The sequence below is a fragment of the Salvelinus namaycush genome, chromosome 18 (assembly GCF_016432855.1).
Source record: "Salvelinus namaycush isolate Seneca chromosome 18, SaNama_1.0, whole genome shotgun sequence".
NCBI classification, from domain to species: domain Eukaryota; kingdom Metazoa; phylum Chordata; class Actinopteri; order Salmoniformes; family Salmonidae; genus Salvelinus; species Salvelinus namaycush.
The window spans coordinates 27,832,901-27,940,213 of NC_052324.1; the positions used below are offsets into that span (position 1 = coordinate 27,832,901).

The following is a 107,313-nucleotide window of genomic DNA, read 5'->3' on the forward strand; positions in this document are numbered from 1 at the left end:
TGTCCTCTCTCTCTCCCCACCCTGTCCTCTCTCTCTCCCCACCCTGTCCTCTCTCCACCCTTTCCTCCTCTCTCTCCCCCCTTTCCTCCTCTCTCTCCCCACCCTATCCTCCTCTCTCTCCCCACCCTATCCTCCTCTCTCTCCCCACCCTATCCTCTCTCTCTCCCCACCCTATCCTCTCTCTCTCCCCACCCTATCCTCTCTCTCTCCCCACCCTATCCTCCTCTCTCTCCCTACCCTGTCCTCCTCTCTCTCCCTACCCTGTCCTCCTCTCTCTCCCTACCCTGTCCTCCTCTCTCTCCCTACCCTGTCCTCCTCTCTCTCCCTACCCTGTCCTCCTCTCTCTCCCTACCCTGTCCTCCTCTCTCTCCCCACCCTGTCCTCCTCTCTCTCCCCCCCCTCTCCTCCTCTCTCTCCCCACCCTGTCCTCCTCTCTCTCCCCACCCTGTCCTCCTCTCTCTCCCCACCCTGTCCTCCTCTCTCTCCCCACCCTCTCCTCCTCTCTCTCTCCCCACCCTGTCCTCCTCTCTCTCTCCCCACCCTATCCTATTCTGACAGTGTAGTCGTCAGATTTACCAGCCAGCCTATTGAGAGTGTTTGGTTCTCCCAACGCCCTCAAGACTGAAGTACTTACTGGGTTTTATCAGTACGACTATCTATAACGTTTCCTCAGTACAACCGTATTATGTCCCAATTGTTTCCTCTTGCCATTGTGACCCGACGGTTCACTGTTTTCATTTAGTTCTCAAAGTTATTATCTCGATTCTGAGTTTATAGTTCTTTGTTCATATTATTCAGTGGTCATGTTTCTTCTAATAAGTATTTTTAACATGTCAAGGAAACATTTTATTAAAAGGTGAACGTTATTTTGTCTGGTGTGTCGTCGTTGGGGGGAAAAATGCAGTATTTGTTACCTCTATATGGAGAAATAGTCAATTTGGTTCCCAAACAACTACACAAAGGCATATTTAGAAATAATTATGTACCACACATGCATGGTTAGTTGGTAAATCTACTACAAATATCACACAGAATTCAACATAATGTACCACACATGCATAGTATGTGTGGTAAGCTATTTCACCCAATAGATATGGGAGTTTATTAACTTGCAGACTTGTTTACGTGTTGCTGTGCGTTTTGTTGCCAACCTTACTTTACTACCTGACAACTTTACGGTTTTTACTTTTTAATTACCGTTTATATTTTTAGTTTTTCCCTCACTCAACGTTCTTTCATTCAACGTTTTCACTCCGGACGCTTTATCTGGACATGGTTCGTCAGGACTTCCAACAGCCGAAGCTAAGTAGTAACATTAACATGATGCCTTCTAATTGCAGTCGCTGTACTCATAATATACAGGAGAACAATCGCCTCACGGCGAGGATAGCTGTGCTGCAAGCCCAGCTTCAGACGCAATCGTTAGGCAAGGGTAATTTCAGTGTAGGGAAGGATGAAACAGTGCCACCAGTAAGTACAGATAGTAACGTTAGTATAAATCCCCTCGCACGGTCCCCGCAGCCGGACAACTTTCTCATGGTTTCTGGAGGGAAATGCTGAAGGAATGCTCAACCGGTGTCGCTCATTCAACCGACAAACTTTCAACCGGTTTTCCCCATTAAGCAGTGAGTCGGAGTCTGAGCCTTCTCTGGTCTCTACTCCTCCCGTTACGGGGTCTGAGACGCCGAAGCTTCCCACCATTAGCTCTGACAAATTGAAAACCCTAGTCATTGGCGACTCCATTACCCGCAGTATTAGACTTAAAACGAATCATCCAGCGATCATACATTGTTTACCAGGGGGCAGGGCTACCGACGTTAAGGCTAATCTGAAGATGGTGCTGGCTAAAGCTAAAACTGGCGAGTGTAGAGAGTATAGAGATATTGTTATCCACGTCGGCACCAACGATGTTAGGATGAAACAGTCAGAGGTCACCAAGCGCAACATAGCTTCAGCCTGTAAATCAGCTAGAAAGATGTGTCGACATCTTTGTCTCTGGCCCCCTCCCAGTTAGGGGGAGTGATGAGCTCTACAGCAGAGTCTCACAACTCAATCGCTAGTTGAAAACTGTTTTCTGCCCCTCCCAAAAGATAGAATTTGTAGATAATTGGCCCTCTTTCTGGGACTCACCCACAAACAGGACCAAGCCTGGCTTGTTGAGGAGTGACGGACTCCATCCTAGCTGGAGGGGTGCTCTCATCTTATCTACGAACATAGACAGGGCTCTAACTCCACAATGAAATAGGGTGCAGGCCAGGCAGCAGGCTGTTAGCCAGTCTGCCAGTTTAGTGGAGTCTGCCACTAGCACAGTCAGTGTAGTCAGCTCAGCTATCCCCATTGAGACCGTGTCTGTGCCTCGACCTAGGTTGGGCAAAACTAAACATGGCGGTGTTCGCCTTAGCAATCTCACTAGAATAAAGACCTCCTCCATTCCTGCCATTATTGAAAGAGATCGTGATACCTCACATCTCAAAATAGGGCTACTTAATGTTAGATCCCTCACTTCAAAGGCAGTTATAGTCAATGAACTAATCACTGATCATAATCTTGATGTGATTGGCCTGACTGAAACATGGCTTAAGCCTGATGAATTTACTGTGTTAAATGAGGCCTCACCTCCTGGTTACATTAGTGACCATATCCCCCGTGCATCCCGCAAAGGCGGAGGTGTTGCTAACATTTACGACAGCAAATTTCAATTTATTTGAAATTTGTCTTTTGAGCTTCTAGTCATGAAATCTATGCAGCCTACTCAATCACTTTTTATAGCTACTGTTTACATGCCTCCTGGGCCATATACAGCGTTCCTCACTGAGTTCCCTGAATTCCTATCGGACCTTGTAGTCATAGCAGATAATATTCAAATTTTTGGTGACTTTAATATTCACATGGAAAAGTCCACAGGCCCACTCCAAAAGGCTTTCGGAGCCATCATCGACTCAGTGGGTTTTGTTCAACATGTCTCTGGACCTACTCACTGCCACAGTAATACTCTGGACCTAGTTTTGTCCCATGGAATAAATGTTGTGGATCTTAATGTTTTTCCTCATAATCCTGGACTATCGGACCACCATTTTATTACGTTTGCAATCGCAACAAATAATCTGCTCAGACCCCAACCAAGGAGCATCAAAAGTTGTGCTATAAATTCTCAGACAACCCAAAGATTATTTGATGCCCTTCCAGACTCCCTCTGCCTACCCAAGGACGTCAGAGGACAAAAATCAGGTAACCACCTAACTGAGGAACTCAATTTAACCTTGCGCAATACCCTAGATGCAGTTGCACCCTTAAAAACTAAAAACATTTGTCATAAGGAACTACCTCCCTGGTATACAGAAAATACCCGAGCTCTGAAGCAAGCTTCCAGAAAATTGGAACGGAAATGGCGCCACACTAAACTGAAGTCTTCCGACTAGCTTGGAAAGACAGTACCGTGCAGGATCGAAGAGCCCTCACTGCTGCTCGATCATCCTATTTTTCCAACTTAATTGAGGAAAATAAGAACAATCCGAAATTTATTTTTGATACTGTCGCAAAGCTAACTAAAAAGCAGCATTCCCCAAGAGAAGATGGCTTTCACTTCAGCAGTAATAAATTCATGAACTTCTTTGAGGAAAAGATCATGATCATTAGAAAGCAAATTACGGACTCCTCTTTAAATCTGCATATTCCTCCAAAGCTCAGTTGTCCTGAGTCTGCACAACTCTGCCAGGACCTAGGATCAAGAGAGACACTCAAGTGTTTTAGTACTATATCTCTTGACAGAATGATGGAAATAATCATGGCCTCTAAACCTTCAAGCTGCATACTGGACCCTATTCCAACTAAACTACTGAAAGAGCTGCTTCCTGTTCTTGGCCCCCCTATGTTGAACATAATAAATGGCTCTCTATCCACCGGATGTGTACCAAACTCACTAAAAGTGGCAGTAATAAAGCCTCTCTTGAAAAAGCCAAACCTTGACCCAGAAAATATAAAAAACTATCGGCCTATATCGAATCTTCCATTCCTCTCAATTTTTTTTGAAAAAGCTGTTGCGCAGCAACTCACTGCCTTCCTGAAGACAAACAATGTATATGAAATGCTTCAGTCTGATTTTAGACCCCATCATAGCACTGAGACTGCACTTGTGAAGGTGGTAAATTACCTTTTAATGGTGTCAGACCAAGGCTCTGCATCTGTCCTCGTGCTCCTAGACCTTAGTGCTGCTTTTGATACCATCGATCACCACATTCTTTTGGAGAGATTGGAAACCCAAATTGGTCCGCACGGACAAGTTCTGGCCTGGTTTAGATCTTATCTGTCGGAAAGATATCAGTTTGTCTCTGTGAATGGTTTGTCCTCTGACAAATCAACTGTAAATTTCGGTGTTCCTCAAGGTTCCGTTTTAGGACCACTATTGTTTTCACTATATATTTTACCTCTTGGGGATGTCATTCGAAAACATAATGTGAACTTTCACTGCTATGCGGATGACACACAGCTGTACATTTCAATGAAACATGGTGAAGCCCCAAAATTGCCCTCGCTAGAAGCCTGTGTTTCAGACATAAGGAAGTGGATGGCTGCAAACTTTCTACTTTTAAACTCGGACAAAACAGAGATGCTTGTTCTAGGTCCCAAGAAACAAAGAGATCTTCTGTTGAATCTGACAATTAATCTTGATGGTTGTACAGTCGTCTCAAATAAAACTGTGAAGGACCTCGGCGTTATTCTGGACCTTGATCTCTCTTTTGACGAACATATCAAGACTGTTTCAAGGACAGCTTTTTTCCATCTACGTAACATTGCAAAAATCTGAAACTTTCTGTGCAAAAATAATGCAGAAAAATTAATCCATGCTTTTGTTACTTCTAGGTTAGATAACTGCAATGCTCTACTTTCCGGCTACCTGGATAAAGCACTAAATAAACTTCAGTTAGTGCTAAATACGGCTGCTAGAATCCTGACTAGAACCAAAACATTTGATCATATTACTCCAGTGCTAGCCTCCCTACACTGGCTTCCTGTTAAGGCAAGCGCTGATTTCAAGGTTTTACTGCTAACCTACAAAGCATTACATGGGCTTGCTCCTACCTATCTTTACGATTTGGTCCTGCCGTACATACCTACATGTACGCTACGGTCACAAGACGCAGGCCTCCTAATTGTCCCAAGAATTTCTAAGCAAACAGCTGGAGGCAGGGCTTTCTCCTAAAGAGCTCCATTTATATGGAATGGTCTGCCTACCCATGTGAGAGACGCAGACTCGGTCTCAACCTTTAAGTCTTTACTGAAGACTCATCTCTTCAGTAGGTCATATGATTGAGTGTAGTCTGGCCCAGGAGTGTGAAGGTGAACGGAAAGGCTCTGGAGCAACGAACCGCCCTTGCTGTCTCTGCCTGGCCGGTTCCCCTCTCTCCACTGGGATTCTCTACCTCTAACCCTATTACAGGGGCTGAGTCACTGGCTTACTGGTGCTCTTCCATGCCGTCCCTAAGAGGGGTGTGTCACTTGAGTGGGTCGAGTCACTGACGTGATCTTCCTGTCTGGGTTGGCGCCCCCCCCTTGGGTTGTACCGTGGCGGAGATCTTTGTGGGCTATACTCGGCCTTGTCTCAGGATGGTAAGTTGGTGGTTGAAGATATCCCTCTAGTGGTGTGGGGGCTGTGATTTGGCAAAGTGGGTGGGGTTATATCCTGCCTGTTTGGCCCTGTCCGGGGGTATCATCGGATGGGGCCACAGTGTCTCCTGACCCCTCCTGTCTCAGCCTCCAGTATTTATGCTGCAGTAGTTTATGTGTCGGGGGGCTAGGGTCAGTCTGTTATATCTGGAGTACTTCTCCTGTCTTATCTGGTGTCCTATGTGAATTTAAGTATGCTCTCTCTAATTCTCTCTTTCTTTCTTTCTCTCTCTCGGAGGACCTGAGCTCTAGAACCATGCCTCAGGACTACCTGGCATGATGACTCCTTGCTGTCCCCAGTCCACCTGGCCGTGCTGCTGCTCCAGTTTCAACTGTTCTGCCTGCGGCTATGGAACCCTGACCTGTTCACCGGACGTGCTACCTGTCCCAGACCTGCTGTTTTCAACTCTCTAGAGACAGCAGGAGCGGTAGAGATACTCTTAATGATCGGCTATGAAAGGTCAACTGACATTTACTCCTGAGGTGCTGACTTGTTGCACCCTCGACAACTACTGTGATTATTATTATTTGACCATGCTGGTCATTTTTGAACATTTGAACATCTTGGCCATGTTCTGTTAATAATCTTCACCCGGCACAGCCAGAAGAGGACTGGCCACCCCTCATAGCCTGATTCCTCTCTAGGTTTCTTCCTAGGTTTTGGCCTTTCTATGGAGTTTTTCCTAGCCACCGTGCTTCTACACCTGCATTGATTGCTGTTTGGGGTTTTAGGCTGGGTTTCTGTACAGCACTTTGAGATATCAGCTGATGTAAGAAGGGCTATATAAATACATTTGATTTGATTTGATAGGGCAGGAGCCTATCTCCTGTTCCTATAGCGTAAGGCAGCTTGATGTACAAGTACACTCCCAGGGCACTGGTCTATCACAGGGCCTTACCCCCGAATTTATTTTTAAAAATGTATCTCTTTATCTCTCTTATTTTTCTCATTTTAACAGTCTTTGGTATGACTCTGCCAGGGATTAAGCACACAACTTTCCAATCTCAGGGTGTACACTAACCACAAGGCCACTGAGTTGGTCACACATAGTTATTGGTTTTTGGTTATTCTTTGTATTGCACTGAATATGATGTTTTTCAACTGAGAGTTCTAGATCTTTACTATAGGGTTGTCATTTATTTCATTGTAGAAGCTATGTATATCTTCTGAAAAGCAGCTGTCTAGTCTGATGTTCCAGACTTTTATTTTGAAGGTTGATAGACTTATAACGAGACCAGAGGTTGCTCCTTCATTTTGAAGAAAAGTAGGAGGGGGTTCGTTGAAGTCTGAACGGTGTGTAAAAACAAAATTGCAGAAGGGATTGTTTAGTAAGGCATATTTATTCGTTTTCCTTCAAGCTTTTCTAACCACATATTTTGTAAACGTTTGACAGCCATTGGTAGACTACCGTGCAGCATAGATTGCTCCGTTGCTACAGTGCCTGAACTTTGACACACTTTTGAGTCACAAGCTTTTCACACGTTGGCATTGCATAATGTATTTTTTAGCGTTTTTTTATTCGAATTACTAAACTAAAAGTTGAAATAATTTTTGACCACACATGACATGAGAGGTGTTGACTGTTAATTTCATTCATTCGTTTTTGTAGACTATTATTAAAGCTGCAGTCCATAATATTTCCTTTCGCAAATACGTGTGGTTTCTTATTAAAGGCCCACTGATATTTACAGGTATTTATGATCATTTAAATGAATTATTTATATATATATATATTAATCAATTGATTCTTGTTAAATATCACTTATAATGTCTAGCTAGCTTTATAGAAGTGACGGCTGGTGTTTGTTATTTTTCAAATCAAGGAGTAGGCCTTTAAATGTAACTAAAGAAATGCAGCTGCTGTTTTGAAGAAATCAGTTTACTTTGTATCATATTCAGGCCAGTGGCTTGACATCTGAGCTCCTGGATGATGGCTGTGAACCGACAGGTCACTAGACACAGTTACCGGGTGTGTACCGGATTGTATCGGCCGCTGTCACGCAGCACTTCTGTGAGCATGGTTCAGAATGTCCTGGTTCGGCCTCCCCAAGATGTCCCCGGAGCAGAGGGGCAGGCAGAGTTCTCCCGGGCCATGATTGGAGGGTTCTTCCAGGAGAGGCCAATGCTGAAGAACCCCTTCCTGGAGGACGCTCTGCTACAGGGATACCTGAGGAGACACCTGCCCAGTGAGGTGTGTGTGCACTGTGTATGCCATAATGTTTCAGAATGGATTGAAACTATGACGATGATGCTTTATCTGTTAGTCACTGACGATGGTGATGATGGTGTGTGTGTTCCCAGGCAGTGTATTCCGACCTGCGTGTGTTTGGGGACCGATTGGTGCGTGAGGTGGATGGGTGGGGTCGGGAGTGTGAGATCACACCCCCTCGGTTGGTGACCTATGACCCCTGGGGTTGCCGTGTTGACCGCATTGTCACTTCCCCTGCCTGGCAACGCATGAAGGACCTATCAGCACAGGAGGGGCTGGTTGCCATCGGATACGAGAGGAGCTACGGGGAGTGGAGGTGGTAGACACACACATACCTGAACCATACACACTGAATCCTTACCTAAACCCTAATACATATACACTCACCTGACAAACACACACTGAATCCTTACCTAAACCCTAATACATATACACTCACCTGACAAACACACACTGAATCCTTACCTAAACCCTAATACATATACACTCACCTGACAAACACACAGCGAACATAAAAACATCACAAGTGACAGTAATTTTAGAAAAAACTCATTGGCATTTTGTGACTTGACATTATTAGAATTTCATACACCAATAGTATGTGTCAGCTAAGGTTAAATATAAACTCAGCAAAAAAAGAAACTGTCAACTGCGTTTATTTTCAGCAAACTTAACATGTGTAAATATTTGTATGAACATAACAAGATTCAACAACTGAGACATAAACTGAACAAGTTCCACAGACATGTGACTAACAGAAATGGAATAATATGTTCCTGAACAAAGGGGGGGGGGGTGAAAATCCAAAGTAACAGTCAGTATCTGGTGTGGCCACCAGCTGCATTAAGTACTGCAGTGCATCTCCTCCTCATGGACTGCACCAGATTTGCCAGTTCTTGCTGTGAGATGTTACCCCACTCTTCCACCAAGGCACCTGCAAGTTCCCGGACATTTCTGGGGGGAATGGCCCTAGCCCTCACCTTTCGATCCAACAGGTCCCAGACGTGCTCAATGGGATTGAGATCCGGGCTCTTCACTGACCATGGCAGAACACTGACATTCCTGTCTTGCAGGAAATCACACACAGAACGAGCAGTATGGCTGGTGGCATTGTCATGCTGGAAGGTCATGTCTGGATGAGCCTGCAGGAAGGCTACCACATGAGAGATGAGGATGTCTTCCCTGTAACGCACAGTGTTGAGATTGCCTGCAATGACAACAAGCTCAGTCCGATGATGCTGTGACACACCGCCCCAGACCATGACGGACCCTCCACCTCCAAATCGATCCTGCTCCAGAGTACAGGACTCGGTGTAACGTTCATTCCTTCGATGATAAACGCAAATCCGACCATCACCCCTGGTGAGACAAAACCGTGACTCGTCAGTGAAGAGCACTTTTTGCCAGTCCTGTCTGGTCCAGCAACGGTGGGCGATGTTGTTGCCGGTGATGTCTGGAGAGGACCTGCCTTACAACACGCCTACAAGCCCTCAGTCCAGCCTCTCTCAGCCTATTGCGGACAGTCTGAGCACTGATGGAGGGATTATGCGTTCCTGGTGTAACTCGGGCAGCTGTTGTCGTCCTGTACCTGTCCCGCAGGTGTGACGTTCGGATGTACTGATCCTGTACAGGTGTTGTTACACGTGGTCTGCCACTGCGAGGACGGTCAGCTGTCCGTCCTGTCTCCCTGTAGCGCTGTGTTAGGCATCTCACAGTATGGACATTGCAATTTATTGCCCTGGCCACATCTGCAGTCCTCATGCCTCCTTGCAGCATGCCTAAGGCATGTTCACACAGATGAGCAGAGACACTGGGCATCTTTCTTTTGGTGTTTTTCAGAGTCAGTAGAAAGGCCTCTTTAGTGTCCTAAGTTTTCATAACTGTGACCTTAATTGCCTACCGTCTGTAATCTGTTAGTGTCTTAAATACCATTCCCCAGGTGCATGTTCGTTAATTGTTTATGGTTCATTGAACAAGCATGGGAAAAAGTGTTTAAACCCTTTACAATGAAGATCTGTGAAGTTATTTGGATTTTTACGAATTATCTCTGAAAGACAGGGTCCTGAAAAAGGGACGTTTCTTTTTTTGCTGAGTTTAGTACTAATATAAAGTGTGTGTGTGTGTGTGTTCCAGTCGTGTGTACCAGATGTGTAAGCTGTATCTGTACTCTCCCTCCTCTGGTCTCTACACCTGTCCTCTGGCTATGACTGATGGAGCTGCCAAGGTTATACAGGTGTGTGTATGTTTGTTTGTGTGTGTCTGTCTGTCTGAATTAACTTTACTGGTTATCACTGCTCATGTTGGAATTGATGATTTGTTGATTTGTGTTACACACACAAACACAAAGCCACTACAACTTGTGATATTCTGATTCATAAACTTGTCTGTGTGTGCATGCCTAGTCTCTGGGTGTGTCTTGGCCAGTAGCGGACGCCTTCAGCCGCCTGACCTCTCGTGACCCTGAGCACTTCTGGACGTCTGGACAGTGGATGACTGAACGCAGGGGCGGATCTGACGTAGGTCAGTGTGTCTGTATTCTCTCTGGTTGGTTACATACAATGTATTAGATGATGATGGGTTCCATGCCTACTGATGATAATGGTATTTGTGTGTGTGTGTGAACGTGTGTGTGTCTAGGCAATGGTACAGAGACCGTAGCGTTGCCTCAGAGTGATGGTACATACAGACTGTCAGGTTTCAAGTGGTTCACCTCGGCTACAGATGCAGACATGACTCTCACACTGGCCAGAGTCACAGACGTAGACGGACAGACCACATCGGTACCACTCAATGTTCATCAGCCCTAATTTTTTCAGTTCTTTACTCCTTACTCTTCCGTTCATACTAACACCAGATCCCTGACCCCTCACCTCTTACTTGACCTCCTCACTCCTGATTCTCTGACCCATCAAACCCCCCCCCCCCCACACACGTCTCTCTTCCTCCTCCTAACTGGTGTGTGTGTGTATGTCTGTCTCAGGGCAGTAGGGGTCTGTCTATGTTCTATGCTGCAGTGCGTGATGAGCAGGGGATGGTTCAGGGCATCGAGGTCCAAAGACTGAAGGACAAACTGGGAACCAGACAGATGCCCACTGCCGAGCTGCTGCTGGACGGCCTGCCTGCTCACAGGGTCAGATTCTCTCTCTCACTCTCACTCTCACTCTCACTCTCACAGACACTAACATTCCTCCCTTCTTTCTCAGCTGTCAGAAGAGGGGAGAGGTGTGGCGTGTATAGCCAACATGCTGACTGTGACTCGTATCCATAACAGCGTGTCTGCTGTGGCTGGTATGAGGAGGTAGGACATCTATTCACTACTACCCACTGCCGTACTAACGGTCAAGAGTGTGTATTGATGGTGTGTGTGTGTGTGTGTGTGTGTGTGTGTGTGTGTGCAGGGTACTCCAGCTTGCTCGTGACTACGCCACACGTCGCTCTACCTTTGGGAAGCTCTTAAGAGACCATCCCCTTCACATGCAGACCCTCGCTAGGATGGAGGTCAGCTGAATATAAAGTTGTAAAATAGAATACCCTACTATAACCCCTAAACCTACCACTTGTCTCCACCTTGTCTTCACACACTTCAGCTCTCTTTTTCTCTTCTTCCTCCCCTCAATACCTTCCTCCTATAGGTGGAGACTCGAGGAGCGTTCCTGCTGGTGATGGACGTCTGTCGTCTGATTGGCCGAGAGGAGACAGGCCACGCCTCCCAGCTGGAGACTCACCTCCTTCGCCTGCTCACACCTGTGGCTAAACTCTACACTGGCAAACAGGTACACACACGCACACAAACACTCTGTTTTTGTCAACAAACAGGTAGCCAATTACATTACATCAGAAATCAGTACATAGACATTGGTTAATACTGGCAGATGGCAGTGGAAAACTGGTGTGTGTATTTAATCATTTTTGTTGTTGTATAAAGGCATTAGAGATGTGTGTGAGGTGATGCAGGGTGTGTGTGTGTACCATCCCTGTGTGTCTCAGGCGGTTGCCGTGATTTCCGAGGGGCTGGAGAGTTTTGGGGGGCAGGGCTACATCGAGGACACGGGACTACCTGCAATGCTCAGAGATGCTCAGGTAGGTAGTCACATGATGTACACAGACTTACTTTGTGTTATGTAATGGAGTAAAGTTATGTTGCTGTTAATGGATGAAGTAGTTTGTTACTTTCAGTCTGTTACTCAACAACAACAATTGAGTGGCAATAGTTGTAGTGCAACAGTACCCAGGGCCAGACTACTGCATTTGGGGCCCCGACCTCCAGGGTGCAAATTTTCTGCAATTCGACACTTTTTGCCATGGGTCAGATAGAAAAACGATACTGTTTTATAGCTCATCTCATGCCATTGTTCACCTTGTGCCATGAGGCTGAGAGAAAATTGTGAGGTTTGAAAGTGAATTTCCTGCAATTTTATCATACAAAAAAACATATTTTTGGTTGGGGGCACCAAGGAAGTCGGGGGCCCCGGGGCCAGGGCTCTAAATTAAAATATTTCATTGGTAGCACTGGTGCTCCCAATTGGTGCTCACCACATAAAATGTAGGAGCCCCAGAAAATACGATTTCAAAAAATTGATTGAGATATAGCCTATATTGGGATTATATGAATTCAATCTACTTTTGAAGCACATGTGCCCGATAAACTAATATTTAACACTATAATGGCATTAGTTAAGCTAAGATGTTGATACGAATACCTGTCATTGAAATTACAAAGTCATTTGTGGAATATTAGGTGTCTACATTGTGTAAAAGCACTGTTTTCCAATTGATATGGAGTACATAGAAAATTGTACACTGTCTCTTTAAAAAAGTCAGGTTTGTGATGATGACATACAAGAGACCTGTCATTCATTCATTGCTATGAGCATTGATCCCCTAAAGAAGCTATCCCTTTACCTTTCTTTCTGTGACCCAAAATGTTTGGATATACTGGTAAAGTTACCACGTTGTTAGCTAGCTAACCCTTTGAGATAACCTGACTCAACAAAGTGTAATAAAATGGTTAACCACGCGCAAGTAGTTTTTGAACTGCCCACAACATGGTTTATGAATGTAAAATGCGGTCCTGGCAATTCAGGTACTATGGGTCAGATCTTTTGACCTGGTTGGGCTACAAGCAAACCGTTTTCACTGTAGTAATGGTGCAACCATGACGCTATCAAATCTGCACACTTTTTTCTCTAGGGCACTCGTTAACAACGGTACAGCGTATCCTTGTAATTTAAATATTTTTCCTAGTCGCACAGTGCTCATTTTAGAGCCCTGCCCAGGTCACATGCCCCTCGCTCCTATTCGGTAATCCAGCCCTGACAGTACCTCTTCTCTCTCTCACTCTATTTCTAGGTGTTGAGTATCTGGGAGGGGACCACTAATGTTCTGTCTCTTGATGTTCTGCGCTGCGTCTCTCGGAGCTCGGGCCTCGTACTGCAGGCCTACTTCACACACACTCAGGTCAGGGTCCCTTAACCCTCTACGGACTAAGCCTTGTCTAAGCCGGGGGTTGGGGGGGGTTCTACTAAGCTATATGGAATTGTTTTAAGAAGGTCATACCAAGGATCATTTAGCTATTTGATTTTTAATTTTAAGACCTATTGAAGTATAAAAAAATTATAATTATTATATGATGAACATTTTTATTTGGCCTAACTGCTGTTAGCCCATACAAAAGCATTGAATAACAGATTCACTACATGGAACAACAGATATCAAAAGGAAGTTTGTTCTGAAGTGTCTGTCCTATATCTGAGAGATATAAGAAAGATCTGGAAACATGTATTTAACCCCTTATTTTTGGCACTAAACGGTCTCCATATATACTTCCATTCATTTTTCCAACTGGTACCGGGGACCTTCAGGCCTGTAGGCATCCTAGAGCAGAACCACCAACATGTTAGTGTGTAGTCCAAACTGTTGGGACGTAACAGAGCATTTTGTGAGATTTTTGGGATGTCTCATGGTCTGACAAACACCGCTCTAGCTCTGTCACCTTTCACCGCACATTCGGAAGTACGACATCGGTGGAAGCGGTGGATTGAGACGCATCGAATGCAACAAAAATATATTTCTAGCTTAAACTGAGTTTTTTTTTAATGGGGATTGTTTTATTATTCTAATTACACTGAACAGAAATATAAACACAGCATGTGAAGTGTTGGTCCCATGTTTCATGATCTGAAATAAAATATCTGAGAAATGTTCCATAGTCACACAAAGCTTATTTCTCGAAAATGTTGTTTACATCCCTGTTAGTGAGCATTTCTCCTTTGCCAAGACAATCCATCCACCTGACAGGTGTGGCATATCAATAAGCTGGTTAAACAGCATTATCATTACACAGGTGCACTTTGTGCTGGGGACAATAAAAGGCCACTCTAAAATGTACAGTTTTGTCACACAACACAATGCCACAGATGTCTCAAGTTTTGAGGTAGCGTGCAATTGGCATGCTGACTGCAGGAATGTCCACCAGAGCTGTTGCCAGAGAATTTAATGTTCATAAGAATTCTCTACCATAAGCTGCCTCCAACGTTGTTTCCAAGAATTTGGCGTCCAATTGGCCTCACAACCGCAGACCACGTGTAACCACGCCAGCCCAGGACCTCCACATCCGGCTTCTTCACCTGCGGGATCGTCTGAGACCAGCCACCCGGAGAGCTGATGAAACTGAGTTTGCACAACTAAAGAATTTCTGCACAAACTGTCAGAAACCGTCTGAGGGAAGCTCATCTGCGTGTACGTCGTCCTCAACAGGGTCTTGACCTGACTGCAGTTCGGCGTCATAATCGACTTCAGTGGGCAAATGCTCACCTTCAATGGCCACTGGCACGCTGGAGAAGTGTGCTCTTCGCGGATTAATCGTGGTTTCAACTGTAACGGGCAGACGGCGTGTATGGCGTTGTGTTGGCAAGCGGTTTGATGATGTCAACATTGTGAACAGAGTGCCCCATGGTGGGATTATGGTATGGGCAGGCATAAACTACGGACAACGATCACAATTGCATTTTATTGATGGTCATTTGAATGCACAGAGATACCGTGACGAGATCCTGTTGTGCCATTTATCCACTACCATCACCTCATGTTTCAGCATGATAATGCACAGCCCCATGTCACAATTCCTGGAAGCTGTAAATGTCCCAGTTATTCCATGGCCTGCATAATCACCAGACATGTCACCCATTGAGCATGTTTGGGATGCTCTGGATCGACGTGTACGACAGCATTTTCCAGCATTTTCTTCCTATTTTCTACATTGTAGAGTAATAGTGAAGACATCAAACTATGAAATAACACATATTGAATCATGTAGTAACCAAAAAAGTGTTAAACAAATCAAAATATATTTTATTTTTGAGATTCTTCAAATAGCCACCCTTTGCCTTTGACAGCTTTGCACACTCTTGGCATTCTCTCAACCAGCTTCTCCTGGAATGCTTTTCTCTTGAAGGATTTCCCACATATGCTGAGCACTTGTTGGCTGCTTTTCCTTCACTCTGCGGTCCAACTCATCCCAAACCATCTCAATTGGGTTGAGGACGGGTGATTGTGGAGGCCAGGTCATCTGATCAAATAGCCCTTACACAGCTTGGAGGTTTGTTGGGTCATTGTCCAGTTGAAAAACAAATGATAGTCCCACTAAGCACAAACCAGATGGGATGGCGTATCGCTGCAGAATGCTGTGGTAGACATGCTGGTTAATTGTGCATTGAATTTTAAATAAATCACAGACAGTGTAACCATCAAAGCACCCCCACACCACCACCTCCTGCTCCATGCTTCATGGTGGGAACCACACATGCGGAGATCATCCGTTCATCCTCTGCGTCTCACAAAGACACGGCGGTTGGAACCAAAAATCTCAAATTTGGACTCATCAGACCAAAGGACAGATTTCCACTGCTCTAATGTCCATTGCTCGTGTTTCTTGACCCAATAAAGTATCTTCTTCGTATTGGTGTCCTTTAGAAGTGTTTTATTTGCAGCAATTGACCATGAAGGCCTGATTCACGCAGTCTCCTCTGAACAGTTGATGTTGAGATGTCTGTTACTTGAACTCTGAAGCATTTATTTGGGCTGCAATTTCTGAGGCTGGTAACTCTAATGAACTTATCCTCTGCAGCAGAGGTAACTTCCTCTCCTGTGGCGGTCCTCATGAGAGCCAGTTTCATCATAGCGCTTGATGGTTTTTGCGACTGCACTTGAAGAAACTTTCAAAGTTCTTGACATTTTCCCTATTGACTGACCTTCATGTCTTAAAGTAATGATGGACTGTCGTTTCTCTTTGCTTATTTGAGCTGTTCTTGCCATAATATGGACTTGGTATTTTACCAAATAGGGCTATCTTCTGTATACCACCCCTACCTTGTCACAACACAACTGATTGGCTCAAACGCATTAAGAAGGAAAGAAATTCCACAAATTAACTTAACAAGGCACTCCTGTTAATTGAAATGCATTGCAGGTGACTGCCTCATGAAGCTGGTTGAAAAAATGCCAAGAGCTGCCAAAGCTGTCATCAAGGCAAAGGGTGGCTACTTTGAATAATCACAAATATAAGATATATTTTGATTTGTTTAACACTTTTTTGGTTACTACATGATTCCATATGTGTTATTTCATAGTTTTGATGTCTTCACTATTATTCTATGTAGGAAATAGTAAAAACAAAGAAAAACTCTTGAATGAGTAGGTGTATCCAAACTTTTGACTGGTACTGTATATATTTTTCCTGAGCTTAGTTTTTGTTGATAGACTTCGACAGTTAAGATCCCATTTGGGATATTTAGTTAGTTTCCGCAGCGTTTATCTAGCATCATCCTCCTTGCACCAACATTGAATGGCAGGCATGAAATACTGTTACTATTAAAAAATGAAAAAGACCCTACAACCTCTGTTGATTGCTATACAAATTCTGACTTTCTCCCTCTATCTGCGTCTCTCCCTCTTACTCATCCCCCAGTCCCTGCTGGCAGCAGCCTCCCTCCCCTCCCTGTCTGTGGCTGTGAGATCAGTAGACAGCGCTCTCTCTGGTCTGAGAGAGTTCCTGCAGGCCGCTGCTCTCAAACCACCTGGCTTTATGGAGCTGGCAGCACGAGACCTGGCATACAGTTTGGCACGCATTTATATGGGTACTACACACTTTCTATTTGATATTTTTTAAGTAAGCAAGCATTTCACGGTAAAGTTTACACCTGTTGTTTTCGGTACATGTGACAAATACAATTTGATTTTTAACTGAGCATTGGCATAACAGGTAGCACTTACTGTATAGCCCGTCACCTTTCTCAGTTAACCATTGCCAGAGTTGGCTTGCCCTGAGGATGTATTGTGACCCCATCTGTGTGTGTGTTTCAGGGGCTCTGCTCATTGACCACGCCTCATGGGAGGGAGCCTCTCACTCTGATGCCTATGCTGCTCTGCGGTAAACACACATCCGTCCCCACCACTAGTCCATAGTCCAGGGCTCTCCAACCCTGTTCCAGTAAAGCTACCCTCTAGGTTTTCACTCCAGCTAATTATTAGAAGCGGGTGTGCTAGATTAGGGTTGGAGCGAAAACCTACAGGACGGTAGTTCTCCAGGAACAGGGTTGGAGAGCCCTGCCCTAGTCCTTACTACTTGTAGGATAATAGTTCTAGCATTAAATGTGTGTATCTGTGTGTGTTACAGGTGGTGTGAGCAGGACTTGTGTCCAGTGGTAAGTAAGGCGGCCATGGGATGCTACAACATGAAGACTCTGCCCCTGGATGCTGCGCTGGTCTATGAAGAGTCAACCAGTGACTGAGGGGGTGTGGGGTTGGCTGGGGGCAGGCAATATTCGTGTTCTCAAGGCGATGTAGTCTATGTAAGAAGGGGTACTTCGTGATTAGCCTATTATGTATGACTGCATGCTATTTCCTGACCTGTGTTAAAATAAAGACTTTCTGATGGAGAGCACTCACTCACATTTCTGTTTGATCTGAGACTGCAGCTGTCAGTGGGTCGCACACACACGAAGGCGTCTGCCTGGTCCTCACTACAATTGTCGGATGGGTTTAAGTGTGGACGTCACGTATTTTAAGGAAGTAACACTGATGACGCAGGCTTGGGGAGTCCGCGATGTTGTACATAATGTTCACGGACTTTACGAACACTCAAACAGAAATGGTGTCAACAACTACAAGAAGAAGAGCTTTGCGCGTATATTTGTAACGACTACATAACAAAGAGGTGGCTGTAACAAAGGGTTGGTCAAGCTGTTAATTCTTGCTGATCAGGCAGCCTTCAACTTTTCATTGCAACATTTAGTTTACAGCAATTAGTGACACTTTCATTTCTTCCCCAGTATTCTATTCTTAGGTTTGATCTGAACCGAACCCACCCAGTCTCGGAATGGACGCAATCCTTGAACGGAATAAATTATGAAATCTCTGGTTGTTTTTATCTCCATGTTGCTGCTGTTGTGTTTTCAATGTATTTATGGCTTGGGCTCCGGAGAGTCTGGTACCGGGGTAGTTCCGTCTCCAGACCGATCCCCTGACGGTGCTGACCTGCGCTCCTCCGTGGGTACTATGGTGGGCACACACTTCGCGATGTTCCATCAGGGAAACACAGACAAGGTTAGTGAGATACATTTGGTCATGTAGTGTATGTGGACACCTGCTCGTCGAAAATATCATTCCAAAATCAGCAGCATTAATATGGAGTTTCTCCCTCCTTTACTGCTATAACAGCCTCCACTTTTCTGGGAGGGCTTTCCACTAGATGTTGGAACATTGCTGCAGGGACTTGCTTCCATTCAACCACAAGAGCATGCTGACACAGGAAATGGCCACAAAGTTGGAAGCACAATTGTCTGGAATGTCATTGCATGCTGTAGCATTAAGATTTCCCTTCACTGGAACTACGGGTCTAGCCTGAACCATGAAAAACAGCCCCAGATCATTCTTCCTCCACCAAACTTTACAGTTGGCACTATGCATTGGGGCAGGTAGCGTTCTCCCGGCATCTGCCAAACCCAGATTTGTCTGTTGGACTGCCAGATGGTGGAGAGCGTTTCATCACTCCAGAGAACGCGCTTCCACTGCTGCAGAGTCCAATGGCGGCGAGCTTTACACCACTCCAGCTTACGTTTGACATTGCGCATGGTGATCTTAGGCTTGTGTGGGCTGCTTGGCCATGGAAACCCATTTCACGAAGCTCCCGACAAATAGTTATTGTGCTGACGTTGCTTCCAGAGGCAGTTTGGAACTTGGTACTGAGTGTTGCAACCAAGGACTGACGATTTTTACGGACTATGCACTTCAGCGGTCCCGTTCTGTGAGCTTGTGTGTCCTACCACTTCACAGCTGAGTCGTTGTTTCTCCTAGACGTTTCCACTTCATAATAACAGCACTTACAGTTGACCAGTGCAGCTCTAGCAGGGCAGAAATTTGATTTACTGGCTTGTTGGAAAGGTGTCATCTTATGACGGTAACACGTTGAAAGTTACTGAGCTCTTCGGTAAGGCCATTCTACAGCCAATATTTGTCTATGGAGATTGCATGGACGTGTGCTCAATTTTATACACCTGTCAGCAACGGGTATGGCTGAAATAGCCACATCTACACATTTTATGGGTGTCCACATATTTTTGTATATATAGTTTATCTAATTAGATTTCAACCATAAGTCTGACTTTAACTCAATTTTCCCCGACAAGTGCCCCTTGAAATGTGTCTATACTTCTGACAAAATCATGTTGATTTGATTATATTTGGTGATGTGCGGCTAACTGGGAAACTCTTCAAGTAGCGCGGAACGCTCTACTCCATTATCTTATATACAGGCAGAGTATCGATAACTGGTCGAACGATTAACAACAATGAATCACCAGCAATCGATACTTGTAAAAAGGTCAATTCTGAAAACGCTTACCTGTACCTATGTTTGTCCTGTACAACTGCGGTCCTTCCGAGGGGTGCTGAAATTCATACTTTTAATAAAAACGTATCGAATACAACCACCGACTTTGTCCTTGTTTGTGTTGCTCAACTTGAGACATAGCGGCCTTGATACACAACGTAAACGGAGAATAAATTGGCACAAACTAATTTGGGTTGAGCAACGAAAGAAGAACATTTGTGGTTGTAGTCGATACAAGTTTTTTTTTTAAGTATGCATTTCCGCAGTTCTACTGGACAAACGTTGGTACAGGTAAGCGTTTTCAGAATTATTGACTGATGGTGATTCAATGTTGTTGCTAGCAAATCTCGCAACCAGTTATCAATACTAAATTCTGCCTTGATATAAGAGAAACTGAGTTCAGCTTTACTCAGCTACTCTTCCAATTTACATAAGGCATGTACATGCGCTTTTTTTATTTGATCTCACTTGACCGTGATTGGTGTATATGAGCAAAAAAACCTTCCTTTTTTAAAATGGAAATTTTGGGTGCATCTCAATAATCTAGAATAGCTCTCTTTCCTTTATCTGCACAAAGTAAATCCACCTATATTGTTTTCACCAGCCCAATAGAGTACCACAGTATGACTCATACCCATAAAACTTAGCTGTCAAATAAGGAAATGGATCTGACATCCCAAGGGGTTCGTGCTGATTGTACTGAGATTGTGACAGCGGTTAAATGGCGTCCCTTGAGAAAGCAAGAACAAGATGTATGTCAGGAGAAGTGCAGTATTATCATAAGGAGATGTATATTTGGAATATGGAGGGAAAAAGAGAGGCAGAGGAGGTCTAAGAGAGAGGGAGGAAGACGGTGAGCTTGTCGGTTAAAAATGGCAGAAAAAAGGGAGTTAAAGAAGAGTGGCAGAAAGTGTAAGCAGAGTGAGCTGAAGACAGGAGGAGAAATGGAAGTGAATGAGGGCGAAGTATTGGAGGTGTTAGGTGTGGTGAAGTTCTCGGAGCCCGAGGCTTGCACCGAGGGTCAGGATAAAGATGAGTCTGTGACAGTAGGATTGAAGTTTTGGGGTTTTGAGTTGCGTACTGTGGAATTGGTGAGGGTAACCAGAAGTGGTCTTGTGATAATTGTTTGTGTTTCTGCTGGTCAGAGGGAGAAGGCGCTCCGCGTTAAACGAATGGGGGCAAGAAATGTGAATTGTTTCGCTCTCAAGAAAAGGGCGCCATTGAAAGGATGATTTCTAAGGTAGCAGTAAATGTAAAAGTTGACCAACTGAAGGGGAAGATTCCCGGTGTTTGTGATGCTCGTCGTTTGGTGCGACACAGACAGAGTTGCGAGTGGTGAAACAGAAGAGTCGTTGTCTGTTCTTTTGAGTTCTGATGTTGAGCCTTTGCCCGACAAAGTGATGTTAGGATATATAAGTTGTTCTGTACGAGCTTTTGTGCCGAATACATTACGTTGTTACAGGTGTCAAGCTTATGGGCATGTGGCAGCAGTGTGTAGGAGGGAGGTTCCTAGGTGTGAGAAGTATGCAGAAGGGCATGAGACAAAGGAATGTGTAGCATTGGGGAAAGTAGTGGTATGCGTTAATTGTAGGGGTGCCCATGTGGCTGGGGATCAGAAATGTCTGGTGCGAGAGAGGCAGGTTGAGGTTTCCAGGGTTAGAGTAATGCAGAAGTTGTCAACTGCTGAGGCAGTGAAGAAATTAGAGGAAGATGGGTCAAGGGGGAGGGATCCTGAGAGGAGTGGTGTGAGTAGTAGATCTGTACCAGTACAGAGGGATAGGTCAACAAGTGATATATGTTTCAGTAAGATTGGATTTTTAGCATTTATAGCAATGGTTATCAACTGTACTGCAGGGATGGAACGTAAGTCTCAGAAAATTGTGGTTGTGGTGGCAGCTGCAGAGAGGTATTTGGGTGTGCAAGACCCTGGAACTCTTCTGATGTCAAGTCTCGCACACCCAAATACCTCTCTGCAGCTGCCACCACAACCACAATTTTCTGAGACTTACGTTCCATCCCTGCAGTACAGTTGATAACCATTGCTATAAATGTGTTAAGTGGTGATGTCCCACCCTTTCAGGTTGTTGGCCTGAGGTAGGACTTATATATTTAAATAGGGGAGTAGGGTGGTGTTATTTTTATATATTTGTTTTATGAGTATAGTGTTAGATTGTAGGCTATTTGTTTGTTTATTTATTTATTTTGTTCAAGCAAAGTATAAAAATAACACCACCCTACTCCACTATTTAAATATATTAAGTCCTTCTCACACCTAAAGTCTAGTAGGTGGCGGTAATGCAACATATTGGATGCCAACCGCCGTTAAACCTCATCGAAGAAGAATTAAATGGTTCTAATCGTTATTTCCACCATAAATTTTTCCTATAGGGGATTTTAGAAACACTTAAAATTAGGGAAGTGTTTCTAAAATTCCCTATAGGAAAATGGTTTTATGGGTATTATGACACCTTCACTGTCAGGCTGTATAGAGGGGTTGGTTGTTTAGCAACAAAACAACATGTGCGCAACTAGGGGCAAAACAGACAGGGTTGGCTTAGATTGTTGACAACATGTAAACATCTCCAATGTTTATTGAAAACATAAATAAAGTTGCACAATGAGCACTTGTTGTCTCTCAAATACATCATTACAGTTGTTGGTTAGCTAGCTAGTGATTTTTTGTCATTATTGCAAGCTACTGTATCTGGCCATCCAGAATCACAACAACACTAGGCCTTCTGTCCCCTTAAAGTGCTGCTTTGTTTTCATTAGGTTCTCAGCTAACCCGTCTGTGTTGAGCTCAGTGTGAGAGATGATGGTCGCCAGTATCCAGATTTAACCATTATTTCTTTGTAAGCTTATCCCCCCTCCAGTGTGATGAAGGGTGTGTGTGTGGGCATGCATTTGTCTTTCAGTGTGCCATAGTGATGAACCTGAGTGCTGTTGATCGCTGTGCGTTTGTGAAGACCACCCAAGACTGCAGTATGGAAGACAGCTTCATCAACTACCTCAAGATGACCTTCTGTCTACTACCACCCGACCTCACACCCCTCACCATCACACTCTGTGTAAGTGTGTGTGTGTGTGTCTTGTCATTAGCAGGTGCTCTTACTACCCAGAATGACTTACATTGAAATAAGGAAGCTGAAGCAACCTCTATAGAAGCTAGTAACGGATACTTCCCTCTGTTCTGAGTAGAACTTCCTCTAATAAAGCTGGATTTACATCAGCTTTAACTGAGCCATGCAGTAAAACACAGAGTCATGAAATCAGGCTGTGAGGGAAAAATGACATATTTACCTGCTTTGTTGATTATATCTGTATGAATATTGATAGTTAACAACTATGTACTTGGCAATAGTAAGAGATCTCATTGGTAAGAGATTTTCATAACTACCAATGCTGTGCTTCTGCAAGAGGATGGTTCCCCTCTAGCTCCCCGAAGACCCTCTGAGTGTATAGTCAAGGACATGGGGCAACTCAAGATAGAGAGCCTGAGGAACAGAACAAACTTGCTATTGTTTCTAATCAACTTTGCTTCTGACAAACTAAGCCAAATGGAGGGGGGGTGAACATCACCTGGTACACATATAACCACAAGATGAACACAAGGTAGCTTGTGATGCCCCGATCTGCCAGGCAGGGGTGGAACCAGCCATGACTAAGTATTTTTAGGTCTGCTATATTAGGTCTGCTATAAGACCTCTGTATTTTTTGTATGGTTGAGCTCTCAGCCTTCCACTTCAGAGTGTATGGTTGACCAGCTTCATTATTGCAATTCTTATTAAATAAAGATGATTGTTTGAAGAAATGACAAAGTCTCTCTCACTTGGTTAAACATTTTCACGACAAGTGTTTAACTGAGGATTTCTCCTCAGGGTGTCCACCCAGTCTGGGTTATCCCAGAGGCCCAGGCTGTAGGCCTAGTAGTAGAGGCTACACTAGTTATTTGTGGGGAAGAAGAGATGCGACACCTGCCCATTTGATATAAAAGTTTTTTAATATTTTGAACATTGACGTTTTGGCCATGTCAGAACTAATCTTTCATCTCTATCCCTCTTCTGTCTCTACAGATTATTTGGTTGTTGTTCTTGTTCATAGTTCTGGGACTGACTGCATCGAAGTTGTAAGTTTCACTTACATGTTCTGTTTATAATGTCTTTACTGCCTGTAAGTTAAGTTTACAGACTCTGTATAAGACTGAGAAACATGAGTTTCCTAACAGTCTCTGTCTCTCGCTGTACACTGGCTGTAAAGAGAGAGGTGTTTGTGTTCCGTTGACTGCAGAGTTACAACAGCGTTATCTTCAGCAGGTCAAGTTGACATGGTCACGTCCCACTGGGCCCACACTGTTGAATCAATGTTGTTTCCATGTCATTTCAATGAAATTACGTTGAATTGACGTCTGTGCCCAGTGGGATGGGCCTAGTCACTTGACCACCTGAGATGAGTGTGTCATGGTTAAGGTTTCCTCTCAGGGAGATGAGACTTACTTTAATGTTTGTGATTTGGTCATGTGACTGATCACATGTATCACAGACACAGCAAATGTCCTCCAGACTGTGGTTACATACTGTGTGTGTTTGAGGCTGGGGGGTTCTAGGTTACCTATTGATTGACCTAAGGCGCATCTATGTTTTTTCTATCTTCAGCTTCTGTCCCAACCTCTCAGCCATCTCTTCCACCCTTCGACTCACACACAACGTGGCTGTATCCCTCTACAGCACACACACACACACACACACACACACACTGTATCGCATTCAACATATTTTCATGAATTTTTCTTTAAATCTGCTTAAATTATCATCTCGTCAGATACACACACACACACACACACACACACACACACACACACACACACAAATACACTCACAAACAAACTCTACTCTAGCATCAGAAGTGTTTTCCCTAACAGTGTGTGTCAGGGTGTTACGTTCCTGGCACTAGGTAACGGAGCCCCAGATGTCTTCAGTGCCACAGTGGCCTTCTCCCGTCCACACACTGCTGGCCTGGCTATAGGAGCACTGTTTGGTACGTACACATACAACGCCTTGCTATAGAAGCACTGTTCAGTCAGAGTAGACCTGCTCCGTTAATCCCTCTTTCCCTCCGTCCATAGGAGCGGGTATCTTCGTAACCACTGTGGTTGCCGGGGCTGTGTCATTGGTCAAACCCTTCACTGTGGCGTCCCGCCCCTTCCTGCGTGATGTCATCTTCTACATGGCTGCTGTCTTCTGGACCGTCGTCATCCTCTACAGAGGAACTATATCACTGGGAGAGACACTGGGTAAACACACACACACACACACACACACACACACACACACACACACACACACACACACACACACACACACACAGTTGGGTTAGACTTCTTGCGTTAGAGTTGAATAAGAGTTGTGTCATGGTTGTAGTAGTCAACATTACCCTGGGAGCTACACAACACCAAACCTCTCTCTATTTCAGGTTCATCTATCAGTCATGCCTCTGTGTCCCTCAAGCTTGAACCCAGTCAAAATATTACAGACCTAGACACAGTATTCAGTGTACTTCAGAAGTTAGGGCTGTTTACACCGGGGTGAATGGGGTGAAATAAGAATAAGGTGTGTGTTTCTCTCTGTAGGGTACCTGGGGCTGTATGTGGTGTATGTGATAACAGTCATCACGAGTGCCTACATCTACAGTCATCAGAAACACTCAGCGACCAGAAGTTCCATCCAGAGCTCAACACATGTACCAGGTAACACACCCACACACACAACAAACTCTGCATTGTTGGGAACGGCCCGTAAGTAAGCATTTCACAGTTAGTCTACACCTGTAGTCTACGAAAAATGTGACAAATAAAATTTTATTTAATTTGACACACACACACACACACAGTGAGTGTCACCTGGTGGACATGTTTAACTATTCTGGTCCCCACAAGAATAGTAAACAAACAAATATTTGACCAATTGGGGACATTTTGTTAGTCCCCACGAGGTCAAATGCTATTTCTAGGGGGTTTAGGGTTAAGGTTAGAATTAGTGTTAGGGTTGGAATTACATTAAGGGTTAGGAGCTAGAGTTAGGGTAAGAGTACAGGTTAGGGAAAAACAGGCTTTTGAATGGGACTGAATTGTGTGTCCCCACAAGGTTAGCTGTACAAGACTGTGTGTGTGTGTCTGACAGTCATATCTGCCTGCAGAGTTCCAGTCGTCTGAGTCCGATGATGAGGCAATTCTTATATCTAATAGCAGCATCCAGGAGGACTACGGTAACAACCACAATCACTGTGTACATTCTACCCCGCTGGGGTGTGCTACGAGAATCAATCCAGTCAAGTGTTTGTGTTTGTGCATGTATAGACAGTGAGTACTGTCCCCTGCTGCCCTACTGTGAATCAACCAGTTCGATCCTGTTGAGTTCTCTCAACCCGGTGGACAGCAGGATCTGGAGGAGGAAGTCCTGGCGCTGGAGGGCCATCAAAATACTAAAGGTGTGCATGCATGACGTGTGTTTTTCTATTTGCAGATCTGAATTTTTGTCTTTGCACTTTTCTATTTGCAGAACTGTAATAATTAGGGGTAAGTGTTATGACAGGGGTTGTAAACAGAGCCAGACCTTGTGTTTTTGTTTGGACAGGAGGAGCATCATTGTGTGCTTGAATGTGTGGTTACTGAGCTGCAGTTTCTCCCCTGTCCACCAGATGCCACTGGAGGTGCTGCTGCTGCTGACTGTTCCAGTGGTGGATCCTGATAAAGAAGACAGGAACTGGAGAAGACCATTAAACTGCCTCCACCTCATCACCGCACCACTGGTGTGTGTGCTCACCTTCCGTTCTGGAGAGTGTAAGTCTACATGCATGTGTATTAGTGAAGCGCAGGTTGACTCATTATCTGCTGCCCGCCTGGGTTTAATTCCTTAAAAAATCCACAAATGTATAATTCTTGTGCTATTTATATCTATAGGTCACATTTAGCCTAAAATAGTGAAAGAAAAACCAATCTGGTATTAGTGCATAAGTGTACACCTCGATCACACCGACAGCATCATTGCATTTTGGTACAACAGAAGTACATTCATTTCCAATAGAACACTGCATTTGCCTTGCAGCATTGCGTTGCAGAGGCAGTTGCAGTGCGTTGTGTGGTGCACACGTTGGATTTATCGAACGTATGCATCAAACTGTATGTGAAGACGGCTTGACAGAAATGGTAGCAGAAGGTGAATGTTGAAACTTTGTTGCACACATAGCCAGATGATGATGTTTAACATTTTGCTCAATGACGCTGTCGGTGTGATCAAGGCGTTAGGGCCTAACTGTACGCATGCCAAATAGCCTACATACCAATCAGCTTTTGCGAACAGGCAGAGAAAGTTCATGTCAATCCACTGAGGCAGAGTTTAATCAAGAGAAAAGCTGTGAAATGGAGAGTTGAAAATAAAGAGAAAGGAGGGCCAGAAAAGTCATGTTTGGGAAAGATTTGGTGAAGTGTTAAAAGAGGTTGACAGCATTGCCAGCTGTGTTATGTGTGATGATTGTGAGGCCCTATACAAATTCGACAGTCACAAGACGGGGACTTCAAATAGGCCTATGGCACGCCAAGAAAACTGTACTGCCTACTGTTCAGATGGGTTAAATGGAAACTGAAATCTGGACACTGACTGTAGGTCTATAACCTCTCACATAGCCTTAATATTAAAATAGTTAAGCATTTCTTGCAGTAAAATTATACACCAAATGTAGGAAAAATGTGGATATGGGAACAGGAGTGGAGAAATATGATTTCTTTCTTTCAGCATCTTGAGAGAATGTGAATGTGCAGTTAGACACAGTCTGTAGAGCACAGGAGGTTGGTGGCACCTTAATTGGGGAGGATGGGCTCGTGGTATAGGCTGCAGTGAAATTAGTGGAATGGTATAAAATACATCAAACACATGGTTTCCAGTTGTTTGATGCCATTCCATTTGCTCTGTTCCAGCCATTATGAGCCGCCCTCCCCTCAGCAGCCTCCACTGCTGTAGAGGTGATATCAGTATCATAAAAGCTAGTATTTAAACCACATAAAATGTGCATCCAAGCCGAACTGAAATCTTATCAGAAACATGTTGGGTCGTTTACACAGCTTTCTATTTCCTTACAACTGGTCAAACTGATTTCATTTGGAAATTTTGCAGAGAAAATGTTTATTTATTTTCTCCCAGGTCCCTATACTTCTTTGCTCCACGAAAGAATCAGAGATGACCGAGAACGTTACCAATGTCAACTAGATTGAAACATTCATTCTATTGATTTCTGACATTTCTGCCTGTAGCCTACAGCGCATTTTCTATATTAGAGGGTTGGTTGTGGGCTTCAGATTTTCACTTTATCACATACAGTCTGGCGGTTGCGGATGCGTTGTTAGCAATTGCAGGCGGGTGCAGGTGAACAAACAGCTGACCTGCGCGCCACTACTGTGTATGGGTGTGTGGTCAAAGATCCTCAATCTCTATTCTGTAAAATGTGACATCCTCTCCAGAAGTGTGCTAACCCACTGGACTGGTGTCACTTTCTCTCTCTAGACGGGATGTATCGGATCGAGGATCAGTTTCCTGTCTGGGCGTTGACGTTGCTCTTTGGCCTCTTCCTCTCCGCCATAGTCTTCCTCACCACCACCAACAACCACCCCCCGCCATACCACTCAGTAAGAACACATACACAGACACATTCCTTCTTTCCATAACTGTTGTTGTCTCTGTTAGGTGTTGTGGTGAGTGTGTATGATGTGTGTGGGTTTTCTCCATAGCTGTTCTCTCTGCTGGGCTTTGTGGTGAGTGCGATATGGATCAGTGCTGCGGCCTTGGAGGTGGTCAGTATCCTGCACATGCTCGGTGTGGTCTTTAGTCTGTCCAACAATTTACTGGGTCTCACACTGCTGGCCTGGGGAAACAGCATAGGGGGTGAGACACATACACACAAACTGAGGTTATCTGCACTCCCCTACTAATCATTCAACAGAAGACAGACTGACTGCTTGCTTGCTGTAGTGTTCAATCTGTTTATTTCCAGATAGTTTTTCTGACGTCACCATCGCTCGCCAGGGCTACCCTCAGATGGCAATATCAGCCTGCTTTGGGGGAATCATCTTTAGTATCCTTTTGTGTGTCTTCTGGACATGTTTGTGCAGGCATAATGCGAGTGTGTGTGTGTGTTTATGACTGTGAAAAGCATAATGGGAGTGTGTGTGTACCTCTGCTATGTGTATGCATCATGTTTCTGCCTTGACCGTGTTCCTCTCAGACATGCTGATTGGAGTGGGCATTGGCTGTCTGATGCAGATGTTTAACAACGAGCCAGTGGTGACGGTACGTCTGCTCTTAGCTTCAGTACCCTTTCATATACACTGCTCAAAAAAATAAAGGGAATACTAAAATAACACATCCTAGATCTGAATGAATGAAATATTCTTATTAAATACTTTTTTCTTTACATAGTTGAATGTGCTGACAACAAAATCACACAAAACTTATCAATGGAAATCAAATTTATCAACCCATGGAGGTCTGGATTTGGAGTCACACTCAAAATTAAAGTGGAAAACCACACTACAGGCTGATCCAACTTTGATGTAATGTCCTTAAAACAAGTCAAAATGAGGCTCAGTAGTGTGTTGTGGCCTCCACGTGCCTGTATGACCTCCCTACAATGCCTGGGCATGCTCCTGATGAGGTGGCGGATGGTCTCCTGAGGGATCTCCTCCCAGACCTGGACTAAAGCATCCGCCAACTCCTGGACAGTCTGTGGTGCAACGTGGCGTTGGTGGATGGAGCGAGACATGATGTCCCAGATGTGCTCAATTGGATTCAGGTCTGGGGAACGGGCGGGCCAGTCCATAGCATCAATGCCTTCCTCTTGCAGGAACTGCTGACACACTCCAGCCACATGAGGTCTAGCATTGTCTTGCATTAGGAGGAACCCAGGGCCAACCGCACCAGCATATGGTCTCACAAGGGGTCTGAGGATCTCATCTCGGTACCTAATGGCAGTCAGGCTACCTCTGGCGAGCACATGGAGGGCTGTGCGGCCCCCCAAAGAAATGCCACCCCACACCATGACTGACCCACCGCCAAACCGGTCATGCTGGAGGATGTTGCAGGCAGCAGAACGTTCTCCACGGCGTCTCCAGACTCTGTCACGTGCTCAGTGTGAACCTGCTTTCATCTGTGAAGAGCACAGGGCGCCAGTGGCGAATTTGCCAATCTTGGTGTTCTCTGGCAAATGCCAAACGTCCTGCACGGTGTTGGGCTGTAAGCACAACCCCCACCTGTGGACGTCGGGCCCTCATACCACCCTCATGGAGTCTGTTTCTGACCGTTTGAGCAGACACATGCACATTTGTGGCCTGCTGGAGGTCATTTTGCAGGGCTCTGGCAGTGCTCCACCTGCTCCTCCTTGCACAAAGGCGGAGGTAGCGGTCCTGCTGCTGGGTTGTTGCCCTCCTACGGCCTCCTCCACGTCTCCTGATGTACTGGCCTGTCTCCTGGTAGCGCCTCCATGCTCTGGACACTACGCTGACAGACACAGCAAACCTTCTTGCCACAGCTCGCATTGATGTGCCATCCTGGAAGAGCTGCACTACCTGAGCCAATTGTGTGGGTTGTAGACTCCGTCTCATGCTACCACTAGAGTGAAAGCACCGCCAGCATTCAAAAGTGACCAAAACATCAGCCAGGAAGCATAGGAACTGAGAAGTGGTCTGTGGTCACCACCTGCAGAACCACTCCTTTATTGGGGGTGTCTTGCTAATTGCCTATAATTTCCACCTTTTGTCTATTCCATTTGCACAACAGCATGTGAAATTTATTGTCAATCAGTGTTGCTTCCTAAGTGGACAGTTTGATTTCACAGAAGTGTGATTGACTTGGAGTTACATTGTGTTGTTTAAGTGTTCCCTTTATTTTTTTGAGCAGTGTATATATATATACACACACACACAGTTGAAGTCGGAAGTTTACATACACCTTAGCCAAATACATTTAAACTCAGTTTTTCACAATTCCTAACATTTAATTCTAGTAAAAATTCCCTGTCTTAGGTCAGTTAGGATCACCACTTTATTTTAAGAATGTGAAATGTCAGAATAATAGCAGAGAATGATTTATTTCATATTTTATTTCTTTCATCACATTCCCAGTGGGTCAGAAGTTTACATACACTCAATTAGTATTTGATAACATTGTCTTTAAATTGTTTAACTTGGGTCAAACATTTCAGGTAGTCTTTCACAAGCTTCCCACAATAAGTTGGGTGAATTTTGGCCCATTCCTCCTGACAGAGCTGGTGTAACTGAGTCAGGTTTGTAGGCCTCCTTACATGCACACGCTTTTTCAGTTCTGCCCACAAATGTTCTATAGGATTGAGGTCAGGGCTTTGTGATGGCCATTCCAAAACTTGACTTTGTTGTCCTTAAGCCACTTCCTGACTGATGTCTGTTTGGTGAAGTGCACCAGTCCCTCCTGCAGCAAAGCACCCCCACAACATGATGCTGCCACCCCCGTGCTTCACGGTTGGGATGGTGTTCTTCGGCTTGCAAGCTTCCCCCTTTTTCCTCCAAACATAACGATGGTCATTATGGCCAAACAGGTCTATTTTTGTTTCATCAGACCACAGGACATTTCTCCAAAAAGTACAATCTTTGTCCCCATGTGCAGTTGCAAACCGAAGTCTGGCTTTTTTATTGGCGTTTTTGGAGCAGTGGCTTCTTCCTTGCTGAGTGGCCTTTCAGGTTGTCGATATAGGACTCGTTTTACTGTGGATATAGATACTTTTGTACCTGTTTCCTCCAGCATCTTCACAAGGTCCTTTGCTGTTGTTCTGGGATTGATTTGCACTTTTCGCACCAATGTACGTTCATCTCTAGGAGACAGAACGCGTCTCCTTCCTGAGCAGTATGACGGCTGCGTGGTCCCATGGTGTTTATAATTGCGTACTATTGTTTGTACAGATGAACATGGTACCCTCAGGTGTTGGACCAGACTTGTGGAGGTCTACCATTTTTTTTCTGAGGTCTTGGCTGATTTCTTTTGATTTTCCCATGATGTCAAACAAAGAGGCACTGAGTTTGAAGGTCGGCCTTGAAATACATCAACAGGTACACCACCAATTGACTCAAATTATGTCAATTAGACTATCAGAAGCTTCTAAAGCCATGACATAATTTTCTGGAATTTAAACAGCTTGGAAAAGGCCGTCAACTTAGTGTATGTAAACTTCTGACCCACTGGAATTGTGATACAGTGAATTATAAGTGAAATAATCTGTCTGTAAACAATTGTTGATAAAATTACTTGTGTCATGCACAAAGTAGATGTCCTAACCGACTTGCCAAAACTATAGTTTGTTAACAAGAAATTTGGAGTGGTTGAAAAACGAGTTTTAATGACTCCAACCTAAGTGTATGTAAACTTCAGACTTCAACTGTATATATATGAGTTGAGTTTGTAATTAGGTGTCATAAACATTTGTAGAGAGGTAGTGACCAGAGAAATGTCTTTGTCTGAAGTGCATAGGATAGGAGAGTTATCAGGAAATAAATGAAAATGTTTATCAATGAGAATAGCAGCCATCCCGATATTGAACTCTGTGCGACACCTTTTTTCAGTTTCCACATGATTGGACTGGTATTACCCTATTCCCCCCCACCCCCCAGTTTGAACCAGCAGGTTTGTTGACCTGGGTTCTAGCAGGTTCTCTGGGTCTCTCGCTGGTCCTCTCCTTCATCCTAGTTCCTCTGCGCTGTTTCCACATGGGCCGGTCCCATGGAATCTTCCTCCTGCTCTTCTACACGGTCTTCCTCCTGGTTGCGCTGCTCACTGAATTTGGCTTTATCCACACCTGAAGCCAGTAAGGGATGGTTTGGACCAGTCTGGTGGAGCCACCTGCGATTACTGACAAGATGGTCCGAGACCTGAATGACTTAAAGCCAGTAACACAGGGCCTTAATTGAGTTGGAGAAAATCACCCTGTGGCTTTACTTTAGTCTGTTTGCACTGACTGTATTTTTATATTTAGATCACTATTAGCTGTTACTTGAGAACAGCTACTCTTCCTGGGGTCCACACAAAACAATTATACACACATACAGAAATGACTGTAGGGACAATTGTTTTTACAGGCAACATACCGTGAATCTTATGTGAAAGCAGTATAACACTGTTTTAAAAGTTACCCATATACCAACAAGGAGAAGAAATACAAGAAAAAAGCTGCAGTAGCACTAGGGAATTCTCTCATTTAAATCAATGTGAATGCAGTGTCTCCTATCTTAGCGAGACACACTGCTGTATGTAATGGTTGATGTGAGTAAATTGTCAAATGTGCTCTATGCATTTATGGCTTAGAAATACCTATATAGTTCCAACTTCTGAAACATGAAACAGCAGGGCGCAGCTGTTAAAATGATTTGAAGATGGCCCTAAACAAGCTACTTTACATAGTAGCTTCAAACAATGTTTAAGAAATAGTTTTCTTTACTATGACCGATGTATGATAGATATAGAGGTAGTACATTACTGCCCCTGATAGATATTTGCACCTTTGGTAAAGGATACTCTTATGAGAACTTTGTCTGGGCTGTGTGTATATGTGTTAAAGGAACTGAGATCCAGGTATATCACAAATCCCTAATGAACTCAGTAAAAAAAAAAAAAATCTTAATTGAAAAGATCGTATGCAGGGTTCAGTCTGGTTTTAGATCAGAGCACAGCACCACAACTGGCAAAGGACATAAATGCACTTAAACAGAGCAGCACAATGTTGATTTATCAAAGGCATTTGATTCAGTTGACCATGAATTGTTGCGAGCTAGGCTCAGTAACAGGGCAGTAAACAGTTCCTAAACCAATATGTATATGCTGACAATCACAAGTCTAGTGTTCTTAAGATTAATAGAGGTGTGCCCCAGGGTTTCATTTCAGCTCCTGTGTTCTCAATTTTTATTAGTGATCTGGGAAATGGGATGCAACCAGTAAGGTTGCATCTATATATAGATAATACAGTAATATATTCATGTACTCCCTCTGGTTCAGGCTGTTGAAGAGCTCAAGACTGCTTTTCAGTCACTATAGGCCTCCCTTTATGGTTTCAAACTGGTATTGAATGTACAAAAAACTAAATTCATGACCTTTACCAGAGCTAGCACTCAGCCAGAGAAGGTTAGCATTGTCACATCTGGTGGCTTATTGTTATGAATTTTATGATTGACTAAATGATGTATACATTTAGCATAACTATAACTAACAGAATTCTACCCTGTCATTGTATGATTGTATGAAATTTATTAGAATCATACATCTATAAATCTGATGTGTGTAGTTTGTCAGAATTAAAGAGCAGGACTTTTTGTTCCAAGTTAGTATGTAAGCAGGATGCAAGTGTGAGACAATGTATGAGATAAGAGGAGCTATCGACAGACAAGCTCTACTACTGTGTTCCTTTCAGGACATTCTGTCCCCACCCAGGGAGGGGAGAGACCTTGGGCTTGTAGTAGATTGTATAACAGGTGGCAGACAATGTATGAGAAGACTTGTGAACTATATTGTCATTGTTTCTGAAAGGAGGGACATTTATGACAAAATGTGAGGTATATAGACCAATGTACAGGAAATGATAGGCAGAACGTTCCCGTAAATAAACATTTGACTATTGTAGACTGGGCCTCTGTCTGTTTTTATTTCTATCAGTATCCTACAAATTCTGATATAGCAGACCGAGTAATTTAATTGGTTAATGAACATGAACATAATTCTCCTAACACTTATCCATTGAAGTGTCATCCTACAAATACCTAGGTATATGGTTGGATGACAAGTCCTTTAAAGTTCATATGGATAATCTTGTGAGGAAGCCTAAATTGAAATTGTGGTTTTATTTTTGTAATAAGGCTTGCTTCCCGCTTATGGCAAGAAAGAAGATTGTTCAGGCCACTTTTCTCTGTAATTGGTTGTATATGCATGCATCCTTACGCTTTATTACAAATGCCAAGTCACTCACCCACCATTGCACTTTGTACCAAGTGGTGGGTTGGACCTCACTTTATATGCGCAGAAAGCTGTATGTGTTCATCTACAAAGCCTTTTAACTCTGTAGTCTGGTCTCCTTCACCACCAGCAGTTACCATACCGGGTCTGCTAGGTGATTGCTACTTACAGGGGCATGGAATAGTCTACAACCAATGCTTCATCTAGATATGTTAGTGCCACTGACTGAATAAAACAAATAAATAAGGGAGACTGTTACAGAGGAGTGTAGATGCTTTTTTTTCATGTTGAATTGTGTTCAATTGATGTATGTTTAATTCTAATATATTGATTGTTTGTAGCTGCCTTCTTGTCCAGGTCTCCGTTGAAAAAGAGACTCTGGGTCTCAATGGGCTTTTCCTGGTTCAATAAAGGTTAAAGGAAATAAATAAAGGCTCTGAGATGTTGATTATTATGTATGGTCTCTGTTAAAGATATAAATAAAAACATCCTTCATGTAACAACCAGATATTAATAGACCATAGGTGTCTATAGCCATATCTCAGGGCTAGTCTGAGCCCCAAGTCTCCCGAGTGGCGCAGCGGTCTAAGACACTGCATCTAAGTGCTTGAGGCGTCACTACAAACACCTTGGTTCAAATTCAGGCTGTATCGCAACCGGCCGTGATTGGGAGTCCCATAGGACGGCGCACAATTTGCCCAGCATCGTCCGGGTTTGGCCGGTGTAGGCCGTCATTGTAAATAAGAATTTGTTCTTAACTGACTTGCCTAGTTAAATAAAGGTTACATAAAAATAAAAAAATAAGCTAAGGTAACAATAAGCTAACATCCTGTCTTCAGCTAGATCAAATGCACTTGACAAAGTGAAACATTTAAATTATTCCTAATTTAACACACTGACAGAATAACAAGTTATAAAAGTAAAGTACTGTCTTAGGTTTGTTGAAACACTGGTTAGGAGATATAGCTGTAGGTTACTGGACAGGTGCAGGGGTTTGAGGGGTGTGTGTAGTGGCTTTTGAGGGGGCTGAGATTATTACTGGCAGACAGGGCGGGCGTGTCTTGATGCCAGGACAGTCCGATGCCCACTGACCTCAGAATGAACACAGGAGGGGGAGTGGCTACAAAATAGGCTGTAGAGTGTGTATCTACATGCAGCAGTGTCCATCTCATAGAGATGGAGGACGCAACATTGTATCTGTCCCATTACGGCGTCAGAGCATTGGCAGCACCATTGAGGCATTCTCCATTTTGAAGTAGTCAAGTTTCTTATTTTACTACTTCTACAAACTTAAAGGGAGCATAATGCCACCTGGAGTGTTTGAACAGGTATAAAGCCAAGGTTAGCGATTTACTGACACATGCAGTTATGGAATGTCTGGGTACGAGTATAATTAATTGGCTGATCCTTCCTGATGACCTGGATAGAATGATTTGATCCTTCCTTAAGCCATAGAAAGTCCCACCCAGTTGACTACTTCAAAATGGTTAAAGTCCTCAATGGCACTGCCCAGGCTACACCAGGCTTTTGGGCACTAGAGTCCTCTATGTATCTATGGTGCGTGTCCTTTCCCTGTTCAGATGTGTCCTCTCCGTGCAGTAAAAAAAAGAAGAGTACTGTGAAATCCCAAGTCCATCCTAGTGTCTCGTTGTATTCAGGTCCTGAACATCAGCTCTCTGTCTCACAGCTAGAGTGCCTAACCCTTAAAAACCCTGACCTCTAACCCATCCATCGATGCTCTGCTTCTCCTATCCATGCATCAGCAGACGAAGTCCTGTAAGGGTTGGGGTTAGATAAAGCTCTTAAACCTGTTTGAACACTGCGATCCAGTCAGAGAGAAAACATGATTTATATCAACACAAATCACTGCTGGGATCCAGGCTGTAGTCCAATGACATCATCACATCCTGACTGTCCAGTAGGATGCCAGAGTACAATCCCTCAGGATGGGTGGAGGGAGGGAGTGTTGAGTGGGTCTCCGTATTATCATTGTGGAAAACATTTAGTTCAGAGTGCTCTGTGGCATGATGACTGAAGTCAAAGAGGTGTGTTTGAGTGTGTTTGAAAGAGAGAAACAGTGAGTGAATATTAGTTGGTGCTAAGTAGTCCTTGTGAGTTGAGCTGGGGTTAGGATTCATGTTCATGGCAGGGAGGAGGGATGTCCAGCTCTCTCTCCACTAGGCTTCTGTCTGACTGGGGTAAATTCTCTCTGGAGTACTCAGCATACCACTCCTACACACACACACACACACACACACACACACACACACACACACCATCCATTTAAAAAACAAAGTGTCACAGCTGACATGTCAGAAATATAGTCATATGTATAATCCCATTGGTTAGACAGTGAGGGAAGATCAACATCCTGTCTTCAGCTAGATCAAGTCATCTCAAGTCTCATTTAAAGTGACATCTAAGATGGAGCAGTCTGCAGGGTTCTGGTTGTCATGGCAATGTGACTCACCTGAATCTCCTCCTCGTACATCTTCATGCTGAGGTCACTCTTGGTCCGCGACCTCCGACCCAGATACACCAGAGACGAGCTCTACACACACACGTCTATATTTGTAAGAGTGTAGGACGGGGTTTGTGTGCGTGCATTTGTGAGTGTAGGTCTGTGTGTTCTCACCCCACTGCGGTCCATGGCCAGCAGTACTCCCTGTAGAGAGTTAAGTGAGGAGAGCCCAGGACACGTCTTCTTATAAAGCTCCAGAGTAGCCAACGCCTCGTCACGACTCACCTCTGCCTCAAACACTATACCATTCTCATCTACAACACACAAACACACATCTCAAACACTATACCGTTCTCATCTACAACACACAAACACACACCTCAAACACTATACCGTTCTCATCTACAACACACACCTCAAACACTATACCGTTCTAATCTACAACACACACCTCAAACACTATACCGTTCTAATCTACAACACACACCTCAAACACTATACCGTTCTCATCTACAACACACAAACACACATCTCAAACACTATACCGTTCTCATCTACAACACACAAACACACATCTCAAACACTATACCGTTCTCATCTACAACACACACCTCAAACACTATACCGTTCTAATCTACAACACACACCTCAAACACTATACCGTTCTCATCTACAACACACACCTCAAACACTATACCGTTCTCATCTACAACACACACCTCAAACACTATACCGTTCTAATCTACAACACACACCTCAAACACTATACCGTTCTCATCTACAACACACACCTCAAACACTATACCGTTCTCATCTACAACACACACCTCAAACACTATACCGTTCTAATCTACAACACACAAACACACATCTCAAACACTATACCGTTCTAATCTACAACACACAAACACACATCTCAAACACTATACCGTTCTCATCTACAACACACATCTCAAACACTATACCGTTCTCATCTACAACACACATCTCAAACACTATACCGTTCTCATCTACAACACACATCTCAAACACTATACCGTTCTCATCTACAACACACAAACACACATCTCAAACACTATACCGTTCTCATCTACAACACACAAACACACATCTCAAACACTATACCGTTCTCATCTACAACACACAAACACACATCTCAAACACTATACCGTTCTCATCTACAACACACCATCTTTACACACACATTAAAGCACTACACCGTTCTCATCTTACTTTGACCGTTCACTCGCGCACACACAGACTTACCCTCAGGGTCTAACAGTGGTTCTTTGTTCTTCCGGCTGTAGTTCATACGGAACACAAACGCATCCAGGATGAAGGCAACGATGATGGTCATCACCACCTAGAGAGAGGACAGAGGGAAATTAATACATGCATAAACTACCGTTCAAAACTTTGGGGTCACATAGAAATGTCCTTGTTTTTGAAAGAAAAGCACATTTTTTGTCCATTAAAATAACATCAAATTGATCAGAAATACAGTGTAGACATTGTTAATGTTGTAAATGACTATTGTAGCTGGAAACGGCAGATTTTTAATGGAATATCTACATAGGCCCATTATCAGCAACCATCACTCATGTGTTCCAATGACACGTTGTGTTAGCTAATCCAAGTTCATTTTAAAAGGCTAATTGATCATTAGAAAACCCTTTTGCAATTATGTTAGCACAGCTGAAAACTACTGTTCTGATTAAAGAAGCAATAAAACTGGCCTTCTTTAGACTAGTTGAGTATCTGGAGCATCAGCATTTGTGGGTTTGATTACAGGCTCAAAATGGACAGAAACAAAGACCTTTCTTCTCAAACTCGGCAGTCTATTCTTGTTCTGAGAAATGAAGGCTATTCCATGCGAGAAATTGCCAAGAAACTGAACATCTCGTACAACGCTGTGTACTACTCCCTTCACAGAACAGCACAAACTGGCTCTAACCAGAATAGAAAGAGGAGTGGGAGGCCCCGTTGCACAACTGAGCAAGAGGACAAGTACATTTGTGTCTAGTTTGAGAAACAGACGCCTCTCAAGTCCTCAACTGGCAGTTTCATTAAAAAGTACCGACAAAACACCAGCCTCAATGTCAACAGTGAAGTGGCGACTCTGGGATGCTGGCCTTCTAGGCAGAGTTGCAAAGAAAAAGCCATATCTCAGACTGGCCAATAAAAATAAAAGATTAAGATGTGCAAAAGAACACAGACACTGGACAGAGGAATCTCTGTCTGGAAGGCCAGCATCCCGGAGTTGCCTCTTCACTGTTGACGTTGAGACTGGTGTCTTGTGGGTACAATTTAATGAAGCTGCCAGTTGAGGACTTGTGAGGCGTCTGTTTCTCAAACTAGACACAAATGTACTTGTCCTCTTGCTCAGTTGTGCAACGGGGCCTCCCACTCCTCTTTCTATTCTGGTTAGAGCCAGTTTGTGCTGTTCTGTGAAGGGAGTAGTACACAGCGTTGTACGAGATGTTCTGTTTCTTGGCAATTTCTCGCATGGAATAGCCTTCATTTCTCAGAACAAGAATAGACTGACGAGTTTCAGAAGAAACCTCTTTGTTCCTGGCCCTTTTGAGCCTGTAATCGAACCCACAAATGCTGATGCTCCAGATACTCAACTAGTCTAAAGAAGGCCAGTTTTATTGCTTCTTTAATCAGAACAGTAGTTTTCAGCTGTGCTTACATAATTGCAAAAGGGTTTTCTAATGATCAATTAGCCTTTTAAAATGATTAACTTGGATTAGCTAACACAATGTGCCATTGGAACACAGGAGTGATGGTTGCTGATAATGGTCCTCTGTAAGCCTATGTAGATATTCCATTAAAAATCAGCCGTTTCCAGCTACAATAGTCATTTACAACATTAACAATGACTACACTGTATTTCTGATCAATTAGATGTTATTTTAAAAATGGACAATTTTTTGGGCTTATCTTTTACAAACAAGGACATTTCTAAGTGACCCCAAACTCTTGAACGGTAATGTACGTGCACACACAGACAAAACCGGTCTTACCATGGTGACGATGTAGAAGGTCATGAAGTAGAGGCGGCTCCAGTGAGTGGTCATGGATGTCACTCCTTCCTGTGGGGTAGGGGACAGCAGCTGTCAATCAACCTCAGCAACCAATCACAACAATGGACAAGCTTGACAGTCAGGCAGCAGCAGAGGTTTAATCAGATAGGCAGTATTTATTGTGAGGATGAACAGAGTATTACCATGGTGATGTACCAGTTGTTTACCACAGTCAGCTCAAACAGAGTCACTGCAGAGAGGAGAGGGAGAGAGATCCTGAATTCCAAATCAATTCCTAGCACTTTATTACACTGAACAAAAATATAAAACACAATAGGTAAAGTGTTGGTCCCATGTATCATGAACTGAATTTTTTATTTTTTTATTCCAAATGCACAAAAAGCTTCATTAGCTCAGATTTTGTGCACACATTTGTTTACATTCCTGTTAGTGAGCATTTCTCCTTTGCCAATATAATCCATCCACCTGACAGGTGTGGCATATCAAGAAGCTGATTAAACAGCATGATCATTACACAGGTGCACCTTGTGCTGGGGACAATAAAAGGACTCTCTAAAATGTGCAGTTCGTCACACAACGCCACGGATGTCTCAAGTTTTGAGGGAGCATGCAATTGGCATGCTGACTGCAGGAAAGTTCACCAGAGTTGTTGCCAGAGAAATTAGTGTTAATTTCTCTACAAACTTCGTATTAGAGAATTTGGCAGTATGTCCAACCGGCCTCCCATCCGCAGACCACATGTAACCACTCCAGCCCAGGACCTCTACATCCGGCTTCTTCACCTGCGGGATCGTCTTGACAGGAGTGGGGGGATCTGAGGAGTATCTTTGTCTGTAATAAAGCCCCTTTGTGGGGAAAAAAACATTCTGATTGGCTGGGCCTGGCTGCCAAGTGGGTGGGCCTAAGCCCTTCAAGGCCCACCTATGGCTGCACCCCTACCCAGTCATGTGAAATCCATAGATTAGGCCCTAATGAATTTATTTCAATTGGGTTTCCATATATGAACTGTAACGCAGTAAAATCTTTGAAATTGTTGCATGTTGTGTTTATATTTTTGTTCAGTATATATAACAGGGAACTGCCTAGTATCGACTACTGTGTGTGCATGTGTTTACCAAAGCTGCTGAGGATATTGTTGAAGTTGTTGAGATAGTAGTAGCCCTCGTCCAGCACCGTCCGGTTGCCTATGGTTACATTGATCTGCCTGTAGGAATCTGCTACTGTACTGGTACTGATAGGGGGGTATGAGAGAGAGAAATAGAGTAGAGAGACAGAGTAGAGGAATAGAGTAGAGAGAGAGAGAAATAGAGTAGAGAGAAATAGAGTAGAGAGAAATAGAGAAATAGAGTAGAGAGAGAGAGAAATAGAGTAGAGAGAAAAATAGAGAGGAGTAGAGGAGAAATAGAGTAGAGAAAGAGAGAGAGAAGTAGAGTAGAGAAAGAGAGAAAAGTAGAGTAGAGAGAAAAGTAGAGTAGAGAGAAAAGTAGAGTAGAGAGAGAGAAAAGTAGAGTAGAGAGAGAAAAGTAGAGTAGAGAGAGAGAGAGAAAAGTAGAGTAGAGAGAGAGAGAGAAAAGTAGAGGAGAGAGAGAGAGAGAAATAGAGGAGAGAGAGAGAGAGAAATAGAGGAGAGAGAGAGAGAGAAATAGAGGAGAGAGAGAGAGAGAAATAGAGGAGAGAGAGAGAGAGAAATAGAGGAGAGAGAGAGAGAGAAATAGAGGAGAGAGAGAGAGAGAAATAGAGGAGAGAGAGAGAGAGAAATAGAGGAGAGAGAGAGAGAGAAATAGAGGAGAGAGAGAGAGAGAAATAGAGGAGAGAGAGAGAGAGAAATAGAGGAGAGAGAGAGAGAGAAATAGAGGAGAGAGAGAGAGAGAAATAGAGGAGAGAGAGAGAGAGAAATAGAGGAGAGAGAGAGAGAGAAATAGAGGAGAGAGAGAGAGAGAAATAGAGGAGAGAGAGAGAGAAATAGAGGAGAGAGAGAGAGAAATAGAGGAGAGAGAGAGAGAAATAGAGTAGAGAGAGAGAGAAATAGAGTAGAGAGAGAGAGAAATAGAGTAGAGAGAGAGAGAAATAGAGGAGAGAGAGAGAAATAGAGAGAGAGAGAAATAGAGTAGAGAGAGAGAAATAGAGTAGAGAGAGAGAAATAGAGTAGAGAGAGAGAGAAATAGAGGAGAGAGAAGTAGAGTAGAGAGAAAAATAGAGTAGAGAGAAAAATAGAGTAGAGAGAAAAATAGAGTAGAGAGAGAGAAATAGAGTAGAGAGAGAGAAATAGAGTAGAGAGAGAGAGAAGTAGAGTAGAGAGAGAGAGAAGTAGAGTAGAGAGAGAGAGAAGTAGAGTAGAGAGAGAGAGAAGTAGAGTAGAGAGAGAGAGAAGTAGAGTAGAGAGAGAAGTAGAGAAAGAGAGAGAAGTAGAGAAAGAGAGAGAAGTAGAGAAAGAGAGAGAAGTAGAGAAAGAGAGAGAGGTAGAGAAAGAGAGCGAGAGAAATAGAGTAGAGAGAGAGAGCGAGAGAAATAGAGTAGAGAGAGAGCGAGAGAAATAGAGTAGAGAGAGAGAGAGAAGTAGAGAGAGAGAGAGAAGTAGAGAGAGAGAGAGCAATAGATTAGAGTTAGAGAGAAATAGAGTAGAGAAATAGAGTAGAGAGAAATAGAGTAGAGAGAAATAGAGTAGAGAGAAATAGAGTAGAGCGAGAAAGAGAAATAGAGTAGAGAGAAATAGAGTAGAGAGAGAAATAGATGAGTTAGAGAAATAGAGTAGAGAGAAATAGAGTAGAGAGAGAGAGAGAAATAGAGTAGAGAGAGAAATAGAGTAGAGAGAGAGAGAGAAGAGAGAGAAATAGAGTAGAGAGAAATAGAGTAGAGAGAGAGAGAAATAGAGTAGAGAGAAATAGAGTAGAGAGAGAGAGAGAGTAGAGAGAGAAATAGAGTAGAGAGAGTTAGAAAGAGAAATAACATAACTGAAACCCATGTGAACCAAGAGAGCCATCTTGTAGTCATATTACTAGAGCTCCAATATCCTTTGTAGAATTGATAGTTTATGGTAGGCTCTGCTTGGAACAGCGTGTCAGGGTAGACTGACAGGTTGGTGTGTGGAGTGTGTGACTCACTTGCAGCAGTTAGGGTAAACTACATCAGCGAAGAACTCCATCCCCACGATGGCAAAGGAGTAGTAGAAGATGATCAGTGTCAGCCCCAGACTGAGAACACACAAAGGTTCTTATTAAAAGGCTCATACCTGCCTTGTATGTAAATATAGTGGGTTATGGTTCAGAGGTCAGGAAGTAAAGGCGTTACACCTTGCCATCCTTGGGAAGAGTTCAAACATGGTGTCCAACACGTTGCGATACCTCTGCTTTATCTTAAACAACCTGAGAGAGAAAACACACACACTTACACGTGATGATCAATACAATATTTATCAAATCTACATATAACATGTACCTAACAAAATACCCCTGAAAACATATATGTGTGTTGTCATAGTAACCCACCTGAGTAGCTGCAGCGGTCTGAGCACCACAATGAAGTAGAAGGGCTCCATGTCGAAGGCCAGAGCAATCAAGCCCAGAAAGGCAAACACCGTCACAGAGAAGTCAAACCTGGTGAGGCGAACACAGAGACACTGATGGCTACTAGGCTACTAGATAATCACAGTGGACATGCTAATGGTTGAGGGTAAGGTGTTAGGGTTTAATGGTCGGTACTCACAGGTTCCAGCCAGAGCTGAAGTAGGCCAACGGCCCCAAGCCTGTTATCTTCAACAACACCTCAACCCCATAGACTAGAGATTGAGAAAGAGAGGGAGGGGGGAGTACAAATGTGTGTTCTCACTAGTGACAAAGAGGAGGTGGCTCTGTGTCTGTGTGTGTGTGTGTGTGTGTGTGTGTGTGTGTGTGTGAGAGAGAGAGTGTTCTTACTCGTGAGGAAGACGATGTAGCTCCAGGGAACCATTCTGGACCAGGAGAATCCACCTGCAGGGGGAGGGGCCAGGACAGAGATCAGAAACAACTTTACAGATTAAGTCTAGTCCTGAACTAAAAAGCATTCTCAAAAGAGAATCTGCATTAAATGTACTTTATAGTTTGGGAATAGGTTTAGTTACTATTCAACATGTAGGTCTCTACCAAGACTCTTACTATTCAACATGTAGGTCTCTACCAAGACTCTTACTATTCAACATGTAGGTCTCTACCAAGACTCTTACTATTCAACATGTAGGTCTCTACCAAGACTCTTACTATTCAACATGTAGGTCTCTACTAAGACTCGTACTGTTCAACATGTAGGTCTCTACTAAGACTCTTACTATTCAACATGTAGGTCTCTACTAAGATCCACACTCCGTTAACGGCCACCACCACATCTAGAGAGAGAGAGGAGAGTTAGGCTGTCCTAGAGTAAGATTTGTCCAAGGATGACAACACAGATAATAGTACTATAAACTAATAATAATGGATGTCCACTTACACATGGTATACTGGAAGGCTTTAGACTTGACCAGCAGATTGATGCCTGTTAGAAACATAAACAGAAGGAGGTCAGTCAGTCTGAGTCACCCCAGATAAGAGGAACATAGCATTAGATGGATGGATGGAAGATAGAAGGGAAAAAGTAAGAATCACCTTTGAAGATAAGAAAAGTAGTGTGTGGAAGATCATCAAACCAGTGTTCCCCGCTCCGCCGTGCCTACAGAGTACAATCACACACACAGACGCCACAGAGAGGTGTGTATACAGGTACAGGTATCCACACAGAGAAATGGGATAATTGTGTGTGTGTTATGACTCTCTCCTGGGTGAGGATCAAAGGTTCCAGATCAGCTTGGCAAATGGCTGACAGATAGCCAGGGGGGGAGAGGTGCCGGTTTTGAAACCTTAACACCCGGTCATAAATTGTATGCCGCAAAAGGGTCTTTCCTGCCCTGCAGTATTGGGAAAAGAATGTGCTTTGTGTAAAGAGACTTTGGCCGCCAAAACCTTTTTGTCCAGAAAGTGAAAATGGGAAACCCCCTTGGTTAGTGCTGTGGTGGAGATCTTTGTGGGCTATACTCGGCCTTGTCTCAGGATTGTAGGTTGGTGGTTGAAGATATCCCTCTAGTGGTGCGGGGGCTGTGCTTTGGCAAAGTGGGTGGGGTTATATCCTTCCTGTTTGGCCCTGTCCGGGGGTATCATCGGATGGGGCCACAGTGTCCTTGACCGCTGGCTACGTCCCTTCCGTCTTCAAGAGAGCGAGAGTTGCACCCCTTCTGAAAAAACCTACACTCGATCCCTCCGATGTCAACAACTACAGACCAGTATCCCTTCTTTCTTTTCTCTCCAAAACTCTTGAACGTGCCGTCCTAGGCCAACTCTCCTGCTATCTCTCTCAGAATGACCTTCTTGATCCAAATCAGTCAGGTTTCAAGACTAGTCATTCAACTGAGAATGCTCTTCTCTGTGTCACGGAGGCGCTCCGCACTGCTAAAGCTAACTCTCTCTCCTCTGCTCTCATCCTTCTAGACCTATCGGCTGCCTTTGATACTGTGAACCATCAGATCCTCCTCTCCACCCTCTCCGAGTTGGGCATCTCCGGCGCGGCCCACGCTTGGATTGCGTCCTACCTGACAGGTCGCTCCTACCAGGTGGCGTGGCGAGAATCTGTCTCCGCACCACGTGCTCTCACCACTGGTGTCCCCCAGGGCTCTGTTCTAGGCCCTCTCCTATTCTCGCTATACACCAAGTCACTTGGCTCTGTCATAACCTCACATGGTCTCTCCTATCATTGCTATGCAGACGACACACAATTAATCTTCTCCTTTCCCCCTTCTGATAACCAGGTGGCGAATCGCATCTCTGCATGTCTGGCAGATATATCAGTGTGGATGACGGATCACCACCTCAAGCTGAACCTCGGCAAGACGGAGCTGCTCTTCCTCCCGGGGAAGGACTGCCCGTTCCATGATCTCGCCATCACGGTTGACAACTCCATTGTGTCCTCCTCCCAGAGCGCTAAGAACCTTGGCGTGATCCTGGACAACACCCTGTCGTTCTCAACTAACATCAAGGCGGTGGCCCGTTCCTGTAGGTTCATGCTCTACAACATTCGCAGAGTACGACCCTGCCTCACACAGGAAGCGGCGCAGGTCCTAATCCAGGCACTTGTCATCTCCCGTCTGGACTACTGCAACTCGCTGTTGGCTGGGCTCCCTGCCTGTGCCATTAAACCCCTACAACTCATCCAGAACGCCGCAGCCCGTCTGGTGTTCAACCTTCCCAAGTTCTCTCACGTCAACACGCTCCTACGCTCTCTCCACTGGCTTCCAGTTGAAGCTCGCATCCGCTACAAGACCATGGTGCTTGCCTACGGAGCTGTGAGGGGAACGGCACCTCCGTACCTTCAGGCTCTGATCAGGCCCTACACCCAAACAAGGGCACTGCGTTCATCCACCTCTGGCCTGCTCGCCTCCCTACCTCTGAGGAAGTACAGTTCCCGCTCAGCCCAGTCAAAACTGTTCGCTGCTCTGGCACCCCAATGGTGGAACAAACTCCCTCACGACGCCAGGTCAGCGGAGTCAATCACCACCTTCCGGAGACACCTGAAACCCCACCTCTTTAAGGAATACCTAGGATAGGATAAAGTAATCCTTCTAACCCCCCCCCCCCCTTAAAAGATTTAGATGCACTATTGTAAAGTGGCTGTTCCACTGGATATCATAAGGTGAATGCACCAATTTGTAAGTCGCTCTGGATAAGAGCGTCTGCTAAATGACTTAAATGTAAATGTCTCCTGACCCCTCCTGTCTCAGCCTCCAGTATTTATGCTGCAGTAGTTTATGTGTCGGGGGGCTAGGGTCAGTTGGTTATACCTGGAGTACTTCTCCTGTCTTATCCAGTGTCCTGTGTGAATTTAAGTATGCTCTCTCTAATTCTCTCGTTCTCTCTTTCTTTCTCTCTGAGAACCTGAGCCCTAGGACCATACGTCACGGCAAACCGGGCATGATGACTCCTTGCTGTCCCCAGTCCACCTGGCCTTGCTGCTGTTCCAGTTTCAACTGCTCTGCCTGCGGTTATGGAACCCCTACCTGTCCCAGACCTGCTGCTTTCAACTCTTAATGATCGGCTATGAAAAGCCAACTGACTTTTATTCCTGATTATTATTTGACCATGCTTGTCATTTATGAACATTTTGAAAATCTTGGCTCTCTCTAATTCTCTCCTTCTCTCTTTCTTTCTCTCTCTCGGAAGACCTGAGCCCTAGGACCATACGTCAGGACTACCGGGCATGATGACTCCTTGCTGTCCCCAGTCCGCCTGGCCTTGCTGCTATTCCAGTTTCAACTGTTCTGCCTGCGGTTACAGAACCCCTACCTGTCCCAGACCTGCTGTTTTCAACTCTTAATGATCGGCTATGAAAAGCCAACTGAAAATTATTCATGATTATTATTTGACCATGCTTGTCACTTATGAACATTTTGAACATCTTGGCATAGTTCTGTTATAATCTCCACCCGGCACAGCCAGAAGAGGACTGGCCACCCCTCATAGCCTGGTTCCTCTCTAGGTTTCTTCCTAGGTTTTGGCCTTTCTAGGGAGTTTTTCCTAGCCACTGTGCTTCTACACCTGCATTGCTTGCTGTTTGGGGTTTTAGGCTGGGTTTCTGTACAGCACTTCGAGATATTAGCTGATGTACGAAGGGCTATATAAAATAAACTTGATTTGATTTGGGAACAATATTTATAAGATAGGAATGTTAAGAATGGTTAGTGGGGATCTAAAGAATAATCATGTCATAATGTTTATTATTTTGCGATGTCATTAAGGATGGTATAACAAAATAACTGTAACTCGGAAAGGGTACGCATTGTATTTGTGAAGTTTACATCTAAATGTATAAAATATATGATTAAGTATGAGAGTATTTTGGTTAACTTCTTATGGCTGGGGGGCAGTATTGAGTAGCTTGGATGAATAAGGTGCCCAGAGTAAACTGCCTGCTACTCAGGCCCAGAAGCTAAGATATGCATATTATTAGTATATTTGGATAGAAAACACTCTGAAGTTTCTAAAACTGTTTGAATGATGTCTGTGAGTATAACAGAGCTCATACGGCAGGCAAAAACCTGAGAAAAAATCCAACCAGGAAGTGGGAAATCTGAGGTTTGTAGGTTTTAAAGTCTTTGCCTATCCAATGTACAGTGTAATTTGCACTTCCTAAGGCTTCCACTAGATGTCAACAGTCTTTAGAACCTCGTTTCAGGCTTCTACTGTGAAGGGGGAGAGAATAAGAGCTGTTTGAGTCAGGTGTCTGGCAGAATGCCATGAGCTCAGTCAGGCGTGCGCCCGTGAGAGTTAGCTGCGTTCCTTTTCCTTTCTAAAGACAAAGGAATTGTCCGGTTGGAATATTACTGAAGATTTATGATAAAACCTCCTAAAGATTGATTCTATACATCGTTTGACATGTTTCTACGAACTTTAATATAACTTTTTGGACTTTGTCTGGACTAAGTACCTGCGCCTCATGAATTTGGATTTGTGAACTAAACGCGCGAACAAAAAGGAGGTATTTGGACATAAATTATGGACTTTATCGAACAAAACAAACATATTGTGGAACTGGGAGTACATTCCGATGAAGATCATCAAAGGTACAGTGGGGCAGAAAAGTATTTAGTCAGCCACCAATTGTGCAAGTTCTCCCACTTAAAAAGATGAGAGGCCTGTAATTTTCATCATAGGTACACTTCAACTATGACAGACAAAATGAGAAGAAAAAAAATCCAGAAAATCACATTGTAGGATTTGTAATGAGTTTGTGATGTTTTGGGGCTGCTGCTGGGCAACACGGACTTTCAACTCCCTCCAAAGATTTTCTATGGGGTTGAGATCTGGAGACTGGCTAGGCCACTCCAGGACCTTGAAATGCTTCTTACGAAGCCACTCCTTCGTTGCCCGGGCGGTGTGTTTGGGATCATTGTCATGCTGAAAGACCCAGCCATGTTTCATCTTCAATGCCCTTGCTGATGGTAGGCTTTGTTACTTTGGTCCCAGCTCTCTGCAGGTCATTCACTAGGTCCCCCCGTGTGGTTCTGGGATTTTTGCTCACCGTCCTTGTGATCATTTTGACCCCACGGGGTGAGATCTCGCGTGGAGCCCCAGATCGAGGGAGATTATCAGTGGTCTTGTATGTCTTCCATTTCCTAATAATTGCTCCCACAGTTGATTTCTTCAAACCAAGCTGCTTACCTATTGCAGATTCAGTCTTCCCAGCCTGGTGCAGGTCTACAATTTTGTTTCTGGTGTCCGTTGACAGCTCTTTGGTCTTGGCCATAGTGGAGTTTGGAGTGTGACTGTTTGAGGTTGTGGACAGGTGTCTTTTATACTGATAACAAGTTCAAACAGGTGCCATTAATACAGGTAACGAGTGGAGGACAGAGGAGCCTCTTAAAGAAGAAGTTATAGGTCTGTGAGAGCCAGAAATCTTGCTTGTTTGTAGGTGACCAAATACTTATTTTCCACCATAATTTGCAAATAAATTCATTAAAAATCCTACAATGTGATTTTCTGGATTTTTTTCTTCTCATTTTGTCTGTCATAGTTGAAGTGTACCTATGATGAAAATTACAGGCCTCATCTTTTTAAGTGGGAGAACTTGCACAATTGGTGGCTGACTAAATACTTTTTTGCCCCACTGTATCTATTCTAACAAACACTTCACTACCAGAGAAGCTCTACAACTGAGAAGGACATTGTGACCTCTGGTGGACAACCAGAGCCTTACATCAAGCCACACCCCATAGACGGATCGATTGGTTTCAACAGAGAGACGACAGACAGACATCTACCGTAATTTCTGGACTATTAAGCGCACCTGAATATAAGCCGCACCCACTGAATAAATTTTTATTTTTTATTTTGAACATAAATAAGCCGCACATGTCTATAAGCCGCAGGTGCCTACCGGTACATTGAAACAAATGAACTTTACACAGCCTTTAAACGAAACACGGCTTGTAACAAAAATAAATAGGCTTTAACGAAACACGGCTTGTAACAAAAATAAAAAAAATAGCAGTAAACAGTAGCCTACCAAGAAAGTCATTGGTCACTATCTTCCTCCTGTGCACTGAAACCACTGAAGTCATCTCCTTCGGTGTCGGAGTTGAATAGCCTCAGAATTGCTTCATCCGATGTTGGATCGTTTTCATTGTCGCTCTCGTCACTTTCATCCGGAGGCAAATTCCCCGCTGAGCTCATGCTGCCCTCTTCAACACGCAGCAGTCCAGCCTTTCGAAACCCGTTGATGATAGTGGATGTTTTGACAATGCTCCACGCTGTCAGGACCCACTGGCAGACTTGACCATAAGTTGCTCTTCGCATGCGGCCCGTTTTAGTGAAGGATTTCTCCCCATTTGTCATCCAAGCCTCCCACTGAACACGGAGCGCCACCTTAAATGCACGATTTACACTGATGTCGAGTGGCTGCAAATACTTTGTTGTGCCCCCAGGAATCACAGCTGGAATTGAGTTTGTCCTCTTGATGGCTTCTTTCACAGAATCTGTTATGTGGGCCCTCATGCTGTCCAACACGAGCAATGCCTTGTTCTTGTGAAAGAATCCTCCCGGTCGCATGCCGTAACACTCCGTATGCCATTCATGCATTAGGCCTTCTGTCATCCATCCTTTCTTGTTGACTTTCACAACAATTCCTCTCGGGAATTCTTTTTCTTTTGGCATCGTCATGCGTTTGAAAATCAACATCGGTGGAAGCTTTTCTCCCGATGCCGTGCAGCTCAGAACACAGGTGAAGTGCGTTTTTTCATGCCCAGTTGTTTTCAGCGTGACTGATGATTCGCCTTTCCTGTTGACAGTCCGAGTGAGAGGCAGGTCAAACGTCAGAGGAACCTCATCCATATTTATGATGTCGTGCGGGCCGATGGAATGCTCCGCTATCTTTGCATCAGTGAATTTGCGGAAGTTTGAAACTTTTTCCTCGTAGTCGGGAGGGAGCTGCTGACACATACTGGTCCGTACCCTGATGGACAGGCCTTTACGTCTCATAAATCTTAGACACCACGATGGTCCACCTCTAAAATCCTCAAACTTCATTGCGGTGGCGATTGTTTTGGCTTTCAGTCGGATCTGCACAGTTGAAACACCTCGGCCGTCTGCTCTCTGTGTGTTGACCCAGTCTTCAAGCTCATTTTCTAGTTCGGGCCATCTGCTTTTCTTCCATCTGAAAGCTTTTGTTGTCTTTTTGCACTGAGTCAGTTCCTCACGCTGCTGTTTCCAACGTCTTATCATCGACTCATTAAGGCCAAGCTCTTGTGCAGCAGCTCTATTTCCTTTTCCAACAGCCAGATCGATCGCCTTCAACTTGAAAGCTGCATCATATGCATTTCTCCGTGTCTTTGCCATGATGAGGGTGACAAAATGACTACCGTAATCAGAATGATGGGAAGTTTGAGCGCGCTCGATTTACGTCACATTATGTGACGGTGCTCAGTTTTTTGGCGGCATGAATCTTGTGAAAGCGGGAAAAATCCATAAATTAGCTGCGTCATTGTATAAGCCGCGAGGTTCAAAGCGTGGGAAAAAGTAGCGGCTTATAGTCCGGAAATTACGGTACGCGTAAATATATACATTGCATTTCTTATCCGAATGAGCGGTGGTTCATGTGCAAAGTATTAATATTCCTTTGAGCATAGGTTCCAAATGTATCCAAGTGTTGTCTCTCTGTCTCTCCCTCTTTACCTACCCCTCCCTCTCCATATGTGTAACAAGCCATCATATCTTGTCAGTCCACTAGGGACTTTTATCTCATGTAGGTGTGTATGTGTATTCTGTGTTATTATTTATTTAGTAAATAAATGATTATTCAGTTCTACACCAATTGATTTAAATCAGAAAATGCTGGAGATCTTGTGGATTCAAGAGGTCTACGACGTTCAGAATGAGACTGATATGAGGTAATGATTAATAAGTGACTGTTATTGATGTAAGAGATATCTATATATCTTTCGAGTTTAATTCGGGAGATGGTAACTCTTCCTATGGTGCCCCAAATTTCGAATTAGTTCATTGTTACATTATTACATTTAATTGAGTAACATTTAAACAGTTAGTTGATAAGATAAATAACAGTCATCAGATTAATAGTAACCACGTCACGACAGTGTGTTAGGCTTACCTTCCATTTGAGACCGATGACTTCATAGAACTTATAAAAGTCATCCAGGCTGCAACAGAACATCACAAAGACTTCTTTAAAACAACAACACTTACAGTATGTGCGTGTTTGCTTGTGATGTCTGCATGAGTGTATGTGTGTTACCTGAGCATGGGTGCTCCTGCAGTGTTGAGGGCCTTGTATGTGAGGAAGCGGTCTCTGGATGACATACGAGGTCTGTAGAAACGCATCAGACCATCGAACTGCTTCAGAGACACACCCATTGGCCTCTGGGGAGACAACACACACAAAATACAACAGTTATACATAAGTTACAACAGCTTACAGACACTTTAGGTGGGGGCTAAACGTGTGTGTGTGTGTGTACCTGTCTGCTGACCAGAAGTTGGAAGGCATGGTCGATAGCGGAGCGTTTGTGAAGCAGCAGAGATTTAAACTTCATCTTCTCAACACCGTTAAACGTATCGAACACCACCGCCAGGAGCTGCAACACACACAGTGTTATACCATGGCCATAGGGTGCACAGGGGGGAAACAACATATTGTGTCTGTGTGTGTGTATACCAAGTTCATGATGAAGTAAAGTTCTATGGAGAGGTAGACGATGAAGAAGACACAGGACCAGCGGTTGCGAGAGTACGCTGGCATCATCACATCTGGGAAGCTAGAGGAAACAGGACACACCAGAAGTCTCATAAGGCTCTATATTGTCTTGAGAGAGCAATACAACCTCATCAGTCACTATGCCGTCTTGAGAGAGCAATACAACCTCATCAGGCACTATGCTGTCTTGAGAGCAACACAACCTCATCAGTCACTATGCCGTCTTGAGAGAGCAATACAACCTCATCAGGCACTATGCTGTCTTGAGAGAGCAATACAACCTCATCAGTCACTATGCCGTCTTGAGAGAGTAATACAACCTCATCAGGCACTATGCCGTCTTGAGAGAGCAATACAACCTCATCAGTCACTATGCTGTCTTGAGAGAGCAAAACAACCTCATCAGTCACTATGCTGTCTTGAGAGAGCAACACAACCTCATCAGGCACTATGCTGTCTTGAGAGCAACACAACCTCATCAGTCACTATGCCGTCTTGAGAGAGCAATACAACCTCATCAGGCACTATGCTGTCTTGAGAGAGCAATACAACCTCATCAGTCACTATGCCGTCTTGAGAGAGTAATACAACCTCATCAGGCACTATGCCGTCTTGAGAGAGCAAAACAACCTCATCAGGCACTATGCCGTCTTGAGAGAGCAAAACAACCTCATCAGGCACTATGCCGTCTTGAGAGAGTAATACAACCTCATCAGGCACTATGCTGTCTTGAGAGAGTAATACAACCTCATCAGGCACTATGCTGTCTTGAGAGAGCAAAACAACCTCATCAGGCACTATGCCGTCTTGAGAGAGTAATACAACCTCATCAGGCACTATGCCGTCTTGAGAGAGTAATACAATCCCAACAGGCACAATACTTAGAGATGAATACAATCTCAACAGGCACCATTCTGTCTTGAGAAAGTAATACCATGGAGTTTTCAAACCCAGAGGCGCAACATCGCGATACTTCCGTGAAACACGTCGTGAAGCAGGCTCGACAGACGAGACCGGGATTTGGCAAGTTAATGGGAGAAGTGAAAAAAAGTGTCCTTGTTAATTTTATCTAATTCTAAAAGGCAAAACAGATTTGAGACAATGTTTTAAGTAGCTGAACCTGTCATTACTACAACCTTGTGAAAGTGACTAACTGAAACGTTTTTATTTTTGTCAAAAACAACTTTATATTGAAGGAGTGCCTTTCATTTAACGGCCTGCAAATGTGCAGTTCGACGCGGCACGACCGTAAGACCCATTGACTTGTTTCTGTGCATGAGCTAAGCTAGCTAATGTCACCATGACATTCCCTACAAGTGTGATTGGGGATTTCTATTGGAGAAGCAGTTTCTGCATATATTCACAGTGTATTGTTTTTGGTAATACAGTATCATCAGGCCAGTGTTAGTAGCAGTGCGGGGCATTGTATTCCAAAATGAATAACAATTTGAATTAGACAGTACACTACCTGCCCTACCCAATAGACTACTCTCTCCCTTTTCTGACAACTGGAGCTGCAGTCCAGTGTATTTATATTTGGTTGGGGGCCCAGATAGCATGTGAACATGTTATAAACCATAGCAAAACGGAAATTAGCTGGAAATTAAACGTTCTCTCAGCCTCATGGTAGAATAACATGAAATTAGCTTTAAAACTGCAATTGTTTCTCTATGCCCCATGGTGAAATGTGTAGAATTGCAAGAAGTTTGCTGCTTTTGTTTGGTTGTTGTTTTTTGCTCTGACCTTGCAGGGGGCCTCGCAAAACTGTGATACGCCACTGGTACATGACACCGATATTTGACTAGCGGAGGGTGAGGCTTGAGGAGGGGTGAGACTTGAGTAAGTGAGGGGTGAGATCTGAGGATGACGGAGTTCCTAATATGGCGCGCTTCTCTCCGACTGAAGGCGGTGCACTCTGAAGTGATTCAAGTGACCTGTGTTTCGAGCCGCAGGTCTCTCCGGTGACTATCGTGCTGTTTGCAGGACGGTGACCTGTGTTTCGAGCCGCAGGTCTCTCCAGTAACTAGCGTGCTGTTTGCAGGACGGTGACCTGTGTTTCGAGTCGCAGGTCTCTCCAGTGACTAGCGTGCTGTTTGCAGGACGGTGACCTGTGTTTCGAGTCGCAGGTCTCTCCAGTGACTAGCGTGCTGTTTGCAGGACGGTGACCTGTGTTTCGAGTCGCAGGTCTCTCCAGTGACTAGCGTGCTGTTTGCAGGACGGTGACCTGTGTTTCGCACGCAGGCAGGTTTAGCTGCCACAGTGGCCCAAAGCAAACAGCTAAATAACCTTTAGAATGATGTTGTACCCAGACATATCTATTTACTGAGGAAAAGCAAATGCGCATAACAAACCTTTACTGAAAGTTTCTTTGGTAGAAATACTATGATGTTAAACTGTTCTTTTTTGCAGTGGTGGCAATTGTTTTGCCGTGGCGCAGCGCCACAGCTAAATGAATGCAGCAGAAACACTGCATCAGGCAATATACTGTCTTTAGAGAGTAATACAATCAAAACAGTCACAGAGTATGAAACATCAGACTATTATACAGACTGATGTGTAAAGCAGGAGTTGGTGTGTGTGTGTGTGTGGTATCAGAGCCTTACTTTGCGGTGGTCACGAGCACAAAAAGACTCACGATGCTGTTCTCCAGAGTGTTGAAGTACTGATGAGAGAGAACACCAGACAAAACGGTATGAGACCAGTATAAGATAGACCACTCCAGTTAGCACAAGACTAGCAGTCTTCTACAGAGGTACAACATACAGCAAATGTCATTTTCACTCACCGGATCAGAAGTATTAGGGGAGAACAGACAGAAGCCTGTAGAGAGAGAACAGAGCCATACTCACACAGGCACAATAGAACAGAATGGATTTTATTCATTTTGAGGTTGTTTATATAAATAATTTAATTTCCACTGTTCAATTGTGCACTGTTTTTGGAGACTCATCAAGGATTTTCATCTAGGATCAATGTCGTTATCAACCTTGAAGAACATCCAAAATGGTGTGTGTGTGTCTCACCCAGGATGGCAAATATGACCATAAAGAAGAGCAGCAGCAGCAGGATGTCTATAAAAGGGGGAAGGGACTGGAAAATTTGACGCAGGTTTCTGATTGGACAAGAGGATGACAACACACAACAGTTATTCACGCTTTGCAAACAACATTTCTCAGTGACTTAGTAAAAAGAAATGTGTGTGTATACCTTCGCACGGCACCACAGTATCTGCAATCCACCAGGAATATGGGTCTGAGAGCTCTGGTCACACGCAGGTGCGACGTCTGCCGGATCAGAACCACTATGGCCTCCACAAACTGGAGCAGCAACACACACGTCTACACACAGAACAGGTATCAGACATATAAAATGGTGAAACTACAAAAAAAAAAATAACCAACTGACAGGCGAGAGTTTGTCACTCTTGTGAGTAAAAAAAGGTCACAAGGGGTCCCTCAGGGCACTGTTCTGGGACCATTCTTATTTGTAATCTATACGATACGTTTGGGATGCTCCAATTTTTGGGACTGGAGTTTCACTTCTATGCAGATAGGCATTTACCTTCACCATGGTCCTCTTGTGTCTGATGAATGTGTGGAAGCCGAGCCAGCGCAGCTTCATACAGAGTTCAAACGCCACCATAACCAGAGCCAGTAACTCCAGAGTGGCATGGACCTACAGAAACAAAATACAACCTTTAACCTCTAACCCAGCAGCTCCAGAGTGATGTAGACCTGTGTCAGTGTGTGTCAGTGGTAGTATGTGTGTACGCACGTAAACATCCAAGCGTAGTGATGGTACAGCGGGAGCCTCACAGAGTGACAGGACCATCAGTAGGAGTCCTGTTAGCAGCTCCATCATGTAGAACAGGTGGTTGTGAGCAAATAGGTACGCTGCCAGCGCCTTGGGGTTCCGAGGGTGTGTAAAGAACTTATCATTGTTCTCTCCTTCCTATTGACCACACACACACACACACACACACACAAATGTACATCTGAATTTTGTTTGATAACATAAGTGTGAAAATATGATACATTTGTTCTACAGCTCTCTACCATTCACCTGAGCTATACCTGTAGCTACCAAAAAAAGGTACAACGTTTAGCACTTAAACTCACATGATCTATCTGTCACATGATGCTGATTAGTCCCTCCATAGCTAGGCTTTCTTACAGTCAGCCACCTGCCCTACACTGCCTCTAAGGTAGTTAGAGGCAGTGTAGGGCAGAGTTACACCTGTTTTTAGCCCTACATTTTTTGCAATAAATACAAAATATAAATATTTTTTGTTGTTGGGGGGCTTGCCTGTTTTGCATGTTATTTTGGCATTAATACGTGTCACATATCAGTTTGCAAACAATGTAAAAAATAACATAATAAATGTCATTGAGTTAATAAAGCCACATACAAACATGGTCTCTTTTTTTGTTTTCTTCAATAAAGGCAGCTCTAAAATGCAGGTGTTGTTAACTCGGAACTGCGAAGTCTTGAACTCACTGAAGTCAAGTTAACTGGGAAGTCGGGAATAAACGAGCTCATCCAACTCTGAATTGTAAATCCGGCCTCTTTCTAGAGCTACGACCTGAAGATCAATGACGTCATCATGATTCGACCTTGTTTTTTTTCAAGTTCCCAGTTTTTTGGGGGGCTTGCCTGTTTTGCATGTTATTTTGGCATTAATACGTGTCACATATCATATATATATATCATATATCATATATCATATATATATATATATATATATACACACACACAGTGGGGAGAACAAGTATTTGATACACTGCCGATTTTGCAGGTTTTCCTACTTACAAAGCATGTAGAGGTCTGTCATTTTTATCATAGGTACACTTCAACTGTGAGAGACGGAATCTAAAACAAAAATCCAGAAAATCACATTGTATGATTAAGTAATTCATTTGCATTTTATTGCATGACATAAGTATTTGATCACCTACCAACCAGTAAGAATTCCGGCTCTCACAGACCTGTTAGTTTTTCTTTAAGAAGCCCTCCTGTTCTCCACTCATTACCTGTATTAACTGCACCTGTTTGAACTCGTTACCTGTATAAAAGACACCTGTCCACACACTCAAACAGACTCCAACCTCTCCACAATGGCCAAGACCAGAGAGCTGTGTAAGGACATCAGGGATAAAATTGTAGACCTGCACAAGGCTGGGATGGGCTACAGGACGATAGGCAAGCAGCTTGGTGAGAAGGCAACAACTGTTGGCGCAATTATTAGAAAATTGAAAAAGTTCAAGATGACGGTCAATCACCCTCGGTCTGGGGCTCCATGCAAGATCTCACCTCGCGGGGCATCAATGATCATAAGGAAGGTGAGGCATCAGCCCAGAACTACACGGCAGGATCTGGTCAATGACCTGAAGAGAGCTGGGACCACAGTCTCAAAGAAAACTATTAGTAACACACTACGCCGTCATGGATTCAAATCCTGCAGCACACGCAAGGTCCCCCTGCTCAAGCAAGCGCATGTCCAGGCCCGTCTGAAGTTTGCCAATGACCATCTGGATGATCCAGAGGAGGAATGGGAGAAGGTCATGTGGTCTGATGAGACAAAAATAGAGCTTTTTGGTCTAAACTCCACTCGCCGTGTTTGGAGGAAGAAGAAGGATGAGTACAACCCCAAGAACACCATCCCAACCGTGAAGCATGGAGGTGGAAACATCATTCTTTGGGGATGCTTTTCTGCAAAGGGGACAGGACGACTGCACCGTATTGAGGGGAGGATGGATGGGGCCATGTATCGCGAGATCTTGGCCAACAACCTCCTTCCCTCAGTAAGAGCATTGAAGATGGGTCGTGGCTGGGTCTTCCAGCATGACAACGACCCGAAACACACAGCCAGGGCAACTAAGGAGTGGCTCCGTAAGAAGCATCTCAAGGTCCTGGAGTGGCCTAGCCAGTCTCCAGACCTGAACCCAATAGAAAATCTTTGGAGGGAGCTGAAAGTCCGTATTGCCCAGCGAAAGCCCCGAAACCTGAAGGATCTGGAGAAGGTCTGTATGGAGGAGTGGGCCAAAATCCCTGCTGCAGTGTGTGCAAACCTGGTCAAGAACTACAGGAAACGTATGATCTCTGTAATTGCAAACAAAGGTTTCTGTACAAAATATTAAGTTCTGCTTTTCTGATGTATCAAATACTTATGTCATGCAAAAGTCTAATGGGAGAGCTGGAAAATTCTAGCCCCTTGGGTGCTGCCATAGATTTACATTGCAATAGAGGAACGCCGTATTGCATGTTCAATAATGTGCTGGTTCTCATACCACTGCTGCCATTTCATGGCATTTGAGAACATGTTTGAAACTTGCAAACTGAATCGAGAAATAAGCTAATCAACTGCGTCTGCAGCAGACGTGATACCCTCTGTGATGGCATTGAAACGCATTAAAACTTACAAAAGTACTCAAGGCTGTGAACAAACGATTCGGTGGTATTCTCTCTGAGCCTCTTTACTGTGTTGCCACCATGCTCGATGTTAGGTACAAGGACCGCTACTTCGATGCAGACAAGAAACAGGGCTTACGTGAAATGTTTCATACACAGCTGGACAAAATGGAAATTGACACAGTGACAGTGCGCACCGAGGACGAGAGGCCACGGACAGACAGAGCTGAAACTTCACTGCTTGACATGTATGATGAAATCCTGGTTGAATGAAACGACTGAACAAATGAACAACGAAACAGCACAGCGAGTAAGTGAAAGAAATAGGTTTTGGTTATGTTTTACTGGTAATGGGGACATACGGATAAGCCAAGAAAATTACTTGTTGGTCAATGTGGTGTGTGTGTAACCTTTATTTAACTAGGCAAGTCAGTTAAGAACAAATTCCTATTTACAATGACGACGTACCCCGGACGAACCCGGACGACACTGGGCCAATTGTGTGCCGCCCTATGGGACTCCCAATCACGACCGGATGTGATACAGACTGGATTCGAACCAGGGACTGTAGTGACGCCTCTTGCACTGAGATACAGTGCCTTAGACCACTGCATCCACGTGTGTGTGTGTGTGTTAACTATTTAGCTGCACTAGAACGCTTAAAGGCAGCTAAAATTTAAAATAGCGGTATCGGCCAAAAAATGTCATATCGGTGCATCCCTACTCAAGACAACTTGGAAGTCAGGAATAAACAAGCTCTGACTGGGAAAATACGTTTTGAACGGTCATCCAATTCTGAATTGTAAATCCGGCCTCTTCCTAGAGCTACGACCTGAAGATCAATGAAGTCATCATGATTTGTTCCCAGTTGTTTTGAAAGCACCATAAATAAAGAGAATGACAGACTTTGATGATAAAATTTGCCCATGAAAAAGACTGCCGCGCCACCTTCCAGTTCAAGTGAGCACAGCACAACAAGGTGAGTCCAAAATGTATTGTATGCTGTTGCATAAATGATGTAATATGCAAGGGAGATATGTATACTGTAGCTAAGAAAGTAATACTAAGTGTATGTTGTGTAGTAAGATGTTAGTAGCCCATGTACCTCACCCTAATAATTTGTCTATTTATCCGCTTGTTCCCTTATGCCATAGTTTGTACATCATAATTGTCATTAGAAACCACATTTGTTGAAGCAAGTCAGTCATATCAGCTGTGTTTTTTTAAAAGGCAGTAAATGAGGCTGAATTAACTGTTTCGCTGCCAGACAAGGCTCCGCTGATAGCCAGGTGTAGCAGTGAGAAGATGTTGGGACTGATGCTGGGACAGCTTTATGTAGGCCATTGGTAGGCAGTGTTTGTCACCGTTATAGTGCAGGTAATGTATTGTTTAGTGTTGTGGCTTTGCTGGCATGCATTGCACCCCCCCCCCCTCCACCAAGATTTACATACCAAAATCGCCACTGGTTAGAGGTTATGGACAAATTACACTCACTGGCCAGTTGATTAGGTACAAAAATGTATCACTGGTCATTGAAAGGCTGGTCATGGTTCACATCAACACCATTATCCCAGAAACCCTAGACCCACTCCAATTTGCATACCGCCTTACCAGATCCAGAGATGATGCAATCTCTTTTGCACTCCACACTACCCTTTCCCACCTGGACAAAAATAACACTTGTGTGAGAATGCTATTCCTTGACTAGAGCTCAGCGTTCAACAACATAGTGCCCTCAAAGCTCATCACTAAGCTAAGGACCCTGGGACGAAACACCTCCCTCTGCAACTGGATCCTGGACTTCCTGACAGGCCGTCCTCAGGTGGTAAGGGTAGGTAACAACAGATCTGCCACGCTGATCCTCAACACAGGGTCCCTCAGTCCCCTCCTGTCTCCCTGTTCAACCATGACTGCATGACCAAGCACAACTCCAACACCATCATTAAGTTTGCCGACGACACAACAGTGTAAGTGAAAGATGAGACAGCCTATAGGGAGGTCAGAGAACTAGCAGTGTGGTACCATAACAACCTCTCCCTCAATGGGATCAAGACAAAGGAGATTATTGTGGACTACAGGAAAAGGAGGACCGAGCACGCCCTCATTCTCATCGACGGGGCTGTAGTGGAGCAGGTAGAGAGCTTCAAGTTCCTTGGTGTCCACATCACCAACAAACTATCATGGTCCAAACACACCAAGACAGTTGTGAAGAGGGCATGACAAAACCTATTCCCCCTCAGGAGACTGAAAAGATTTGGCATGGGTCCTCAGATCCTCAAAACTTTATACAGCTGCACCATCGAGAGCATCCTGACTGGTTGCATCACCGCCTGGTATGGCAACTGTTCAGCCTCCGACCCAAGGCACTACAGAGGGTAGTGCATACGGCCCAGTACATCACTTGGGCAAAGCTTCCTGCCATCCAGGACTTCTATACCAGGCAGTGTCAAAGGAAGGCCCCAAAAAATTGCCAAAGACTCCAGTCACCCTAGTCATAGAATGTTCTCTCTGCTTCCACACGGCAAGCGGTACCGGAGTGCCAAGTCTAGGTCCAAAAGGCTTCTTAACAGCTTCAACCCCCAAGCCATAAGACTCCTGAACAGCTAATCAAATGGCTACCCAAACTATTTGCATTTCTCCCCCACCCCCATTTGTACCCTGCTGCTACTCTCTGTTTATTATCCATGCATAGTCACTTTACCTCTACCTACATGTACAGTACCAGTCAAAATTTTGGACACACCTACTCATTCAAGGGTTTTAATTTATTTTACTATTTTCTACATCGTAGAATAATAGTGAACACATCAAAACTATGAAATAACACATATGGAATCATGTAGTAACCAAAAAAAGTGTTAAACAAATCTAAATACATTTTATATTTGAGATTCTTCAAAGTAGCCACCCTTTGCCTTGAGTTTTGCACACTCTTGACATTCTCTCAACCAGCTTCTCCTGGAATGCTTTTCCAACAGTCTTGAAGGAGTTCCCACATATGCTGAGCACTTGTTGGCGTCACGTGTGCTCCCTCTCCGGCCTCTAGGTCACCAGACTGCTCGTTATGGCGCACACCTGTCACCATCGTTACGTGCACCTGTGCGTCATCAGACTCACCTGGACTCCATCACTTCCCTGATTACCTTCCCTATATATGTCACTCCCTTTGGTTCTTTCCCCAGGCGTTATTGTTTCTGTGCGTTGTTCGTGTTTCTTATTTTTGTATTATGTTGTGTTTATTTATTAAAACACTCACTCCCTGAACTTACTTCCCGACTCTCAGCGCACATCGTTACAGTTGGCTGCTTTTCCTTCACTCTGCGGTCTAACTCATCCCAAACCATCTCAATTGGGTTGAGGTCGGGTGATTGTGGAGGCCAGGTCATTTTATGCAGCACTCCATCACTCTCTTTCTTGGTCAAATAGCCCTTACACAGCCTGGAGGTGTTTTGGGTCATTGTCCTTTTGAAAAACAAATGATAGTCCCACTAAGCGCAAACCAGATGGGATGGCGTATCGCTGCAGAATGCTGTGGTAGCCATGCTGGTTAAGTGTGCCTTGAATTCTAAATAAATCACTTACAGCGTCACCAGCCAAGCACACCCGCACCATCAAACCTCCTCCTCCTCCATGCTTCACAGTAGGAACTACACATGCAGAGATCATACGTTCACCTACTCTGCGTCTCACAAAGACACGGCAGTTGGAACCAAAAATCTCAAATTTGAACTCATCAGACCAAAGGACACATTTCCACTGGTCTAATGTCCATTGCTCGTGTCTCTTGGCCCAAGCAACTCTTATTATTGGTGTCCTTTAGTAGTGGTTTCTTTGTTGCAAATTGACCATGAAAGCCTGATTCACGCGGTCTCCTCTGAACTGTTGATGTTGAGATGTGTCTGTTACTTGAACTCTGAAGCATTTATTTGGGCTGCAATTTCTGAGGCTGGTATCCATAATGAACTTATCCTCTGCAGCACAGGCATCTCTGGGTTTTCCTTTCCTGTGGCGGTCCTCATGAGAGCCAGTTTCATCATAGCGCTTGATGGTTTTTGCGACTACACTTGAAGAAACTATCAAAATTATAAAATATGGAATATATTTTCATTCGTTTAACACTTTTTTGGTTACCATATGATTCCATGTATTATTTCATAGTTTGATGTCTTCACTATTATTCTACAATGTAGAAAATACTACAAATAATGAAAAACGCTAGAATGAGTAGGTGTGTCCAAATTTTGACTGGTACTGTACATATTATGCCCCAAAGAATTAAGGCTGTTCTGGAGGCAAAGGGGATTCCCGGTACTAGATGTGTGTATCTAATAAACTGTCCGGTGAGTGTATAACTACGCCGTAATATTATAATGTAGCTAATCATTACTATCAAAATGTAAGTAAATACCAAGTAAGTACCGTGTGTGTGCGTGGGGGGTACCTGTAGATAGATCGCTGCTTCCTGGTAGTTCATCTCCCAGCTTTGTTGAAGTGAGGCATTGTGTGATCTGTAGTTTGGTGGTGGCCCCGGTGTTGGTATCACCTGGTTATTCACAATGTCATACCCCCCTCCTCCATCTACACAGTAGAAAAAAACAACATTAATACAAATTTGTAAAGAGCCTCCAAAACCTGACAAAGAGTAATTTAGTGGTTTCGTTCACTGTTACGCATTTTCACAACATATTCCCCCCACATACTTTTCGGGGAATAAGAATTGATTCCCATTCAAAATCCTATTTTTCCTAACGCTAACATAGAATAGCCAAGTGGGAACTGGCAAAATGTCCTCACTTCACTGAATTTGAGTTGGTTTAGTATTCTTGTGAGGGCTTCTGGTACTCACAAGTATTGTGAAATGTGTACACACACACACACACACACACACACACACACACACACACACACACACACACACACACACACACACACACACACACACACACACACACACACACACACACACACACACACACACACACACACACACACACACCCATGCAGTCTAGCCCGCTGCAGAATGAGGAGATGAGGGCTGGACTCTCCTCCAGGGTCAACTCAACACTGTTGTCATGGATACCAGCAGTCTCCACCAGCACGGACGAACACTCCATGGCTCTAATGGCCTCCAGTGGTCCAGGACTGTGAGTGTTTGTTCGGGTACGTGTGTTTGAACGTAGTCCCCTAAAGCAGTGTGTGTGTGTGTGTGTGTGTCATTCACAGTCCACAGGTCCAGCGTTCACACACCTCCAAGGACACGCAGGGGCTAACATGCGATTGTCTCTCTGGCGGCATCCATGTGCAATGTAAAAAAAGATCCCTCACAGGGATCAGGCAGAGAGGTCCTCCACAGTTTAGAAACTGATCCTGAAATCGTCACCAACTCCGCTCTTCACCAACGTTAGCTTGAGGAATGTCCTTCAAGTCCTAGACAGGAAGTGAGGTCACCTCCTGATGGTGAGAGACACCAGACTGAGAATGAAGAACGTCCTAGTTAGATCAGTGTGATGTCTGGTCTGGCTGTATGGAGCCTTAGCAGGCTGAGGGGAAACTAAGCTATGGTCTTCAACTTACCCTAAGTACTTACAATATGACTTCAGTCTCTGACACCATGATAGATATAATCCTTAAATCAACCCAACTCATCTTTTAATCCAACTAAGTCATACTTGCTAAAGATAATATACATCCAGTTCACCACTGACCATTAAAAGACTGATCTATAAACAGATTTTCAAAAGTTCCTCATAAAATCAAGCCGTAAAAATAAAATCTTAGTAGATGCGTAGTAGATGTGTCTCTGTCCTCTCCTTAGGAATTACAGACAGACATCTGTGATCACTGGATCTGAGTGCCAAGTAGGCAGGGCTCACAGAGATTATGCCAGCCAGCTGTCCAGTAGTCAGTCAATCAGTCAGCCGGATCCTGCACATGGAGGCCTCTGCTGGTGCTCTGACATTAGCGTGTTCTGAGCTCAGTCTGCTGCTGTGTAGAGATCAAACTCCAGTTTAGTGATAATCCTAGGTGAGGCTCCTGTTCTCTCAGGCCTCTGAAGTGGCCTAGTATATGCTGTTATCCTGACAGCACTGTGTCTGTGGGTAAAGTCCCAGCCACTCATTTGTTTTTCAGAGAAATAAAATGTTGGAGCTCCTGTCAACAACTCACTGAGGTCAGGCCCCGTGTCTGCCTATGGCTCCCCAGGCCCATACAAACACACACAGGGCAGTCCTGGTCAGTCCTCCGGGCTAACAGTAAAATACTACAGAAATCCTCTTTGCTCCATGGTGGCTCCTCCAAGCGGTCTAAATCACAAGAACAAAGTCAGCAGCTGAATCATGTCCTGTCGTGAGCCAGAGCCTGAGTGAAGGTCTGCTCCAGGCTGTGTGTTTTAGAGCAGGCCTTCCTTTGCTGTGTCCTGCTCTCCGCCACCTGTGGAACAATCTTCACCTCCCCTTCTTCTCCCAGGCCTCAGGGAAGTCACTGCTCTGCCCGCTCCAGATATCCTGGAAAAACACCCGTACTTTTCCTGTCCACTTCCAAAGGAGGGGAAACCGAGAGCTCACTCTCTCTCTCACACACACACACACACACTCTCTCTCTCTCTCTCTCTCTGGCCCACAGAACCAGAGAGGGCCGGTGGGCTTAGAAAGACACACACTGCCCTGCGTGTGCTTCGGGTGGGGGGCAGCGGGGCGCAGGGGGCCACTCACAGAGGTATCTGCATCTCTGCTGAGGCTGCAGTTTCCAGCATGTATCAGAGAGGCAGTTTGCAGTGTGAGAGGTACAAAGAATACAGGATTACTGAAGTGGAGACACACGACACACACGTGATCTCTGGGTTATGGGGAGACCTCTTTCTTTTAATTTAAAGCGAAAGAGCAGTGAGCCAGCGCTCCCCAACTACCATACCCGCTAACAACAAAACCTCCCTCAGCCAAACTCTATTGTCAGCCTGCAGAGGAGCTGCCTCTCTGGTGAGTCTCTATGGAAGGGTTACACCCTCTTATCTTCAACTACAGTGGCTGTTAAAGTAGAAGATACATTTGTTTCTGTACTCCTTTGTTCATTCATTTGGCAGTGGTTCTTTGCAGAAGTTGTTTGGTGTGGTCATAAGAAGTATCACGTGATCAATTGATACATCTCTTGAACAGATTATATAGCCTGTTTTTTTATTGCACCATTTAGAGAAATGCAGAAAATCTTAACATGAATTCCTAAAAGCTGTTCTTTCTAGTTTGAAAACAGACTTTCGTAGTACCTAATTCACTCATAACCTATTCATCATAAACTACTAGACCAGTAAACAAAGAATAATGAAGTAATACAAAGTCCTTGAAGTTCAGAAAGTTCAGGACATTTGTAAACACTTATTGAGTCATCATGATAGTTGAGTTATCAATGTCAATAAACAACCAACAAACCCCAAACAGGCCAGGTCACCAAGACAATACACTCATATTTTTTCCGCAGGCCTAATCTGATCTATGTGGAACATTAGAAAGAATAGAATAGAATTAGAGGACCTAACGGAAAAGTATGCATGTTAGCTAATGAGCATCATTATGATGACTCCACAAAAATTACAAACCGATCAAAGGCAAAACCTAAAAAGTATGATACCCATTATGAAGAGGCTGTGCTAAATGTAATTTCAATGTCATTGGCTGCAGTCACTCTTGTTATCTAGCTAGATGGGTCAGCTATCCTTGCTAGCTACCTACGCAGTAAAATGGAGATGTCAACAAAAACTTACTCTCGTCTCCCCTCTCTGTCTCCTCACTCAACAGACCGCTGTTCGCATCATCCCAGGTCAGGATGAGGGGCACGTCATCATCGGTATCCTCCATTCTCCCGGCCGTAGAGATTAAATCCACAAGGGAAAGCAATTTAGTTAGCTAGTAAAACTACAAAAAGTCCCAGCTAGCTACCGTTAGTATCTGATAATTCCTTCTAGCTAGGCTAGCCTTAGTTACTGGCTAACGCTATGGTCAAAATATACACGCCATACCTAGTTAGCTAGCTTCTGTCTTTTAGCTAGCTATCTTCAGATAACGTTAGCATACTGACACATTTAGCTAGCTAGTTAGCTAACTGGATAACTAACTTTCCAGGTAACTAACGTTAACTCCACTAAACTAGGATTGACGACTGTTGATGGAGTTATGTAAACCATGACACTTAAGCATTGTATTGGCACCACCATCGACTAAGTTTCGTATCCAAAGTCAAACTAAATAAGAACTATTTTCAAATAATCTCCAAATACTAATTTATGCGAGCTGCGTCTCGTCAGCAACACAAAAAGTACTTCCGGTTCACGGAATTTCTGAAATGCTCAAATTAAAAGTCCCCCGTGTGAGGTAGTGAACGTTATTAATAATAAGGGTTTCATGGAGAAAAATCTGATCTCTCTGAAATGAAAATGGATGGACCTCCCTATTTTACCAAAACTCTCCCTATCATTAGTGACTTTAAATAACGCCACTTTAATAATGTTTATATATCCTACATCACTCATCTCATTTATATATAGTGCTCTATACCATCTACTGTATCTTGCCTATGCCGCACGGCCATCGCTCATCCATATATTTATATGTACATATTCTTATTCATCCCTTACATTTGTGTGTATAAGGTAGTTGTTGTGAATTTGTTAGATTACTTGTTAGATATTACTGCATTGTCGGAACTAGAAGCACAAGCATTTCGCTACACTCGCATTAACATATGCTAACCATGTGTATGTGACAAATAAAATTTGATTTGAACGCCTGAATTTTTTGTTGTTGTTAATAATAAACAAAGTCGGTGGCAAGTGTTTCCCTGAAAGCTGTCTGGGTTTAAACATATTCTATTGTACATAAAGTCAATAGCTTAATTAGGCTAATTGGTAGTGACATAATTAGATTACTTCCCAAGCAAAGTCAACATCTGAATGTCAAAGAAACGAAGCAATGATATCCCCATATGCATCGGAGTCACTTATTTTACAGCATAAAGCGCTGTTATAGATGACTTTATAAAATCGGATCCGTTTTATTTTCTTCAAAATCTTAAACTAGGCCTGTGCTTCTTGCCATTTTCTCCAATAAAAGATAGACCTGTGGCATACCCTCTCATCCCCCCTCAATTTGAGTCTTGGTTTGAACTTAACAACTCTTCACTGACACAGAGGTAGGCTATTTAAAATAAAGAAATTGAAATGAATTATGCCTACTTGATTTTGCCTACTTTCAGCACCATGAGCTGTCCATTTCCGATTGATTTTGCCGCAGCTGCTGCTTGAAGTTTCAGCACCACAATGTAAATTACTCGAATCTGGTTTATTGTTAGGCCAATAAATACATAATGGGCAAGAAGCATATTGTTTTTAGTAAAATCATTTATAGTAGTAGCAAGCTATCAAAGTTGTCCTCCGTTCCTCCTCATCTTCGCGCTCTCCTCAAACTGAACAGAACATAGGCTATAGGCTCGTACGCACGCAAGACAATGCATTTTTGGGGGCTAGACCTAATCAACAATTATTTTTGGAAGAAACCTTGGACTCTCCTCCTGAACTGCCACCGTAGCCCTACACAGCACAACAATTGGTTAAGCAGCACTCAAAAAAAATGTTGATCAACATCCCAGCAGCTATCTTAGAAATATAACTTTGTTCTGTGCTTCTCATAGCACGCACTTCGTAGCCTATAGATTATGGATCATTTGATTTGAGACCACGCTAAATTGCCTAAATGCGCACTTGATATTGCATGCCCAGTGGAGAATAAGAGATGGCACAAATCAATATAGCCTAGTAAGCAACTCATAAAAAAATGATAAATATTGACATTTAATCAACTACAAATTACATTACCCTCCTCTGGGCTCGATTTTAAAAATACATCTATATACAAAAGTATGTGGACACCTCTTTAAATGAGTGGATTCGTCTATTTCAGCCACACCGTTGCTGACAGGTGTATAAAATCGAATACACAGCATTGCAATCTCCATGGAAAAAACATTAGCAGTAGAATGTCCTTACTGAAGAGCTCAGTGACTTTCAACATGGCACCTTTATAGGATGCCACCTTTCCAACAAGTCAGTTAAATTTATGCCCTGCTAGAGTTGCCCCGGTCAACTGTAAGTGCTGTTATTGTGAAGTGGGAAAAATCTAGGAGCAACAAAGGCTCAGCGCAAAAAAAAATGGTCTGTCCTCGGTTGCAGCACTCACTACCGAGTTCCAAACTGCCTCTGGAAGCAGCTTCAGCACAATAACTGTTCCTCAGGGACTTCATGAAATGGCTTTCCATGGCCAAGCAGCCGCACACAAGCCTAAGATCACCATGCACAATGCCAAGCATCGGCTGGAGTGGTGTAAAGTTTGCCGCCATTGGACTCTGGAGCAGTGGAAACACGTTCTCTGGAGTGATGAATCACAGTTCACCATACGGCAGTCCGATGGACAAATTTGGGTTTGGCTGATGCCAGGAGAACGCTACCTGGAACAATAGTTGGGGCTGTTTCTCATGGTTCGGGCGAAGCCCGTTAGATCCAATGAAGGAAAATGTTAACGCTACAGCGTAAAATGACATTCTAGACGATTCTGTGCTTCCAACTTTGTGGCAACAGTTTGGGGAAGGCCATTTCCTGTTTCAGCATGAGAATACCCCCATGCACAAAGCGAGGTCCATACAGAAATGGTTTGTCGAAATCGGTGTGGAAGAACTTGACTGGCCCACACAGAGCCCTGACCTCAACCCCATCGAACACCTTTGGGATGAATTGGAACTCCAACTGTGAGCCAGGCCTAATCACCCAACATCTGTGCCCAACCACACTAATGCTCTTTTGGCTGAATGGAATCAAGTACCCGCAGTAATGTTCCAACATCTAGTGGAAAGCCTTCCCAGATGAGTGGAGGCTGTTATAGCAGCAAAGGGGGGACGACTTTATATCAATGCCCATGATTTTGGAATGAGATGTGCAACGAGCAGGTGTCCACATACTTTTGGTCATGTAGTGTACTTAACCCTCCCCTTGACTGTAATTGAAAAGTATGGCCCTCCCCCATTTTCCTCCAGGTAACCATTCTGTAAATTTTGATCCCTTCCTAATAGTAGAAAGTGTCAATAATCTGTAGTTATTCATGTTATATGAAAAATAATTGTCTAAACATTCACAATGATTCATATTTAAGTGACATTTGCAAATAAATGCTCCCAATGCAAATAATTGTATATGAAATAGATATTGGCTTATAGAGCAAAAATTATTCCAGGTGCCGCAGTAAAGGTATTGTAGGGAATACTCCGTAGAGTCTGTAGAATGTATATATGGTGTCATTTCATTGGGTACTGAATAATGCAGTGTTACTGGCCTTTTACTCCACCCACTCCATTGGCCACAACCTTAACCTAATTCTCCTAACCTGCTACGTTAATTCTCCTAACCTGCTGCGTGAGTTCTCCTAACCTGCTATGAAAAACGCACTTCCGATCATAGCTGTATTCCACCTAGTCAGAACTCTGAGCTGCTTGTGTATTTGACACCTGTAACGTAGTTCCACCTCTGACACTGCCAAAACCACCACAATGCGGATGTCAGCTAAAGTGGATCTGATTGAATCAGGTCCTTAGAGAAGGGAGGATGGGAAAAGATGGGAGGTTGAGAAACTTTGCCTGGGTGGGTAAGGAATGGCAAGAATGGGAGTTGGTGATAAGCTTGGCTTGGGTGGGCAAGAATGAGAGAGTGGGACAAGTTTAGCTTGGATGGGCAAGGGTGGGAAAGGATGGCAGGTTGGGACAAGCTTGGCTTGAGGTAAAGGGGGAGAAAACTGGGAGGGGGAGATGGAGAGGGAAGGGTTATCTTTGGAGAGAGAAAAGGAAGAATTTGACTATACTACGTTGTCATTTTATTCTGTACAGATTAGGAAAGGATATTGAGTCATTATTATTCCTTGTTTGTCATTATAGCTAAGATTCAATGTTGGTTATTGATGAGAGTGGAGAGGGGCCCCATCTGCGGGATTGGGATGGGGTAACTGGGAGGGCATCAGACACTGTCGCAGTCGGTGCCGTTTAAGATGAGGGAGGACACTTTTTTTTTCATGAGCATGGCTGTGTTTCTATTGCAGCATATTGGATGACTGTCATTCATACTCCATTCACCCAGTTCAATGTAACATCGATAGGTTTAGGCTACTACATGATACTCAATTTTTCCCTATACCCATCATGAGGTTGCTACAACCTCGCCTATGAATGAAAGTTTACGACGTCGGTTCACACATGTCGAGAGAAAAATTTGAGGTGACAGTGACACATTGACACATTCAATACCGCCCTTGCACACTCTTGCCTGCATCTAGTTGATCTAGGGTGTAATCATTAGACCAACTGTTGCAAACGAGAGTGGCTTAAAAAAAATCCATGACATAGTGATATCGGATCATTCTCCGGTATCATGCTTAATTACACCAATAGAAAATAATTTTGCGACAGAATATGGAGAATGAACAGAGCACATCTTCAAAATGTATTAAATACATAAATGAAAAAATAAACAACTTTACCATTACAAATATCAACATAGAGGATAGTAAAAAGCCGACCTCTGATATAATTTGGGAGGCTTTTAAATGCTTTAGGGAATTATATCATACTCTGCAAAAGTTAAATCTGAGTTAGTGATTTATTTTTATTTAATTTGAGTCTCTATCTTAGAAAAAGCCCATAAAAAATTGTCTTTAAAAAGGTAAAGAAGAAAATACAATTTCTGAACTTAAGCAGGAATATGATCTTTTACTTTTGAAGAGAGCCAACAACTACAGGTTAAACTCAAATAAAGCATACTGCTTAATGGCAAGTAAACATCTTGCAGCCCTCACAAAACGAATACACGCCAAACCAGTTATAGTCTTAAAAGATAAAGAAACAGGTGTGTTAATTAGAAACACTAACCAATTAATGACAATTTTAAAAGCTTCTCTGAAAATCTATAGAAATCAGAATTAAACAACAGCGGGACTGATCTTACAGGCTTCTTATACTCAACAACCCTGAAGCAATTATCAGCAGACAAAAAACAATCACTAAAAACATCACCCAAAAAGAAATACATGACACTGTTAATAAAACATTTAGTGGAGAAAAGCACCAGGAATGGACAACTTTCCAATAGAATTCTATTTAACATTTGGGACAAAGTAGCGCCCCTATTTACACAAATTACAACACGTCACTCAATTCAGTGTTTCCTAGTTCCATGTATCAAACAGTTATTTCAGTTGTATTAAAACCAGTAATCCAGGTCAGAGTCAGGCAGGTACAGAACGGCAGGCAGGCTCAGGGTCAGGACAGGCAGAAAGGTAAGAACCGGAAGACTAGAAAAAAAACTTGAGAACAGGAAAACGGGAAAAACGCTGGTACGACCAGACAAGACAAGATGAACTGGCAACAGACAAACAGAAAACACAGGTATAAATACACAGGAGATAACGAGGAAAAATGGGAGACACCTGGTGGGGGGGTGGAGACAAGTACAAGACAGGTGAAACAGATCAGGGTGTGACATAAATTGTGTTAATAAAATAATAACAATGCTTATAAGCAATAGAATGGCAAAAGCTTTACCAGACTTGATACATATTAATCAAACAGGGTTTATTCAAAATAGACATTTACAAACAAAAACAAGTTTCAGTTTAATACAATGTGCTAAAAAATAAGATTTAGATTTATCAATAACGGTTGTTGATGCCAAAAAGGCTTTCGACCATCTTGAATGGCCTTTTTTATTCAAAACTTTGGAAGTTTTCAACTTTCGAGCTGAAATAATTAATTTAATACAAATATCTCATGTCCTAAAGCTAAAATATACACAAATTCAGAAAGGTGAACAAGACACGGATGTCCTCTCTCACCACTTCGGTTTGCACTGGCAATTGAACCGCTTGCAGAAAGAATTAGACAGGACCCATATAACAGGTATCAGTATTGGTAAACATGAATATAAACTAAACTTATTTGCAGACAATCTCCTGATATACCTGACCAATATTGAATACTCAATGCCCCCCCTGCTAAAAATATTTTCAGAATACTTTATTCAGGATATAAAATATAAGTGAAAAAAACAATAATGGCAAAAGGAAAAATAAAAGAATAACGATCTAGAGCAATCCTTTAAGTGGACTACAACAAATATCAAAGGCTTAGGATGCTTAATAAGTGACTGTCACACCCTGGCCTTTGTTATATTGATTTTCTTTATTAGTTTAGTTAGGTCAGGGTGTGACATGGGGGATGTTTGTGTGTTTTGTCTAGTTTAGGGTGTGTGTATTGTTTAGGGGGTTTTGTAGAATGTGTGGGGTTGTGTTCAGTGTAGGTGTTTAGGAAAGTCTATGGTTGCCTGGTTTGGTTCTCAATCAGAGACAGCTGTTTATTGTTGTCTCTGATTGGGAGCCATATTTAAGGCAGCCATAGGCTTTAGGTGTTTGTGGGTAATTGTCTATGTTGAACGTTAGTAGCTTGTGTGTGCACTTTTGTTTATAGCTTCACGGTCGTTTTTTTTTTTGTATAGTTTGTAAAAGTGTTTCGTTTCGTGTTATTCTTCGTTATATAATAAAAGGGAAGATGTTTTCATATCACTCTGCGTATTGGTCCGATCCATGCACCTCCTCAGACGAGGAGGAGAACGAACGTGACAGAATTACCCACCAGAACGGGACCAAGCAGCGTGTCAAGCGGCAGCAGGAACATACACAGGATTTGTGGCAATGGGAGCAGGATCTGGACTATACTACGTGGGAGGAGATCGACAGGTGGGCGATCGACCCAGGGCGAATGCCGGAGCCCGCCTGGGATTCTCTGGAACAGTGCGAGGAGGGATACCGGCGAATGGAGGCAGCACGACGACGCGGTAGGAAGCCTGTGAGTCAGCCCAAAAAATGTCTTGGGGGGAGGCTACAAGGGAGTGTGGCGAAGTCAGGTAGGAGACCTGCGCCAACTCCCCGAGCTTACCGTGGAGCGCGAAAGTACGGGCAGACACCGTGTTATGCGGTAGAGCGCACGGTGTCTCCTGTACGTGTGCATAGCCCGGTGCGGGTTATTCCACCTCCCCGCACTGGCAGGGCTAGATTGGGCATTGAGCCAGGTGCCATGAAGCCGGCTCAACGCATCTGGTCTCCAGTGCGTCTCCTCGGGCCGGCATACATGGCACCAGCCTTACGCATGGTGTCCCCGGTTCGCCTACACAGCCCAGTGCGGGTTATTCCACCTCCCCGCACTGGTCGGGCTACGGGGAGCATACAACCAGGTAAGGTTGGGCAGGCTCAGTGCTCAAGGGAGCCAGTACGCCTGCACGGTCCGGTATTTCCGGCGCCACCTCCCCGCCCCAACCCAGTACCACCAGTGCCTACACCACGCACCAGGCTTCCTGTGCGTCTCCAGAGCCCTGTTCCTCCTCCACGCACTAGCCCTGTGGTGCGTGTCTCCAGCCTATTACCACCAGTGCCTACACCACGCACCAAGCCTCCTGTGCGTCTCCAGAGTCCTGTGCATCCTGTTGCTGCTCCCCGCACTAGCCCTGACATGCATGTCCCCAGCCCGGTACCACCAGTTCCGGCACCACGCACTAGGCCTAATGTGCGTCTCCAGGGTCCAGTATGCCCTGTTCCTTCTCCCCGCACTAGCCTTCAGGTGCGTGTCCCCAGCCTGGTACCACCAGTTCCAGCACCACGCACCAGGCCTACAGTGCGCCTCAGCCGGCCAGAGTCTGCCGTCTGCCCAGCGGCGCCTGAACTGCCCGTCTGCCCAACGCCGTCTGAGCTGTCCGTCTGCCAAGCGCCGCCTGAACTGCCCGTCTGCCCTGAGCCTTCAAAGCCGCCCGTCTGCCCTGAGCCTTCAAAGCCGCCCGTCTGCCCTGAGCCTTCAAAGCCGCCCGTCTGCCCTGAGCCTTCAAAGCCGCCCGTCTGCCCTGAGCCTTCAAAGCCGCCCGTCTGTCCTGAGCCTTCAAAGCCGCCCGTCTGTCCTGAGCCTTCAAAGCCGCCCGTCTGTCCTGAGCCTTCAAAGCCGTCCGCCAGACAGGAGCCGCTAGAGCCGTCCGCCAGACAGGAGCCGCTAGAGCCGTCCGCCAGACAGGAGCCGCTAGAGCCGTCCGCCAGACAGGAGCCGCTAGAGCCGTCCGCCAGACAGGAGCAGTCAGAGCCGTCCGCCAGACAGGAGCAGCCAGAGCCTTCCGCCAGACAGGAGCAGCCAGAGCCTTCCGCCAGACAGGAGCAGCCAGAGCCTTCCGCCAGACAGGAGCAGCCAGAGCCTTCCGCCAGACAGGAGCAGCCAGAGCCTTCCGCCAGACAGGAGCAGCCAGAGCCTTCCGCCAGACAGGAGCAGCCAGAGCCTTCCGCCAGACAGGAGCAGCCAGAGCCTTCCGCCAGCCAGAGCCGTCAGCCAGCCATGACCAGCCAGAGCCGTCAGCCAGCCATGACCAGCCAGAGCCGTCAGCCAGCCATGACCAGCCAGAGCCGTCAGCCAGCCATGACCAGCCAGAGCCGTCAGCCAGCCATGACCAGCCAGAGCCGTCAGCCAGCCAGGATCAGCCAGAGCCAACCAGCCAGGATCCGCCAAAGCCAGCCAGCCAGGATCCGCCAGAGCCGTCAGCCAGCCAGGATCCGCCAGAGCCGTCAGCCAGCCAGGATCCGCCAGAGCCGTCAACCAGCCAGGATCAGCCAGAGCCGTCAGCCAGCCAGGATCAGCCAGAGCCGTCAGCCAGCCAGGATCAGCCAGAGCCGTCAGCCAGCCAGGATCAGCCAGAGCCGTCAGCCAGCCAGGATCAGCCAGAGCCGTCAGCCAGCCAGGAGCCGCTAGAGCCGTCCGCCAGACAGGAGCAGTCAGAGCCTTCCGCCAGACAGGAGCAGCCAGAGCCTTCCGCCAGACAGGAGCAGCCAGAGCCTTCCGCCAGACAGGAGCAGCCAGAGCCTTCCGCCAGACAGGAGCAGCCAGAGCCTTCCGCCAGACAGGAGCAGCCAGAGCCTTCCGCCAGACAGGAGCAGCCAGAGCCTTCCGCCAGACAGGAGCAGCCAGAGCCTTCCGCCAGACAGGAGCAGCCAGAGCCTTCCGCCAGACAGGAGCAGCCAGAGCCTTCCGCCAGCCAGAGCCGTCAGCCAGCCATGACCAGCCAGAGCCGTCAGCCAGCCATGACCAGCCAGAGCCGTCAGCCAGCCATGACCAGCCAGAGCCGTCAGCCAGCCATGACCAGCCAGAGCCGTCAGCCAGCCAGGATCAGCCAGAGCCAACCAGCCAGGATCCGCCAAAGCCAGCCAGCCAGGATCCGCCAGAGCCGTCAGCCAGCCAGGATCCGCCAGAGCCGTCAGCCAGCCAGGATCCGCCAGAGCCGTCAACCAGCCAGGATCAGCCAGAGCCGTCAGCCAGCCAGGATCAGCCAGAGCCGTCAGCCAGCCAGGATCAGCCAGAGCCGTCAGCCAGCCAGGATCAGCCAGAGCCGTCAGCCAGCCAGGATCAGCCAGAGCCGTCAGCCAGCCAGGATCAGCCAGAGCCGTCAGCCAGCCAGGATCAGCCAGAGCCGTCAGCCAGCCAGGATCAGCCAGAGCCATCAGCCAGCCAGGATCCGCCAGAGCCGTCAGCCAGCCAGGATCTGCCAGAGCCAGCCAGCCAGGATCCGCCAGAGCCGTCAGTCAGCCAGGATCCGCCAGAGCTGTCTGCCAGTCCGGAGATGCCCCTCAGTCCGGAGCTGCCCCTGGGACTCGCCGTTCCAGAGGTGCCACCAAAGCGGGTAGTGACTATGGTGGAGGGGGGTCCACGTCCCGCACCCGAGCCGCCGCCATAGGAAGGCCCACCCGGACCCTCCCCTTCTGTGTCAAGTTTTGCGGCCGGAGTCCGCACCTTTGGTGGGGGGGGGGTACTGTCACACCCTGGCCTTTGTTATATTGATTTTCTTTATTAGTTTAGTTAGGTCAGGGTGTGACATGGGGGATGTTTGTGTGTTTTGTCTAGTTTAGGGTGTGTGTATTGTTTAGGGGGTTTTGTAGAATGTATGGGGTTGTGTTCAGTGCAGGTGTTTAGGAAAGTCTATGGTTGCCTGGTTTGGTTCTCAATCAGAGACAGCTGTTTATTGTTGTCTCTGATTGGGAGCCATATTTAAGGCAGCCATAGGCTTTAGGTGTTTGTGGGTAATTGTCTATGTTGAACATTAGTAGCTTGTGTGTGCACTTTCGTTTATAGCTTCACAGTCGTTTGTTGTTTTTTTGTATAGTTTGTAAAAGTGTTTCGTTTCGTGTTATTCTTCGTTATATAATAAAAGGGAAGATGTTTTCATATCACTCTGCGTATTGGTCCGATCCATGCACCTCCTCAGACGAGGAGGAGAACGAACGTGACAGTGACGACAAATAAATATTTTAATATAGCTTCATCGCCTTACTCAACAATATGAAAGTAGACCTAATTAAATGAAACAATCTTCCTATAAATCTAACTGGTAGAATAAACCTCTTCAGATTGGCATGGCTCCGAAAGCTGTATACTTATTCTCAGTAATACCAATTACTCCACCGAAGACATTCTTTAAGAAAGTATACTAGTATAACAGACTTTATATGGGCAAATAAAACTCATAGAATGAAAAGGAAAGCTTTACATCTTCCTAAGTCTGAGGGTTTTAACCTTCCGATTGTATCAACTCGCTACCCAAGGCTTTTACTTGCGACATATAGTTAAATGTATTAAAGAGCAACAATGGGTATATATTGAAGATGTGCATGCTCATCCCCAGAATTTTTTTACGTGTCTATTGTCAAAGGATAAAGCTAAAAACATAAACAGCTTCATAGTTAAGAACACTATAACAGCATGGAAGAAAATTAAATTCATTCTATCCCACTGCTAGCTTACCTCTGAAGCTAAGCAGGGTTGGTCCTTGTCAGTCCCTGGATAGGAGACTAGATGCTGCTGGAAGTGGTATTGGAGGATCAGTAGGAGGCACTCTTTCCTCTGCTCTAAAAAATATCCCAATGCCACAGGGTAGTGATTGGAGACATTGCCCTGTGTTGGGTGCTGTCTTTTTGACGGGATGATAAACGGGTGTCCTGATTCTCTGTGGTCACTAAAGATCCCATGGCACTTATCGGAAAAGCAGGGGTATTAACCCTGGTATCCTGGCAAAATTCACAATCTGCCCCTCATACCATCATGGCCAACTAATCATCCTCAGCTTCCAATTGGTTCATTCATCCCCCTCCTTTCCCCGTACCTATACCCCAGGTTGTTGCTCTAAATGAGAATGTGTTCTCAGTCAACTTACCTGGTAAAATAAGGGTTATAAAAACATTTTTTTAAACAATATCACTCCCTTAAAACATAATCCTTGAGATAGCTTTTCAGAATTATCCGATAAATTGGTCCACATGGAAAACTAAAGGCATAAAAACTGTAAATTACTTTCCATGACAGGATATTTATTAGTTTACAAAAATGTGAATTCTCTGATCAATGACAAAAAATGCAATTCAATCTATTTCAAATTCCCTTTGTAACGCAACAAAATGTGAAAAAATAGGAAAGGGGAGTAGACTTTCTATAGGCACTATAGAAACACCTGTAGGCCTAAATAGTCTCATTGATGATATACGACTTATAAAGTATGGTTACATTTCATTTGCTCTGTTAAACCTACACTTTGGAATGACTTCGATAGTAACAGTGAATCGATTTAGTTATAAAGGCTACCCTGAATAAATAGAAGTTAATAAATGAAGATATCTCTCAATAATCATCCTCACAATAACACATTGGTAGTAGTCGGTAACAAATATCAAAGCTTAGCAGGGCTTGTTTAAAACCCTGCATGGGAGACCAAATGGAGAGCTGTAGATAGATTAACTCACCAGTAGGAGGTGCTGCCCAGCCTATTGTTTTTTTTTCCTGATAGTCAATATAACATTGAAGATCTGATATTGTTTCAAAAGGTACAAATTCAATATAGTTTATACAAGGTTGGTCTATGTTGAAAATTAGTTACCATGATGGCATAATCCTGTGGTGGAAAGCCTTGTGCAGGTCTACAATTTTATCCATGATGTCGTTACACAGCTCTCTGGTCTTGGCCATTGTGGAGAGGTTGGAGTCTGTTTGATTGAGTGTGTGGACAGGTGTCTTTTATACAGGTAACGAGTTCAAACAGGTGCAGTTAATACAGGTAATGAGTGGAGAACAGGAGGGCTTCTTAAAGAAAAACTAACAGGTCTGTGAGAGCTGGAATTCTTACTGGTTGGTAGGTGATCAAATACTTATGTCATGCAATAAAATGCAAATTAATTACTTAAAAATCATACAATGTGATTTTCTGGATTTTTGTTTTAGATTCCGTCTCTCACAGTTGAAGTGTACCTATGATAAAAATTACAGACCTCTACATGCTTTGTAAGTAGGAAAACCTGCAAAATCGTCAGTCTATCAAATACTTGTTCTCCCCACTGTATATATATATATATATTGTAATGGCTTCCGACGGTAGAAGGAGAGGAGGACCAAAGCGCAGCGTGGTATGTATCCATATTTATTAGAATACTTTTCCAATAATGAACAAAACAATAAACAGACGAAAACCCAACGAAGCTACAGTCCCGAACTAGAGAACACAAAAACAGATGAACGCAAGAACAGGAACAATCACCCACAAACCAACAGTGAAAACAGGCTACCTTAATATGGTTCCCAATCAGAGACAACGTAAAACACCTGCCTCTGATTGAGAACCATATCAGGCCAATAAGACAAACCTAAACAAAGACTAAACAAAGGAAATAAGGTCAGGAACGTGACATATATATATACACAGTTGAAGTCAGAAGTTTACATACACCTGAGCCAAATACCTTTAAACTCAGTTTTTCACAATTCCTAACATTTAATCTGAATAAAAATTCCCTGTTTTAGTTAGTTAGGATCACCACTTTATTTTAAGAATGTGAAATGCTGGAATAATAGTAGAGAGAATGATTTATTTCAGCCTTTATTTATCACATTCCCAGTGGGTCAGAAGTTTACATACACTCAATTAGTATTTGGTAGCATTGCCTTTAAATTGTTTAACTTGAGTCAAAAGTTTTGGGTAGCCTTCCACAAGCTTCCCACAATAAGTTGGGTGAATTTTGGCCCATTCCTCCTGATAAAGCTGGTGTAACTGAGTCAGGTTTGTAGGCCTCCTTGCTCGCACACGCTTTTTCAGTTCTACACACACATTTTCTATAGGATTGAGGTCAGGGCTTTGTGATGGCCACTCCAATACCTTGACTTTGTTGTCCTTGAGCCATTTTGCCACAACTTTGGAAGTATGCTTGGGGTCATGTCCATTTGGAAGACCCATTTGCGACCAAGCTTTAACTTCCTGACTGATGTCTTGAGACACTGGTTCAATATATCCATATAATTATCCTCCCTCATGATGCCATCTATTTTGTGAAGTGCACCAGTCCCTCCTGCAGCAAAGCACCCCCACAACATAATGCTGCCACCCCCTTGCTTCGCGGTTGGGATGGTGTTCTTTGGCTTGCAAGCATCCCCCTTTTTCCTCCAAACATGACGATGGTCATTATGGCCAAACAGTTCTATTTTTGTTTCATCCGACCAGAGGACATTTCTCCAAAAAGTACGATCTTTGTCCCCATGTGCAGTTGTAAACCGTAGTTTGGCTTTTTTATGGCGGTTTTGGAGCAGTGGCTTCTTCCTTGCTGAGCGGCCTTTCAGGTTATGTCGATATAGGACTCGTTTTACTGTGGATATAGATACTTTTGTACCTGTTTCCTCCAGCATCTTCACAAGGTCCTTTGCTGTTGTTCTGGGATTGATTTGCACTTTTCGCACCAAAGTACGTTCATCTCTAGCAGACAGAACGCGTCTCCTTCCTGAGCGGTATGACGGATGAGTGGTCCCATGGTGTTTATACTTTCGTACTATTGTTTGTATAGATGAACGTGGTACCTTCAGGCATTTGGAAATTGCTCCCAAGGATGAACCAGACATGTGGTCTACAAATCTTTTTCAGAGGTCTTTGCTGATTTCTTTTGATTTTCCCATGATGTCAAGCAAAGAGGCACTGAGTTTGAAGGTAGGCCTTGAAATACACCCACAGGTACACCTCCAATTGACTCAAATGATGTCAATTAGCCTATCAGAAGCTTCTAAGACAATGACATTTTCTGTAATTTTCCAAGCTGTTTCAAGGCACAGTCAACTTAGTGTATGTAAACTTCTGACCCACTGGAATTGTGATACAGTGAAATAATCAGTCTGTAAACAATTGTTGGAAAACTTACTTGTGTCATGCACAAAGTAGATGTCCTAACCGACTTGCCAAAACTATAGTTTGTTAACAAGAAATTTGTGGAGTGGTTGAAAAACGAGTTTTAATGACTCCAACCTAAGTGTATGTAAACTTCAGACTTCAACTGTATATATCACGGTGTCAAGGCATATGAACTAACAGGTTACAGAGCAAACAACGCACTTATCACATCACTACATAGGTTGTAATATGGCTTTTCCCCCCTGGCTTTGCTTCCCCGGTATTTTACCCACGCACTAACTGATTATTGTAAGACTGTTAGTCTTAATTACATATCATGATGAATACTGTTGCTGAATTGGCCACATTCGGATGCGAACTGAAAGCCTAGCCACTGGCGACTCCGGGTGTGTCACATGCGATGACCCTGGAGAGACGAAGCAGGTACGGGGCGTAAAACATTTAATGAACTCGGACATGGAACGAGACAGGAACAGCGTCAGCAAACAAATACTAAAGACAAAAACAATACAATGCAGCAGCGGGGAACAGAGCTGGGGAACTGACAAATATAGGGGAGGAAATAAACAGGTGATAAGTGAGTCCAGGTGAGTCTAATAACGCTGATGCGCGTAACGAGGGATGGCAGGAGTGCGTGATGCAGGGCAACCTGGCGCCCTCAAGCGCCAGGGGAGGGGAGAGCGGGAGAAGACGTGACAGGGTGTAATTTCACGGTGGTGCAGATTTGGTGAACCCTCTTATATTTTCCTTCAGTTGATAAGACCGTCTTGTCCTCAAAAGTCTGGTGAATGTATGTACTGTTTGTTGTATTTGCTGAGTTCAAGTACGTAAATTCATGTAGAGTGGAGATTCAAACCTCAACAACTGTGTTGTATTTCGTTAGCTTATACACTGCCTTACTCTGTCAACTACCTAATTTTCCAACTTATTTAGTCTTGTAAATAAACCGTAAAAATAAATTATCAGTGGCCTTGAGTTCATTTACAAGTGATCTGGTCCTTGAATTTTTGAGCTCGAAGACTTTCAGAATGAGAACATAGTAACTGACTGTTAATTAAGACTGTTGTTGATATAGGATTGGTACAGTGGTTAATGATAACTACGATAGAGTTAATTAAAGGGATCTCTATATAAAACTTAATGGTTCCCCACGTTTGATTAATTTGGATAGGATAACCAAATTAATTACAATAAATTAATTATTCCAGTAATACCTGGAATATCCATAGTCAAAGTTACAACACTGACATATCTGTGTGTGATTGATTGGGAATGATCTAGACTGATATGGAATGATCTAGAATGATCTTTGTGAATTTTTGTGTAATGTGTAGAAACATTTGGACCAAGTTGTCATTGGGCTACTGTATTTCATGGGGTTAGTAGTAGGCTAGTAATCTATTCTAAGTCTTAACTGAATAATAACATACAAATATTTATTGCACTCAACTTTCTGCCAACAACAGTTGCCTACATCATTATTATTAACTGAGAATAGAAACCGAAAGGGGCAAGGAGGCAGAGGGGAAAACGAACCTTAGTTTGAGGGGTGGGGTTTATCAGCTGTTATATACCCGGCTCAGCTGCAGACGGTGACAGAGCTGTCATCATCTTTCAACTTGCAAGAGTTCAAAATAATAGGCCTATCTACTGAAAAGGTAAATCATTTTTTTTTACATCATAAGGCTACAATAGGCCTGCCATACAGAAATGTGCTGGATAAAAAAAAGCTTAATAGCTTATCAACTAAATGATCTTATATTATGTCAGGTATTACAATCGTCTGATTAAATGGTCAAGCTTAATTAAAGCCTGTCGGTAAATATACAAGTTATAATGACTCCCTTATATCTTTCAATCATCTCTTAATGAATCTCACTAAATACCAGCCATGAGTCAGCTGAAATGTTGATAGAGATGAGACATGACATATTGTAACCCTTATTATAAGACATTATAAAGGATCATACATGCTTTTAACAAGTTATAAAGCATTATACCAGCAGGCTTTAAGTAAAGTGTTAAGACTAAATCATTCAATTGAGCTATGGTATTGTAAGGCCAAATAAATAATACATGAAATCCTCTTTCAGATATCTATCATGGAACTCACTATAACACTTTTGAATGGGGACTCACATCCCCTGACGGTTCAGCCACACACCACTCTGGGGTCGCTCAAGAGTCTGATCAACCAACACTTTGGAGTGGCCATGGAAAGGCAGAGGCTGTCAGGTGTCAATGGGAACAACATCAGTCTCAGCGATGATTCAAAAACTTTGAGTGACTATGGCCTGCATTCAGGATCTAAAGTGATGGTGCTGATTACAGACCCCACTCATATCCAGGTGTTCCTGAAAAACGAAAAGGGCCAGACGCACACATATGAGGTGGTGTCAGGTGAGACTGTAACCCAGTTCAAAGCCAAGGTCCAAAACAAGGAGGGAGTCCCAGCCAACCAACAGAGGCTGATTCATGAGGGCAAGCAGCTCGATGATGGCAAGAAACTGGAAGACTATGGTGTCAGAAATCTAAGCACTATTCACCTGACGCTCCGTCTAAGGGGAGGCTGAAGACACCCAGTATCGACCTGAAACCACAGGCCACCTGAAGCCCTTAACTTATTATGCATTCCATGTCTATAGAGAAAAATCTAGTCAAGAAATGATCATTGTTATATAACATTTTTATTCAATTGTGAACTTTAAATTAAGCATTGCTGATATAGGCTTACTGTATGTTAAATTAGATTGTAATCAAGTAATAAACAAGTATAAAACTCAAGTCTACTATCGTTATTATGGCTCCAACTCGTAAAAAAAGATAAAGCAACATGATAGATACTGGATACTGGACTGGTTCTTGTTTTCACTTATAAAATAGGGTTAAAACAAATACTGTACATCAGCATGTAAAATTATTTGCCGGTTTCAGTCCGATGTGCTGTTGCTCGCTTATTTGACCTGATAGAGACAGCAGTCACATTTACAGTTGAGTTGAGACTCAAACTAAAACAAGTCCACATAAGGAGACTACAGGTTGGCCTTGTCAGCAATATACACAATATGTTGTGGTTTGATTACAATCTTAACATTGCATATTCATATGGTGTAAATAAATGAGTTGCCTTCAAGATTGAAACAGTTACTGTTATTTATTTCCTACAGCACATTTGCTTTTCTTAAATTATCCCCAATTTTTTTTTTATCAAACAAGAATATATAACATGTATTTACTATTGTTCAAACCAAAATAGACCTTGGCCCATAGGAGAATACTCAAGTATTTCAATTTATTCAAGAATTAACTATTAAGATTGAACATTTCAGTTATAAGTTATTTTGCATGTGAGCAACACATTGGATGTATTAGGATTTCATTTATTTGTATTTTTTCATTTTGCCTTTATTTAACTAGGCAAGTCAGTTAAGAACAAATTCTTATTTACAATGACGGCCTACCAGAAGGCAAAAGGCCTCCTGCGGGGACAGGGGATTCAAAATTAAAAATAAAATAAAAATATAGGACAAAACACACATCACGACAAGAGAGACACCACAACACCACATAAAGAGAGACCTAAGACATTAGTGTAGTAGTGCAGTACCTTGTGTATTGTGTGACTGAAGTCCTACACACCACCCCCAGTTAATTTGCCTGGTTGTACCAGCTTGCTGCACTGGCATTCACAGGCCTGTCCTTGTAACGTTCTGCAGCTCCAGAGGCACACCCTGTGCCCTCTACATTCAGTAATCAGGGAGAAGATCTTGGGAGTCTTCACTTCCTCACAGACGCAAGGTAAGCATACCAAAATAAGGCCACCATGTTGGCAAACAGCACTCGAAACTGAAAACACAACAACACAGATTGGTAACAGAGCACCACTACATTCCAGATGAATGCATAAAAGAAAAGCCAGTGAGAACTGCTCACCTCTACAGACACATAGTTGATGTTGATGAACTGGAAGGGGGTCCACACTTTCCAGTTCATCTTCAAGGCAGGCCAATAACTACTATTCACTTTGCTCTGGAAGTCTTCCCACCTCTTACCCTAAAATAGCATTAGAATGGATGAAAATGAATGTACAGGCATGGCAATAGTCTGGATTGGGATGTAATTAATGAACCACTAATGGAAATTAACTGTCTGAGTAGTACTGCATAATTTCATAGGGACAACCTAAACTGACAAACTAATAAGCAGTCCCTGCTTAAAGTTTGAACTACACAGTGTAATACCAAGTTTGATATGGGACTGTTACATTGCACTATGACACTGTGTTATATCTAAGCTGTGAGAGTTAGTCAGGTGTATAGTGCAGGAGAGTAGATAGTGGAGCAGGTGACTAACCGCTTGGATGTTCATAACAAAAGAAGAAAAGCAGCAGGAATGCAGGGGCGAAGATAAGGCGATCCAAGAGCAAGCGTTTCACTATGTAGTATGGAACAGTGGTAGGCATCATGCGCTTTTAAAAGTCATGGCTGACAGGTCCAGTAATGAGCAACCTCAGAGAGGAATAGGCGAAGGGAAAAGTTTAATCCCGCCTAAATTCTGGCCACAAAAATAAGCCCAACAAGTGAGGACATTTTTTATGGAGGTCAGTGATAGTGTCGAATTTGGTCAACAAAAATATTGAATTGCTCATTTGCTGCGTGCGGCTTATTTGATCGAATAGAAGTGTCATAATGGTTAAGGTTGTTACTAATGCTCTAATATTACCGGACACACATGTTATTTCCGTAACTTTGAAAAAAACTTTATATCTTAAATAAATGTTAAATATTTTTTCAAATATCTGAGTTGTGCCTCTTGTCACAGAGATAGAGGACTCAACATGGATATAACTCATTTTAACATGGGAGTTTGCCATTGAGGGCTTCCACCATTTTAAAGTTGTCAAGTGCGTGGGGATTCCTATGAGTTGGGAGCAATCAGCCAATGAAAAAGAAGAAATTCACCTAAAAAAAATGGTGCATTTTATCTAATCCTTACCTTAACCTAATTATCCTAACCTGCTACGGTAGTTATCATAACCTGCTGCGTAAGTTCTCCTAAACCTGCTACGAAAAGTCAATTTTCACAAAAGCTACACTGTATATGAAAAAGCATGTGGACACCCCTTCATATAAGTGGTTACGGGTATTTCAGCCACACCCTGTTGCTGACAGATGTATAAAACTGAGCACACAGCCATGCAATCTCCATAGACAAACATTGGCAGTGTAACGGCAGCCTTCCTTCTCTTCAAGAGAAGAGGAGGTGTAGCAGGGATCGGACCAACACGCAGCGTAGCCAGTGCTCAACATGTTTAATTAAACGATTAAACAGAGAACACTTATAAATACAAAATAACAAAAAGTGGCAAACCGATACAGTCCTAGCTGGTGCAGAGAAAACACAGAGACAGGAAACAACCACCCACAAAATCCCAACACAAAACAAGCCACCTATATATGATTCCCAATCAGAGACAACACAAAACATCTGCCTCTGATTGAGAACCATATTAGGCCAAACAGAAACAGACAAACTAGACACACAACATAGAATGCCCACCCAGCTCACGTCCTGACCAACACTAAAACAAGCACAACACACAAGAACTATGGTCAGAACGTGACAGTACCCCCCTCCTGAGGTGGGGACTCCGAACGCACCCCCTAAAACTCAAGGGGAGGGTCTGGGTGGGCATCTGTCCGCGGTGGCGGCTCCGGCGCAGGACGAGGACACCACTCCACCATTGTCTTTGTCCCCCTCCTTAGCGTCCTTTGAGTGGCGACCCTCGCCCCCGACCTTGGCCTATCAATCTTCACCAAGGTCCCCACTAAATTGAGGAGACAGCTCAGGACAGAGAGGTAGCTCGGGACAGAGAGGTAGCTCAGGACAGAGAGGTAGCTCAGGACAGAGAGGCAACTCCGGACTAATGGCAACTCCGGACTGAGGGGCAGCTCCGGACTGAGGGGCAGCTCCGGACTGGAGGGCAGCTCATGACTGGAGGGCAGCTCATGACTGGAGGGCAGCTCATGACTGGAGGGCAGCTCATGACTGGAAGGCAGCTCATGACTGGCAGGCAGCTCATGACTGGCGGGCGATTCTGGCGGCTCCTGACTGGCGGGCGGCTCTGAAGGCTCCTGACTGGCGGGCGGCTCTGACGGCTCCTGACTGGCGGGCGGCTCTGACGGCTCCTGACTGGCGGGCGGCTCTGACGGCTCCTGACTGGCGGGCGGCTCTAGCGGCTCCTGACTGGCGGGCGGCTCTAGCGGCTCCTGACTGGCGGGCGGCTCTAGCGGCTCCTGACTGACGGGCGGCTCTGACGGCTCGGGACAGACGGGCGGCTCTGACGGCTCGGGACAGACGGGCGGCTCTGACGGCTCGGGACAGACGGGCGGCTCTGACGGCTCGGGACAGACGGGCGGCTCTGACGGCTCGGGACAGACGGGCGGCTCTGACGGCTCGGGACAGACGGGCGGCTCTGACGGCTCGGGACAGACGGGCGGCTCTGACGGCTCGGGACAGACGGGCGGCTCAGATGGCGCTGGGCAGGCGGGCAGCTCAGATGGCTCTGGGCAGGCAGGCAGCTCAGACGGCGCTGGGCAGGCGGACAGTGCAGGCGGCGTTGGACAGACGGCCGACTCTGACCTGCTGAGGCGCACAGTAGGCCTGGTGCGTGGTGCCGGAACTGGTGGTACCGGACTGGAGACACGCACCTCAAGGCTAGTGCGGGGAGCAGGAACAGGGCACACTGGACTCTCGAGGCGCACTATAGGCCTGGTGCGTGGTACCGGCACTGGTGGTACCGGGCTGAGGGCACGCACCTCAGGGCGAGTGCGGGGAGAAGGAACAGTGCGTACAGGGCTCTGGAGACGCACAGGAGGCTTGGTGCGTGGTGCCGGAACTGGAGGTACTGGGCTGGAGACACGCACCATAGGGAGAGTGCGTGGAGGAGGAACAGAGTTCTGGAGACGCACAGGAAGCCTGGTGCGTGGTGTAGGCACTGGTGGTACTGGGCTGGGGCGGGAAGGTGGCGCCGGATATACCAGACCGTGAAGGCGTACAGGAGCTCTTAAGCACCGAGCCTGCCCAACCTTACCTGGTTTAATGCTCCCCGTAGCCAGGCCAATGCGGGGAGGTGGAATAACCCGCACTGGGCTGTGTTGGCGAACCGGGGACACCATACGTAAGGCTGGTGCCATGTACACCGGCCCGAGGAGACGCACTGGAGACCAGATGTGTTGAGCCGGCTTCATGGCACCTGGCTCGATGCCCACTCTAGCCCGGCCGATACGTGGAGCTGGAATGTACCGCACCGGGCTAAGCACAGGTACAGGAGACACCGTGCGCTTTTCCGCATAACACGGTGTCTGCCCGTACTCCCGCTCTCCACGGTAAGCACAGGAAGTGGGCGCAGGTTTCCTACCTGACTTCGCCACACTCCTCTTTAGCCCCCCCCAATATATTTTTGGGGTTTCTTCTCGGGCTTCCAGCCACGCTTCCGTGCTGCCTCCTCATACCACCGCTCCTGGGCTTTAGCTGCCTCCATCTCTTCACGAGAGCGGCGATATTCTCCAATGTTAGCCCAGTGTCCTTTACCCTCCAAAATTTCCTCCCATGTCCAGGAGTCCTGTGTAGTGGGCAGCTGCTGCTGCCGTCTCTGCTGCCCGTTGCTACGCTGCTTGGTCCGAGTTTGGTGGGGGGTTCTGTAACGGCAGCCTTCCTTCTCTTCAAGAGAAGAGGAGGTGTAGCAGGGATCGGACCAACACGCAGCGTAGCCAGTGCTCAACATGTTTAATTAAACGATTAAACAGAGAACACAAAAAGTGGCAAACCGATACAGTCTTAGCTGGTGCAGAGAAAACACAGAGACAGGAAACAACCACCCACAAAATCCCAACACAAAACAAGCCACCTATATATGATTCCCAATCAGAGACAACACAAAACATCTGCCTCTGATTGAGAACCATATTAGGCCAAACATAGAAACAGACAAACTAGACACACAACATAGAATGCCCACCCAGCTCACGTCCTGACCAACACTAAAACAAGCACAACACACAAGAACTATGGTCAGAACGTGACAGGCAGTAGAATGGCTTGACTGAAGAGCTCAGTGACTTTCAATGTGGCACCGTCATAGGATGCCACCTTTCCAACAAGTCAGTTCATCAAATTTCTGCCCTGCTAGAGCTGTCCTGGTCAACTGTAAGTGCTGTTATTATGAAATGGAAACGTCTAGGAGCAACACCGACTCAGCCACAAAGTGGTAGGCCACACAAGCTCACAGAACGGGACAGCCGAGTGCTGAAGCATGTAGCGAATATAAATCGTCTGTCCTCGGTTGCAACACTCACTACTGAGTTCCAAACTGCCTCTGGAAGCAACGTCAGCACAAAAGCTGTTTGTAGGGAGCTTCATTAAATGGGTTTCCATGGCCAAGCAGCCGCACACGAGCCTAGGATCACCATTTACGGACTAATCTGGGTTTAGCGGATGCCAGGAGAACACTACCTGCCCGAATGCGTAGTACCAACTGTAAAGTATGGTGGAGGAGGAATAATGGTCTGGGGCTGTTTTTCATGGTTCGGGCTAGGCCCCTTAGTTCCAGTGAAGGGAAATATTAACGCTACAGCATACAATGACATTCTAGATGATTCTGTACCTCCAACTTTGTGGCAACAATTTGGGGAAGGTCCTTTCCTGTTTCAGCATAACAATGTCCAAAGCGAGGTCCATACAGAAATAGTTTTTTCAAGATTGGTGTGGAAGAACTTGACTGGCCTGCATAGAGCCCTGACCTCAACTCCATCAAACACTTTTCAGATGAATTGGAACACCGACCCCGAGCCAGGCCTAAACACCCAACATCAGTGCCCGACCTCACTAATGCTCTTGTGGCTGAATGGAAGTCCCCATAGCAATGTTCCAACATCTAGTGGAAAGCCTTCCCAGGAGAGTGGAGGCTGTTATAGCAGCAAAGGTAGGGCCAACTCCATATTAAAGCCTATCATTTTGGAATGATATGGTCGATGAGCAGGTGTCTACAAACTTTTTGTCATGTAGTGTATATATATCCCTTCTAGACAAATCTGTCTTCCATCTTTGAGGACATGTATTTCCATTGTTAGAGCGGTCACGTGACTATCTTGTCAATATAATAGACCATCTTTGGCAACCTGGATGATGTCTCTTGTTTTGAATCTCAATTTAGAGAACTTCATTTGAAAACAGAATCTGAATGCATCTGAGAAGTTGACTATATGAAACTTTGATCAACTTGAATTGATAGTTTGTAAACTTGATACACAGACAACAAATAAAGGTGAAATAAATAAATATAACAACGAAACGGAATATATAAATATTGAACTTGAATATTCAATTCAATTGAAATTTTATTTGAAAACTGAATTAAATTTAAATGTATGAATTCAATGATTACATTTGTACAATAAAAATTTAAAAATATCCTAAAGTATGGAATTCAGAAAACATTTCTGTGGGCACTGAAATCTCTACATAGGCATTATCCTCCGCTCATTGACCAAAGGGATTACTATCTCCTCCTTTCTCTAATACAGATTACTATCTCCTCCTTTCTCTAATACAGATTACTATCTCCTCCTTTCTCTAATACAGTGGTCACCAACCTTTTCTGAGTCAAGGTCACTTTCTGAGTGAAAATGCAAGCCGAAATCTACAGCTCAGACTGTTTTTGAACATGACTTAAAAAACATAAGCCTATGCAACATTAAGTTTCGCCATCAGCTGGAAGACTGTATCCTGTTTTCTCAGTGGAGGGACCTCACCGGGGATGGAGGGATCCTCCGTTCCCCTCAGACTGACCATCAGTCCAGTAAAAAAATTAAACAATGTATTATGATCACTCAGCTGTGCCTCACAAGTAATACAACAAATGATCTATTAGAAGTGTGATCGTATACTTAAAATCATTTCAAAATGGTCTGAGAAGAACAACATTGACAGGGTAATTCAAGCATATCCAATATGCAGTGATAATGTATTGGGCCTATAGCCTACTGTACAAACCTCCTTGCTACAGAACTGTTTTTAATAGGTTAACCTCTATGGGATCGGTGTCCCTAAACCAGGACGGCTGTTACTAACGTGCGCTAATCAAATCAAATTAGTAATATGCTCCAAATACAACAGGTGTAGACATTACAGTGAAATGCTTACTTACGAGCCCCTAACCAACAATGCAGTTTTACAAAATATAGATAAGAATAAGAAATAAAAGTAACAAGTAATTAAAGAGCAGCAGTAAAATAACAATAGCGAGACTATATACAGGGGGGTACCGGTAAAGAGTCAACTACCTCAACAGGTTAGTTGAGGTAGTAGGTAGAGTTATTAAAGTGACTATGCATAGTGACGTTTTAAGTAACAGCCAACTTTCCAGGACATAGACATGTCTTATATCGGCAGAATGTTTAAATTATTGTTAATCTAACTGCACTGTCCAATATAATGTAGCTATTACGGTGAAAAAATACTATGCTATTGTTTGAGGAGAGTGCACAACAACAAAACCCTTTTATCACAGCAACTGGTTTGATACATTCACCTCTGAAGGTAAATAATGTACTTACATTCAGTAATCTTGCTCTGATTTGTCATCCTGAGGGTCACAGAGATAAAAGGTTTTGTTTTGTTTGATAAAATACATTTTTATATTCAAATGTAGGAACTGGGTTCTACAGTTTGAACCCCTGCTGTCTCTGGAACACATGTTTTCTAGTTTGTATTATCTTTTACCAGATCTAATATGTTATACTCTCCTACATTAAGATCACATTTCCACAAATTTAGTGTTTCAAACAAAGTGTTTCCTTTCAAATAGTATCCAGAATTAGGCATATCCTTGCTTCAGGTCCTGGGCTACAGGCAGTTAGATTTGGGTATGTCATTTTAGACGAAAATTGATAAAAAGGGTATGATCTTTAAGTCGCATTGAATTACTTCTACCTCGTTCACAAATTCATGTTGTTACTCCTACGACCAGAGAAAGTGAAATATTCCTCGATATTATAAAAGACACCGGGCGCAAATAATAACAATGAAAGCTTAACGAAACATGTGCATTTTATGGCTTATAAAACTATTAAACAAAGTGTTGACAGTGCTGAATAACAACTTATACATGAACTTACTCATAAAAACAGCAGATCTGCTGTATTCGTTGAGTCTCTCTCTAGTCCTGGTTTTAAACGTTTTGAAATCTCACATTATTACATTTGTTGTGCGTTCGAGGCTTTTTTTTACAGTCCATTGTGCGAGGAAACTGTGTAGACACGGTGATCTGAGCTATCTGATTGGCCAGAAGTAGGCCTATAGTTTTCTGAATCAAGTGCACCTACCTGCAACAGCGCGAAACGAATACAAAAATTAGGAACTCAAGGTTTTACCGATGGGTTTTTCTCAGAAATGTTTGGTGCGATTGAACATCTCTCTGGCTGTAGCGTTCACTTTAAATTATAATACAGCGCTAAAGGCAGTCCTTGTTTTTCAAAACAAAAGTTGAGCTTGAAATTCAAGTTTATCAATCAGACCGGCCGCCATAAATCGGACTTTAGTAATCATGTTGTAATATAACAAGCTAATGAGCCTAAATTACAACATCATGACCATTATTTATGTATGCTAATTTATTTCAGCTCTTCGTTGACGCGAATGGGCCCCTCCCCCCACCCCACATCTTTGGTCTCTTAGCAACTGTATTGTAAACTATCAACATCGATGTGATGTTGTTTTCTATGCTGCTGCCAATAATGTGTCTGGTGCGATTCGATTTGCTTTATTTAAGTGCTGTTTAAGTTCAGAGGAGGTATGTTGTTCTTCTTTAGGCCTAACGTTATGTTTTCTTGATAAAATGTTTTATCCGCATGGAATCTGTATCTTTTTGTAGCTAACGTTAAGTAAGTACATTATATCTAAAAGTAAACTACACTACACATTAGGCAACTGTTAACCTAGTTAGCAAATAGTAATATTGTCCTAACGTTAGTGGTAAATGTGTTTGTGATGCTGAATTGACCGATGTTATAGTGTTGATTTGGGCATGATGTTTTATTATTTAATAATATTCCCCCCTGTCTATGGCAGTATGTCTGCAGAGGTGGCCATACAGCCCCTGGAGGATGTTAGCCCCCAAATGATGTGCTCCAGTCCCCAACCCAGTCCACAGCCCCAGGCCAAAGTGCTCAGGGAGGACCTCCTAAAGATCCTGGACCCTTCACGGAAGAAGCTGTCATCATTGGAGACGCAGCGCATCGCAGGGGTGCTGGAAGACTGCATCGCCAGGGTGGAGACGGTAGCCTTGCTGCCGGCTGTGCTGGCCCTCCTGGGAGGGCTGTCTGTGGGGTTGGAGTTGGAGGGGGCCTTACAGGAGCACCAGCACCTTGGAGAGAGGCTGGTGGGCCTGGGGCAGAAGCTGGTTGAGGGGGAGACAGGGGAGAGAGCGAGAGCAGAGTTAGAAAGGGCCATCCCCAGCTCACTGAGGAACGTGCTCAGACTGCTGAGAGCTCATCCAGCCGCAACCCGTACCCTGAGTAGTGAGGCAGAGGGAGGGGGGCAGGGGGTGAGTGAAGGGGTGCGAGGGCTGGTAGGGGGGCTGCAGGAGTTGCGGGGGGTGCTGTTAGAGAAACTGCTGACAAGCCCGGCCGAGGAACGTCAAAGAACACGCTACATGCAGGAGGTTTCGCTGCGCCATGGCAACAACATGGAGCTGGTTGCTACACTGGAGGCGGAAGTCGCTGCCGCCATCAAAGACAGAGATGCTGAGGTGCCGATACAGTTATCATTGTCGTTATACTACTGTTGTTATTACACCAGAGTTTAGACCTTGAAAGATTTAACCCATGATAATTCTAGCTCAGTTCTCCAAAATGTAATCTCTCTACTTTCTCTGCTGCTCTCTCTATCTTTCTCTCTCACTGTCGTCTCCCGCTCTCTTCTACACTCTCTCCCCGCCCCCCTACCCCCTGCTCTCTAAGACCTCTAAGAAAAATGAGGTGATCAGGAAGTTGAAGAGCTCTCTGCACCAGATGGAGAAGATCTCTGAGGACTTTGTGTTGCGGACACAGCAGGATGCCGACAAGCAGAACCAATCAGACGCTAAGACCTCAGAGGGGAGGCGGGCCCGCATGCAGCAGGAAGCCAATCAGCTGAGAGTTCAGCTTAACAACCTGATTTCTGAGAACCGCGAGGTAGAGACTTCGCTCCGCAAGGTGGGAGATCCCAGAAATAGAGCCCTAGCCCCTGCCCCTTATCTAAAACATTTTGATAAGTATTCTCTATGCATGCAGTAGATCCTGCAGTGCGAAATATAACTTTTTTCAATGTTGTTCTCCTCCCCTCCTGGCAGAAAAAATATAAAGTGGAGACAGAAATAGAGAACTGGATCCAGAAGTATGATGCTGATATGGGAGAGAAACAGGTAGACTAACCCTAAAAAATCATAACAAATCTTCCACTGAGTAACAGCAATTAATAATACGATTTTAGTGATGCTTATTAAATCCCCCACCCCCCTCTCTATCTCTCTCTCTGTGTTGTCTGCTCCCTCCCAGTTTGAGCTGGAGGACATGACAAGGGTCTATGAGGAGGAGAAGGAGGAGCTGAGAGAGCTAGAAGAGGCGTATGCTGTCCTGGAGCAGGAGTTCAGTCAGATCCAGGAGGAGCGTCGTTTGGCCGAGGAGAGGAGGGAGGAGGAGCAGAAAGAGCTGGAAAAGAAGAGCTGTGCCGCCACCATTATCCAGGCTTACTGGAGGGGCCACCGTGTCCGCAAGGCCATGAGGGGGAAGGGCAAGAAGGGTAGCAAGGGCAAGAAGGGCAAAGGCAAGAAGGGCAAATAAGGGCAAATAACTGTGGAAAACTCGGCCAGACCAGGACAGTCCATTATTCCAGCGTGGTTTTTATATTTGTGAGAAAGATGTGGCAGCTCTCCAAAAACACGTCCCATTTTCCTTTTCTCCTTTTGTACGTTTTCCTTTTAGGTGTCAGAGTTTATTCCAATAAATACTGTGCAACGCAGCTCTTGATTACTATTGTATGATTACTACTCTGTGTTTGATGTTATCTATTTTTAAGTGTTAATTAAAAGAAAAGGGGATTTTTTAAAAACATTGTTTATAAATAATTTTTATTGAAACATGTACAGTGTGGTATTAATGAATCAGTTTAAATGGAACTGAACAATTTATAGTTGTTATGCAAAATTGGTCAGAATAATAGAAAACTGGCACCATGCAATTGTTGGATACATTTGATCAAGGCTTGAGAAACAATTATTATTATGAATTATTATTGTCATCATGGTACGTTTGTGCTACAGCAGTGGTGTAAAGTAGTTTTTTTGGGTATCTGTACTTTACTATTTATATTTTTGACAACTTTTACTCCATTACATCCCTAAAGAAAATATGTACGTTTTACTCCTATACATTTTCCCTGGCACCCAAAAGTACTAGTTACATTTTGAATGCTCAGGCAGGACATCAATATGGTCCAATTCACAAACCTAACAATATAAAGCTTTGCCATCCCTACTGACTCTGATCTGGCGGACTAATTAAAACCAAATACTGTGTTTGTTTGTAAATTATGTCTGAGTGTTGGAACGTGCCCCTGGCTCTCCATTAATAAAATAAACAAGAAAATTGTGCCGTCTGGTTTGCGTAATATAAGGAATTTGATATATAGCATTTACTTTGACTTTTACTCAAGTATGACACGTACTTTTTAGACTTTTAGACTTAGACTTTTACTCAAGTTGTATTTTACTAGGTGACTTTCCCTTTTACTTGAGTTATTCTCTATTAAGGTACCTTTTATGTACTTTTTCCACCACTGCTGCACAGAGTGCTGACCATAACATTACTATCTGTGTGAAAACAATACAAGATATGGATTGAAATCTCCAATAATAAGACCTGCAGGATCCTCTGTCTACCCACTTGATCATCCTCCACCTGTTCACTTCAAGTTGGCTTTAGTAGTGGCATGAGAAGGGCTCTGTTTGAGGTTGTTCACTATAGCAGACTGGTCTTGGATGAATAGTTGGATCTGGAGAGGAAAACACATTGAGATTTTACTGTTAGCAAATTAATATGTCCCCTACTCTACATCACTGTGACATCGGTATCCTTCTCTAACTGTGACATCACTAACCTTTTCTAGCTGTGACATAAATGTGACATAACTGAACATCAGCTGTGTCATCCATAGAAATAGAATGAATAGAACGGGCATCCCTTTCAAGTCAATGATGGCATAATGGGGGGGACTTGCGGCCATTGTGAGTGTATCCATAGGAGCAAAGCAGGAAGTAAAAGCAAGAAGTGTACCCTTTAATCTGTGCTCTGATTTGTTGAATCAACTTAACTGACATTACAAAATACACTCAGTGGCCAGTTTATTAGGTACACCACCCCGTTCTCGAAAACGGTTCGCTCCTACAGACAGTGAATCACGTGGCCATGACTTGCTATATAAAGCAGGCAGACAGGCATCCAGTTACCCTTCTATTGAATGTTAGAATGGGCAAAATGACTGACCTAAGCAACTTTGAGCGTGGTATGATCGTCGGTGCCAGTCTCCTGAAACGGCTGGCCTCCTGGGCTTTTCACTCGCCACAGTGTGTAGGGTTTACTGATAATGGTACGACAAAGGGAAAACATCTAGTCAGCAGCAGTCCTGTGGGGAAAACATCATGTTGATGAGAGGTCGAAGGAGAATGGCAAGAATTGTGCAAGCTAAATGGGTGGGCCACAAACACACAAATAACTGCGCAGTACAACAGTGGTGTGCAGAACAGCATCTGGGAACACACAACTCGTCGGTCCTTGTAACGGTTGGGCTATTGCAACAAAAAACCACACCAGGTTCCACTCCTATCAGCTAAAAGAAGCTGCTCCAGGGGGCATGTTATCACCATCACTGGACAATTGAGGAGTGGAAAAACATTGCCTGGTCCAATGAATCCCGGTTCCTGTTGGATCATGCTGATGGCAGAGTCAGGATTTGGCGTAAGCATCAGGAGTCCATGGCCCCATAGTGTCAACGGTACAGGCTGGTGGCGGTGGTGTAATGGTGTGGGGAATGTTTTCCTGGCACACGTTAGGTCCCTTGATACCAATGGAGCAATGTTTCCATGTTTCAAAGAATTCAGACTGTTCTGGATGCGAAGGGGGGTCAGACCCGGTACTTGATGTGTCTAACTAATAAATTGGCCACTGAGTGTAAATTTGATTGCATGAGCCACATCAGTAAGTATAATTTTAATGAACATTCTACATTACTATGGAAATTATTGCATCACAATACCAGGCAGCCATTGCGAGGATACCCATGAGTTTACCAGTCAAATTGACACGTTTTAAGTCATGTGCACTAGTACAGTGAAATGGCTCTCTTGCTTGCTCTTACCCAACAATTCAGTAATCAATGTCAGTAGAACAAAAACAAACGAAAAATAGAAATAAGAAGAACACGAGCGTTAGTTCCCTGCATATTGGCACTTGATATTGGCAGTTCCAGGGTCAGTGCTGAAACCACATGGTTTCAATGTGTTTGAGGCTATTCCATTCACTCCGTTAGAAGCTGTTCAGGAGCCTGTTGGTTTCAGACTTGATGTTCCGGTACCACTTGCCGTGCGAAAGCAGAGAGAACTATGGCTTGGGTCTATGGCTTGGGTGACTGGAGTCTTTCAACAACTATCTGGGCCTTCCTTTCACACCGCCTTACATAGAGGTCCTGGATGGCAGGGAACTCGGCCCCAGTGATGTACTGGGCTGTCTACACCACCCTCTGTATTGCTATGCGATCGAAGGCGGTGCAGTTGCCATACCAAGCAGTGATGCAGCCGGTCAAGATGTTCTCAATGGTGCAGCTGTAGAACTTTTTGAGGATTTGAGGGCCCATGCCAAATCTTTTCAACCTCCTGAGGGGGAAGAATTGCTGTTGCGCTTTCTTCTCGACTGTTTGCGTGTGTGTTGATCAAGTCCTTAGTAATTTGGTAATCAAGGAACTTGAAGCTCTCGACCCGCTCCACTGCAGTCCCGTTTACTGTAGTCCACAATCAGCTGCCTAGAAGCCCAGCATCCCGGGGGTCGCCTCTTCACTGTTGACGTTGAGACTGCTGTTTTGCGGGTACTATTTAATAAAGCTGCCAGTTGAGGACTTGTGAGGCATCTGTTTCTCAAACTAGACACTCTAATGTACTTGTCCTCTTGCTCAGTTGTGCACCGGGGCCTCCCACTCCTCTTTCTATTCTGGATAGAGCCAGTTTGCGCTGTTCTGTGAGGGGAGTAGTACACAGCGTTGTACGAGATCTTCAGTTTCTTGGCAATTTCTCACATGGAATAGCCTTCATTTCTGAGAACAAGAATAGATTGACGAGTATCAGAAAAAAGTTATTTGTTTCTGGCCATTTTGAGCCTGTAATCGAACCCACAAATGCTGATGCTCCAGATACTCAACTAGTCTAAAGAAGGCCAGTTGTATTGCTTCTTTAATCAGCACAACAGTTTTCAGCTGTGCTAACATAATTGCGAAAGGGTTTTCCAATGATCAATAAGCCTTTTAAAATGATAAACTTCGATTAGCTAACACAACATGCCATTGGAACACAGAAGTGATGGTTGCTAATAATGGGCCTCTGTGCGCCTATGTAGATATTCCATTAAAGATCTGCCGTTTCCAGCTACAATAGTCATTTACAACATTAACAATGTCTACACTGTATTTCTGATCAATATGATGTTATTTTAATGGACCAAAAAATTGCTTTTCTTTCAAAGCAAGGACATTTCTAAGTGACCCCAAACTTTTGAACGGTAGTGTAGGTATTCCTCTTATCTAGGGGGTTGAGGTTAGTGTGGAGTGCAATTGAGATTGCATCATCTATAGATCTGTTGGAGTGGTATGCAAATTGAAGTGGGTCTAGGGTGTCTGGGATGATGGAGTTGATGTGGGTTGATGTGTATCAGGGTTAGAGGTTCAATGTCTGTTCTATTCATTCTATTTCTATCACTAACCTTCACTATCTGTGACATCACAAACCTCCATCTGTAACATCACAGTGACATCACAAACCTTCTCCAGCTGTGACATCACTGACCTTTTTCAGTGGTGACATCACAAACATAGTCCATCTGTGACATCACAAACCTCAATCTATGACATAATAACATCACTAACCTTCTCTAGCTGTGTCTCTGTGTCATCGATGGCCACGCCCTTTTCCTGCACTGTGGTCCCGCCCATCATGTGGTAGAGGTTAAGGGTCACCACTTTAATTTGGCCCAATAAAAGCGTCTCCTTTGCCGCTGTGGTCTGGATGTGATACCACGTGTTCTCCTGAACAAAAAACATTGTTTATATTCTGGATAGAGAGACATGGACTATAATCAATTGTAAAGCTGTGACCCATCTAAAGGGATTGTCACTAGTTACCACAGCCACAAAGGCAAAATTGGATATATCGTAAACATTAATGACAACAAAAAGTTGCTTTTTGGTCTTAATTTAAGGTGAGGGATAGGCATAAGGATAGCAGTGTTGTTAAGGTTAGGGTTAGGTTTAAAATCAGATATTGAGAAGATAAATTGTAGAAATAGGTTTAGCCATAATTATGACTTTGTGGCTGTGGTAACTAGTGATGACCCTCTAGTGACAACCCTGTGAATGCGTGATCAGGTCTGGTACCCATCTGAGAGCGTTGGAGCGTATCTGGTCCAGCTCTGTCTGTAGCTGAGACAGCAGGTTATTCTTCTGCAGAATGCTGCAGCTCTGCTGGTCTGTGTATCTCTGTAGCGCCCCCCGTTGGCCATCAGCCTGCTCCTGCACCTCACTCTCCCTCTGCCGCAGCTGCTCTTTGGTGGATAGCAGGGTGGCAAACCTCCCCAGTAGCTCCCACACATCCTCATACTACATACACACACGCACATGTACACGTTATACATTTGAAGCTAGGGTTAGGTTTGTGGTTGAAGCTAAGGTTAGGGTTAGGGTTAGGGTTGAATCGGGATATGGAGAGGTTTAGGGTAAGGGTTAGGGTTAGGGTTGAAGCTAGGGTTAGGGTTGAATCGGGATATGGAGAGGTTTAGGGTAAGGGTTAGGGTTAGGGTTGAAGCTAGGGTTAGGGTTGAATCGGGATATGGAGAGGTTTAGTGTAAGGGTTAGGGTTAGGGTTGAAGCTAGGGTTAGGGTTGAATCGGGATATGGAGAGGTTTAGGGTAAGGGTTAGGGTTAGGGGTGAAGCTAGGGTTAGGGTTGAATCGGGATATGGAGAGGTTTAGGGTAAGGGTTAGGGCTCGGGTTGAAGCTAGGGTTAGGGTTGAATCGTGATATGGAGAGGTTTAGGGTAAGGGTTAGAGTTAGGGTTGAAGCTAGGGTTAGAGTTGAACCGGGATGTGGACATGAAGCTAGGGTTAGGATTGCTGTTGAGGATAGGGTTAAGGTTTCGGGTTAGGGTTGTGGTTGAGGCTAGGGTTAGGGTTATGGTTAAACAGGGATGTGGACATGGCATAGGCAACACACGTGAGCTGGTAGATTAGTCAGCCCACACTGAAGAGGAGGAAATTTGATTATAAAAATTTAATTTCCAAGAGAAAGCAAGTGCCATGATCCCACAGGAAACACAGTATGTTTTTAAAGTTCTCTGGAGTTGAGAACAGATCAGATGAACTGAGGTGGGGTGGGGGGTAGATTCATGATAATACCTAGAAAAGAGGAAAGAGAGAGTGAGGAGGGGGGGGGGGGGGGGGGGGGGGGGTTCAGTTTAGCGCAGTAGTGCGAAAAGGGTGTTTTTAGTGAATGCCAGGCTTGGGTACCTTGGCCAGTCTGAGGACCTGTTCCAGGAAGGTCCAGTAGAAGGCAGTCTTCTCCACCCTGCGCTGCAGCCTCAATCTCCAGGCCTCCAGGACAACACACTCCTCCTCCAGTTTCTCTATCTCTCCCTCCTTCTGACGCACAGCATCCCTCTCTCTCTCTGCCTTCTTCTCACCCCGACCACGCTTTGCGTCGTTTTCCTGCAAGATGGCACATTTGATTGCGATGTTTTTTCCAGAGTCTGTGTGTTTCAGTGCGTGTGTGTGCGCATGTGTGTGTGTGTTAGCCACCAACTTTGAGGAATTTGTCAAATTTGAGCAGCGACTCCTTCAGTTTCTCCTCTTTCGTCATCACCTCATCTTTCCGCCTTTGCAAACTCTCCGTCTTTAACTCAAACTCCTGTGAAACACACACACACACACACACACACACACACACACACACACACACACACACACACACACACACACACACACACACACACACACACACACACACACACACACACACACACACACACAATATCCCAACATACAGTATGTTAACTACGATAGTCACATTTTTGTCACAGGTTCTATTGATTATGAGTACTATGAATAAGAACGTGGCTCCTACCTCTCTGTGTGTCTGGAGCTGTTTATCCACCTCTCTGATCTCTCTCTGTTTCTCAATCATCCTTGTGGCTCCGCTCATCAGACCTCTGTCCCGCACAGGCACTTTCCTACACAGATAAGCACGAAAGTACGCATGCAGAAACGCACACACACACACACGCATACACACAGAAATCTCAGTGGACATCAATCTGTGTTCCTTCACTCAGCCCCACTACTGGAGAGCATACTACCACAAACACAAACAAACTCACATTAAGAGGTGTTCCTCAAAGACAGTATGGAAATAATCCTCCAGATCCAAGGCCATTATCTCTGCTGTCTCCAGGGAGTTTCTGATCTTCAGTTAGAAATTTAAGCAGCTTTCCCTTTGGACTTCTTTATACCTTGCTGTACAATCCTGTCTCTATGGCAACACATAGACAAAGCCTCTGTCGCCCCCAGTGGCAAACTACTGACATAGAAGCTCCACTACTGTGTGTGTATGTGTTTGTGTGTCTGTGTCTGTGTCTGTGCCTGTGTGTGTGTGTGTTTGTGTATGCGGGGGACCCCTTTTGTGATAGCAAATTCATCAGAGACCCCCTTATAATCAAGTCAAATCATATTTTATTTGTCACATGCGCTGAATACAACAGGTGTAGACCTTACCGTGAAATGCTTACTTGCAAGTCCTTAACCAACAATGCAGTTTGAAGAAAATAGAGTTAAGAAAATATTTACTAAATAAACTAAAGCAAAAACAAATAATAAAATAGAAAAAGTAACTAAATTAAATTAAATAAAAATAATGAGGTGGTACCGGTACCGAGTCAATGTGAGGGGGTACAGGTTAGTCGAGGTCATTTGTACATGTAGGTAGGGGTAAAGGGATTATGCACTGATAATAAACAGTGAGTAACAGCAGTGTAAAAACAAAGGGGGGGGGGGGGGGGTCAATGAAAATAGTCCGGGTGGCCATTTGATTAATTATTCAGCAGTCTTTTGGCTTGGGGGTAGAAGCTGTTAAGGAGTCTTTTGGACCTAGACTTGGCGCTCTGGTACCGCTTGTCGTGCGGTAGCAGAGAGAACAGTCTATGACTTGGGTGACTGGAGTCTTTTACACTTTTTTGGGCCTTCCTAGTATATACAGTTGAAGTCGGAAGTTTACATGCACTTAGGTTGTTGTCATTAAGACTCGTTTTTCAACCACTCCACAAATTTCTTGTTAACAAACTATAGTTTTGGCATTCCGGTTAGGACATCTACTTTGTGCATGACACAAGTAATTTTTCCAACAATTGTTTACAGGCAGATTATTTCACTTATAATTCACTGTATCACAATTCCAGTGGGTCAGAAGTTTACATACACTAAGTTGACTGTGCCTTTAAACAGCTTGGAAAATTCCAGAAAATGATGTCATGGCTTTAGAAGCTTCTGATAGTCTCATTGACATCATGTGAGTCAATTGGAGGTGTACCTGTGGATGTATTTCAAGGCCTACCTTCAAACTCAGTGCCTCTTTGCTTGACATCATGGTAAAATCAAAAGAAATCAGCCAAGACTTCAGAAAAACATTTGTAGACCTCCACAAGTCTGGTTCATCCTTGGGAGCAATTCCCAAACACCTGAAGGTACCACGTTCATCTGTACAAACAATAGTACGAAAGTATAAACACCATGGGACCACTCAGCCGTCATACCGCTCAGGAAGGAGACACGTTCTGTCTCCTTGAAATTAATGTACTTTGGTGCAAAAAGTGCAAATCAATCCCAGAACAACAGCAAAGAACCTTGTGAAGATGCTGGAGGAAACAAGTACAAAAGTATCTATATCCACAGTAAAACGAGACTTATATCGACATTACCTGAAAGGCCGCTCAGCAAGGAAGAAGCCACTGCTCCAAAACCGCCATAAAAAAAAGCCAGACTACAGTTTGCAACTGCACATGGGGACAAAGATCGTACTTTTTGGAGAAATGTCCTCTGGGCTGATGAAACAAAAATAGAACTGTTTGGCCATAATGACCATTGTTATGTTAGGAGTAAAAAGGGTGAGGCTTGCATGCCGAAGAACACCATCCCAACCGTGAAGCACGGGGGTGGCAGCATCATGTTGTGGGGGTGCTTTGCTGCAGGAGGGACTGGTGCACTTCACCAAATAGATGGCATCATGAGGAATTGAAAATTATGTGGATATATTGAAGCAACATCTCAAGACATCAGTCAGGAAATTAAAGCTTGGTCGCAAATGGGTCTTCCAAATGGACAATGACCCCAAGCATACTTCCAAAGTTGTGGTAAAATGGCTTAAGGACAACAAAGTCAAGGTATTGGAGCGGCCATCACAAGGCCCTGACCTAAATCCTATAGACAATTTGTGGGCAGAACTGAAAAAGCGTGTGCGAGCAAGGAGGCCTACAAACCTGACTCAGTTACAGCAGCTCTGTCAGGAGGAATGGGACAAAATTCACCCAACTTATTGTGGGAAGCTTGTGGAAGGCTACCCGAAACGTTTGACCCAAGTTAAACAATTTAAAGGGAATGCTACCAAATACTACTTGAATGTATGTAAACTTCTGACTGACTGGGAATGTAATGAAAGAAATAAAAGCTGAAATAAATCATTCTCTCTACTTTTATTCTGACATTTCACATTCTTAATATAAAGTGGTGATCCTAACTGACCTAAGACAGGGAATGTTAACTAGGATTAAATGTCAGGAATTGTGAAAAACTGAGTTTAAATGTATTTGGCTCAGGTGCATGTAAACTTCTGACTTCAACTGTAGGTTCTGGATGGCAGGAAGCTTGGCCCTATTGATGTACTGGACTGTACACACTACCCTCTGTAACGCCTTATGGTCGGATGCCGAGCAGTTGCCATACCAGGCGGTGATGCAATCGGTCAGGATGCTCTCGATGGTGCAGCTGTATAACTTGTTGACGATCTGGGTACCCATGCTAAATCTTTTCAGTCTCCTGAGGGGGAAAAGGCGTTGTCGTGCCCTCTTCACGACTTTCGTGGTGTGTTTGGACCATGATAGTTTGTTGGTGATGTGGACACCAAGGAACTTGAAACTCTTGACCCGCTCCACTACAGCCCCGTCGATGTGAATGGGGGCGTGTTCGGCCATCCTTTTCCTGTAGTCCATGATCATCTCCTTTGTCTTGCTCACATTGAGGGAGAGGTTGTTGTCCTGGCACCATACTTCCAGGTCTATGACCTCCTCCCTATAGGCTGTCTCATCGTTGTCGGGGATCAGGCCTACCACCAATGTGTCGTTAGCAAACTATATTAAGGTGTTGGAGTCGTGCTTGGCCATGGGTGAACAGGGAGTACAGGAGGGGACTAAGCACGTACCCCTGTTTGATGCCATTCCATTCGCTCCGTTAGAAGCTGTTCAGGAGCCTGTTGGTGTCGGACTTGGTGACCCCCGGGACCACTTGCCTTGCGGAAGCAGAGAGAACTATGGCTTGGGTCTATGGCTTGGGTGACTGGAGTCTTTCAACAACTATCTGGGCCCTCCTTTCACACCGCCTTATATAGAGGTCCTGGATGGCAGGGAACTCGGCCCCAGTGGTGTACAGGGCTGTCTACACCACCCTCTGTAGTGCCATGCGATCGAAGGCGGTGCAGTTGCCATACCAAGCGGTGATGAAGCCGGTCAAGATGCTCCCAATGGTGCAGCTGTAGAACTTTTTGAGGGCCCATGCCAAATCTTTTCAACCTCCTGAGGGGGAAGAGGTGCTGTTGCACTTTCTTCATGACTGTTTGTGTGTGTGTCGACCATTTTAAGTCCTTAGTAATTTGGACACCAAGGAACTTGAAGCTCTCGACTCGCTCCACTGCAGCCCCGTTTCCTGTAGTCCATGATCAGCTCCTTGGTTGAGGGAGAGGTTGTTGTCCTGGCACCACACTGACAGGTCCCTGACCTCCTCCCTATAGGCTGTCTCATCGTCATCGTCACCGGTGATCAGGCCTACCACCGTTGTGTCGTCAGAAAACTTGATGGTGGTGTTGTAGTTGTGCGTGGCCACTCAGTCGTGGGTGAACAGGGAGCACAGGAGGGGACTAAGCACACACCCTTGTGGGGCCCCCGTGTTGAGGGTCAACGTGGTGGAGGTAATGTTGCCTACCCTCCCCACCTTGGGGCGGCCCGTCAGGAATTCCAGGATCCAGTTGCAGAGGGAAGTGTTTATTTCTCAGGGTCATCAGCTTAGTGATGAGCTTTGTGGCCACTATGGTGAGCTGTAGTGAATGAACAGCATTATCACATTGGTGTTCCTTTTATCCAGGTGGGAAAGGGCAGTGTTGAGTGTGATTGAGATTGTGTCATCTGTGGATCTGTTGGGGCGGTATGCAAATTGGAGTGGTTCTAGGGTTTCCGGCATGATGGTGTTGATGTGAGCAATGACCAGCCTTTCAAAGCACTTCATGGCTACTGACGTGAGTGCTACGGGGCGGTAGTCATTTAGGCAGGTTACCTTCGCTTTGTTGGGTAAAGGGACTATGGTGGTTTTCTTGAAACATGTAGGTATTACAGACTCGGTCAGGGAGAGGTTGAAAATGTCAGTGAAGGCACTCGCCAACTGGTCAGCAAATGCTCTGACTACACATCCTGGTAATCTGTCTGGCCCAGAACACAACACAACTTGAGTAAGATAAAGAATAGCATACAAAGAGTTGAATTGTAGATTAATAATATTATATTGTATTGTATTACACACTCTAAACTTATTCCACGGAGCCCTTTCAGTACATTTGCGGACCCCTCTAATAACGTATGTGCTCTGTTTTACACACTGTCTCTCTTTCTCTCTCTCTACTTCTATGTGTAGCCTACCTGCATATACTGTATATAGCAGGATCTATATCTTTAGACTATATTTTTCACTACACAGAACTACTCCAGATAGCCTCAGAGGTGTGAGTGTGCGTAAGTGGAGGCTGCTGAGGGGAGGACGGCTCATAATAATGGCTGGAATGGAGTCAATGGAATGGTATCAAACACATTAAATGCCTGGTTTCCATGTGGTTGATACCATTCCATTGACTTCATTCCAGACATTATTATGAGCCGTCCTCCCCTCAGCAGCCTCCACTGGT

At 44.4% G+C, this 107,313-nt stretch overlaps 5 protein-coding genes and 1 pseudogene across 15 annotated transcripts; 4 read left to right on the plus strand and 2 right to left on the minus strand.

Moving 5' to 3' along the window:
• Nucleotides 1-6,859: 6,859 nt before the first annotated feature.
• Nucleotides 6,860-17,814, plus strand: LOC120063301 (acyl-CoA dehydrogenase family member 11-like). Of its 4 annotated transcripts, XM_039013594.1 has the most exons (16): nucleotides 6,882-6,958; nucleotides 7,275-7,356; nucleotides 7,565-7,856; nucleotides 7,967-8,190; nucleotides 10,008-10,107; nucleotides 10,277-10,394; nucleotides 10,512-10,654; nucleotides 10,855-11,004; nucleotides 11,078-11,172; nucleotides 11,273-11,372; nucleotides 11,507-11,647; nucleotides 11,862-11,954; nucleotides 13,224-13,331; nucleotides 16,840-17,008; nucleotides 17,235-17,301; nucleotides 17,548-17,811. In XM_039013594.1, the coding sequence occupies exons 3-16, from the start codon at nucleotides 7,593-7,595 to the stop codon at nucleotides 17,660-17,662; spliced, it is 1,887 nt and encodes a 628-aa protein (XP_038869522.1). In that variant the 5' UTR covers nucleotides 6,882-6,958; nucleotides 7,275-7,356; nucleotides 7,565-7,592; the 3' UTR covers nucleotides 17,663-17,811. The 4 variants fall into 4 exon arrangements, with proteins under 4 accessions (XP_038869520.1, XP_038869522.1, XP_038869523.1 ...); XM_039013592.1 differs by lacking the exon at nucleotides 7,275-7,356 and having other exon boundaries at nucleotides 6,860-6,958; XM_039013595.1 differs by lacking the exon at nucleotides 7,275-7,356 and having other exon boundaries at nucleotides 6,927-6,993; nucleotides 17,548-17,814.
• Nucleotides 17,815-17,930: 116 nt separating this feature from the next.
• LOC120063303 (mitochondrial sodium/calcium exchanger protein-like) lies at nucleotides 17,931-45,811 on the plus strand. 6 transcript variants are annotated; one of them, XM_039013598.1, is made up of 16 exons: nucleotides 17,931-18,103; nucleotides 18,203-18,476; nucleotides 22,677-22,829; nucleotides 23,835-23,887; nucleotides 24,414-24,471; nucleotides 24,690-24,795; nucleotides 24,884-25,051; nucleotides 25,388-25,504; nucleotides 25,954-26,022; nucleotides 26,114-26,244; nucleotides 26,455-26,596; nucleotides 28,314-28,435; nucleotides 28,538-28,691; nucleotides 28,801-28,881; nucleotides 29,032-29,096; nucleotides 32,393-33,483. In XM_039013598.1, the coding sequence occupies exons 2-16, from the start codon at nucleotides 18,279-18,281 to the stop codon at nucleotides 32,627-32,629; spliced, it is 1,854 nt and encodes a 617-aa protein (XP_038869526.1). In that variant the 5' UTR covers nucleotides 17,931-18,103; nucleotides 18,203-18,278; the 3' UTR covers nucleotides 32,630-33,483. The 6 variants fall into 6 exon arrangements, with proteins under 6 accessions (XP_038869526.1, XP_038869529.1, XP_038869524.1 ...); XM_039013601.1 differs by lacking the exon at nucleotides 32,393-33,483 and adding an exon at nucleotides 45,770-45,811 and having other exon boundaries at nucleotides 17,931-18,476; XM_039013596.1 differs by having other exon boundaries at nucleotides 17,931-18,476.
• tpcn1 (two pore segment channel 1) lies at nucleotides 35,474-67,736 on the minus strand. Of its 3 annotated transcripts, XM_039013589.1 has the most exons (27): nucleotides 67,201-67,736; nucleotides 63,889-64,025; nucleotides 56,814-56,990; nucleotides 56,601-56,714; nucleotides 56,247-56,377; nucleotides 56,063-56,151; nucleotides 55,825-55,859; nucleotides 55,643-55,701; nucleotides 53,001-53,100; nucleotides 52,804-52,920; nucleotides 52,581-52,705; nucleotides 52,437-52,485; nucleotides 44,894-44,957; nucleotides 44,739-44,783; nucleotides 44,578-44,634; nucleotides 44,189-44,242; nucleotides 43,980-44,052; nucleotides 43,763-43,870; nucleotides 43,568-43,639; nucleotides 43,379-43,468; nucleotides 41,393-41,508; nucleotides 40,460-40,506; nucleotides 40,257-40,325; nucleotides 38,497-38,593; nucleotides 37,405-37,544; nucleotides 37,240-37,320; nucleotides 35,474-37,001 (listed from the first exon to the last, which is right to left on the minus strand). In XM_039013589.1, the coding sequence occupies exons 1-27, from the start codon at nucleotides 67,292-67,294 to the stop codon at nucleotides 36,897-36,899; spliced, it is 2,445 nt and encodes an 814-aa protein (XP_038869517.1). In that variant the 5' UTR covers nucleotides 67,295-67,736; the 3' UTR covers nucleotides 35,474-36,896. The 3 variants fall into 3 exon arrangements, with proteins under 3 accessions (XP_038869517.1, XP_038869518.1, XP_038869519.1); XM_039013590.1 differs by lacking the exon at nucleotides 44,578-44,634; XM_039013591.1 differs by lacking the exon at nucleotides 67,201-67,736 and having other exon boundaries at nucleotides 63,867-63,976.
• Nucleotides 67,737-83,281: 15,545 nt separating this feature from the next.
• Nucleotides 83,282-84,537, plus strand: LOC120063304 (polyubiquitin-like). Its single transcript, XM_039013603.1, has 2 exons — nucleotides 83,282-83,411; nucleotides 83,847-84,537. The coding sequence occupies exon 2, from the start codon at nucleotides 83,856-83,858 to the stop codon at nucleotides 84,324-84,326; it is 471 nt and encodes a 156-aa protein (XP_038869531.1). The 5' UTR covers nucleotides 83,282-83,411; nucleotides 83,847-83,855; the 3' UTR covers nucleotides 84,327-84,537.
• An 861-nt stretch (nucleotides 84,538-85,398) lies between these two features.
• On the minus strand, nucleotides 85,399-86,486 carry LOC120062893 (annotated as a pseudogene).
• A 7,397-nt stretch (nucleotides 86,487-93,883) lies between these two features.
• Nucleotides 93,884-95,775, plus strand: iqcd (IQ motif containing D). Its single transcript, XM_039012961.1, has 4 exons — nucleotides 93,884-94,561; nucleotides 94,773-95,006; nucleotides 95,144-95,215; nucleotides 95,349-95,775. The coding sequence occupies exons 1-4, from the start codon at nucleotides 93,884-93,886 to the stop codon at nucleotides 95,631-95,633; spliced, it is 1,269 nt and encodes a 422-aa protein (XP_038868889.1). The 3' UTR covers nucleotides 95,634-95,775.
• Nucleotides 95,776-107,313: the final 11,538 nt, after the last annotated feature.

Coding starts and splice junctions, on each gene's coding strand:
- LOC120063301 (XM_039013592.1), top strand. CDS start 7,593: ATGATGGCTGTGAACCGACAGGTCACTAGACACAGTTACCGGGTGTGT. Junction 10,108..10,276: donor GAGCTGCCAAGGTTATACAG/GTGTGTGTATGT, acceptor GTGCATGCCTAG/TCTCTGGGTGTGTCTTGGCC. Junction 17,302..17,547: donor GATGCCTATGCTGCTCTGCG/GTAAACACACAT, acceptor TGTGTGTTACAG/GTGGTGTGAGCAGGACTTGT.
- LOC120063303 (XM_039013596.1), top strand. CDS start 18,279: ATGAAATCTCTGGTTGTTTTTATCTCCATGTTGCTGCTGTTGTGTTTT. Junction 25,505..25,953: donor GAGCTCAACACATGTACCAG/GTAACACACCCA, acceptor ATCTGCCTGCAG/AGTTCCAGTCGTCTGAGTCC. Junction 26,597..28,313: donor CACCTTCCGTTCTGGAGAGT/GTAAGTCTACAT, acceptor TTCTCTCTCTAG/ACGGGATGTATCGGATCGAG.
- tpcn1 (XM_039013589.1), bottom strand. CDS start 67,294: ATGGAGGATACCGATGATGACGTGCCCCTCATCCTGACCTGGGATGAT. Junction 52,706..52,803: donor AACTTCTGGTCAGCAGACAG/GTACACACACAC, acceptor TTGTCTCCCCAG/AGGCCAATGGGTGTGTCTCT. Junction 40,507..41,392: donor CAATATCCTCAGCAGCTTTG/GTAAACACATGC, acceptor TCCTCTCTGCAG/TGACTCTGTTTGAGCTGACT.
- LOC120063304 (XM_039013603.1), top strand. CDS start 83,856: ATGGAACTCACTATAACACTTTTGAATGGGGACTCACATCCCCTGACG.
- iqcd (XM_039012961.1), top strand. CDS start 93,884: ATGTCTGCAGAGGTGGCCATACAGCCCCTGGAGGATGTTAGCCCCCAA. Junction 95,007..95,143: donor TAGAGACTTCGCTCCGCAAG/GTGGGAGATCCC, acceptor CCCTCCTGGCAG/AAAAAATATAAAGTGGAGAC. Junction 95,216..95,348: donor CTGATATGGGAGAGAAACAG/GTAGACTAACCC, acceptor GCTCCCTCCCAG/TTTGAGCTGGAGGACATGAC.